The sequence below is a fragment of the Rhinatrema bivittatum genome, chromosome 1, assembly GCF_901001135.1.
Source record: "Rhinatrema bivittatum chromosome 1, aRhiBiv1.1, whole genome shotgun sequence".
Lineage (NCBI taxonomy): Eukaryota > Metazoa > Chordata > Amphibia > Gymnophiona > Rhinatrematidae > Rhinatrema > Rhinatrema bivittatum.
In genome coordinates this window covers 581158312-581288179 of record NC_042615.1, presented here as the reverse complement: position 1 = coordinate 581288179, position 129868 = coordinate 581158312, and the positions used below count along the sequence as shown (strand labels likewise).

Below are 129868 nucleotides of genomic sequence, written 5' to 3'. Positions count from 1 at the left end.
CAACCCGGAGTGCACAAATGTACGCCCGATTTCTGGGGTCGGCTCGAGCAAGGGGGTGCACAATAGGGCACCTTGCGCACCCTGAGCCCTTGGGTAGCCCTGCTGGCTTTCCTCGTTCCCTCCTTCGGCCCCCCCCAACTTACCCCCCTTCCCCTACCTAACCCGCCCTCCCCAGCCTACCTAAAACCCCCTAACCTTTATTTTATAAGTTGCATCTGCCTCCGGGCAGGCGTAGGTTGTGCACGCTGGCCAACGGCTGGCCCACGAACCCGGGCACAGCAGCAAATGGCTGCTGTGCCTGGAGGATCTGGTCCCGCCCCCGGACTGCCCAGCCCTGCCCATTCCCCACCCATTCCCAGCCCCTTTTTTCAAGCCCCGGGACTTTTACGCATCCCGGAGCTTTACCTGCGCCACCGGGCATTTTGAAACTAGGCCCGGCGCATGTAACCCCCCTTACGCACGTAAATCCTCCTGGATTTACGCGCATAGGCCTTTGAAAATCTGCCCCTGTGTGCATATCTCCCAATTTTGACATGCGCTGGTCTATTAAATTTCACCTCTGCTAGCATAGTAGCCTCTACCCACTTATTCTGTATTTTATAAATCCAGAATATGCATGTACTTTTGCTTTTTTGTACATAGATATGTGTGTAAAAAAGGGGAATTCCTGGGTGAGGTCAGCAGTTATGCACATAAATTGCTATTTACATACATTTGCCAACTTTCCGGCATATTTTTACACTTGCTATTTTTCTAGCATAATTGATATTAAAAGCATTTATTGTGTAATAGTGACTGGGTGGCTGGTCTGAGTGAACTGGAGAGAATTCAGGCTGAAGAACTAGGAGAGTCTCGATGATGTGGAAGAGGAATGGGCAAGCTGATTGCTTAAACTGGTAATTTCACTCACGCGTGTATGTTTTATAATATACCGATTTATGCATGTAAATCCCGACTTATGCAAATAAGTCCTACTTTATTTTCACGTGTAAAATATATACGGTACAGAGAAAGGAGGCCAATATGCTAAAGGGGATGGAACAGCTCTCTATGAGGAAAGGCTGAAGAGGTTAGGGCTGTTCAGCCTGTGGAAGAGAGAGCTAAGGTGGGATGTGATAGAGGACTCCAAAATCATGAAAGGCCTTGAATGAGTAAATGTGAATTGGTTATTTACTCTTTCAGATAATACAAGGACTAGGGGGCACTCCCTGAAGTTAGGAAGTAGCACATTGAAAACAAATTGGAGAACTTTTTTTTCACTCAGTGCACAATTAAGCTCTAGAATTCATTGCCGGAAGATGTGGTTAGGGGAGTTAGTGTAGCCTTTAAAAAAAATTTGAATACATTCTTGGAGGAGAAGTCCATAAACTGCTATTAATCAAGTTGAATTATTACTGGCATTAGTTCATGGGATCTATTTAATGTCTGGATACTTGCCAGGTACTTGCAACCTGGATTGGCCACTGTTGGAAAAAGGATGCTGGGACTGATAGACCTTCAGTCTGACCCAATATTGCAACTTCTAATGTTCTTATGAGATACATTTTAAACGCCTGGTGTGTGCCAAAATGGGGAGATGTGCACGCATGTAGGACATGGGTATGCCTGGCGGATTTTAAAAGCCATCTACACGCGTGTGCATGTCTGGATGCATGAATATCTCAAGCTGATTTAAAAAGGCGCGCTGTGGGCATGGTTTGGATGGAACATGGGTATTCTGGGGTGGGACCAAGAGATGTGTGTGCAAAAACCTACACGCCTGGGTGCATGCCCAGGTCCAGTGCTGCGCAACTTTACTTCTGCTATGAAGGAGGTGTAAGTTTAAAAAAAAAATAGCCATCTCTGAGGGGTTTAGAGGGTGTGGGGTAACTTAGGGGAGTAAAGGCTATTAAAACAGGGGCGTTTGGAGGACCTAGCTCTACACTGGGTGAACTGGTGTACAAACTGCTGAAACTGGTCATGGGGTGGACGCGAATCGGTTATAAAATTCCCCTACTTGCGCGGCTCATACCTGGATGTGTGCAGCTGTGCACACCCAGTTGCAAAATAGGGTGCACACATACCCGTGCCCAGAGTAGTTTATAACATACGTGCGTATGTATACACATCTATATAAATAAAAATGTTAAATAGTTTGGACAAAATTGCTAATCTCAGAAACCACTGAACCGATTGCTTTCAAATTTGGACACAACCTTCATTTCGCATACAGGAAGGTTCTTCTGTACTTACATTACAGATATGTCACACCTGTGACAGGTAAAATAGGTTTAAAACATTTTTCCAGAAAACAGCGACATCTGCTGGACGTAAGTGCCGTCTGATACACCTTACACTAACACACGCTACACTAATCATTTGCCAGTCCAGGTCCACGTTTCACTTCCATTTTAACACATTCGTGCACTTTTTTCGCCGGAAGATAACTATTTCCTTTACAGATAAAATACACCCACCACCCTCCTCACACACCCCACACACATGCCAAATTGATTTACTTCCCAGGCCCTCACAACACACACAAAACCATCCTCCTCACACCCCCCACACACATGCCAAATTGATTTACTTCCAGGCCCTCATAACACACACAAAACCACCCTCCTCACACCCCCCACACACATGCCATATTTATTTACTTCCCAGGCCCTCACAACACACACAAAACCTGACAGAAATCCGGGAGGCTCCAGCGGGGAGCCAGGACTGGTCCGGGACACGTCTCCTGCACTACGGCCATCGGCTGCCACCTATCAACATGGCGCCGATGGCCCTTTCCCTTACTATGCCACTCGGGGACACCAATGGTGGCAGTAGCCCATGTGACATAGTAAGGGCGAGGGCCCCTTGGCGCCATTTTCAGGACTGGCAGTCGGCGGACCTTTGCCCTTACTATGTCAGAGGACCTACTGCTGCCATTGCTCCACCCCACTGACATAGTAAGGGCAAAGGGCTGTCGGAACCCGTTTCAGTGCTCGCAGCCGACGGACCAAAGCCAACACATCGCTCCCGGACCGCTGCTGAACACCCGCTCCACCGACAGACATTTTTATCAGGGCTCGGGGGGTCTGGAGGGTGGGGGGTGGTAATCAATTTATTGCTAACATCTTGGGGAGGGGTCACGAGGGGGGGCAGGTTTCATTCATTCAGCAACTCTGGGGGGGGCAGGGGGCTACTGTTTTTTTGCGGGGCTGGGGGAGGGGGGCAGGAGAGTGTGGGGTGGTTAGTTTAAGAGAACATTTCTCATAGGGTTGTTTTTTGGGGGAAGGGGGAGGTTCACACACAAATACATACACTAAACTTGCACGATCTCGGGAACGCACCAAAATGGCCCTCCCCAGACTACAAAACAAATTTGGAAGTGCAAATGTGGTTAGGCACTCCCCTATTTGGCTACATAACGTGCACAGACGCCCAGGGACAGACCACATGTAGCACCAACAATTTTAATTTCCCAGGTCTTGGGAGGGGACAGGAGGGCGGGGGGGTTATTATTTGATTTAAAGGGTTGGGATTGGGGGGGGGGGGTTGGGGGGGGGTTCCCACAGAAATAGAAAGACAAAAGTTTTCTGATCTGCAGGGTAGGCAGTAGGCGGGGGGAGGTGACAGTGAGGGGAGGGAGAATGAGGGGGGAGGTGAGTGTCAGGGGAGGGAAAATGAGGGAGAGGTGAGTGTGAGGGGAGAGAGTTGGAGTGGGGACAGGGGAGGGAAGGGGGGTGAGTGACCAAGGGGGAGGAGGATGAGTGACTGAGGTAAATGAGCAAGGGGAAGGGGGAGGGAGGGAAAATAACCTGACTCTGCCACTGCAACGCGTGGCCGGGTACCGCTAGTATATTATAAAATAGCTGCATCCCTGAGCACGCTAATGCACATGCGTTAATGTACGCCTGCGCACTCCTTTGAAAGTTACCATCCCTACGCGTATATTTTCAAATAGGTGGGTAAAGTGCATGCATTCAATGCATTAAAATATATGATTTTAATGCATTGTAGATATTCACACCTTGGCCTACATATGAATTAAATGGGGGTTAACATTTTCTAATATGAACATATGTGATACATGCATATTATAAAATACTATAGTAAAATTATGTGCAGACATAAACACGTGCATATGCCGCTGCGCACAGTTGTTTGAAAGTTATTCTCATTGGGGTGGATTTACGCACGTAGGGCTTTTAAAATCTGGCCCATTACGTATAAAGTTGCATAGTACTGCTTCTGTAGGCAGGAATGCTGATGCATGTGTAGATAGTGTTAAAGAGGAATGGTATGATTTAAAGTATATTGGTACTACAGGGATTCCCTCATTTTCCATCTATAGTGGATTTGACTCTATGGTATAAATGTTTAACAAAAATAACCATGGAGATTATTACTATAAAGGAACTGTTGCAAGTCCAAAACTGTTCTGTTTTAGAATGGCAGAGAGAATATCCCATATAATTAAAAGCTTGCCCACCAATATTCCACTTTACTTTTAGGAACTGAATGAGAAATGCTCAGAAATGCAAAGCCAGAGGTTTTCTTTCCATTGTAAAATGCATGAAAAAGTAGCTAGCTAAGAATCTTTTGGTTTTGAAATACCTTGTTCTTCTTTCTGGACACTCGTGATTGCTGTGTCTACAGAAAGTGCTGGGTTCCATCTAATGCTTGTCAGAACCTGAGCACAGGTCAGGATATACTCCTGCTGAGAGGAATGTATTCCTATTTAGTACGTACACTACAGAAGGAAAAAATGTACATTAAATGCTGGTCAAAATGCATTTTCTCACTTTTTGAAATGTTTTTGACTGACAGCTGTATAGACTGTACCCTTTGAAAACAAATGCTTTGTATGATAATGTGACAGTAGTTTTTGATATGACTTATGCAAACTGGGACTTTTTTTGCAGAACTCTGAAGGGAGACTCAAGCAATTGCTGGACCACATTAGGGCTGGACACTTTGTTTCATCTGTTAATTTTAGCAGATATAGCTCATGGGAAGAGAAGCTGCACACGATCTGGCTCACTCTGGACATCCTAGAGAAAATACATAAAGGGGTCACAGGCACTTTTATAAAATCAGCATATAGGGGAAAGTTGGATAAATGAATTTCCAAGATAAACAGCAGCAAGCAATGCATTTAAAATACATTTTTACCTAATCTTCTACCGTACTTCTACTGCAACTCATTTCTGCTTTACTGCTTATATGATAGCAAATACAATTTCCTGCACTTTTTTAAAATTTCTTTTTATTTTAAACTTTGACCTTATAACAGTAAATGCCGCCACAGAGTTTTAAGGTAGACATTAAGTGATGCTGCACTTCCGATTACAGTAGGTTTTTGGAACATGTGCCTTTATTAAGGATTCATGGCGTGTGTTTTTGATCATGTAGCAGACCCTTTGAGTGTTTTGACTTGTTAAAATACTGTTCGTTTAGATTTTGCACACACAGCTCCTGTGCTTTGTAGCATGAAGTTCCTTATTAAATGGCAAGGTTTTCTTTAATACATAAAATTTAAAAAAAATATTCTTACGTTTTCCTTGACATGTTATCTCACGACAAATGCTGTTCAAGGGGTTAAGAATGACAAAAAAATATTTTTAAAAATTGTTTGCCTATTTATTTAAATTACTGTAGCTCTGTAAGACTGTTGGCAATAAAGAAAAATGTCAAATCCTTTGATTGCTTACATTTGCATTTTTTATTTTGTTGACCAGCATGGGATAATTATTCATAGTATCTGGTTCTATTTTAACAAAATATTGCTTTCCTGTGTTTGAACTAGCAGGAAAAGCTGCAGATCTAAGGGACCAATTCCATAACTGTTTTCTATTCTTGAGCCCACTACCAATTCTATAGGAAAAAAGAATATCAGCTTTTGGACTGGGAGCCCAGGTGAGCAGCCTGTTGTTGAATACTTATTTGATTGGAGTCCAAATGAGAGATTGCCCACCCATTCCAAACTGGAGAATTTGTAATTTGGGATTAATAGACTAGGGGCCCAAGGCTATCGCAGGCTGCGAAGCCTGCGAAGGTAGCGCACGCCTGCGCTACCTAAATCGAGGCGGAGTCAGCCCCGGAAGAGGAGGAGTCGGGTGCGTCCCCGGGGCCGACTCCGCGAAGACGCCGCGGATACTTTAGAAAATGAGGCCCTAGGATCCTAATGATTTAAGATTTGTATTAATTTTTCTCTGCAGTTATAATTTTAGAGAAGTTTCATCTTTATGTTTAACAATACTTGTAATTCATGGATCAGTTAGACAATGGTTGCACATTCTATTGCTTAGAAACATTCTAGTTGATTTTAAAAGCCTTACGCGTGCCAAAACCGGGAGATACGTGCATGCCTTGGACCCGGGCGCACTGCACGGATTTTAAAGCCCCTGCGGGTCCGTGCGTATCTCCCGGTGTGCGTATAAAAAAAGATTTTCACCAGATGGGGGCGGGGCGTGGGTCTGGTCTGGGCATGGGTGGCACAGGGAGGGCCCGGAACAGCACCATGACGTCTGTGCGTAAGTATTGATGTGCACAAGCGCTTGCCGGGGTCCCCTACCACGTAATTTTACTTCTGCTATGGACGGCGTGGAAGTCGTGGAACAAAAAAAAACTAGGCTAGTCAGCGGGGTTTTAAGGCCCGCGGCTAATAGGGTATAAGGGAGGCAAGTTATCTAGGGGGTTAGGAAATCCTCTCCTTTACTGGGCCACGTTAGGAGGAACAAACCGGGGAAGCATGTAATTGCATCGGCACACGTAGCTACTAAAATCCCCCTCCCACTTACGTGTTCTAAAATTGCCATATGTGCACAGATGCGCGCGTCAATATAAAACCCTGCGCACATGTATGCACGTAAAGCTGATTTTATAACACGCACGTGTCTATGCACATATAGGCGCCCATGTAATAAAACTGCCGCGTCCATGTGCGCCCGCGCGGGGGGGGGGTCTTAAATTCCACTTCACTTTCTGTAGTAGTGCATCAAGTACAAAAACAAAAGTTCTTAGTTTTGGCATGATACAGTCTTATTATTTCATACCTCATGAAATACTTTTACGGTTCGTTAGCACTGATGCTTAATAACTGAAGCCCCGACCTGTTTTGGGTTCTTTGGTTATTTAACTTTACATCCACGTGTTACTTTTCTTAGTTTTAGACATTTTACGTTTTCAGATTGATTAGCGTCCCTAACATTAAATAATGGTCAGCGGAGAAGGGCACTTTGGCCCATCCACTTGCCCAGTAACTGCTCTCTGCTGAGAGTCCATTATCTCTCTTCTTTGTTCTTATCATTGCCCATTATAGCAGCCCTCCCCGGCATGCTTGAACTCTGTCACTCATTTTACTGCTGCAACTCAATTTCCAGGCATCCACTCCCTGCTCTGTGAAGTGTTTTATTCAAATTTCTTCTGAGCTTCCTTCCTTTCTACGCCACATCATGACCACTTTGACCCCGAGCTTATTTTTCCTTGCATAGAGCTACCTTCATATACCGCACTAAAGCCTGCCAGATATCTAACACTTTATTCTATTATTTCTTACCCTTCTTTCTTCTAGAGACTTCATTTTTAATTTCCTTAAACTCGGGGCCGGTGTTAGCTTTTTTGCTGCCCTGTTCGAAAAATTACTGTGCTGCCCCCCCCCCCCCCCCCCCGGATTCATTCAGTGCCTGTCCCAGGTCTATCAAATAAAGCCCAGCTCCGTCCAGCAAGCTATATTTTTAAAAACTGACATGCCGACTCCCCCACCCCCATAACCCATGGATAGGGAAGGGTATTAGGTACCCTAGGCAAACCTTACAGCCTTGCACACACCACCCCACATCCTTTACAGACACAAACACAATTAAATTATGCATTTATAACACATTTTACATGAAAAAGAACATTCAAGAGTAAAGTCTTCTGAGGCAAAAATATCGCTTACAACATGCATATCATATTTACATGCACTCCTGTGGTGCCAACCAGAAAACTCTGCAAAAAAGACACTTAGAGCTCTTATGGAATTGGACTTTTTGTAATGCATATTGGGTGTGAGTTTGGCCTTCAGAAAGCCATGAACAAACAGAATTACCATTACAATATAGTAAACCTCCCATACCAAAACAACCCTAACATCCTTATCTATGAAAAAGCAACACTGCACATATTACACCAGGCCCCAGAACACCAATAAAACTCTTATTAGGAAACCAGGCTGCGATAGATCCCTACACAGAAATTACATGCCAGCAAAGTACCTCACCTCATCACAGATGCAGAATACAGAGAGACCCTGACCAATAAAGAGATCAGAAAGTATAAAAAGAAATGTGCTGAGAAGAACTGAACTATCAAGCATTTCCCCAAGACCAATAAAATAGTTCAAAAATCTGATGAATAAAAAAATCCAATAATTAAAAATTGTTCTATTCCCTCCACAAAAAATTAAATATTTGAAAAGAGCAGAATCATCAATTACACCCAATAATTAAAATTAAGGTTTTAAAAATCTGATCTCCATATCTGGGATCTGATTTCCAGTCTCCCTGAGATTGTTGTAGATTGGAGGAGGTAGGGCTCACAAATTTTATCTTCTCTCTCACACACACGCGCAATAACACATTCATTCTCTCCCTTTCTCTAACATACACAGGCTACCTCTCCCTCACAGATATATTATGTGTGTGTGTGTGTGCACGTGCCTGGGAAAGCCTATATGTGACACATGGCAAGAGCATGCAAAACAGGCAGTGTAAATATACAACAAAACAGGCAGTGTAAATATACAACAAAGAAATAATGTGTGGCAAACTATTTACTGGTCAATATCATTTACAATAAAGTAAATGATACTGACCATTTACAGTAAAGTTTTTAGTAAGTATATACAATCTCAGATATGTCACAAGGTTTTTGTATTGGATATACATTTATAAAACAATGGTACACACAAGGACCTTGTGTGTGTGTGTGTGAATGAGTGAGATCCTGTAGGTGTCTGAAAGGCTGTTTCTGTGTGTGACTGTGTGAGATCCTATGTTGGTGTGACTGTGTAAGAGCCTATAGGGTGGATTTTCAAAAGGCCATAGGCTCTTACACAGTCACACACACACACACACACACACACAGGCTCTTAAACAGACACAACAGTCACACCCACATAAGATCTCACACAATCACACACAGAAACAGCCTCTCAGACACCTACAGGATCTCATCGTCTTAACGATCGATTTTGGCTGGGGGGGGGAGGGAATCGGATCGACGCGGTTTTGTTTTTTAAATATCGTGTAAATCGTATATCGGGGGAGAGCGGGAAAACCGGCACACTAAAACAACCCTAAAACCCACCCCAACCCTTTAAAATAAATCCCCCACCCTCCCGAACCCCCCCAAAATGTCTTAAATTACCTGGGGTCCAGTGGGGGGGTCCCGGTGTGATCTTCCACTCTCGGGCCACGGGTGCGTTGATAGAAATGGCGCCGGCGCTACCTTTGCCCTGTCAGGGCAAAGGTGGCGCCGGCGCCATTTTGGTTCCTGTCCCCCGACGTCACGAGCATAGGAGATCGCTCCTGGACCCCCGCTGGACCCCCAGGGACTTTTGGCCAGCTTGGGGGGGCCTCCTGACCCCCACAAGACTTGCCAAAAGTCCAGCAGGGGTCCGGGAACGACCTCCTGCACTCGAATCGTGTTGCCGTACAGCCGGCGCCATTTTGCAAAATGGCGCCGGCCATATGGCCATTTTGCAATACGGCAACACGATTCGAGTGCAGGAGGTCGTTCCCGGACCCCCGCTGGACTTTTGGCAAGTCTTGTTGGGGTCAGGAGGCCCCCCCAAGCTGGCCAAAAGTCCCTGGGGGTCCAGCGGGGGTCCGGGAGCGATCTCCTACGCTCGTGACGTCGGGGGACAGGAACCAAAATGGCGCCGGCGCCATTTCTATCAACGCACCCGTGGCCCGAGAGTGGAAGATCACACCGGGACCCCCCCACTGGACCCCAGTTAATTTAAGACATTTTGGGGGGGTTCGGGAGGGTGGGGGATTTATTTTAAAGGGTCGGGTGGGTTTTAGGGTTGTTTTAGTGTGCCGGTTTTCCCGCTCTCCCCCGATATACGATTTACACGATATTTAAAAAAACAAAACCACGTCGATCCGATTCCCTCCCCCCCCAGCCAAAATCGATCATTAAGACGATCGATCACACGATTCACATCTCTAACACATACATACATGGTTTCCTGTTGTCATCGGGCCATTGTGGGATGAGCTCCGTGGGATGAGCTCCACCAGGGTCCTGCAGGCCTCCCGTCCTGTTATTTTCGGGCCGTGGTGGGATGAGCTCCACCATGGCCCACCGATTTTCCTGTTTGGGGGGGGGGGGGGTTGGGGAGCAGAAGCTGTGTATGGGTGAGCTTGCACGCATGCACATTCACGGAAGATGGGCCTCCCTTTCGGCTGCCAGTGGATTGAGCCCCAGTGGCCTGTAGCCTTTTCCCTTCTTCGGCCACTAGTGGGTTAGGCTCTGCCAATGGCCCTGTAGCAGTGGCGTAGCCAGAACTAATTTTTTTTTTTTTGGGGGGGGGGCCCAAGGTTAACTTGAGTGGGCAGTAGGCATACAGAACTGAGCTTTATCATTATCCATAAATAATGCCTTAGAGTGCACCTGACAAAGAATTTCCAAGTAGGCTACAACAGCTGTTATGCATCATGAGTGAAACTTTAAAATATTTTAAATTATTTCAAGCACTTACCAAAATTAAAAATGTCTTATTAATCTGTATTAATGAAATTGTAGTTTATAAATACATAAGAATATCATGTAAAAAGCAAAGAACATAAACATCTGCTACAATCATGTAATAAAACAAATATCTATGTATTATTTCATGAATCCTCTTTCTAGAAAGGCAGAGATCATCATAACTACAATAAAATAGCACTAATCATAATCATAAGAACAAGTGCAGAACAGAACTAGGTGTTATGCTCAGGTTATGAACCCTTGGGCCGACGGGAGGATGGTATACCTTAGGAAGTGGATCCGTAGGTTCTCCCATTGGGTGGCGAGGCAGGACAGAAGATGTGACCAGCTGACCCTCGACACTGGAGATGAGGCGACCGTGGGGGCAGACAAGGAGTCGTGACGTCGAGGAGCAGAACTGTGTCTTCGCCACTGGAAGTCCGCAGTCCCCCCAGGAGGAGTCCGTAGGGACCTGGGCTGCTGGGACTTAGGTGGGCCCTTGGAGACGGTGGTCCAGAAGAAGTCTAAGGTCAAGTGCCAGAGGGTCATCGCTTACCAGTCCGAGGTCACACACCAAGGGATCGCCACTTACCAGTCCGAAGTCACACACCAGGAATCACCACTTGCCAGTCCGAAGTCACACCCCAGGAATCACCGCTTGCCAATCCGAAGTCAGGAACCAGGAACACCGCTAGTCAATCCAAAGTCAGGAACCAGGAACACCAAGACGAGACAGGAACAAGGATCAAAGCACTAGAAGACTCACCGAAGCAAGCAGACTCGACTACGAGGAACGTTGCCGAGTCAAGGAATGGGCAGTGGAAGCCTCCCTTTATACTTCATCTGCTCTGGATCAGTGAGAACAGCTTTAAGTAGTTAAAGGGGCCAGGCCCCTTTAAATCTAGAGAGGAGGCGCGGCCTCGTACCTAAAGATGGTGGCGGCCATCTTGGATTTCTTCCACAGAGGAAAGACTGCCTGATGCCGCGCTGGAGGAGCAGGGACGCCTCCCAGCCCGGAGGTCATCCTGGAGGCCTGCGCCGATGCACAGGAACGCCGAGCACTGAATCCTTGCCGCTTCCTCTGACGTTGCTGCGGCGGCCCCACCGCCACGGGCGAGGTAGGGGGTCACGGCTGCGGCCGTCCGCAGGACACAACACTAGGACAGATCATATTATAACCCAACATGCAAAAGAAAAACAAATTCAAATTCTGGTATCACCTCAGCAAAACAAAATCTTTCCATTGTTAAACACATTCTCAAAGGTGGCATATTCCAATTGCTAAAAAAAAATCTTTTTTTTTTTTTTTTTTACCTTTCTCTGATCTTTTCATTTTTCTAATCAGTTGGTTCTGGTCTCTTTTTTCCACTTTCCCCTCGTCAGTCTTTTCCTAATTCTGTCTCCAGGGTTACTCTTCTCTTTCTGTTTCTTCGCTCTCCTCCTATATTCTTCCCTTCCTCCCATACACACATACATACACACAGACTCTCACTCTCAAATGTTATCTCTTTTCTCACAGACTCCTACTCTCCTGATCAGAGAGTTTCAAACTATTTTCCACTATGATACTCAGATCCTTTTCATGGGTGGTAACTCCTAATATGGAATCTAACATCTCTCTCCCTCTCTCACACAAATACATACATGCAGGCTCTCACTCTCTTACACACACACAGGATCTCGCTTTCAGGCTCCCACATGCAAACACAGGCCCCCCATACTCTCTCACACAAATCCATGTGACGGAGCGTGGATGCTTGGGTCAAGGGGAAATTGGGAGCCCCACAGGTCTCCACCGTTGGCAGGTGAGGCTAATGGGAAGCCTGAGACCCCGTTGACGCTTCACCATTACCAGCCCACATTCCCCTCAGGTTGAGCCCTTTGGTACAAGGGCCGGCTGGACTTACTTGGGGCCTCAGGAGATAGAGTCCGGGTGCAGGTGTAGCTCTCAGCAGACAAGGATGAGTAGAAGGCAGGAGCTGGCAAGGCAAGGCAGATGACTTGGCTGGAAGTCGGGTGTAAACTGAGGTCTTGGCAGGCAGCGAATCTCGGAAGTCAGGTACAAGCAGAGGTCTTGGCAGGCAGCGTATCTCGGAGGTCAGGTACAAGCAGAGGTCTTGGCAGGCAGTGTATCTCGGAGGTCAGGTACAAGCAGAGGTCTTGGCAGGCAGCGTATCTCGGAGGTCAGGTACAAGCAGAGGTCTTGGCAGGCAGCGAATCTCAGAGGTCAGGTACAAGCAGAGGTCTAGCCGGTCAGAAGCAAGAATACAGGAATGGGACTATCAGGAACACAAGCAGGAGCCGAGTAGCCAAGGCAAGGGCTTGCAGGAAGGCCTTGCCTTAAATAGTCCCGGGTCAAGAGGGAGGGGCCCCAGCACCTCCCATAGCGATTCCCTTAAATGATGTCAGAGGCCGCGCGCATACGTGCCTAGGAACATGGGGCACCCCTGCAGGCCAGGCACCACCGCACCCAGGCCAAGCTGGAGCAGCAGCATCGGAGGCCTGGCATAGGCCTCGCACAGAGGGAGTGCACAGCCGGGAAGAAATAGCAGCGTCGGAGGCCTGGCAGAGTTCCTGCGCAGAAGGAGCGCATGGCCAGGAAGGAGCAGCTGCGCCAGAGGCCCTGCAGGAGCCCAGAGCGGAGAGAGCATGGCGACCGTGGCGCCTCGCGGCCGTGAGATTTCCTTAGCTAGCAAGCGGCGGACAGCCGCAGCGGTAGGTGCAGGGAGCAGGCTGCGGCCTAAAGCCTCCGGTTCCCATAACAATCCACCTATATTCTCATACACATACACACACACACACACACACATGCATGAGAAATGAGTCTCATAGTCATTCCCCCTATAGCCTACCTTGTTCTTGTTTCTTCCCTCTCACTCATTCCTTCTCTTCCCCTTCCCCTTCCCCTTCCCTCTCACTCATCCACCTCCTTTCCTTCTGTCACTCACGCCCCCTATCTTTTAATTCCTTCCCTCCCATCTCACCTCATTCCTCCTCCATTTCTTTTCCTTTCCTTTCCTCTCACTAATCCCCTTTCCAATCTTCCTTCCCTCTCACTCATCCCCTTCCCCCATTCACCACTTTTCTTTCTTCTCGGTACTCCTCCTTTTCCTTCTCTCTTACCACTTCCCTCTTTCTCACTCCTCCTTCCCTTCAATTCCTTCCCTCCACTCTCACCTCCTCTTCCATTCCATTTCATTCCCTTCCCTTCCCTCTCACTCACCCCTCCCCTCAATCACAGCCCTCTCCTTTTTTCTTCCCTTCCACTTATTTTACTCATTTCACTTTTCCTTCCCTTCCTTCTCAGTAAGAAGGAAGGGGAGGGAAGAGAAGCTGAGCGAGTGAGGCAGATGGAAAGGTAAGAGATGGGGAGAAGAGGTGAGAGAGTAAGACATTCTCACTTCTCCTCCCTTACCTTTCACAGCCTGCCTCCCTCACCTCCTGTGGTTGTCTTCAGCCCACTGGAAGTGATACGCTTGCGGGCCGCTCTTCACCAGGCCGTCATCATCCTCTTCAGCCCGCGGGGGGTAGAACCCTCACGAGCAGGTCTTCAACGCACCATCACGAGTCTGCTCATATGCCCGTGGGGTGAGGGGGATACCCACGGGCAGGTCCTTATTGCGCCCCAGCGGGTCTGCTCGTGTGCCCATGGGAGATGGCCCACCTGTGGCTACGCTTCTGCCCCGCAGCCTTTCCTGCTGCCACCGGCCCACCGCCTTCCCAGGTGTGCCGCCCCGTGCAAATACACGGTATGAACACCCGGTCACTCCAGGCCTGCTTAAGCTTGTGCTGCAAGCTGCATGCCGTTTTGGTATCCATCTTCTATTTATTTATCCAGTCTTAAGTTTCCAGTGTTTATTTGGGGGGTAATTTTAAAAAGCATTTCCACGTGCAAAACGCAGTAAGCAATTCTGCATGTAGTTTTATGCATACTGCAAAGAGGCAATCCTGGGGGCAGAGCTGGGACGGGAAAATCATTTCTGTATGCACGTTTGATTTTCAAAAGTCTGAATACAAATGTTGGTGTGGATGTTTATGTCTGCTTTCCAGCAGGTTTACGTAATTGTGTGCACCTCTGCCATGCTAAAGTACACGCGAGCCCACTACATTTCAAAGGAGATTTGTGCGCCTAAGTCTTGTTTGTATATTAGAGCTGACGTTTGTGAGGACTTTCTACACATGGACTTCAGTCCTATGTGGGTGGTTATAAAATTACTCTCTCTAGTTTTATATTTATTCATATTGCTTGTTATCCACTTTTGCTCATTCTGCTGAAAAGCTTCTAAGCCAGGTATGTGAATGATGATACGTATGCAATGTCTCCCCGATAAAGCAAGAATTATCCCTTTTTCCAAGCACTGGGGCTAGGATTGTTCACCTATTTTTTGGTCTACTCAAAATTAAATAATTATGCATTTTCGGCTCAGAACACATCCATAACTCTTTTGACCTCAAGAAGGCAAATAAAGTCAGAAAGCCCAGTAGCAAACACTGATATCCAAGAGATATTTGGTAAAAAAAAAATAAAAAATTCAAAGATTCAAAAAAATATATATATTCATAGCCTAGAGGAGGAGGAATCATCATTAATGCCCTTCAGAGACCTGCCTGCAAACACCTACTCTACAGTTAAATCATCATTTTACAAACTTCATCTTCTGAAGCACATCAAGCTGCTGCTCGACCCTACCTCCTTTCATACCGTGCTTCAATTCTTGGTACTCCCAGGACTGGAGAACTGTAATTCCCTCTATTTAGGTTTACCTCAATCATCATTACGTCCACTTCAGTTAATACAGAATGCAGCAGCTCGCCTATTATCAAACCAGAGATTACATGATCATATTTCTCCAGTTCTTTTTAACTAACATTGGCTACCAATTAAATGGCGCATCCAATGTAGAATCTTGACTATACTACATAATCTCATTCATAATAACAAAAACTCATGGTTACCTGCAGTCTTTCATCTCTGCATTCCATCTCAAAATCTCAAATCAAACTTCTCTTACAAATTCCTTCCCCCAAATCCACCAGACTAGACATGACTCACCAGCGTGCTTTCTCTATTGTAGGTCCGATACTATGGAATGTGATGCCGCAAAGCCTCAGAGTTTTAAACAATATAAAGGATTTTTAAAAAGCATTAAAACGCCATCTTTTTAAGCAAGCATTTCCAGACCTATGTGAGACATAAACCTCCAGGTTTCTTCTCATTCCTATATTCTTTTATCTATAATTTTATTTTTACTTTTTGTCTTTTAGGTTATTTTAATTTTATGGCTATTTTTATCTCTTATGTTATTTATTGCTTTAATGTGTGTCCTTGAAGTAGTTATGAATGTATTATTGTAACCTGCCCTGAACTTTGGAGGGTGTGGGTAATAAATACTTCTAAATAAATAAATAAATTCTCATTCAAACACATACTCACTTTTTCAACTTGAATGTAATGCAGCATGGGGGACAGTTACTTGGAGACGTGCAGCTACATAGCAAAGCAAACATCAAGAGAAACAGCAAATCTCTCTCCATACTGACTAAGCCAAAGTAATTTGATGAGGCAACTTCTACTTTTCTATGAAATTTTGAATAAAGGCTTTCATCATCTGTATGGGCTTGGGTTTGCGGCTTCACATGAAGTTCACTTTTATGCACCTTAAGGAACTGTCCGAATTGAATAAATCTTCGTCAGGGGGAAGCTTAGGCTCAAGCATCATTGCAGCTGTGCAGTTCCTCTTACTGCCTATGTGAACTTATACAACATTCATAATCTCATACACTAATCTAGGCTTATATTTCCAGTGTTATCAACTGTTATTCCAGCTGTCATACCAAACATACTTTTACTTGTGTGCCACATTCTTTGAACATGGATGCAAACTCTTTTAATATACACACCTATTATCTTCTCAAATACTGCAACTATCCAGGCATGCATGTGTTCTTGGAACCGTAAGAATATGAGAAGCCACATAAGTACTGTAATACTACTTACCTGTATTATCAAGCAGAACTCACCTACACTAAATGGTAGGGGTGTGCATTCGTTTTGAACTTAAATGGAAAACGCAACTTTTTTTTTTTTTTAACTTAAAAAAATGATGAGCTTGGGGGGGCCTCCTGACCCCCCCAAGCTGGCCAAAAGTGCCTTTTGAGCCCAACGAGGGGTCCCGGAGCGAACCCGAGGGGAATCACGTGACGCCGCGTCACGCCGACGTCACGCCGACGTCACGTGATTCCCTTCGGGTTCGCTCCCGGACCCCTCGTTGGGCCCAAAAGGCACTTTTGGCTAGCTTGGGGGGGACCCCTCTTTGGGCCCAAAAGGAACTTTTGGCCAGCTTGGGGGGGTCAGGAGGGCCCCCCAAGCTGGCCAAAAGTGCCTTTTGGGCCCAACGAGGGGTCCGGGAGCGAACCCGAGGGGAATCACGTGACGCCGCGTCACTCCGACGTGACGCCGACGTCACGTGCTCCTTGCAAAGGAGTTCAGGAATGGCGTCCTGACCCCGCTGGACCACCAGGGAGTTTTGGTAAGTCTTGGGGGGGGGGGCGGGATTAAGGCGGGTGAGGGGTTTAAATTTTTATTTGCACATATGGACATAGACTCAACTTTTGGAATTCTCCATATGTCCATATTGACCGCAAATGGGACCCCCTTTCGACTTATGGACTTATGAACTTAAACTTTTGGTCTGCACATCCCTACTAAATGGCAGCCCTACTCCATAAACTTGTATCTGTAGAATCAAAGAATGCATTTTTCACTTATATTCTGCTCTCATCTCACATAGACATTCCACTTAGCAGACACCACATCGTGGAAAGCAAAAAGGTTCTGTTGGCTCTTGAGCTGGGAACTTACTGGGCAAAAGAAAAGAACCTGGCCACCTGAACTACTGGATAATACTGGAAAAGCCAGATTAGGCAAAGGAAGAGACCTGGTATTAAACACTAACCAATATTTCAAACATCAAATGAGTCCTGGCCATACTATAGAGGCAGCTTATTTTGTGATATACGGATGGGGTAGGTTTTAACATGTCCGCATGGATGTCCATGTGCATGCAGTTTCCAGCGCGTGCACATAGAAGCCAAAATTTTATAACATGTGCGCTTCGCTGTGTGCATGTTATAAAATACGATACTGGCGCGCACATGTGCAGGCGCACACATGTGCAGACGGGTAGTGATTCACGTGCACAGGGGGGAGGGGAATTTTTTAAAGCACACATGGTGATGCGATCAGGCCTTTGCCTAGTTCCCTCCCATTTGCTCCAATTAAGGACTGGGAGGGAACTTTCCTATAGCCCTACTTACTCTTCCTCCCTTTTCCCCTCTCCTCCCTGACCCCTAACCCCCCCCAACTGAGGCATGGACCTGAACCGAAAAACAACATGGAGAAAAGAAAATGCCCCAGAATCCTCGGTTTTCTTAGCCTGCCTTAGCTGTATGAACTCTAAGTGACTTATTGAGAATGACTTGCAGAATTTCCAGAACAGGCAGTTAAGCTAAGGTGAAGCCTAATCATAGGGTCAAACAAAGCAGAAACCAACGGTGGGACCTTAAGGCTATACGGACACTACAGAAGCACTCTTTCTCAGGGGTTTCTATAAACATAGCCACAGATGTGGTAATTACCCTGACCAGCAAGATTTTAACAGAACAAAGGACTATCTAAAGAGTGATGGTAAATGGGCCCCACCTTGAAGAAATACTCAGGGGTAGCTAGGGATGATCTTATCATGCTGTTGACATGACAACCAATGTAAATTATTCTCTAAGGCAGTCACGCACACTATAATCTTCCACAATATTGTATGTTATCTATAAAAGAAGGATCACTTCCTGTATACGATGAGATGCTGGTAGTCAGTTTGTCAGAGGCATGGCACCAGCATCTCCCAAGAATACTTATGTTGTTCAATAAAAAATTATGCTTTGTACAAAAATCTAAGTATTCTTGTCGCCCTAGCCATAAGCGTAATAAAAAATGGCGTGGCGCTTAACACAACTAACTTATTTTTTTGGAACTTACCGGTCCTCCGAGCAGGAGTAAGTTCTGCATGCCAGCATGTGTTTACCCTAATGGCCGCTGTCCTGGCCAGCCTCAACCCCGTCCCGTCCCACCCAGACCCCACCTCCAGCCCGCCCCTTTGACAGAGCCCGGCACTTCCGCACGTGCTGGGAGATATGCTCGTGGCTGGGCCATTTTTAGAATGCGCTCGGCGTGTCCATGGCCTGGCCACTCATATATCTCCTGGTTTTTGCACGCGCCAGGCTTTTAAAATGTAGCCGTATATGTAGGAATTCTGATTTTTGGTGTTCATACATTGTAAATTTAGGTGTTTATTTTCCAGCTAACTAGGGGTTCTTTGGGGGTATCAAAAATCGGTGTTTATCAGTGTTCTCGTGGTACATGTTCTATTGTTGGGTACCTTTTCTGGTCGAATCAAATGCATATATTTGTGCAGCTGAGGAGTTTATTAGCATGCAAAACGCACAAAAATAAAGCAGAGGATCTAGGCCATGCAAAGGAAAGGTTAAAGAGTAGTAAGGGTAGTTTATCTGATAAACACCTATTTATATTTTTTACATTGAGGGGCGGATTTTAAAAGGCCTGCGCGCCTATTTTGCATAGGCCGCCGGCGCGTGTAAAGCCCCGGGATGCGCGTAAGTCGCACATATCTTATAAAATCTGGGGTCAGTGCGCACAAGGCTGCGCAAAATCGGCAGCCTGCGCGCACCAAGCCGCGTAGCCTGCCTCCGTTCCCTCCGCATCCTCCCACCTTCCCCTCCCTTCCCCTATCTACCCCACCCCCCAGCCTTACCTAAATCCCCCCCTACCTTTGTTGTGCAAGTTACGCCTGCTTGAAACAGGCGTAACTTGCGCACGCCACCTCGGCATCTCCTGGCACAGGCCGTAGTGCCGGGGGACTCGGGACTGCCCTCTCGGGCCCGCCCCCGAACTGTCACCATGCCCCCGGACCTGCCCCGGACCGCCCCCTGACCCCAAACATGCCCCCCGGACATGCCCCCTCCCGCCCCTTTTATGAAGCCCTGGGACTTACGCTCATCCTGGGGCTTTGCGCGCGCCGACGGCCTATGCAAAATAGGCACGCCGGTGCGCGAGTGCCCTGCGCGCGTAAATCTGGCAGAATTTATGCGCGCAGGGCTTTTAAAATCCAGCCCTCAGGGGTAGATTTTCTAAATCTACACGTGCGCGTATTTTTGTCGCGCACCAGGCGCGAACAAAAGTACACCGGATTTTATAAGATATGCGCGTAGCCACGTGTATCTTATAAAATCCGGGGTCGGCGCGTGCAAGGGGGTGCACATTTGTGCAACTTGCGCGCGCCGAGCCCTGCGCGCGCTGCACGTTCCCTCCGAGGCCGCTCCGAAATCGGAGCGGCCTCGGAGGGGACTTTCCTTCTACCCCCCCCCGCACCTTCCCCTCCCTATCCCACCCCCCCCGGCCCTATCTAACCCTTCCCCTTACCTTTGTTGGCAAAGTTATGCCGGCCAGAGGCTGGCGTAACTCTGCGTGCGCCAGCGGGCTGCTGTCACGCCATCACCCGACCCGGGCGCTGGTCCGGAGGCCTCGACCATGCCCCCGGGCCGGCGCTAAACCCCAACACGCCCGGAAAATCGCGCCGCCCACCCGGCACACCCCCAACATGTCCCCCTTGCGAAGCCCCGGGACTTATGCACGCGCTGCCGAGCCTATGCAAAATAGGCTCGGCGCGGGCAGGGGGGTTTAAAAGGGTTACGGGCATAACTTATGCCCGTAACCCTTTTAAAATCCGGCCGCCAGTGTTTTCAGCTGGCTGGAGCTTTCAGTGAAACCCAAGGCCAGGAGGCACGAACTGCAGGAAGCAGTGAAAGAAAAAAATATGTGTGTGACCAAGTCTACATTTGACCTTCAGTGGCAGACATATTATTTTAGGATTGAAAGACTAACCTTTGTCCTGAGACAGGTAACTGAGTTTATGTGCACTAATTACTCTGACAGAGCTAGGTTTTTATATTTATGAGTTTCTTTTCTGGTGTGGACTTGTGAAAGCAGGCATCATCCCAGGACTGAATGTAGACCCAGATTTTAGGCAGCAGGCGGCAGCACAGGTGAACACGCTTATAATCCCTTGCTCTAGCAGCATTTTATGATCTGTAGTTCTCTTGGTTCCTGAGTTACTGAAGCCACACCTCTCTTTTGAGGTTCAATGCAGGGTTAGCACAAACAGCAAACAGGCGTCCTTCACCCTCATGGATTCAAACATAAAAGTATATGCTTCTTCTGCATATGGAGTGGGGACAGTCCAGAACCTTTAATAACAGGTCCAAATATAACAAGGCAGAATCAGATCACAGTACTCACAACAGGTCCAATTCCAAGGTCAGGGGTGTATATATTTCCAGGTTCACTTAAGTTCCACATATACATACACAGGCACAAAGGTCATGGGTCACCTCATTCAGGTTCCACACATCTAAGCAGCCCTCACGTTGTCGAAAACAAGGTGTTCTTCCCAGAGATCCCTTTTTAAGCTCCATCATCCAATCCGGTTCTTCCGAGGCAGAGCTCCTGGTGCTTGCATCAAGCTTAGTGCCAGGTTTCTTCCTTTGCATAATCAAGAGTTACAAATGCTGTCCTGTGGCTTATGAGGCAGAGCTTTTGGCTTTCACCCAACAGGCTCCTGGACCATGACTTAACAGAATTTCTTTGTCCTTATACAATCATCCAATTCTGGGATATGTATCACAAAATAAGTAGCCTCAGTAAGGTGGTCAGGATGCATGATCTGACTTTCTACTCACATGACCTTTGAAAGATAGATTAGTGTTTAATGTTAATGTATTCAGCTCTGTTAGTGACCATAACATTTTCTAAACATAGTAGGTAACATTTAGTTTCAAGCTCAAAATTATTTAGTCCTAACTAAATTTGGGACAGCAACTCTGAAACAGTGCCTTGTTAGTGATAAGAAAGTCCAGTATACACTATAATATCCAAAAAGCCTCTTCTGTATGCCCCCCTGTCGCTATAACATAAAAACCAATGTGAGGTGTTGTATATTTATTGTCTAACTATACTGACAGCATTTCGACGCTATCGACGCTATGTACCTGCTTCAGGGGCTGGAGAGAGTTTTAATCGGCATTTTTCATTCATCCGCTATTAGTGTCGGGCATGGGCCACCACAGGAGGATATAATGAATGGGGAATATACGGAGAGAGATTTATCTCAACTAAAAAAATAAGTGGAAGTTTTTATTATGCCCTTTTTTGTGAGAGTGTCATCATGGAGAGAGTATTTTTTCATTCTTAAAAAAAAATGATTGAAGCCTAAGAGCAAGTTTTTAATTGCAAATAAAAAATATATATATAAAAAACAATAATCATTGCGAACATAAAATTAAAAGTGGTACTATATTCAGTTACAACCGAGAAATTGGTTGATTTCTATATCTTAAGTACCAGACATATCAGTTAGACAATCAATATATATCACCCCATATTGGTTTTTAAGTGATCAGAAAGTAACAAGAGACACAAGCGGCATTTGTCATTTCTCTGTGTGCGGCTACTACATATCTGCTCCTCTGCGAATGTCAGTATATGCTTGTCAAAAAAAAGTTTCTCAAATTCTGCACAATAAATTTACATGGATAAATGGAAAAAAAAGTGACCAATCTGAAAATTTAATAAGAGAAATTTAATTTGATTTTAAATTAACAATTTCAATGATAAAGTGATAGGGTTATGGAATCTTTCTACCTTGTAAAGTTGTGCAGACAACAAAGTTAGATATTTTAAAAAGAAAAGTAGCTAATTTCATGAGCATAAGGGGTAAATCCTATTGCTATACAGTAGAAGGGAGCTGAACCCCATGGATGCAAGTTGTTCAGTTGAACAACCCTGGGGACAGGTACATATCTCCTGCTTAGAAAAGGGCATCATCCTGAACAAACAGTAGATAGACAGTGCATCCAATTAGCTAGGCATCGACTACAAAAGTTGGAGTTATATCCTATTGTATGATACAACGATACTTTGCATGATTATGACAGATAGACTAAATATTCCCTTACGTGCTGACTGCACCTACCTATTTTAATTTTTCCTGGATCCCAAAACTGAAACAATATGGTGCTGGCACAAATGGCCAATGCCATGCATCCATTCATTTCAGGGGAAGCCTGAGGAAGGGAATGCCACTCCCAGATTATGCACTGTATGCGGCTAATGTTGTGCTGTTGATGGAAGATCCAATTGCAGTGCAAAATCAGAAGGATTGTTTCTGCGGGAACTGGCTTCCTGCACATTGCAGTGACTTGGGCAATTTCTTTTTCTACCAGGAAAGTTATTTGATGGAGGGCAAAATGCAGCCACTGAAAAGAGAGCTTTGGAGCCTGCATGATTCTTCTTTTTTTCATGTCATCAGATCTGAACTTCAACTCTAGATCTGGCATAAATACTTACCATATAAACAAGAGGTGAAAAAAGAGAGAGAGAGAGAGAGAGAGCACTTTATTTGGTTTGTGCCATAGAGACGAAATCTCCATAAGCCTACATTCCTCAGGGCCCAAAATGGTGTATTGCATTATATTAGAGTGTCATCAATAGTTTTCGTTAGTGATTGTACTGTCTTAAACACCTTGGTGATGAGGCGAACCAAATGTTTTTTTTTGTTTTTTTTTAATAAATAAAATTTTAATTCTTATTTACAGCATATGCCAGGCCCACTCCTGCACTGTGGTTGAACTAAACCCAGTTTACTGGAGCCAACAATTCTAGTGTTCTGACATCCACTGAGGTGTTCAATTTAGTACTTTTTGGGCATTTAGAAAATGCAGGCTAATATACCCCAAGAAGACAATGAAGCATGTTGAATGGGACTATGTCCCTATCCATAACAAATGTATGGAAAGAATGGTATGTTACCTTGTAAAAAAAAGGTAGCTTTGCTGATAGAAGTATGTCTAATGATAGATTTTATAGCTTATTCCTATTAATCCTTTTCCAGAATAAATTGGAAGGAAATGATCATATTATGGCACACATTGCAGAAAATTCTTAAAACAAAAGGCACTAAGACGACCCACCTGTTTTATCCTAATAATTATGAAAGGACAAAACAAGTGTATTTAGAAAGCCATATGCTACTTGCTACAAAGAGTGCATATACTTGAAAATAGTATTCCTATTTTAACTATTTGGCCCATTAAAAATCCACAAACATAAAGCATTTTGTAAATGCACACACAAAAACCCCCCAGCTGATTCACTATTAAAGGAACCCCCCTCTAATTCATGTGAAAAGCATCCTGGCAACCATAGAGTCCAGCAAGAAGGTGGCACTGTGGCATGCGACTGGCATGCCCTTCCCCTGGGGGGGGGGGGGGGGGGCTGCAAACACTGCCTCTCTAGTACTCCCAAACTCAGCTGGCTTGAAGAATAGAAACCAGGTCTGAGAACGAATGCAGATCTACATTACGACACACAGGGCAGGACCACTGATCTTCACTTTATTAAGATTTCTTTCACCCCCAGGTATCAAGGTATGTGATGGCTAGTAGTAAGACTGATCAGATGATCTGCATGCAAAACAAGCATGGGCAATACTGGCAGCATTACACAGTTCATAATATCAGTAATTGCATTAAAAAAAACGTTTTTCCGCATTTATTGGAGGACACAGTGACAAGTTTACTGTGAGAGAAACATCTGGAATGGAGTTAAAAATCATACTATTTGTGTAGCTGCATACTGGCTATGCGTATTGAGGACATTTACTGAAAATGACTGAACTGAATATCACCAAGACAGTATGAATTGGTTCCAGTATGCTTTTTAAGACACTGTAAGGTTTCTAATATTGGACTCTGAAAATATCTAAAAGATAAATCTTGTTACTATCATGTCATTTGTTGACGCTAACGATTACGCCTAAGATTGCTTTTAGTCTTACTGCAATCCATGATATTTGGTTTACAGCTGTGGTGCAGCAACAAAAATATGCAAAATACGGTAACAGAGACTTGGCAGAAGCTCAAAGGGACCTGGGTAAGCCAGCTGTGATGCTTCACTTTGCACAGCTTTGCTGCTAGAACACACGGTCATAAAACTGGGAATGAGCAACAGGGAGGTAATCTTCCGGCTTCTTCCAAGCAACCACCGTTGGAGAGAGGATGCTGGGCTCGATGGACCTTTGGTCTGATCCTGCATGGGGCTTCTCATGTTCTTATAAACAACAATGTCAAAAAGTCTTAAATTCTCCTTTCACCATCCTGAAAGCATCCACGTTAAGCTGAAATTTACAATGTGATTTACAGGTTGGCTGTACTTTTCCAGCATGTCTTCTAGCATTTGCAAGGCTTGCCAATATTCCTTCTGGTACTTGCAAGTGATTCGAAGAAACAAATCTTCAGATATTAGAAGAGCCATGATAAATGACTCTAGGCACTGGAGAAATTAGGGTACACATGTCCAACACACAGGTAACACTGCAACAAACAAATCATATACCTGGACCTGATAATAAGCCACACATACTTCTTTTAGGCATTATTAGTACATAATGGAATAATTTATCTCCATAATAACCACAAGATCTAGGAATGAAAAAGTTAGCAGTCTGGGCTGACTAAAAATACTGGTAGAATGTCTTTAATTTGCTTTCTCCCAGGTCACAACCATTACTTAACAGGTAGAAGATGCTACATTTCATTATACTGCATGCAGTAAAATGCAGGCTAATAATGTGCAAACATGTAGAGAAATGTACAATTAAAGCATACACGTGTGGTGTAAATTCATGACAATAACACCAAAAGACACCAAGCCAACAATGGGCATGCGATGAGGGATCGGCATAGCCTGTTGTTTTCTCGCTCAGCTTTCTAGAAAATCCATTAGGATTGGCTGAATTTCACTTTTTCAGGGTATGGGTTTGAGCAACCGTTAAGCTGCATGCATTCGCTGGCTGACCTTGCTGATAGCAGTCATCCAGTGAATCTACTGAAGGCATAACGCAGCATTGTAAGTACAAAAGCACGAGCCTGGAGAGCCTCTGGCTCCACTCTCCTATCCACCTCTCACTATATAACCTTAAGCAGTAATTTAACCTCCTTGAAGTCTTTGTAAGTGTATTAATACAGAGGAAGGGTGCCAGCTCTGTGTGTGCAGTGAATGTTTGAGGACCCCCAATGCCTGAGCAAACACCTTCACTGTTTCTGTGTTGAACGTAGCGCCCCCAATCATTCTGAAGGTGGGTTCCTATGATCCACTGTATAGCACTTTGTACATTGACAAGAGCCGTCTAATAAATTCAGTACTCATTAGATGCCCCGTTTCACGTCTTGCAGCATTCCTTCTGTGTACTCTACACATTCACAGTGAAGACACCAGGAGGTGAGAGTTTTTGGTGACCACCTATATGGTTTGCTCACCTCCCAATGTTCAGCATGGCTCCTAAAAGCTGATCCATGTAAACCTGTGCTGTGTTTTGTGCTGGTCTATTTAAGGTAGGGTAATCTTGTATTTGCACTAATTTTCTCATCGTCCTTCCATACAAATTTCTTAAAAGCTGGGAAATGGGGTTAACTGTAATAACTGATATTACTGGCCCAATATAATTATCCTTTCTCTTCACCAATTAAACAAGAAATCCACTGGTATAATGGTTATGGTACATTCCATGTATTTCCAACATGCTTAGTGTAGCCAGAAGCACCTGGAAACTGACATGCGAATATAACGAAATGACACTTTACCAAACATGCCTGAATTGTCCACGTCACATTGGCACATACAGAGCTACAGTTAGAAAGTGGTTTCTCATGGCAGATCTCTATAAAAAGCACAAAAGAAAAATGACTCATGCAACAAGGAAATGCTCAGATTGGAAGAGCTAGTGTTTTCCCACTATAGTTTAAGTGCATGGACAATTGTGTCACTTTCTGTTTGCCCTTTAAGGAAAGAGACGAGTTTTTCACTTGCAGAAACTTCCATTGTGAAAAGAAGATTCGTTCTTCTCAATAATACATGGGGCGACCGCAACCTGGGGCAAGTCCTCTTTCTGCTTTGGAGAACTGCTGCTGCTTGACTTGCTCCGACTCTGATCTGGGGTTGGCTGAATGGGCAGAGACCTGGTCGCATTGTTTTTTACTAAGCAGCCACAAACAAGGCGGAAGAAAGCCCGTCGCATTTCCTTGCTGGCCAAAGTGTAGATAATGGGATTCATGGCAGAATTAAGAACAGCCAGAGCAATAAACCAGTTGGCCTTATACAGAACGGCACACTCTTTAGCTTTGCATGCTACGTCTATTAATAGAAGGATAAAGAGAGGAGACCAGCAAGCAATGAAAACACTAACTACAATCACAACTGTCCTCAGCAGAGCCATGGACCTCTCGGAATTATTATGATTGGTAACTCTGCGGCTACTGGATTTTACTAGGGTGTAAATGCGTGCGTAAAGGATAACAATGGCCAACAAAATTAACATGAAGATGCTGATGCAAAAGGCAACATAGCGTTTGGAATACAGAGGCAAAATGGTGGAGCAGTCTGGTAGGTTGTTGATGCAGTTCCATCCCAGAATCGGTAAGGCACCCAGGGTAAAGGAAATGAGCCAACATGTTCCAATCAGGAGAAACACCCTGTACTTCTTGTTGGCATCATAAGGCCTCATTTTAATCATGGTCAGGTGTCGCTCGATGGCTATAGCCAACAAACTAAAAGTGGAAGCCCCAAGAGCAACGAACATGCTGCCCTCCCTAACAAACCAGACTGTTAGTGAAATGCGCAGGGTTTTCTTTCCTGACATCAGGATGTTTACTTTGTAAGCTATTCCAGCCAGCAAGTCACAGAGGGCTAGGTTGGCAATAAAAAAGTACATCCGGTTGTGGAATCTGTTATTTTTCCAGATGGCAATCAGAACCATCAAGTTCTCCAATACTATAAAACTGCATATGATCAGAAACATCATGCTTGTGATATCCATGTGATCTGTTGCGCTTTCTCTTTGGTCAAGCTTGCCCGTGTAATTGTAATGAAGCACGATTAAATAGTCACATCTTTCATTGACTTGACTGAGCTGCTTTGCAGCCATGGTGGTAACTACTGCCATGTTTCCTTGAAGCAGATTCCAATATTTTTCTTCCACAGGAGGGAGCCAGAGTTACATCCCTTGCATAATCTCTGCTTGAGACCGATGTGCTGGCTTTATTGGCTCCTGCATGTCAAATCCCAATAATAGCACGGAAACCAAGATCCTGGAAAAGAAAGAAAGACAGAACCAGTGAGAGGATTTAATACTTGCTATGCAGAAAAAAGTAAAAATATTGTCTTTGCAATCTGCCATCTGATTCTCCAAACTTATGAAAATAATTTAGTGTTAAAGAAGGTAAAAACAATTAAATAATTAAGAGAACATCATAAAGAACCATTTCATTCACTGTAAATGTGTAGAGTGGCTGTTTTAAGGAAATAATTCTATGCAGTTAACAGGCCCTTTTTTTTTTTGCTTGGATTCAATAATATTTAAGCATAACCAAATCTAGCCCATACATAGCTACTTCAACTATCAAGAACTCAGGAAACGATATGCCAAGTAATCTGTTACAGCTGCAATCATACATTTTCTTTCACTCACACCCAACACAGTATTTTCCTGCATTATTTCTCTATTCATCTTTTTGATTGTCATATATCCTTCCTGACTAGGATTTTCTCTATACTGAAGTTGAATTTGGAATTTTCTTTCACACCATTCACAAGTCAGTCGGAAAAAACCCTGAATAAAATAAAGTAGTAGCCCACTCGCAGAATAGATGTAAAAAATGTCATGTTGTCCATGGTGTAACATTCTGCTAGATCTCCCTTCACTAACAGCCGATGAATGTTTCTCTCAGTTGTGACGCTTCCTTCCTTCCTTTCTTCAGTATCCCTACACCTGTGTTTCAGTTGTCCCTGTAATTGCTAGCCAATGCTCTTCCATCTGGCTTGTTTTGTATTTTGGTTGTCTTTTTCTCTCAGTCTCAGTGCTGATTTCAAGGCGAGAGCCCTGCCTGAAATGTCTTCATGGAGTACTAGCCAAGCAGGCTAAGGAACTTCCTACTTTCAATGGTTCAACTTAAAATATGGTGCATTCCGGGCCAGTGGGACCCTGGTAAGTTTGACCCAATTCATATTTCTTCCCATTCTCACACATCATCACCCACAACTTTACAAAGTGCTACAATAGCATCCTATGGCTGAAGGAACACATTGCAGCTGTATTTAGCACTGCTTCTAAAGCTACTAGACCACACTGTTTAAGCATTTTACCCTTTGCTTACCCATTGCCTGTGGACCGCTTTATTTCCAGATTTTTTCCACACCTCTTTGGGGAAACATTATTTACATTTTGTTCCTTCATTGATATTTACATTTCCAAAGAAACTTCTTGGGAATGTCCAACCATTCCTGATCCAAGCAGGAAGTTAGTAAATATACAATATTACTCTCCACTTACTTTTTGATATGACTGAATTATGAACGTATATGAAAGAGGCACAAATGGACAATGGACAGGGTTGAAACCTTGATGATTGGCGCTACTGCTCACAAGTTTCAAACGTCCTAGTTCAACCTATTTCTGTGTCTGTTACATTTTAATGAATTTTGTTTTAATAGAGTCTCTCCAGTTTTGACACTGAATTCTCTGCTCCTACAAGCAGAATACATAACACACACTATGAAATTACAGAACTCAGGTGGTGTCATGATTGTATTGGTTTGTCTGAAAACTGCTTCATACACATTGGCACAGTTCATGCCATCAGCAGTGCTCTTCACCCTTGTATGTAAGTAACCCCTGGCCTAGTGTTTCATCTCAGGACCCCAAAGACCACATCTCAAATCAGGTTTTAAGCTGTTAAAGTCCTCTTCTGATGTTAAAGCAAATCTGATGACCAAGATTCCCTGTTGGGGGAAAAGATGATCTTCTAGGCCCCGCAATTCTATGGCTGCAGGAAGGGCCACAAAATCCAGCCTTTCCCACAAAATCGCTGCTTCTTCACAGATTTGCTGCAGGAGACCTGGCCTACAGCTGCTTCGACTTTTCTACCCTCCTAACTCTTCAAAGCAGCAGCAGCAGCAACGCGGCACCTTGAGTTGCTTGTTTGCTTGCTCTGGCTCTTCTGCTTTCAGGTTTAATGGAAAAACATATTTTTCAGTTTTGGAATAGATTCATATGTTTTCTGGGGAAAACATTATTTTGGTTTCTAGTATATTTATATAGCTGTATCTAAGCTGAAAATATGTTTGCTGTAGGTTAAATAGTTCAGGAGATAAGGTGTTCACAGACAGACAGACAAAGTGAATACATAAGCATTTTCTTTCTAGGGAAAAAAAGTGCTAAATATGCTAGTCCCCAAAGGACTCTCCTCAGCAAAGTTCGGAGATGTGCAAAAATATGCACAGAAGCCAGGTTCCTTTACCTACTGGAAATATATTTTCTGCAGCCTAAGAAAAATGCTGTATGCTGAACATTTCCAGTTATTGGACTATTTACGCGGCTCATGTATTTCACAGTCGAGGCCAGTCACTAGTAGGTATAATATGGCAACACCTAGTGGCCAGATTTTGGGTCCAAATTAGTCAGGTTCTGGAGGGAGCCATTGCTTGCAGTCCCTGGTCAAGGACTCAATGCTTGGGGCAGAGTTGGAAGGAGCATATAAAAACAGGGCAAAATCCTCCTATGTAGTTGCAAATAAAGTGTCAGGATACCATAGGCCAGTATAAGGCAGTTCCAATTGAGTTGGAAGCTCCAAGGAAAAGGAGGAAGCTTCTGGACAAAAAGAAAAAAATAGTCAACCCATACAAACCTTGCTAATCAAAAAATATTTTTATTCCAGGTATTGATTTAACATCATCAACCAGGATTGACTCAGCCTGTGCCTAATGACATAGAGACACCTGACTACCTTAATCTAAATAAATCTGGGGAGTTGCTGTAATGCTATTGCCTGAGGCTCTATACCAGAACTCTATGAGGTGTCGAGAACATAAATCACTAGAAGCAACTGAAAAGAAGATATTTCCTTTTAAACAAGGAATGAGGACCTAATAAAATTAGATTAAGGTAGGGGTAGTCAAACAAGTCAAACAAGGCTTTCAGGCTAACCATAATATGAAAATTAATCTGGTCCACAGACCATATATATCTGATGAATACGCATTATGGATGTCCTAAAATCCAGTCTAATCTATGGCTTACAAGGACCAGAGCTGTCTAGTCCTGCATCAAGCTAAAACAGGTTTTTAGCGGCCATGTACTGAAGATTATCCTACATGCTAAAATGGTTTAGCGGAATCCAGAATAGTGGACGATACACTAGCATGCAAGCTAAACCAGGGTCAGAGGGCATAAGCGGGTATATACTAAAATTAACACCCACCCACATATAAATGTGTATGCAAATTAGTCTTTAGTGGGTGCACAGTAAAAAGCATGAAATGCTCTCCACAAACTATTTATCATGCAACCAATAAAAGCTAAATTGTAGCACCCACCTCAGATGAGGCACTAAGAGCCATTATTTAAAGCTAGTTGGCTCTGTAAGTTAGCTGGATAAGATGGCAATGCGGCTGAATATTTATTTATTTATTTATTTATTTATTTATTTATTTAAGAGTTTTTATATACCGTCATTAAGTTATTTACCATCATAACGGTTTACAATAAGGCACCTATATCAAAGAAAGTGTAGATCCTAATTTACATGGATGGTGCCATTGTGATTCGGTAACAAACAGTAATTAAGAATAATATGGGTTGTGCTCAGGAAATTACCTTTAGAGAAATTCCCTTGGGGGGGTTAAGTGTTTCATGGTACTTCATCCTGATGGTTTGACTACAGTTAAAAGTGAGTGAACTAATTTCCAGTAGTGTCTGGAAAATATGCTTTGGGTGCTCTGAGTCCGCTTTAGCCTTATTTATTTGCCTGTGACATTTTCTTTCTTGAAGGCTTGTTTGAAAAGCCAGGTTTTGAGTTGTATTCCCAGATAAGTATTAAAATCTGCAATGCTGCTGAATATTCATGGATAAGTACTAAAGTTAGCCGGATAAGCTTATCCGGCTAACTTTAAACCTGCTATGGGCCACATCTAACTTATCTGGTTAACTTAATCAGATAAGGCTAAATATTACTACTTATCTGGCAAAGTTAGCCGTATAGGTAGCACCACCCAGTAATGCCCACTGCCTGCCCACTGCCTATCTGGCTAACTAGCTGGATAAGTGACTTATCTGGCTAAGTGGTATAGCCGGATATTCAGCAGCAGCTACTTGGATGAGTAAGTCTGACTTATCTGGCTAAGTAGTGTTTGAATATAGACCCCCTAACTATTTAGTGCACACAAGCTATTATATAAAGGGCTCATCTAACAGTAAACACTGGGCCTCACATATGGAGGAGATATATAAGATATGATACTATAAAAATTTTTCCACAGGCCTTTAAGCATCTTCCTGCATTTCTCTTTGGAAAAAAAAATACCACAAACACACACTTTTTTTTTTTTTTTTTTTTTTTTTAATGTTCTATACTAATGAACATTTACTTACACCATTAAAATGGCTTTTCTAACAAAAGGGTAACAAATGACAAAAGATGTGTAAACATTGTCGTACCCTCCAAAATGTAAAAGACACAGTGGTTTCATTTGGGGCGTCTCTGAGGACAAGCAGAGCTTTCAGGCTCCAACCACAGCAGCATCTCCTCCCATTACTGCAACCTCAGATACGGCTTGCTACAGCAAGCCCACCCCCCTTCCTAATATCTTGAGATTGCCCAGTGGGACAAAGGCTATTCCACTATAGGATATGGTGGTGCATCAATGCCCTCCGAGGACAGGACTGGCAAATTTCCCTTCCTAGTACCAGTGGTATGGATATGGCAGGCCTAGGATTAGGGGGTTACAGATGGAGGAGACGTGACTGCTGCAACAGTGGTTATGGGAGATGTGGAGCTGAGCACAGGGGAGTTGTGCAGGAAAGGAAGAGAGTAACAGAGAGAGACGAGTTGATAGAGGAATGGAAACCAACACACATTCCATCACGCCGAGAGTTCAGGGTGCTCTCTGCAAAGGCACTGGGCCTGGAAAAATGAGCCAGTTTGTATTGTTGGAACATATGCATTCCTTCTATTTCCATCATAAAAGTTAGACTTCTCCATAGCCACCTCCTGCCTTCATCTGATGGGCACATGGTTTGGCCCCTTTCATTGTTCTGATAGTAATGTTTAATGTGTTTTATCGACCTGGGCTGACTCCAAGGCTTCTGATGTCTAAGGCTATTTCCAAATGCACTCCTTTGCTGCCAGGGAGTTGCTTGTGGAGTTTCTCACAAAGCGTGCACTCTAATCCTTCAACATGTGGTCATTTTATTTATGAGTAGGGTTGCCAACTGATCGATTTTCCGCTGAACTTGTCAGTTTTTCTCTGACCAGGCCTCTATGATGGGTAGCTGTTTTATCTGAGAGATATCTGTGGGGTAAATATCTATTCTGTATGTGTGTAAGAATTCCAGAAAAAAATATGAGTTGACTGTGTTTTGGTTTGGCAAAAAAAAAAAAAAAAGGTTGGTCAAATGTATTCATCCTCAAAGGCCTACAGGTACATTTTTACAGTGTCTTCTGCTATATATGGCCTTCATTTTTCAGGTCTTTTATTTGTAGTTAGCTAAGCCTTCCATTAGCCTGATGTGCAGGCAGGTGGCAGTCCAAGGCAGGTGTTACATATGGGGTAGTTAGCAAGCACTCACTGTATAGCATGTGGAAAGAGCATACCATGCTATTTACTTTGCCCATAATAAAGCCTCCTTTGCATATGATATTCCTTCATTTACATGCATGGGCACACTAATTTTAATGTGCTTGCACTGATGTCTTTCTGAGCAACTTTAGTGTGCAAGTTCAGGCCTTATTGAGTAGTAAGCACTAGAAGGCCTTAATGTTAGGGTTGCCAACTGGCTCCAGATTTCCAGGACAGATTGATCCAATCCTGGTTTTATCTCGTTGCATGCTGTAACTCATTCTGATTTCCCTAAAAAAAAAAGCAAGACTATAAGTACCTGCATGCAGGAGAGTAAAACCAGTACTGGATCAACCTGCCCTGAAAATCTGGAGCCAGTTGGCAAGCCTGCTTAATGTGCATGTTAAAGTGTATTCATAGTCCCCTGAATCTAGTTTTACTAGCTGGCTGGATTTAGCCACTCAAAACTGGGTGGTCCCAGGGGCTGAGTCAGTGCGGCCGGCTGCAGGCTATCGCGGGCATAGCACTATTCCCCGCTCTACTGCCGGCGATAACGTTCAAAACATTATCGCCGGCAGCAGTGCCGCAGCCGGTTACCATAATTTCTTCCCTAACTCCACCCTGACTCCTCCCCTCCCCCCTAATTTAAATCTTACCGCCACATATAAGGGCCTATCGCGTCTTGGAAAATAACTCCCTTAACCAGTTATCCCTAGGCACAGTCATAGCTAGCTTAAATGTAACCGGCTAGAGTTAATTCTATTTTCAGCAGTAACCTAGTGTAGACTGACATTTAGTCTAAAAGAGATGGCCACACATAGCAGACTATCTTGACCATTCAGTGCCATTTTCAGTATCAGATCCCATGCAAATTCAGAAACAAGAAGAAGCTAGAAGAAGCACTCATCTTTTCCTATATGCCAGGAAAATAAAAGATAAAGGTGAGAGGTGGGGGTGGGGGTGGAAGTGGGGTATAGGGATGGGGGAGAGACTAGAAGTTTTTATTAGAACTCCAGAAAACAGGAAGGAATCTGCCAGAGAATCCCAGCTGTCTCTCCTCTTTCACAAGACTCTCCTTTTCCTTCTGAAGCCCATCACTTTATGTCCTAATAATGTCAATGTTAACATAAACAAAATAGGGAAGGAATAGAAATGGAAAAATGTTTATAAAAAGAGAAGCATGATATTCTTTTCATTTTTTTCATGGATTAACTTCACAATTTCACCCTTCGAAAATATGTAAAACTGTTTAATTTTCCAAGGAGATCTTAATCAGAACAAATCAAGTTTCACAAAAGTCCACAAAACAAACATACAGGGCAGGATGACTTTTCCTTGAAAGCAATAAAGATTTTGCTTTCTTTTGTCACCATATTCTATCATTCTTTTTCCATAGCATTTTCAAGACTCCTGGGTTCCATTTCACACAAAGTAATATGCCCTTTTAACTGTGGCCAGGCACTATCATCCTAGACATTTCATTGCTCTGCAATTACTGTGACATTCACTCTACTAACACATCTAGTAATATAGCAAATGGCAGCAGATGAGGGACAGCTTCCCCCAGCCTACCCTAACTCTAGTACTCACCCTTCCTTACCTTTACCACCACCCTCTTTGCTAAGGAGATTTCCCGGCACTTAGCTGTGAAAGCACACTCCTAGTGTCTGACAACACCTTCACACATTCCAGGCTTCTCTCGCTAGCTACTTGTGGTCCCTGGCTTTTCCCTCTTTCTCTCCAAAGAACAGCCCTTGTCTTTGGCTTCCCTCCGGGGTCTCTTACAGTGGACCAGCTAGATACTTCCTCACACGTACCTAAACTAAAACCCAGGTACCCCACCTCTGCTTCTTCCTCTTGCCTGTCCATACCCCTGCACTCTCTATCTATCCTAACCATACTTGAATTCATTGTAGCTTATCTAGCATACGAGGCTGGTTAGGTGTAACTCCAGGATAGAACTGAGGAACATGGATCCTGTCAGGACATTTTGGCCTGGATTTTCTAATATCGCACAGGTTTGTGAATCCCGGGGGTAACGGGGGGGCGGGCGAAAGGCCTGAGAAAGCCGGCAGCGTTCGCACCACCGCGGTGTTATCGCTGCCAGCTTTCGCACCCAATAGCGCCACCGTGAAAGGTGGTGCTATTGGGCGCGCTACTGGCGGCGATAACGGGTCTTACCTTATCGCCGCCAGCGAAGTTATCGCCGCGTCCGCCCCGACTCCTCCTCTTCCGGTCCCGACTCCGCCCCTAACAAGATATTGCATGCGAAAAGTCCCTTTTTGCGTGCGATACCGATAGAAAATGACCCCCTTTATTTGTTATTCTCCATATGACTTCTGGACTTGACCTGATGGTTTTCTGCATCTAAATTAAAGATGTTTGAATATTCCACCTTTATATCAATGACTTCTGCCTACTTTCAAAGTACCCAAAGTACTGCAACTCAGCTGTTCTTGAGTTTTATTTTGCCTTCTTCATTCTTATCCCAGGTCTTCCCACCACTTTGTAAGTCAGTGGTTCTCAAATCACACAGTCAGTCAGGTACTCAAGATATCCGTAGTGAATTATCATGACATAAATTTGCATACATTGGCAGTCCATAATTTGCACCATTGGCAGTCCATAATTTAAAATTAGGGGGAAGCCCCCCCCCCAAAAAAAAAAAAAACAACAACTCCCTGTTCTGGTGCCATTGTTCATTTAACTACTAAATGCTTTAAAAAATAAAATGGTGGTAGGGTTTTGATGCTTTAGGATGAAGTCTGGCTGCCTCTTTAAACCTTAATAGCTCTTAGCTATTGTTCAAGGTAACTCTGCAGACAGCAGGAAGCCTCTGCAGAGGCCTATGAAGTTCATAGAGGAAGAGATACCTCAACTGTCCAGAAGTAATTTTCAAGGACTCCAGTGAATTTATTAACTAGGCCTCAGATTTTATTTTCTTACTCTCCATGTTTATAAAACAAAATGAACTGGAGGTTGTTGAGGTGGTGGCTGTGCTGGTGGTACAAGGGTTACTGAAAAATCTCTGCTAGCAAGAGGTTCTCTCAATAAACTTTTATTTTCCAGATTTGGGACTCAGTGAAGGTCTTGAGAGGTTCTCTGCTCCCCCTCACCCCAATATAGAGGAATATCCTGTCGTCGTCCCCCCCGGGCTTACAACTAAGATATTTTCAGGATTAGAGGATCAAAGGTAATGAAAATATTGCAGAGTTAATTTGTGTGGGATTATTAATTACCTACAAGGATTTCAGATTTAATTGCCTGTGTACTTTCTGTGGTTCTCAAATTAGGCATTTTGCCTCTACCTCTGGTTTTAAGGACAATAGAGGCACAAGATGCTTAGAATTTGACAAGAAGCTTGGATATCAAATCTACAGTATATGAAGTTCTCCTATATAAATTCTAGTGCTATGGACATCCCTACTATAAACCAGGTTCTTGCCCCCACAAGCTTATCTTGTGTTTGAGCCTTAGAATGTGGACTGAGCTGCATCTGAATCTGAATGACGTGTTTTGGACCTGTCAAATAAGAGTTTTCATCCCTGAAGAGGCTGCAAGCCACTGCAGCCAAGGTGAAGGAATATAAAAATATGTCAAAAACCCCTGTGTGCTCTCTCGTAAACGACAAATGTTCTATAAGGGGGCATTCCATGAAGTTAGCAAATAGCACATTTAAGACTAATCGGAGAAAATTTTTTTTCACTCAACGCACAATTAAGCTCTAGAATTTGTTGCCAGAGGATGTGGTTAGTGCAGTTAGTGTAGCTGGGTTCAAAAAAGGTTTGGATAAGTTCTTGGAGGAGAAGTCCATTAACTGCTATTAATCAAGTTTACTTAGGGAATAGCCACTGCTATTAATTGCATCAGTAACATGGGATCTTCTTGGTGTTTGGGTAATTGCCAGGTTCTTGTGGCCTGGATTGGCCTCTGTTGGAAACAGGATGCTGGGCTTGATGGACCCTTGGTTTGACCCAGCATGGCAATTTCTTATGTTCTTAAGAACCAGCATGCAGCACTCACAGTGTTAACAAATTGGGAAAAGGGCTGTATTGTTTAGACTGCCTAGAGAACAGCACTATATGGCCAGCAGAGGAGGAAGCCACAGGAATGCTGGGAGACCATTTAAGGAAGAAAAGGCACAATTGGGCTCTGTCTGTGTGTGTGAGGTGGAGATGGCCAGGAGATGGAGCGAGGAGCCAGGAAGAGAGGAGTGGATCTGGCAAGAATGCAATCAGTTCTTCTCCTTCAGAGCTAATTTATTGAGAGGGAGAGATAGAAGTCTGAGCTCTGAGGAAATAGAGAGACAGGCAGCTGTTCTTGCTTCATAGTCGAGTTACATGTAAAATCCCAACAAAGGACAGAGGAACCAAGAGCTGATAGACTGAAAGACTTTATTTCCAGAGATATCCAGGTCCAGGAGCAGATGGATGGATGACCCACCTAAGAGATTGAGTTAAGTAATTGTACAGAGAGTATTTTAGAAGAGGAGGGAGAATGTTTATGTCCTTGCCGTTTTGTCCCCAAATTCAAAATCTCATCTTAATTGCTTCAGCTTTTCAGCCAAAGTTAAGCAAAGGCCTTTGCTGGGAAAGACAAACTAGTGAATCATGGCCTTTCTGTAAGAGATTGAATCCAGGCCAGCTTTCTGTTTAATACCAAGTAAACCATTTGGGGAAGTTCTCCAGGAGAGAAAGAGAGAGCTTTCACACACTGCAGTGCTCATCTATTTGGTTTGTCATCTAGCCAGCTCCACCATCAAGAGAGACTTCTTCATTTACTTCATTGATTTTATTTCCCAAACAATTTTGTGTTTGGGACAGAGGGACAAACTGAGAAGGAACCTGGAATCATCTGGATCCAGAGAAGGAATGACTTATTATCTTCCAGAGGAGAAAGGAGCTACCTTCAATGATATCCAGTTAAGTGGCAGTGTTAAGTTAAAAAAAAAGGTGCTTTAAGAACATAAGAACATAAGAACATGCCATACTAGGTCAGACCAAGTGTCCATCAAGCCCAGCATCCTGTTTCCAACAGTGGCCAATCCAGGCCATAAGAACCTGGCAAGTACCCAAAACCTAAGTCTATTCCATGTTACCGTTGCTAATGGCAGTGGCTATTCTCTAAGTGAACTTTGTGTCTTGCAGCCCAATTCTAACCCATGACTGCCAATATTTCATAAATGGCCCCAGTGGGTCACACAATCCCCATCTCCCAAATGCCTCTGTTATGCAGAAATATGATGCGGGTTCTGCAGGTTTTTCCCCCTTACCTCCTTCCTCATTGTTTTTTTAGTTCTAAATCTGGTTATCTTTTTGTCCCACACTCCACATCAATCACCCATTCACAATCTCTTTGTTCTGGGTTGTCCAGACCCCCAACCTTGAAAACACCGGTTGGGAGTGAGGTATACTCTTACTCACTCCCAGCACTTCCAGTGCTACTCTGTCATCAGCCAATTATATTCCAACATAGCCAGTTGGGTTTTTAAATTATCCATCTAAAGATAGTTGGATGGGGGTGGGCCAAGGTACTGACCAAAATAGCTGCATAGAGACTCTGCTCCAGCTACTACTTCTGGATCAATACCCTGTTTTGGTTGATTCTGGGAAGATTTTCTGGAGATTTTGTCTTTAATACCATGTCTGTCATGTTGGGTGGCAAGCAACAGAAAATTGATTCTGTTTTCTTGATTTCTAGCAACACACAACGATTGAAACCTGATCCCTATCTCCTTCTAAAATGGCGGCCGCTAAGGAGACACCAGAGCTGTTAGCCCCTATCATGGTCAAGCTTCTCAATTTAAAAGAAATGTTAAAGACTAATAGTGAGGCAGTTCAAGCATTTAAACAAGAACTAACTGTGATATTGATGTTGCGAACACGGGGGTGGGGTCACATGCTCTAGAGAGATGTGAGCCCTTGGACCATGGCACGGCTCAGAGAGGAGCCTCAAGACACACACTGTGGGAGGTGAGAGTGTCCAAGAATGGGCTGGGGCTGGAACAAGGCTGGACCAGGATCGAGATGTGGAACATCTGAGGAACTGGAACATGGATTTCGCAAGGGTCACTCCACTGAAACTCTTCTGTTGACTTCATTTGACACTATATTTCGGGCTTTTGATTCTTACACAGATCACATCATTGTTTTCTTAGATATTTCCGCGGCTTTTGATACTGTTGATCACCAAATTCTCATCTCCATTCTCAAATCTATAGGTATTTCGGGTGCTGTATTACAATGGTTTATTTCATTTTTGTCTGATCGCATTCAACAAGTCAATATAAACAATCATTCTTCTGAACCATACTCTATTGCATCGGGTGTTCCACAAGGTTCTTCTCTATCCCCTATTCTCTTCAACATCTATCTACTACCTCTTTGCCGCATCTTAGCCTCACTAAACATACAATTCAAAATCTACGCCGATGACATACAGTTTATGGTACCATACAACACCTCTTGGACTCACACATTATCCTTAGTATCTTTATACCTCACAACTATTGACACATGGCTCTCTCACAATAGACTAAAACTAAATAAAAAAAAAACAGAAATAGTCCACCTCTCATCAATTACAGATTCATCCATAGGTCCCCCCCCTCAATTAGTATTTAACGGTATCACTATCCCCATCTCCAAATCTGCAAAAAATTTAGGTATAACCATTAATTCAGATCTTTCATTAAAACAACACATATCCATAATTACCAGAAATTCATTTTATAAGCTTCAACTCTTGAAACGGCTTCGTCCTATACTTTTCTTTCACGATTTTCGGACTATACTTCAATCACTCATCTTTTCTGGGCTTGACTACTGTAATTCTCTTTATATAGGTCTCCCAGATAACACACTTCACTCACTTCAACTGATCCAAAATGCAGCAGCACGTATCTTAACAAACTCTTCCATAAAAAATCACATCACTCCGATACTTCAATCATTACATTGGTTACCAATTAAATACAGAATACAATTCAAGATCCTGTCCATTATACACTCTCTCATCTACACTCCTAATTCAATTACCTTATGTTCCATTCTCCGGATTTACAAACCCACCAGACATCTAAGATCACTGGACAAAAACCTCTTAGACATCCCATCACCACGACAGGCCCGTCTTGACATCACCAGAAAAAGATCATTCTCTGTCATTGGACCAATCTTATGGAACGCATTACCAGACTCTTTAAGATCCATATCCAACTCCAAACACTTCAAAAAATCCCTAAAAACACATTTATTTCAATCTGCTTTCCATATATCACACACTAAATAACATAACTACTTCTCCATCACACAGGGCACAACATTATTATATATTGATTTATTTTTTATGTAAACTATTCATTGTGTTAGATTTTTATTTTTATTATATATTTTTGTAATTTTGAGCTTTTATAATTTGATAATCTTTATGTTATTTTAAATTTAAATCTTTATTTACATTTGTTTTTTATTTAGTTATGTAAACCGTTTTGATTAAACACTGTTTGTAAAGACGGTATACAAACACTTTTAAATAAATAAATAAATAAGGCAGGCTCAGACCTCCACTAGACCTGCACGCACCAGTGAGACCCAGCAACTCAATGCTGGTCACAAGAGTAGCCCTCCAGCCACTCAGTAGCCCTTCCGAACCCACTGCTTGGAAAAGACGAGTGCATGAGGCCAGACGGAGGCTGAGTGCAGGAACATGACGAGACATAGAACCAAGGAACTTGGATGACTCGGATGAGGATTCGAGGAACTGGAAGACTCAGTCGAAGACTCGAGGAACTTGGTGGACTCAGACGAGGATTCAAGGAACAGAAGGCTCAGACAAGGATTTGAGGGTCTTGGAAGAGTCAGACGAGGATTCGAGGAACTTGGAAGACGCAGACAAGGATTCAGGATTCAAGATTCAGGCACTAGTACAGGGTGAGTACTGTACCGCAGCGTGCCCTACATAGCCACCCATGGCTGGTTGCGGACCATGCCGGAGGCGAAGCAGACTCCAGACGAGAAGATGAAGACTTGAGATGGAAACATGATGAAGATACAGGAGAGGCCTGCACTGAGTCACGTCCTACACAGCCGCCTGTGGCTGGTCGCGGAGCACACTGAAGCAGAGCAGGCTCTAGCTTGAGTCTAGGAACAAGGAACTCCGAAGACCAGGAACAGGATTTAAGGATTCAAGACTGAGGATTCAAGACTCAGAATTCAGGAACAGACCTCAGCATTAAAAGTAAGGGTCTTCCGGAGACTTGTGCTGCAGACGTGAAGACAGTCCTTGTGCCAGGAAGCGCCCTACACAGCCCCACATGGGCTGGTCATGGACCATGACTGTGGCATACTAAGAAAGGTGGACGAAAAGGAAACCTGGAAGCAGGAAGAAGAGCCGGAGATGGGAACATCATGAACAGGACTGGAACAGCAGGAACATGGAACATCAAGGACACTGAAGAGACGATGAAGGAGCTCCATCAAAGAACAGGAGCATCCACGGAGACCAGGAACATCTAGGAACATCTAGCAAGGAACACAGAACCATCTGGACAGGAGCAGACCATGGAGGACCTTGTCTGATGAAGAGACCACAGGCAACTGTGAAGATCTGATGCAAAGCATCGAGGAGAGGAAGCAGGGCCCTTTTATAGGGCTAGTGAAGGAACAGGCTGATGACATCATCCGATGGGGCCGCGGGGCTTTTCCCACTGCTAGCTCTTTAAATACAATACAGAGGCATGTGTGCGTGCCTAGAGGAGCCGGATGGCGAAGGAAGTCGGTGTTGGCGGTGTCCCTGCTGCGAAGATGTAGAAGCAACAGTGGTGGCACCCGGGCCGCGAAGAGATGGAGACAGTGGTAGCCCTACCCGCTGGATAGCGGCGTCGGAGGCGGCTCATAAGCCGCGGAGAGAGACGGCAGTCGAGCGCCGGCTCAAACGGCACGGCGCAGGTCACGCGAGAGAGGTGAGGGGCTGCTCGCGGGATGGCCCCGCGAGCAGCAACCATAACAACTGACCCAGCTCACCTCTTTTAATCAAAGAGCAGAGGAGATGGAGAACAGAATCTGTCACTTTGAAGATGACTTACTTGCTGTGGAGTAGAATCAGAAGATCATCATCAAGTTGAAATATGATTTAGAGGAGGCCAACAATAGGAACAGGAGGAGCAACATTCGTCTGTTGGATGTACTGGAGGGCATGGAATGCCCTGGCCCAATCAAGTTTATTGAAGATTTTATTCCCCAGCTCCTGAGCCTTAATTTCCAAAGGCCTTTCAAAGTGGAATGGACACACTGGATTTCAGAGTCCTCATCGCAGAATAAAAAAATACCCTAGGCCTTTCCTTTTCAAGGTCTTGTGATATCAGCAGGCTCTCACTATTTTGCAGGGTGCAAAGGCAGAATCGCCATTGACTTGGCATGGTCATAAATTCCTCATGATCGCTGATTTGACTTAAATCTACAGCAGCTTGTTGAAAACAATTTTTGGCCTTGCAGCCACAGCTAAGGGCAATGGGAACCCAATTTGGCATTTTCTACCTGGCAAGGATGCGCATGACTTTTAAAAATACTACCCTGAATTTTACTGATCCTGGTGAGCTGCACAAGTTCTTAAATGAGAATTCGCCTGCTGGTATGGATGTATGTTGACTTTCTCAATTTTCATATTGTGATTTGGAGTTCAATCTTAATACAACGTTAAGGGTAAGCAGATCTGCTAATGGATGTTCTAGTCCTTCCTTTTATTTCTACATCGTGGACCTTTTCACTCTTATCTGTCTTTTTTTGGGACAAGTTTGGAACATTTGACAATTTGTTGAGGTCTTTGCTTTTACACACAGCTGCCCAGCTGTGGGGTCATTGATTCCTTTCCCCCAGGTTGCTACGATGGAGACTGAATTAAATGTTGGACTTTGAGATTAAAGGTTCTAACCTTATTTTGTTATTGTGCCTTGCAGCCTTTACTCCTGAATATTTCTTCCTGTCTCCTTTTATATACATTTATTGTGGGTCATGAGAATATTGTTTTTCTGCGCTGTAGCTTGTCTCTGTCAGCTGTCTTTTTCTGCCTTCCTGCGCTTCCTAGTGATATGGTTTTTTTTTTATAGCTTTTAGATAACTACTGTTTCTCTCTTTGTTTATGATTGGAATGTTTATGTCAACTAACTGTGTATATACACATCTTGAGACTTCCCTTATGCTTGATAGTTTACTGGCTCTTTCCTTTGTTCCTTGCTGGTTTTAGGACCTGGGGGTCATTATTTGGCCTAGCCTCCGTATACTTCTATTTCCATGGCTAAAGCTATTAAACTATTCACTCTGAATGTGAATGGGCCCCCATCTTCCTATCAAGCGGAATAAAGAATTGACGTTCTTGAAGAGGACGATATCTTGTTCTTTGCCTGATAAAGGAAACTCATTTGTCATTTCATAAGTCTCTTAAATTGTCTGGAGAGAGGTTCTGATATTGTTGTTTTTCCCCTGCTACAGGAAAAAGGGTGGAGTGGTTGTCTTATTTAATAAATCCTCTGACATTAAAGTAATTAACCAGGAGTCTGATGTACAGGGAAGATGGGTATGAGTAATATTGGAAGTGGGTCATAACAAATTTGAGGTTATCAATGTCTATGCTCCACCATTTAAATGTCTGGAATTTTTGCAAGAGTTCTCTAAAGTGGTTTTGTTGATAGCAGATGCTCCCCTCATTATAGGGGGTGATTTAAATTTACCCTTTTATCTGAGCACGGCTAAGCAATTATGTACTAAATTATCTCCTTCTCGATCTCTTACTATTTTAAGAAGTTTATTGCAGGTGGCTGGTCTCTCTGATCTTTGGAGATTATGTCACCCCACTGATAGGGATTATACTTTTTCTCTCACATGACTATCAGTTGTATTCCAGGATTGAATATTTTTTTTATTTCTAATTTGCTGCTTCCTTCTCTGTTGAATGCTGATATTGGCAACATTTTAACTTCTGACCATGCTGGCATCTCCCTGATCCTAACGCGTATCTATTTGTACAGTCTTTTCCCCTCGTTTTCCCCCTCTTCCCCCCTACCCAGTTCCCTTATCAGTTTCATTGTAAAGCCCCGTTGGCCAGTTTATGTTTCATGGAAACCGATGTGATGTTTTTTTAACGAATGTCGGTATACAAAAATTTTAAATAAATAAATAAATAAATCTATGGAATTGAAGAGAACAGGCCTATCCCTATGGTGTCTCAACCATTCCTTGTTACAAGATTTTGACTTTTAGCTGTTAGTGAATATCACGATAGAGGAATATTTAAAATTCAATGGCCCATGCTTGCCTCCCTATGTGATAAAATGGGAAGTTCTGAAGGCTACACTTAGAGGTGTTATTATCAGTTATACGGCAAAATGTAGTAAACAGCATCCTGTAGAGCAGAGGGCTTTGGAATCTCAGATACGGGATTAACAAAATCGTTCCAAATCTCAGATATCTTCTTTCTTGTTGTTAGAATTACACATTGTTAGAATTACATAAATTAAAGTATTGGTATAATACACTGCTTAGCTATAGGGCTGGAAATTCAGTTTTTATGAGGAAAATGTGTTACTGCTCTAGTAACAATAAAGTTAGTCATTTCTTGGCTATTTATGTACGAGAGAAGAAGAAAAGGGAAATGGCTAACTCTTCTTCTGGCAAAATTAATCAGTAGTTTTTTGTGATCAGGATACTCTTAATTGTTTTATTTCTTTAAACAATTAAGGATTATGGATTGCAGCTGCTGATAAAGCTGATCTAGCCTTTGAGATCTCTAGAATCAGGGACCCTGTGCAGAGATATCTAGCTAGTTAGTGAATGGCTCTCTGTATGTATTTCAAACTTTTATGTCTTTCATCTCTAATGTCATCTTGTAGTTCTTCTTTTCTCCTCGTACTTCTCTTGATGTATATCATGTATGGTGTTTTCAAACTTTGTTGATTGTGTTATTTTTTTTCTCACTGTTACTCATTGTTTATTGTGCATTTGCATATTGTAAAACAATAAAAAAGTTTGAACTATAAAGATAGCTGGATAACTTTTGGCCAGTATATTTAGCAGGATGTTTATCCTGCTGAATATCCAAGACAAGTTATCTGGCAACTTTAGCCAAATAAATTGTCTGCTTGCTGCCTTACTGAATATATCCCTTCATGTAAAAAAACAAAACAAAACACGTCTCTCAAACAATGATATCCCTCTTGATTCCTCTTCCTAAACTCAAAATGAAGAAATCCCCATGTTTGTAGAAGTCTCTTCTGATAATATAAACCCTGTGATCCCTCTCCTGATATGCCCTGGACCTCAGAGGTTCAGTGCTGAATGGTACGTCATATCCAGAATTATCATTGGAATGGACCCAATTCAGATTACACAATTTAGGTATTTACAGTATAAGGGGTATTTCCTTACTTTCATTTTTTCAGCATGCAATTTTTACCTCTTTATTCTTGATTCTTTTTAAACTTCCTTTCTTACTGGAGGAAGACACATACCAGCACCTAAGACATCTTTAGGTTTCTCACCTATTGCTGCTTTGTAGTATCCGGGTAATAAAATGCTATAGTCTATCTTTTCTACTCGACCGATGAACTTTTGTTCATTTGCATTAAAATCACTTCCTGTTTTGAACTTTCATTGGGGTCTTCCTGGTGTTATCACATTAGGTTGTTATGGAAACCCAGTCTATGGGAGGAAGAATTGCATATATTTATTGTTATATGTCAGGGGCTCTTAGTCCATTCATTTATCATGCAGATTAACTTTTTATTTAACTATTTTTATTTATTTCTACCAGGTTCAGCTCAGATCTCACCACTAGAAACAATGCTAAGAAGCACAGAGATCTGAGCAGTGATATGTTAGTGAATCTGCTGGATCTTCTTCACGGACCTATTGGTCTTCATTCCTCTATCTACTTAGATCTCACTCTTCCACCTGGGCTTTTCTAACATCAATCCAGACTTCTTCATTTAGGCCTAGATTCACTAATACCCCCGGGCTCTTTGAATTACGCGGTACAGGGGGCGAAGCGGGCCTGCGAAAGCCGGCAGCAATCGCACCTCTGCGGTGCGATCGCTGCCAGCTTTCACACCCAATAGCGCCATCATAAAAGGTGGTGCTGTTGGGCGCAAAATTGGCAGCGAAAAGGATTCTTACCTTTTCGCTGTCCGCGATGTCTTCGCGGCGTCTGTCCTGGTGCCGTCCCGACTCCTCCTGTTCTGGTCTTGACGCTGCCCCGACTCCACCCCCATTTAGTGATCGCACGTGAAAAGGGGCTTTTCGCGTACGAAAAGTCCCTTTTCACGTGCGATCGCTTTGGATAATGACCAACCTTAGACACAGACTACTATAAATGAAAGGTGAGGTGACCCTTTGGTTATTATACCAATGTTTTATTTTAATTATAATTCTAAATAAGACTGGTGGGACAGTATGATGTCTTATTTCGAAACAAGGAAAGTAAGAGAGACTAAGCTGAAATCAAATGCTTCAGTGTTCAAAATTCCAACCAAGGTTATAGTATAGTAAAAGAGCATTGCGTTATCATCAGGTAGACCTGCGGAGATGGAAACTTTCAACAAAATTTGAGGCTTCCTGTTAGCGTGAGGAGGGATACATACCGCTGTATTTTACAAAATGATATATTTGATTTATAGCAGATATTTCCTAACCAGAGAACCATGTTTGCATATCCTCCTGATTGTTTTTTTCAATTTTCTGCTTGCCAAGTGTTCAGAAGAAGCCACTTAACAAATCATATGTATGCCTGCAACAAAAGAGGTTCCATTTTCAAATGTGAACAAGACACATACTTAAATGCCGGGTTGAGCTATGCATGCGTCTTTATCATTTTGCATGTGTCTTTTTTTGCATAGTGTTCAGGTTTATTATGCCTGTTTTGGCTTTAGGATTTCCATAGTTATTGAAAACAAATGGGCATCGTGTCACGATTGCTTGACCCCTTTTTTTTTCCCCACTCACTTTTAAACAATAATGACCAAAGTGACAACTCTAGCTTTCCTGACAGGAAAGCTGTCAAATTTACACTGGGGTATTTGGATGAGGTTGTTAACTCCTGTATCAAGATAATGAAAATGATAAAATTCACGATTCATTCACGCTACTAGCTAACATGGAACGCTATGGACTTTCACATCCAAATTTTACCTGTGGTGTGTCTTATAGTAAATAATTCACTTTGCTATCCTCACTTTACTTCATTTAAACTGCTGTTGTATGGCTATCAGCACAAAGTAAATATTCAGATAGATGTGAGTGTCTATAAAGTGCTCAACTAACATTTTGAAGTGGAAACCTTGACTTTAAAATGTTTCAAATGGGATTACTGTACTTCAGTCACCATACATCAATAACCCCATGAATATTTCACTGGCTTCTCTGCAGTTTCTCTCTTCTCTATACACAAAAAGGGCATAAAATAAGTGATAGAATACCCAGCATCAGACAACAATCATTATGGCTGCAAATTCAGACTTTTGCATAAACCATTCTATTCACACTGGAGCCCAACGAGTTCAGCATGACAAAAGCCAAAATAAGTCTTCACGCTGACGTACCTTCTAAATCATTAGGATCCAGAAAATGTGGCTATACCAGAATCCTCCATCAAACCAGTATCATATACATGGACTGATCATAGTATAATTTTGTTTTCTTTATGTTGTTCTGCAGCATTAATTGGGGCCATCAAAGTCTCAACCTTCCATACTGGAAAGTTAATGCTATTGATCCCTCTGTTCTTTCCAACTATCTTACTTTTCTTCAGAATTTTACAGATCTCCCTTTAAAGGAAAAATCTCTTCTTGGAATGGAGTTCTTAAGGATGCCTATAATCATGTTGATTTCCTTTCCTATCACTCTCAACATACCTCTAATGGGTATACTTGGTTTTGTGCAGGTCCAAGAACTCTTGCACAACAAAACCAGAAAAAAGATGGCAGAAAAGTAAGAAGCGTGAAGATGAGCCTTTGCTTAAAATGAGTGTAAACATTATCTCTTGGAAGTTAGTCATGCAGAAAAGGGAGTATTTTAAGGAAGCTTTTTTTTTTTTTTTTAAACTTGTGTCATTCTTTCTGAGAATCTCTTCAGATCCCTGCTAGTCCTCTTCTATATCATTGCGGACAATCTGGCTGCATAATTTGAAAAGAAAATCAATTTCATATTAACTGAGTTCATCTCTCACACTCTTCTAATAGTGATTTAACTTTGGAAGCCTTTTCCCCTATTTTCCTCTGATTCCAGTGTTTCTACTAACAACCTTTCGGCATTTAACAAGATTTCTATTGCTAGTCTAGGTCTGATCTTAAACCAAATGAAGTCTTCTTTTCATTCTGTAAACCCCTGTTACTCTTAAATTTTTTAAAAGCCCAGACTTAAGTCTTTTCCCACTCTTAGTGGATATTATTAACTCCAGCTTAGAACAAGGTGTTTTTCTGGATTCACTGAACCTTGCTAATGTTCATCCCATTTTTAAAAAAACCTAGTGCTGATTCTCATCTATCAGATAATTAATCGACCAATAACAAATCTTCCTCTCCTTTTTAAACTGACTAAGAAAATAGTTTTGCTGAAGCTTTCATCTTTTCATGAGAAAACATTGGTTTACCATCCTAAGCAGTCAGGTTTTAGAAAAGGTTTCAGCACTGAAACCACCGAGTTGCTGAATGAGATTTCCCTGACCTTAAACAGGGGGGAAGTTGTTTTTTTCGACATGAGTACTGCATTCAACACTATTGATCATATTCTTTAACTTAGGCAGCTATTGGATATAGGCATTTGTGATAAACATTTTAGTTAGTTTTCCACATTTTTAAACAAAAATGTTAATTGGAATTTTTCCATCTCTGAACCTCACCAGCATATGTATGGCAAGCCCTAAGGTTCTATACTATGTCCTACATTTTTCAATCTTTATTTGCCACCAATTGCAACCTTAGTCTAAAGCCTTGGGTTTGGATGCTATCTGTCTGTAATCTGTATACAGATGATGTCCAGATTATTGGTACCCCTGACGCATTATCAAAATACAATGACTTCCTAACAAAAGTATCAAAATAACGTTCATCTATCTGTTAAATTAAAAGTCAATCCAGACATAAGTCTGAAGCCTTATGGTTTTCAAGGAAATCTGAGAGTTCAGATCTTCCCACTCTTTGGATGCTGGAGTTGAAACAAACAGTAACCTTGTTGGGTGTTAAGTGTGATCCACTTTTGAAATTTGTTCCACAAATTTCAAATGTGGCACAGCATTCTTATTACTATCTATGTTTCACCCGTCACCTAAAACCTTTCTTGGACACTAATGACTTAAGAACGCTAGCTTATGTGCTAATTTTAAACAGGTTAAATGAGTGTAGTTCTAGCCTGGTTTATCACTGAGTTTAACCAATCGTTTACAGATTGATCAGAACCCTGTTGCTTCGCTAAAGGAAAGTTTGACCATGTTACCCTGCTCCTGAAACAACTTCACTAGTTACCAGTTGCTACTGGATCAAGTTTAAAACTGCCTGTATGACCTTCAAGCAAATTTCTGGGGGGATGTGGAGTGCACGTAAGGTCATAAGGATTGCCTAGGTTGACCAATACCCTGACCCGAGGCCTCTTTGGGGATTCACTGGGGTCAAGATGGTGCTGGTCTCCAAATCAGCCGACACTATATTTTTGTATGATTGGCCCTGAGACCAGTGCCATTTTGACGTCACTACGGCGCTGGTCTCATGATGCCATTTTTAAAGGATGTCAGTGAGGCAGGAGTCGAGTGGGCATCCCTCCTGCCCATTTTTCCAAGCAGGACATCCTGGAATGGATAGGAAGGATCAGGGGTGAGGGTGAGGGTTGGGGGTGGGGCCCATCCTATACGGGTTCACCACCAACTTGGTCAGTCACCTTACAGCCCTGGTTAAGACAAAATTTTTTAAGCTGCTTATGCTAAACCACTATTAAACCCTCATGATTTTCATATAGTACTGTAAGCTCTGATACTCACCAGCCTTGACTACTGCAACTTGATTTATATCAGGCTGCCAGCAAATGTCTTGAGGGCCTTTCAGATTGTTCAAAACGCAGTCACATCACGTGCATTCTTAGTGTAAGAGATCACATTACCCCTGATCTTTATTGTCTCTACTAGTTACCAACTCAGTGAAGGATTAAATATAAGGTCACCATGCTTATCCATAAGTGATTAAGTAACAGCGCATCCCCCTAGATTTGTGCTATTTGTTACATATTTATAATTCTCCCTGGGCATTGAGATCTGCCCAAAATATTTTGCTGGACATCCCCTTCTCCATGGTTCACCCATTTTATTGAAAGCCGGGGGTAGGGCTTTCTCAGTGTCAGGACCCTTTTCTGGAATTTTTCTCCTGGAATAGCTGCATATGAGACGTGTACAGACTTTCAAAAAGGAGCTGGCATTTGAATTTGTTGGCTAGTATAAGTTCAGATAATAATATCTAATTATTGTCTCTGGCCCCAAGCCTCTGGAAATTATATCAGACTGCCTCTGCAGTTTCATCTTGCTCAATTGCATCTATCATGGTAGCTTAGTTGTCTAGTTGCTTTTCTTCTGTTTTCTGTTTATGTGATTTTATATCTGTTAAGATGTACCCCATCTTGACCTTTGGATAAGTGCAAGCAACACATCTTTTAAAGAAAGAAAGGAAAAAAATAAATAATCTGAAGCAGGCTGATGACCTGACCAAAAGGAACTGTGAATAGGAAAGAAAAGTGAACTAACTCAGAGAGCATGGCTTTCAGTATAGGCTTCAGAGCAGCTGTAACTAAACTGAACACAATTATTAGATGGAAATTTAAAATGGAAATGCTGCTGATTAGGGACAGACTATAGGATATGATAAACCTGGACAGACCTACTTGTAAATTTAGAGGACTGGGATGAGAAAAATATGCAGGCAAAATTATGATTTCTGTTATTGTGGAAAATAGTGAAGTAATACACTTCTGAAGGCATGACACCCTGAAGAAGATGTGGGAATCACTGAAGAATTACAACGATGATGCAATTTAAACAGCAAACTGTTTCTGCTTCACAAATTATACAGTCTAAGGCTGAAAAAGTTCCAAGAAATATTGGAACATATTGAAGCTGTGATAGAAAACACAGAAAAGATGAGATACGGAGGAGAAAATTTGAAAGATAGTCATGTGTTAGCAATATTAGTGTGCATCTTGCCTGATTCATATAACCCCCAAGAAAGAAGAATGTGAATTAACATTGATTTATGTGAAGGGGAGGCTCATAGATGAGTTTTATCACAAAGCTGAAAGAGAGACATAGGCAAGTACCATGAGGCAGCTCAGCCCAGAAAGGGGTAAGAGTAAGATACAAAAGATTTTCAAACTGCCCTCAATGTGAGGAAAGGGTAGGTGGATGTGAAAACAGCCTAGAAGAGGCAAATATGCCTTCACAGCAGGGGATGTGGCTGATGGGAAGGCATAACCAAAAGGTAAGCTGTCACTGCAGCCCCTCTCACATAGTAGGGGGCAAATAGTGGCCTAGGCCATTTTGACTAATGGCAGCCACTGGTCCAGGAGTAGAGGTAACTCCCAGGCCCTCTCTAGACCATCAGGGATGTTTGGTGAGTCTGGGGGGGGGATCAGTAGGGTGGGCTCCACTGATAGGGGGACTTCATATTTTCATAAATGGGACAGGTTGGGGTGGGTTTTCGGGGGGTTTTAAAAACTTTGTTTGGCTCCCCCCAAATATCACAAAATGTCATGGTTTTTCCTATCGTTTTTTGGTATTCCCAAAATGCAACAAAAAAGGAAATATCATCTTTATCTCCTAATTTGTTGCACACGACTTTCCACCCCAGCTGGACATTGACTACAATGTTTATTTTTCTATCCTAGTTTCCCAAGTAAAGTAACTTTGCATGCTGTCACAGAAGAGTGCTAACTTATTTCTGCTTCACAGTGTGTGTCACGTGGAGAGCATGCAGGTCCGTACTGCCCACACCCGGTTCTGATTCTGAACAATAAGGTCGGGCCAGACCGCTGCTTCTTTAACATGTGTCAAACTTCAACATTTCTGAATATAATCTTGTCTGGCATGGAATGAAATAAACACACACAACCTCTCCCCATCCTCAAGAGGGAAAGGGCTTTTATTTGTAAGACATGAAGTAAAAATCAGAAGACCATAGGCATGGAGAATTTCTAACATATGCCTCACAGATTATTCATAAAACGTTAGTGCGATGGAGTATAGTGTTGTGAGGCATAGCCAGGGAGGTACTTAAGATGAAGAAAAAGCTTTTTGCTTTCAATTTTGGGTTTGTATGTGCAGGCAAACACAGAGCAGCTAAAATCATGTCACAGATCTAATTACATCTTGTACTTACACATAAGTATATGTCAACACCAAAATATATGGGTACACAAACACACACAGAGACATCTCTCATTTTTCAGTACATTCTGTATTCATTTTCTCTATTTTAGGGGTTGAAGTAACCTCGCTTCAAGTTTAAAGATTAACCCCCTCCCCCCCCCCCCCCCCCCCCTTGCAAACACATGGCCTAAGATTTTCAAAAGCTTTTATCAGAGTCAATAGCTGCTGACCCAGGTGAAAGAGCTTTTAAGAAGTGACTGCCCTGTATGTGGGTAAGAGTGTGCGCCACGTTACTCAACATCCATGCGTTCACCCACATTTTTGTGGAGGTGTTCCCAGGGCAGGGCTAGGCTGGAGAAGCAACAATATGTGTGAGAAAAAGCAACTACAGAAAAAGGAAGTGCAAATCTTTGCAGGTACTTTCTCCCTGAGGCAAATCTGAGATGGAAAATACACACATTCCCTTTAATAAAGAGTGCAAAGTCCACGGGGGAAAAAGTACCTGTGAATTTTGCAACAAGCCACATAATTTCAAAAACTGTTCCCCATAAGAAGCAAATTGCAATATAAGATTACAGAATAGTCTTGTTTTAATTTGAATCCTGAAATGCATAATTTGTAGGAAAGCCCAGCAGTGAAATTTGCATTGCACAAACCACATGCAAAGACTTGCAGTCTCTTCCACTGCTCAGTGGCTGTCATACATGAATAGACGGGTGTCTAATAGAAACAGGTATTAAGGACAATGAATGCGCATGCTTTCTCAAGGACAGTCATGCTCACCGCACTGGAGAAATGCTCATTTCTGAATCATTTGAGCATGGTAAAAAATACTTTAACTAGCTTAGCCAATACAGATTTTTTTTTCTTCTCAAAAACAACATATGGGTCCTATGTGCTAGAGCAGAGGTTCCCAAACCTGTCCTAGAAGACCCCCCCAGCCAGTCAGATTTTCAGGATATCCACAATGAATATGCATGAGATAAAATTTGCATGTTATGGAGGTAGTGCATGCAAATTTTATCTCATGTATATTCATTGTGGATATCCTGGAAACCCAACTGGCTGGAGGTCTTCCAGGACAGGGTTGGGAACCACTGGGCTAGAGCAGTGGCTCTCTATCCAGTCCTAGAGGAGCCCTTAGCTAATAGCCAGTCTTGTTTGACCACTGTACTAAAAGTTTGTCTATGGGTTAAAAAATGCTTACTATATAAGGCCCACTGCTATATACTATCACAAGGGCCGATACAGTAAAAATCGCGGGAGAGCGCATAGGACACTCTCCTGTGCGCGCGATACAGTAAATTAATTTATTTAAATTAGGGTCCGCGGCAAAAAGAGGCGATAGGGACACTAGCACATCCCTAGCACCTCTTTTTGGACAGGAGCGGCGGCTGTCAGCGGGTTTGACAGTCGACGCTCAATTTTGCCGGCGTCGGTTCTCGAGCCGCTGACAGCCACGGGTTTGGAAACCGTACGCCGGCAAAATTGAGCATCCGGTTTTCAACCCACGAGCCGCTTTTCTGTGCACTTCCCCGGCGCCGGCAGAAATTAACGCCTATCTTTGGGTAGGCGCTAATTTCTTAAAGTAAAATGTGCGGCTTGGCTGCACATTTTACTTACAGTATCGCGCGGGAATACCTAATAGGGCCATCAACATGCATTTGCATGTTGCGGGCGCTATTAGGTTCGGGGGGGGGGGGGGGTGTTTTGAACGCGCGTTTTCAATGCGCTATTACCCCTTACTGAATAAGGGGTAAAGCTAGCGCATCGAAAACGCGCCTGATAGTAATGTAATGTTTTATTTCTTGCATGTCTGACCACAATAAGTGTGCAAGACCTGTAACAATAAATTAACAGAAAAAAACAATCATATAATAAAACAATAATCGGTATAATTACAATGTGAAAAGAAAGAAAAGAACAAAAAATATTACTATAAAATCAAATAAATGAATTCCATAATATCTAACTGCATAAATTAACAATAATAAAAATCTTTCCATATAGACTGATAATAAAAACTCTAAAATATTATAATTTAGTATAACATAGCAGTAAAAATGAGTTCTAATAAAATATCAAAATTGAATATACTGCATAGCATTTGTGAAATCCTGATTCTGAAAAAGGGAAATGCAGCAAGGATACTCAAAACCCTTGCTACCACAGATCTCATTTAACAGCAACAGAAACTGACCCATGTTCAGAGGCATTTTCTATGATTAGCCCTGATTTTAACATTTTCTATGATTTTCCTATATGATTTTTTCCCCTTTACTCTTTGAGAGACTTCAAGTATTGTAGTTATGGTCCTGAACATTGTTTTTGCATTCACCCTCTTTAATAGCATAATAACCTTATTCTTTTCATATTTCCCTAGTCACAAGCGATTTTAAAGACCCTTTTTATGAATGAAAGCACTTCAAATCAAAGGTAGCCAGATTGGCAAAAATATATTCACCTTGAATTCTGATGCTTATGCGAAAGTGCGACTAATTTCTGATGTCTCGCCCATGTGCCATGGTCTTAAAAAATAAAAATCGTTCTAAGTGTCAGGAACAAATGATTTACAGCATCTTAAACAAAAGACCCAACCGAGTGCGCTCGCTCTCTTAGGCGGAGTTCACTAAAAATCAGCCTTTACACTGGCGCATCCAGACTTATTTTTTTAGGACAAGAAGAAGAAAGAAAAACAGTAGTTCGGTCATTAGAAGGCCAGAAAATTGTTAAAAGAAATCGACTGAATCACCCCCGCAGCACAGTTGCATCTCTGCTAGAAAAGGGAATTGCTGAGGCATCGCAATTCAACGCAAGCTCTAAAGTTTCTCCGCATTTTTAGGGAGCGCAGTTGCCGCGCTCTTTTAACACGGCAAAAAGAAATCAACTTCACAAGTTCCGCCGTTACCTTGATCCTTTCGGAGCCCCTGGCCGGCAAACATCCCCGCTGGGCGAGCGGCTCGATCCGTGCTGAAGGTGCCACTTGGGAGAGCAGGATTTGAGGTTGCGGCTGGCCGGCCACTGTGCTTCTCGCCTGGTGCACGGGAGAGAGCTCTCCTCGGCGGCTGCAGGGTGACAGGGAGGGCGCTCTCCTCCTCCTCCTCCTAGTGGGCAGCCCGAGCGCCTTCTCTTCCTCCTCCTTCGCGGGGCAGCACGCGCTTCGGCTGCTTGGGCTCTCCGCCCCCTCCCCCCCCCCGGATCTGTCCCAGCAGGGGCGTCAGGCTTCAGCCGTCATTCGTGAGGAGGTCACGACGAGATCGCGACAGAAGTCGCCACTGCCTTCTGTCTGCCCGTGGCTTCCGTCTACATCCACCTCAGTTCTGTCCCAGGACGGGGAGGGAGCCCCTTCGGTCCCTGCTCTTTGGGGATGGGAATACGACTGACCGAGAAGAGGCACTTTAGGGAGCAAAGAAGGGGAACTCCTTAGATAGTTTTCCATGCATGTGACAATTGCATTGGTTTTTTTTTTTTTTTTTTTTTTTTTTTTTTTTTTTTTTTTGTTTTGTTCGAACAGCTACTGGATTCGGGGCTAGATGTACTGAATGGATTTTCGCATTTTATCTTTCTGGACAAATAGCTTTTGTACATCTGAGTCTAAGCAAAGCTTTAGTAAACTTCAACTTGGAGTTGCAAGCTCTCTCATTTTCAGGGGGGAGGGGGAGGGGGGAAGGGGAGTGTAGGCTGATTCCTGCTGTTTTAATTGATAAGTTCATTATTTTGCTGTCTTAACTCAAAACCTCTTGTGCTGTTTTTTTTCCCCCTTCCGTGCTTTGTCTGCTTTGACCAGGTGGTAAGCTCCAAGGAGCAGGCACCGTCCATAGAGAGGGTATTTTTTCCTGCTGCTTCACCCAGGGAAATGTCTTGTATGTGCCTAAGTTTACCTGTAGTGAGAGCAAACATTCCCGGAGATGGAACTGGCTTGGGGAGGGCTTGAACTTACATGCATGCTTTTACACAGATTTTGAAAAGCATGCACATAAACTTCCTGCAAAATTTCCAGCACGCTAATTAGGGGGTGTAATCGTGTGTTGATAGCTTTGAAGGGATAACTTTCAAAACGAATATAGGTAGCGAAGTTTCTTTTGAAAACTGGTGTAACATGTATGTTTTTGTCTACTTTGGGGACGATGTAAAACACTGCGCTCAGCCGAGCACACTGTTTAACTCGCGGTTGGACGCGGGTTGTGTAGGCGCATCCATAGCCCCTTATGCTATAAAGGGGATTAGCACCTCCACAAAGCGCGTCCAACGCGCCGCAAAACTGATAGCGCTCAGCACATGCAAATGCATGTCGATGAGTCTATTATTCACCCCCACATGCAAAAAAAAAAAAAAAAGTGCGTCCAGTCCGCACATTTTTGCGCTCAGAAATTAACGCCTGCCCGGAGCAGGAGTTAATTTCTGAGCACCCCAAAAAAGTTGTACAGAAAAGCAGAAAATACTGCTTTTCTGTACATCCTCCGAATTAATATCGTGGCGATATTAAGTTGGAGGAACAAAAAGTTTTAAAGATTTAAAAAAAAAAAAAAAATTAAACAAAAAAAAAAATGGTGGTGGCGGTCAGGTTAACCAGCGACCTCAGTTAACCAGTGTCCATTTTCTTAATCCATGGACATCCGACCTCTCCTGGGCGCCCGCTGCCAAGGAGGCGCTAGGGGCGCGCAATCGACCCTAGTACCTTCTTGGCAGTGCGACCCTTAATCTAAATATTGCATGGAGCCCCCAGGAGAGGTGACTGGGCGTGCGTTAGGAAAGAGGGGCTCTGAACACTCAGCGCCCGCTTTCGGCACATTTTTATTGCATCAGCCCCTTTGTGAGCTATTATAAAATTACTCTCCGTGTGTCTCTGTACATAATAACATGTTTCACTTTCCTCCTTCTGAAAGTTCCCCTATTCTGAAACCTTTAGACAGAGAAGTGATACACACCTCTCACAACACCGGGCACAATCAAGTCTTTTCACGGCGAGGAGGAACACATCTAATGAATTCTCTGTGCCAAGTCAGTGGCTGCAGTTTTCTTTGCACTAACTGAAAGCATTTGTGTCTTGGCCTGTGCATACATTGGACATGTGAGGATTGAATTAACACAATTTGTGGCTCCTGTCCATTTATGTATCTTTCATATACATTCATACACTAATTCAATCATCTGAAGAAAAAATAAATCCATTTACGGTGAAGAGTATATCTCACATTTACTTACTTCCTGGCTCAGTGTGGTTTAGAGAGCAGAGCACTCAACAGCAGTAAAGGCACCTACGAAATAATACCAAAGCAGTTTCATTTGCTCTACTACAAAACAAAATTATTTGAACAGAGTTGATATAGTACATAATAAATAATATACATAATACATATAATGCAAATTCACTCAAATATTCTATCCTTTTCCGTTGTTTTAGTCCAAATCCTTCTACTTTGAAAGACTGAAGGGCTGCTCAAGTGTTTACAAAAATAAAAGTTTCGCTGTCTGATGGAATTTCCTTAATGGCCTGCGGTCAGGGCCTTCAAAGGATTCAGTGAATTTCCAGCCCTAATCAACTTCCTTTTTTTTTTTTTTTTTTTTTTAAATTGTTTTTAATTTTTGCATTTTTTTTCAAACAGAGTTGTTTCTGAGGGGCCAATGGTGGCAGCAGAATGTACCCCTGATTACCAGCCGCAGGGGCCTGACGGGAAGGAGCAGGTGGCAGGCTTATTGCAGCAGGGCCAGTGGACGGCAGCAGGAGCACCGCACGGGGCAGAAGGCTGGGCCTTGCATTGACGCCAAGCAAGGTTTCGCTTTCCTTACCTGTTGCCCTGCTGCTGCTAGTTACCCCTCTGGAAAAGCTGAAGCACTGGGAGTGTTCGTCCCCTCTCTCTCTGCGGGACCTTTGCCTGGGAGCCGGCTGCACCCGTGCGGGGGCGGTCGGGCAGCAGAGGGACGACAGGCCTGCAGGCACTAGCGCAGCAGAGGGCAACAGAAGAGGCAGCAGTGCATTGCAGCACCAGGAGAATCAGCGTCAGGGCCCCCACGGCTCGGGCCGTCGGAAGTGTCCGCATCGGTGTCGTTGTCAGGCGCTGTCTGCTGCTGGGGTTGAGACAGGGGGAGGTGGTCCCAGTCCTGGTTCAGAATCCATAAGAGTGCGGGGGACTCGGGGTGAGGGACTGAGAATGAACCCGCTGGGGACAGGGGAAGGGGGGGAGGAAGAGAGGTTGTCTCATACAACCCCCCCCCCAACACACACACACACACACACACAATTCCCAGCAGTCTCTCAACTTGAGAGTGGGATGGAGGAGAAGGAGAGGGGTAAGGGGGTTAGGGGAGCGAAACTGCTGGGGACTGGGGCTGCAGGTGGAAGAGGGGGGGGGGGAGTTGAAGGAGCAAGGCTGCTGGGGATTTGGGGGGTGAGGTGTGTTGGAGCCTGGGTACTGAGACAGTAAGACTGCCGGGGTTGTGGGAGGGAAGAAAGGGGGTTGAGGGAACAAGATTTCCCTGGGTGGGAGGGAGAGAGGGGGTTCAGAGAGACTGCTGGGGGCAGGGTGGGGCTTGGGGGATAAGCTGCAGCTGTTGTTTCTCCTGTTTCTGAGATGGGAAGTGGAAAGTATTTTCTTTTCTCTGTTTGGGAAATATGCATCGCTGAATGTTTCTATTTCGTACAGTATATAAAAAATGAATTTGCTTCTATTTCTCTGGTGTTACACTGCAGTCAGTCATTGGGGTTTCCATTTCAGCATTTGTCTCCGTGTGTCTCTTTCTAATTTTTGGTTATTTATTCTACATTTGGTGAGGATCTGTCTGTGTTTTCCTTCTGAGACCGAGGTGAGCTTTCTGCTGGTGCTGAGAGTTTCTCTGTCAGGCTCTGTAGCATTCCCCCTTCCTCTGATTTCCAATCTTCACCTTCTAGTAGGTGGGCATATTATGTGCTAGGGCAGTGGGTCTCAAACCTTTATGATTGCTGTGCCCTTTTCAGCACAAAACAGTAAAGTGCATTGATTTAAGGTTAGACATTGCACTAATATTTGCTGCATTTGCGGAATCTCTTCCTATAAGTGTCACCACATGCCTTTGAATTTCCTACTGTCCTCCATGTGCTTTACTGAAAAGCGGGATCTGTGCTAGTTCGTTCCCACTAACTACTATCTTCTTTCCTTTGAAGATGGACAGCAACCTCTTGGCACTAATTCTTTTTGCATAAAACATAAGGAAATATAGATTTCCCCAGCACTCGAAAACATCTTACCAAAACTGGGATGGTTTACAGATCCCAATTTGGCCAAGTCAGGCTCCAAGGCATGCAGGCTCTCTCTGTCTCTCAGACAGGGCTTCCCAACCAGATTTTCATAAAATCTACAAAGAATATGCATGAGATAAATTCACATATACTGGGTCTATCTTGTGCATGTTCATTTTGGATCATCAGGATAGGTCTGGGAAGCCCTGATCTAGGGACTGTGGGACTGGTATAAGAGTGAGACCGGGTGTGTTTGATGTGGAGAGCTGTGCTCAGTCTGTGTAGGAAACCAGAATGTACTTTTTTTTTCTTTATGGTTTGCTCTGGTTCTCTGGAGGCTGTGACAGTGGTTTATGTTGACTTTGGTCAACAAAACCCTGGCTGGAGTAGCTAGCTGAGGGGGAAATCCTCCACCTACGGTAGTAAAAATGGTGAAATTTTTTAATTCTCAGATATAAGGGAAGAATACTCCCTACAGAAAGTATTTCTGTGGGGTGGCTGTGTGCTGGCAGTAGGAAAGGTTATTGGTTACAATAGCATGAGGTCTGCTTTTTGAAAGAACAAAGCTGTTGTTACATTTGCGATATCGACAAGCAAGCAGTAGTAAATCCGGTCATTTCGGAGGGTATGACTGTACACGATACTTTTGTTTCTGTTATGCCTTTGTCAGCTCCTTCAGTAAAAGTTATTATTTCAAATGTGCCAACTTTTTGAGCATGGAGCAGTCAGGAAAAGACTGGGCCAGATATGAGAATGTAACAGCTCCTGTTAATATGATTTATGTGGGCTACACACAGAAGAGGTGAAACATGTTACTTCTTTTAGAAAGTAAGACTTTAGGATTTTGCAGACTGTTAACCATATTTTGAAAGTTTCTTTGAAACACGCAATTGATGACTGAGTGTATTGCCTTTGCAACCACAGAAGATGTGAAGCTTTTTCACCCTGGCAGTGTGACTCATTTGATGAAACAATGCCCAGGCAAAAGAAGGCAAGGAGCAGCTAGAGAGGAGATTGTAGCTGGGAATGAAGGTATTTCAGATGGTGAATATTAGTGCAGAGCCAAGGGCCATGACCTTGCTTCAGGAAATGAGTCTGGGGCGGTCTCTGAAACAGAAAGTACAGTGGAGTGCAAGAGTATGGAGGATGTTGCTATGCCAACTGAAAGGAACTATGGGGGCAGGGCCGGCCTGCTATCACAAGCTGTTAGCCTGTTAGTAAGAAAAGACCTTTAAAGCTAGAAGTCTTCCAAGTTATCCAGGTAACTGCTAAAAGTATTAATCGAAATCCTGATAAATGTATATACCAAATTCCTCCAGTTCTGGTACAGAGAAAAAAAACCCTTGAGCAATGAGAGGAATCTGAAAACCACTGTGGAAGAAGAAGAAGCAGGCACCTCGGAAAATGTGAAGGTTGATTTTATGTTTCTTGAGCTGCTGCCTCTTCAGACAGCAAACCGTTTTCCCAGATCTCTTTGCAGCTCTATCTCAGATTTCTCACGGAGTTATATAGAGTGAGCTGAAGTCTGACAGCACTACCAGGAGGCACATCGTGCTTCTCTAACACATTCATTTTCACTCTCTCAGTCCGCAGTGGTGAAGCAGTGCAGGATTGTACTACTTCAATGATCAAAGCCTACACAATTACTGTCGTTTTCTGGGAGTTTGCTTTGTGAAGTTGACAAAAGAGAATAAGTCACAGATCCTTGACTGTATCACAAACAAGGTTCAAGAGCAGGGACGGATTGGCCTATCCGGGCTTCGGGCATGCCCCGGTGAGCCTGTCAGGCCAGTCACGTGACTCACAGTGTCACTTGCTGGAGGCTTCTTGTGGCCTCTGCGGAGGAGGGAATTAGTGCTGCAGAAAAATGAGAGCCATAGCGGCAGTGGCAGGAGTGAGAAGACGAGGGCTGCGGTTGCAGCAAGAGATGAAAATTAGGGCCATGGTGACAGCAGCAGACGGCGAATATTAGGGCCACATCGGCTGCAGGAAGATGAAAATGAGGGCCATGTTGGCAGGAGGTGCGGAGAGATGAGGGATGGCCCACGTTGGCGAGAGGTGTGGCAAGATGAGGGCTGGGCCGTGTCGGCGGGAAGTGCGGCGAGAGGACGGCCAGGCCGGGTTGGCGAGAGGTGCAGTGAGATGAGTGCCAGGCCACATGGGCAGGAGGCACAGAGAGATGAGGGCTGTGTCGGTGGCAGCAGTGGGAAGATGAAGGCTGCAGCAGGAGCGTAAGCGCCCGGTCAGTTGAAATGGCAGTGACAGCGAGAAGATTAGGGGAGAGGAGGAGGGCTGACAGCAAGAACTAGAGTTTGCAGAACTGAGACTGCTGGATTGGGGGGGGGGGGGGTGCGTTAAACTATCATGGTTGGTGTGTAGGGGGAGAATTAGAATGAGACTGTTGAAGGCAAAATGATTGGAATGGAGTGAGTGGAGAGTGAGACTGCTGGGGAGATGGTAGTGGAGGGAGAATGAGAAGAGTGGGGAGGAGCTGGGGTGCGTGGAGAGTGTGGGAAGAGTGAGACTGCTGGGTAGGAGATGGGATGGGGAGAAAATGGTGGAGATGGGGGAGAGTGACAGTGAGTCCTCTAGGGATGGGATGGGGGAGAGGGAGACTGGGGATGGTGGGATGGGGGTGGGGGTGGGGGAAGAAGATGGACTGGGAGGGAGGACAAATGCTGGGGATGACCAGTGGAAGGACTAGGTAGCAGCCTAGAATGCTACAGTGCATGGGGCAGCAATGACCTCTCCTCCTCCCCTCCTGTGCTGGCTGGGACATTGCTGCTCTCCCAGAAGGAGCAGGAAGGCAGCAGTGTTGGCCCATGTGCCCACAGCAGGAGGCAATAGCAATGACTCAAGGTGCCTGAAAGAGCATGAAGCAGCAGGTTCAGCCGGCAGAGCTTTTGAGTGGCCAGAAGTAGCAGGGTTGGCCTGTACGCTGAGCATAGACAGCAGCAGCTTTCGTCCTCGGAGCTGGAAGGAGCGGGATGCAGCAACTTTGGTGTTGGCTTGTGAGTCAGGAGGAAGAGCAGGAGGCGGATCATTGTTGGCCCCATGGCCCAAAGAAAGAGAGGAGTCCTGAGGGTCATGGGGATTGAAGGAGAAGGTTGTTACTGCCCCTTGTTTGTGCTTCCAGAGGGAGACTGAGCATGTCTGTCGAAGCACGTGCATTGCACTGAGATTGTGTAAGTGTGTGAGAGAGAGAGGAGAATGTTTGTGTGCTACAACCCCTTCTTCCCCCTGCTAATCCACAATAAACTCAGAGCATCTAAAGTTCCCAGGTATGGAGATGGATTTTTTTTATTAGTTTTAATTATTCAGTGTTATTTGATGTGTCTGCTGTTTTGAAATATTTTAGTAGTGTTTGGAAAATTTGTAAAAATATGACTTTTTACATTGAGTGTTCTATTTGTCAGCTGTTTTGAAATATTTTTATTAGTATGGTTTTTACTATTATTGATAGTTTTATAGTTCTTGATTTTATTGTTTGATGTTTTATGAAGAATGGTGATGTTTCTATTTTTCAATTATTGCTTTGCATATGGTGTTTGGATTGCAGTTCCAATTCAGCTTTTTTCTGCACATTTGTATTTATACTTTATGGTCTCTTTATTCTGTACCTGGCAAGGGTCTGTCTATGTTCTGACTGAGTTGAGGTATTCTGCACTGCTTTATAGTTTCTGTGTAGTGCTCTATAGCAGCCTGGCTTATTCTGTTTTCCTAGAGGTATATTAGTGTTTTAGAGCCTGGTGTAATATTTGCAGTGTTGCCTTTTCATAGGTATAATTGTTACTGTTTGAGTGCTGGCAGTTAGTGTTATTTTGATATGAGAAGTTTACTATATTGTGATTGTAATTAAGTTAACTCAAGGCTTTCTGAGGTCCAAGCCCAAAACCAATACATATTCTATTAGGCCTGATACCATGTGGGATCCCTTTTGCTTTTCTGGTTTGCACCACAACAATGCATATAAATGTACTATATATATTTTGCAAATGATATTTTTAGTTCAACTGTAATTTGTTCTTTTTCATATAAAATCTATTATAAATGCATATTTTTTTTAATTGTATGTGAGGTGGGCTCAGCTGTAAGGTTTGCTTAGGGCACCTAATTTCCTTGAATTTGCTTTGGAGGGTGAGGAAGTCGTTTAAATACATGATGACCTTAGTATACAGGAGGTCGCGAAAGATTTCATTTATCATGTGTTGGAATACCACAGGGGCATTACAAAGTCCAAATAGCATTATGAGGTATTCGTAGTGTCCATCCATGGTATTGAATGCTGTTTTCCAGACATCTTCAGGGCGTATGCGGACCAGATTTTGGGCGGCTAGCAAATCCAACTTCGTGAAAATGGTGGCACCCTGGAGGCAATCAAACAGCTCAGTGATTATTGGAAGAGGGTATCTGTCCTTGCTGGTAATAGCATTTAGGCCGCGGTATTCAAAACACGGTCTCAATGACCCAATCTTCTTTGTGATGAAGAAAAAGCTAATGCCCGCGGGCGAAGTAGAGGGGCAGATGAACCCCTTGGCCAGATTCTCTTGGATATACTCTGACATCCCTCGGGTTTCAGGCACAGATAGTGGTTAGGTCCTACCCCTCGGGGGCATAGTGTCAGGTAGCAACTCGATGGGACAATCAAACTTGTGAAAAGGCGGAAGGATGTCTGCCTTCTGTTTAGAGAACACATCCTCAAGTCAGCATATGGAGGCAGAAGGCTAGAAGTAGTCACCGCGAGGGGAATCGCAGGAGGAGGTGTCACCTTCTTGAGGCACGTCTGACAACAGGCGGGACTCCATTCGGTGAGCTGTAAGGTTCCCCAGTCAAACTGGGGGGAGTGGCACTGGAGCCACGGCAATCTCAAGACCACTGGATGAATAGATTTCTCCAGAATGAAGAACTCAACCTCCTCTTCGTTCCATCCCTTTTATCATTTTGGTTGCCCTTCTCTGTACCTTCTTTTTTGAGATGTGGTGACCAGAATTGTACACAGTATTCAAGGTGCGGTCTCACCATGGAGCAATACAGAGGCATTGTGACATTTTCTGTTTTGTTAACCATTCCCTTTCTAATAATTCCCAACATTCTGTTTGCTTTTTTGACTGCTGCAGCACACTGAGCCGACAATTTCAAAGTATTATCCATTATGAAGCCTAGATCTTTTTCCTGGGTGGTAGCTCCTAATATGGAACCTAACATCGTGTAACTACAGCAAAGGTTATTTTTCCCTATATGCAACACCTTGCACTTGTCCACATTAAATTTCATCTGTCATTCCAGCCTCGCAAGGTCCTCCTGTAATGTATCACAATCCACTTGAGATTTAACTACTATGAATAATGTTGTATCATTCGCAAATTTGATAACTTCACTCGTCATATTCCTTTCCAGATCATTTATAAATATATTAAAAAGCACCGGTCCAAGTACAGATCCCTGAGACACCCCACTGTTTACCTTTTTCTACTGAGAAAATTGACCATTTAATCCTACTCTCTGTTTCCTGTCTTTTAATCAGTTTGTAATCCACGAAAGGACATCGCATCCTATCCCATGACTTTTCAGTTTTCTTAGAAGCCTCTCATGAGGGACTTTGTCAAACGCCTTCTGAAAATCCAAATACACTATATCTACTGGTTCACCTTTATCCACATGTTTATTAACCCCTTCAAAAAAATGAAGTAGATTTGTTAGGCAAGACTGTGTTCCATTAAACCATGTCTTTCTATATGCTTTACAATTTTGATCTTTAGAATAGTTTTCACTTTTTTCCCGGCACTGAAGTCAGGCTCACTGGTCTATAGTTTCCCAGATCGCCCCTGAAGCCCTTTTTAAATATTGGGTTTACATTGGCCACCCTCCAGTCTTCAGGTACAATAAATTTAGAAAGGCATGGTTTAATGGGATACAGCTAGCATGGATTTACCCAAGGGAAGTCTTGCCTGACAAATCTCCTACATTTTTTTGAAGCATATGGACAAAGGTGAATTGGTAGATGTGATGTATTTGGATTTTCAGAAGATGTTTGACAAAGTCGCTCATGAGAGGATTCTAAGAAAACTAAAAATTCATGGGATAGGAGGTGATGTCCTTTTGTGGATTGCAAACTGGTTAAAAGACAGGAAACAGTAGGATTAAATGATCAGTTTTCCCAGTGAAAAAAGGTAAACACTGGAGTGCCTCAAGGATCTGTACTTGGACTGGAGCATTTTAATATATTTATAAATGATCTAGAAAGGGGTACGACGAGTGAGGTGATCAAATTTTTGGATGACACAAAATTATGGACAGGAGTTAAATCTCAAGTGGATTGTGATAAATTGTAGGAGGACCTTGAGAGATTGGAAGACTGGGCATCCAAACGGCAGATGAAATTTAATGTGGGCAAGTGCAAGGTGATGCATATAGGGAAAAATAACCCTTGCTGTAGTTACACCATGTTAGGTTCTATCTTAGGAGTTGTCACCCAGGAAAGAAATCTAGGTATCATACCGGATAATACATTGAAATTGTTGGCTCAGTGTGCTGTGGCAGTTAAAAAAGAAAACAGAATGTTAGAAAGTATTAGGAAGGGAATGACACATAAAACAGTGGATATCATAATGCCTCTGTATTGCTCCATGGTGAATCCGCACCATGAATACTGTGTACAATTCTAATCACCACATCTCAAAAAAGATATAGCTGCACTGGAGAAAGAGCAGAGACGTGCAACCAAAATGATAAGGAGCGTGGAACAGCTCCCCTATGAGGAAAGGCTAAAGAGGTTAAGACTATTCAGTTTGGAGAAGAGATGATTGAGAGGGGTGGGGGGATATGATAGAAGTCTACAAAATCTGAAAGGACTTGAAAGGTTAATGTAAATCAGTTATTTCCTCTCTCAGATAATAGAGGATTAGGGGGCACTCCATGAAGTTAGCAAATAGCTCATTTAAAACAAATCAAAGAAAATTCTTTTTCACTCAGGGGCGGATTTAAAAGGAGCGCGAATAGCCTACTTTTGTTTGCGCTCCAGGCGCAAACAAAAGTACGCTGGATTTTAGTAGATACGCGCGGAGCCGCGCGTATCTGCTAAAAACCTGGATCGGCGCGCGCAAGGCTATGGATTTTGTATAGCCGGCGCGCGCCGAGCCGCGCAGCCTACCCCCGTTCCCTCCAAGGCCGCTCCGAAATCGGAGCGGCCTCGGAGGGAACTTTCCTTTGCCCTCCCCTCACCTTCCCCTCCCTTCCCCTACCTAACCCACCCGCCCGGCCCTGTCTAAACCCCCCCCTTACCTTTGTTGGGGGATTTACGCCTCCCGGAGGGAGGCGTAAATCCCCGTGCGTCAGCGGGCCTCCTGCGCGCCGGGACGCGACCTGGGGGCGGGTCCGGAGGGCGCGGCCACGCCCCCGGGCCACCCCGGGCCGTAGCCACACCCCCGGAACGCTCCCGACACGCCCCGAAAACGCCGCGCGGTTCGGGCCCGCCCCCGACACGCCCCCCGACACGCCCCCTCCGAAAACCCCGGGACTTACGCGAGTCCCGGGGCTCTGCGCGCGCCGGTAGGCCTATGTAAAATAGGCTTACCGGCGCGCAGGGCCCTGCTCGCGTAAATCCGCCCGGTTTTGGGCGGATTTACGCGAGCAGGGCTCTGAAAATCCGCCCCTCAGTGCATAGTTAAGCTCTGGAATTCATTGCCAGAGGATGCGGTTACAGCAGTTACTGTAACTGGGTTTAAAAAGGTTTGGATTAGTTCCTAGAGGAAAAATCCATAAACTGCTATTAATTAATAAGCAATAGTAGCTTGAGATCTATTTAATGTTTGGATATTTGCCAGATTCTTGTGACTTGGAGTGACCATTGTTGGAAATAGGATACTGGGTTGATGGACCCTTGGTCTGACCCAGTATTTTATATTCTTATGTAATAACAAAGACTGACTTTCTTACACCATCAATCTTCTGTAGTCTACATTGTTGCTAGTGGGGGTCATCTGTTTGAGACTGGAGTTCTTGCTAACAGAAATCAAAAGATAATTATATCAGCCCTGTCTAAATATGCAGGCTTTGTTAGAACTTATAGATTAAGAAAAATATTAAATGATAGTCACTCTGTCTCTCACATTTCACACTTATTTGCCAGTAAAGACATGAACAAATTGTAGGATTTCTACACTCCTGTTGCGTGTGCCAACCGCGGCAGGCCCGAGGCCAGGCCTTCTTACCCTCTTTTGCCTACTCCACCATCTGGCTTCACTACTCTCACGGCCATGGGCCGCTGCCTACGACCTCGGGCCAACCCCGGTGCTCCTTCTCCGCAACGGATGTCCATGCTCTGTGGCAGGCCTCACCGCATGGTCCGTGGGGAGATGCCGCCGTTCCGCGCCGTGCCCCTCCCTAGGCGTGCGTGCATCTCCTTTTCTTTTAAAGGGGCTGCGGTGGGAAACTAACCCACGGCCCCAGATGATGATGTCACTGGGTCCCGGTATATAAGGCCGGGCCCAGCCTCAGTTAGTTGCCCTTGCAACAGGTCTCCATGCTGGTCGTGTACTTCATTGCTTCCCTGGTGATTCCTTCGTGTCCCTGGTTCCTGCCTGTTCCTGATCCTAGTTCCGGTATTCTCCTTTGTTCCTGTGTTCCTGCGTTACTCTACTTGTTCTACTGATCTTCTCCTGGACCCGACCTCTGCTTTGCCTGACCTCGCTGCTGATCATCTGGATCCTACCTCTGCTTTGCCTGACCACTCTATTGATCTTCTCCTGAACTTGACCTCTGCTTTGTCTGATTACGCCATTGATTATCTCCTGGACTTGACCATTGCCTTGCCTCACCGCTGTACCTTGCCTGCCGCCTGCCCTGATTCCAGCTTGTTCAATGACGCCTCTGCTATACTCATTCTGGACTTGGCTTTTCAGGCTTCAGTCTGTTCTTACTCGGGTGCCCCCTGTCTGCCTCTCATTCTATTTGGCGCCCGGGACTCTGGGATTCCGCCTCATCCAGATCAGTACTGTTACTCTTACTGCTGCTGGTCCCTGGCTGACCTCCTCCTCTTCCATCAGAAGACCTCGGACGGAGGCCTACCTAACTCCAGCTGGCCCCGGTACCCAAGGGCTCAACCTGCGGGGAACGAGGGCTGGTATTGGTGAAGCTCCAGCTGGCCTCCGTCAGTCAGCCAGCTCCGCCTACTGACGGTGGGGACCCGTAGGACTTGCTCTGCGGGTAGCGCCAATCCCACCTCGGCTCAAGAGTCCACCTCCTGCGCAACAGGGTGCAACACTCCAAATTATTTCAAAGATTTTTTCCTCTAAGGAAATCTTACTGAAGTACCTATGTCTTCAGGTTCTGTGATCAACACTGCAACACCTTTATCTACAGGTGGAGTGTCTATAATTTAAATATTTGGGACTTTATGAAATACTTTTCCTTTGAGGTAGAAGGTGCTTCAATTAAACCAACTCAAAATCAGACTATAAGCCATCTGCTTTTCTCACATCCAACTATCAAAGTTGACAAATACTGCAGGTCAGCTGTAGAAAATTTTCCTTAATTTTAACTAATTTCTTACCTCTGATAGGATTAGAATTACAATAAATACTTTTTCACACACAAAACTAGTATTTCTTTAGATGTTTTTGTGCTCTTCCACTTAGTCTAGGCCTCTGTGACAAGAACCTGTGACCTGGTCTCTCCCCTTCAGTCTCCAGATCAGCTCTGCTCTCAGTTTTACATCGTGCTCTCTGTGAAAATCCTCAGCAGAGATTTCTACTCCTCTGTTGTCATTTTTTGGAAATAGTACTTACCTACTTCAGTAAACCTACTTATTCTCCTAGAATCCACTTAAAAACCCCATTGGCTAAGAAAAACAGATTTCAAAAGAATTTTTAATAAGCTCAAAGCATTCTTTTTATGTAATTTACTTCTTAAATCTTCCTGCTCTTTGGCTTAATTTAGTTTTGTTACACAGACCTGATTACTTACAGACCTAAAATTGCTATAGCGTTGCCGTTGCATTGTCTATGGGATGGCTTAAGGAATTTTATTTTCCCATCTGAGCTGGATGAATCTTATTTCTGACCACTTTTAACATTGCCCATTAAAATGAATAGGGAAAATTAGTTAAATGAAACCAAACAGAAACTCCACTCACACAGTTTCAAACCACACCATATTTTCAGGTTAGCTTCCAAATAAATGTAATACTTGTCCAATGTCTTTTCATAACCAGATTAGTTATTTTAAACATTTTTAAAGCTAATTATGATTTTAACTTGAGACTTAAACATTTCTTTCTCAAACCAAGGGTCAAAACCATGTTTTAATAATCTCATCTGGTGGCCACCACCACCACCAAACCTCAGGTTCTGAAATTTTTTTTTTCACATTTTAATCTGGGGAAAATGGGTGGGATAACTTGATTAAAATTGACTTTTGACTCCAAATTCCAAATGTTTTCAGGTCACTGTAACCCCCAAACCAAACCAACATTGTCAAATTATTCATCTTTATTAATATGAGAAAATATATTAAACTTATTGGCACTGGGTTCGCCAGGGTGCTTCCTGGGGGTTGAATTTACTATGGGGGGCCTCTCTCCATGCTCCCAACCAGAAATGCCACCTTTTTGAATTTTTAAAATGACTTGTTTAGTTTTTTTTAATTTTTAAAACATTTATTTGCCTTCAGGCGCTTCCTTGAGGAGTATCCGTCTGATGTTATCGCCAACGTCGAGGACCCCATGGCTTGCACTCCTAACGCGCAGGGACTTTGATTACAGTCCCGATGCTACCTACTCTTTTAATATCACAGTGACAGCGTTCTCAGCACTGCCGCTGCATTCTGAGCCCATCCTTATTGTCACGGCTCTGCTATATTCTTAAAAATATGCTGTGGCACTTCTGGGACTCTTCTCAGGCCCTCGGGAGCTCCCAAGGCTCCCATGGCCCCAGCGCTGCCTTTCTTCAGGCCATTGAGTGCTTCCCTACCTCCCACGGCCTCATCTGCCTCCTTTTGAGGCTAACTACCGATTTTATTTTTAACGTGTTTCTCTGCTGGGTCGAGGGGGAAGTCCCCAGAGTAGCCGGCCACTCTCAGTTTAATTTGTGGCTCAGTGAGGCTTGCAGCAGGAGGCTGCTTCTCTTTCAGGCCTCAAATAAAAATAAAAAAAACCTTGGGGCACTCTCTCACAGGACATAAGCCCCAGTAGACAGCAGCCAACTACTCCTGGACTTCCATACCTACCAACCACTAAACAGGTAATTATTATTTTATACATTTACCCTTTAGTTACACCTGCCTTGTGCCTATCTTGCCTCATTTCTCTGCCTTGGCTTCCCTAGTCTGTAACTTGACTTGCCTTGTTGTGCCCTGGTCCTTGTCTGTCCATACCCTTGCCTTGCTTGTTCCTAGCCAGTCTCCCTTGTCATGCCTGGACTGTCCTGTCCTGCCCTCCGCCGTACTCTCCCAGCAGCCTGGAGGCTGCCACCGATGCTGCCATCAATGCGGACCGAGTGCCACCACTGTGCCTTCTCGCAGCAGGGAGCCACCACTGACCTGCTCTCCTTCGCGGCATGGAGCTGCCAACACCAGCCCCTTGCTTGCGGCCTGGTGCCGCTCCTTCTCGATCCTCTTCATAGCATGAACACCGCCATCGCTGTCCCTGATCCTGTCTCTCTCTAGGCACATGGCCGCACCTCTCCTGAACATTTAACTGGCCCGCGGCAGGAATAGTCCTGCGATCCCACCTGAGGACGTTTCCAAGGCGTCTCCTCTTCAGCCCTATAAAAAGGGCTCCTCGTCAGTCTCTCATCACCTTTGCAAGGAGCCAGTTCACTCCTGGATTCTCCGTTGTTCCAGCTCATCGATCCAGGAGGCTTCTGAGGTTCACCTTCGCTTCTTCAAGGCATTCTGTTCTTTGTGGGAATTCCCTTGTCTTCCTCTGTGGTTCCTGGTCCTTCATCTCCATCTCTCATCAGATCCCTTGTCTTCGTCCAGATGTCCCTGATGTCCAGATGTTCCTGTTGTCCAGATGTCCTGGTGTCCAGATGTTCCTAATGTCCTGTGTTCCAGTCCTGATCCCGATGTCCTCTTCACCAGCTCTTCGTCCAGCTTCCAGGTTCCTCTCGTCCATCCTTCCTGGCGTGCCTCTGTCGTGGTCTCTGACCAGCCTATGGGGGGCTGTGTAGGGCACTTCGTGGCACAAGGCCTACCTTCACGTCTGCAGCACAAGCCTCCATAAGGCCTTTGTTTTTAATGTTCTTGAATCCGAATTCCAAGTCTTGAATCCTGAGTCTTGAATCCTGTTCCTGGTCTTCGAAGTACCTTGTGCCTGCTTCTGTCCATGACCTACACTCAAGCTAGAACCAGCCATGGGCGGCTGTGTACGGCATGCCTTGGTGCAGGCTTCTCCTGAATCTTTGACATGTTTCCGGATGCAAGTCTTCACTTCCTCGCTGGAGTCTGCTTCCTTCCGGCGTGGTTCACGACCAGCTATGGGCGGCTGTGTAGGGCGCGCTGCAGTGCAGTATTCAACCCGTACTAGTTCCTGTATCCTCAGTCCTTGCCTAAGCCTCTGAGAATCCTGAGTTCTCGTGCTCGTCTGAGTATCCTGAATCCTCGTCCTCATCTGAGCATCCTCATCCACATCTGAGCGTCCTGTATCCTTGTCCAAGTCTCCAAGTGCCTTGTCTCATTCAAGTCTCCAAGTATCCATGTCTTGTTCCTGTTCCAGTACCATCGCCTGTCCTTGACCTCTGTCCATCCTGTTGCGCCTGCCATTCCCAGACGGCGGGTTCGAAAGGGCTATCGAGTGGCCGGAGGGCTACTCCAGAGACCAGCATTGTGTTGTTGGGTCTCTTCTGGTGCGTTCGGGTTCGGCAGAGGTCAGGGCCCGTGGTCTTCAGCCTGTCCACCTATACTTGGACACATCTTGCCTGCCTCGGCGCTTCTTTGGAGCTCCTCTGCATTGTGCCGTGGTCTAAGGGCACATCAATCTCCCTGGAATCAGGACCGCTGTCTAGTGCTCCTGCAACCCAGCATGGGCCTAGTGGGCTCGCCTACTAGGCTGCGTTGACCATGCCACAGCCTAAGGCCTCATCGACCATGACATGGGTGCTATGTCCCAATATGAATTTTATAATTTTTTTTTTTGGATACTGGTGGTGAGGGGGAACAGGCCTGCACCTCAGAAGAGATTTTTCCTTTAAGTTACTGGCTGTATTCTGAACATAGCCAGTTAAGGTTCAAGTTATTTGGGTACATGTATCCAGATAACTATAGAACCGCTCTGAGGCAGTCCTAAATTTCTCTGGAAAGTGCTGGATATATGCGTTATCCAGCTAATGTATCCAGATAAGTTTGGCCCACCCCAGAACACTCCTAAGTTTTCTGGATACATTTTATGCATCAATTACTTAGCTGGATAAACTGCTTTGAATATAGACCTCAGTATTTACAGGTCTGTTACTTTGACTGCTTCCTAGCACTGACTGCTTCCTGTAGCTTGCCCTCTGACCAGATATAGATCTACTGGACAGTTGCTATGGAGCAGTGGTTCTAAATATTTTTTCCATTATAACATACCTGGCAGACAGTGTCAAGTTCAACACATACTGAGCACTATGGAGTAGATTTTCAAAAGGGTACGCGCGTAAGATACGTGCGTATCCCCCGAAAACCTACCCTAAACCCCCCCTGCGTGCGCCGAGCCTATTTTGCATAGGCTTGGCGACGCGCGTAAGTCCCAGGGCTTGCAAAAAGGGGTGGTCGGGGGCGTGGCCAGGGGGCGCGGTTAGGGATTGGGGGCATGCAGGGCCGCCATCAGGAATTTTGAGGCCCCATACAGCCAAAATGTCTGGGCCCCCAAGCGCACCTGCCGCCTGGCGGCTGCGGGCCCCCATATGTGGCAGTAGATCCTGGGGCCCCATACTGCAGGCCCAAGAATACTGCCCTGATGGCGGCCCTGGGGGCATGTCCGGGGGAATGTGGGTGGTCCGGGGGCGTGGCCGAGTGCCCCGACACAGCGGCCTGTGTCGGGGCCTGCCGTGCCGGCGCGCGTAAGTTACTACTGCCCAGAGGCAGTAGTAACTTCTCTGATAAAGGTAGGGGGGGGTGTAGATAGGACCGGGGGGGTGGGTTAGGTAGGGGAAGGGAAGGGAAGGTGCGGGGGGGGGGGGGGTAGAAAAAAGTTCCCTCCGAGGCCACTCCGATTTCTGAGCGGCCTCAGAAGGAACGGGCAGCGTGCACAGGGCTCAGCACGCGCAAGTTGTACAAATGTGCACCCCCTTGCATGCGCCAACCCTGGATTTTATAAGATACGCGCGGCTACGCGCGTATCTTATAAAATCCAGTGTACCTTTGTTCGCGCCTGGTGCGCGAACAAAAGTACGCGCGCGTATGTTTTTAAAATCTACCTCAGCATGTCACAGCTGACCAAAGAAAATCTTAAATGTTATTTTAATGTTAAAAATGAAATAAAACAAAGATAAAATATCCATAATAATATCCAAAATAATCCAGAATTTTATTTTTTACAGGGTATTATTGAAATTAAAGTTATTAAATTGTATTTTTTTTTCACAACAGTTTTAATGCTCACTTACTTTCAGGCCGATACAGTAAAGTCCGCGGAAGAGCGGGTAAATGCCCGCTCTCCCGGCGCGCAATTCACTATTCAAATTAGGCCCGGCGGTAAAAACAGGCAAAAGGAGGCGCTAGGGACACTAGCGCGTCCCTAGCGCCTCCTTTTGGACCGGAGCGGCGGCTGTCAGTGGGTTTGACAGCCGACGCTCAATTTTGCCGGCATCTGTTCTCGAGTCCGCTGACAGCCACGGGCTCGGAACCAGTTTTCGACCTGACAGCCGCGGGCCGACTTCAAATTTTTTTTTTTTTACTTTTGAAAACTTTCGGGACCTCCAACTTAATATCGCCGTGATATTAAGTCGGAGGGTGCACAGAAAAGCAGTTTTTACTGTGCACAGTTTTCTGTGCACTTTCCCGGTGCCCGAAGAATTTAACGCCTACCTTTGGGTAGGCGCTAATTTCTGAAAGCAAAATGTGCGGCTTGGCTGCACATTTTGTTTTCTGAATCGCGCGGGAATACCTAATAGGACCATCAATATGCGTCGGAGCGCACTGTACTGTATCGGCCCGTTTATCAGGGAGAAGTCTGGACTGATGTGTTGCATACAGTTTTTCGATTGAATGGTAGACAAACTTTCGCACATCTCCCTGTTAGCATCAAAATGTTTTGACCCATTCTGGAGTTTACCCAAAACAGAATTAAGACATTTCCCCCTTTCAGGTCACCATAGGAAAAATATGTATTCAAATTCTGGTATAAGAACATAAGAACATAAGAACATGCCATACTGGGTCAGACCAAGGGTCCATCAAGCCCAGCATCCTGTTTCCAACAGAGGCCAAACCAGGCCACAAGAACCTGGCAATTACCCAAATTACCCAATTATCTCCTCTGTAACAACAACTCAGAAGCCCTGCACTCCCAGACACTCTCAGGCCGACACTGTTAACCTGCATTTGGACGCGTGTTTTCAACACGCTAGCTTTACCCCTTATTCAGTAAGGGGTAATTGCACGTCGAAAACGCGCGTTCAAACCCCCCCCCCCGCCCCCCGAGACTAATAGCGCCCGCAACATGCAAATGCATGTTGATGGCCCTATTAGTTATTCCCGCGCGATACAGAAAGTAAAATGTACAGCCAAGCCGCACATTTTACTTTCAGAAATTAGCGCTTTCTGCTGGCACCGGGAAAGTGCACAGAAAAGATATTAAGTCGGAGGTCCCGAAAGTTAAAAAAAAGTTAAAAGAAAAAAAAAAATTGAAATCGGCCTGTGGCTCGCGGGTTGAAAACCAGACGCTCAATTTTGCCGGTGTCCGGTTTCCGAACCCGTGGCTGTCAGCGGGCTCAAGAATCGACACTGGCAAAATTGAGCGTCGGCTGTCAAACCCGCTGACAGCTGCTGCTCTTGTCCGAAAAGAGGCGCTAGGGACGCGCTAGTGTCCCTAGCGCCTCTTTTTACTACCGGCCCTAATTTAAATATTTTAGTTTACTGAATCGCGCGCATAGGACACTGGCCTGTGCGCGCGCCGGGAGAGTGGGCGCTCGCCCGCTCTACCGCGAACTTTACTGTATCGGCGTGTCTGTGAGGTATTACAAAAACCTGCAAAAAAGCTACTCAGAAGATACATAGCAAACCCACCATACCATTAGAGTACTAACACCCAGGATGCAAACAGCGAGAAACCCACCTATGAAAAGACAACAGCAAGGCACCAACAGATTTTCCATTGTAAATCAAAACAAGCCAGACTGCTATAGATCATTACAGAGAACCAATACGCTAGTTAGTAGAATTCCTTACCTCTGTCACACATGCAAAACTCAGATTGACCCTTACCTAATACAGAATAACGAACCGTAAATTAAAAACAGAAACGTAGGAAAAACTGAAATGGGAAGCTCAAGAAGCCAACCTCTGATGGGTTCAACTGTAAAACTGTGCACAGAAGTCTCTGAGGGGTACTTTTATCCACAGCAATGCAAATTTTCAAAGGGAAAAAGTTCACTTCGAAGTCTGAGTTGGAAGAATGTGCAGACTGACACCTGTTATTCGTGTGGTTAATTTTTCTGACACTTCAAAAGTATGCAGGAAGTGCTAAAACCCCAACCCATCTCCATCCCCTGGATCACCTACCCGGGGTGGTACTGCATGCATAAGTTTACCTGCAGATAGGATGAGCAATTCTCAAAGATCCCATTCTGCACATAAAACATTGTTTTGCCCACCGGAATGGCTTTGAAAGTTGTCCTGAAAATGAGCAGTGCAACACTGGAGAAAGAGAAACTGAAATGCATTGCTGCCTATACGGAGCAAAATACAAAGATATAAGAAATGTGCATTCCCAGAGCTGACATATTCCAAACACCAAAAACTGAAATGAGATATATATATTTTATCTTTGTTATATTGGCAATTTATTTTTCTAATTGGGGTAGTCTGGGTCTCTTGTTTCTGTGTTCCTTTTGTTGGTTTTCTCCTAAGTCCTTTCAGAGAACAGAGGAGTAGTGGTTCGTTGGTCTAGGGGTCTGATTCTGGCTTTGGGTGTGAGAGGTGCTTCAACTCCCACTGTTGGAAACAGGATACTGGGCTTGATGGACCTTTGGTCTGACCCAGTTTGGCAAGCCTTATGTTCTTATGTAGTAGCCTATAAACCAGCATTCAAAATCCCCCTTCTCTCACTAATGCTGCTTGTGACGCTGGGCATGTTGCTTAACCCTCAAGTACAAACAAAGATTTTGTTTTTCCCATAGAATGAGGAAAAAGCTTTAGCAAATAAGGACCTTAGATTGAAACCCATCTGAAACAGGGAAATACCTCCTGTATAACTTGCCTTCTGCTTGGATTTGGAAAGGCAGGTAATTACATGTAAATCCATGTCTTCTCCATTCCCATCCTGCATCTGTCTCTGACATTGATTTTTCTCCATTTCTCTCTTCTGTGCCTCTCTGTCCACTCATAGCTAGATTTCACCTCTCTCTTTCTCCCCCTCACCCCCATTCCTCAAACTCCTTCCTTTTTAACCTTTCACTTACATCCCAGCTTTCCATCTCCCACTTTCATGTCTCCCAATAAACTCATTTCTCCATCTGTCTCTCACTGCTTTCTCAGCCTTTTCTATTCCCCCTCTCTCTTTCACTCACTCCCTAGTCCCCCATTTCCACCCTCTGTATTTACCCCTTATCTACCTTCCTCTGACTTTCATTTCCTCACCCAGATCCATTTCCTTTACTGTCACTCATCCCCTCCTGGCATCCATCGCCTTTTGTCTTTTCCTTACTACCACCCAAGCTTCCCATTCTTCCTATTTCTCCCCCTCCTCAGCCCATTTTACAGTCTCACCCCCTCCCCAGCCTTTCTTCTCTTCACCAGCCCCAACTTTTTTCTGTCACTCATTCCCCCCCCCACCCCCACCCCCGGCCTCCAACCCTATCTTCTGTCTCTTAGCCCTTTCTCCTCCTCCCCAGCTCCTCCCTAGTCCCTCTAGGTCCTTCACAGTTTCACACCATTTCTTCATCCCATTTTATCTTTCTCACACAACCCAGCATCTAACCCTTACACATACCGCCTACCTAATGATGCAGTGCTCACTATTCCCCTAATCTCAGTCCCCATTCCCTGAATCCCATCCAATCAATGAGTTCTTTGCCATCCCCAAGTCTCTACCTAATCTCAAACCTGCAAGCCATATTTTGGGTGGGAGAGGTACTTGCCAACCCTTTCCTCCCCCTCCCCACATAGCAACACCACAGCACTTTGCTCATTCCCCTTGCTCTCATGACTCCAAGACTCAACCCCTCTCTCTTGTTCTGCTTTCAGCACCCCTCCGCCCACCATGCCCCCTTTTAAAACTCACCTTCTCTATGCGACAATCAAAGCCATCAGGAGGAGGGAAAAGGGGAGTGCCTTGAGCTATTTCTTCCTATTCTGCAGCTAGCAGTGGTGATAATCGTGGCTACGGAGCAGGAAGCAGGACTCCATATTCCCAAGCCAAGATGGTGGCAGAGCTGATCACGGCCATGGAGGAGGCATCATGATGTAGCATTTCTAGCCTGGGCTTGTGGTGGCAGTGATTTTGGTGGTGTCGTGAGTGAGTGAATGATGTTCCAATTGTGATCACCGTGAGGCCGAGGGTGGAGACATACCCACAACATTTACAGCTCGGAATGGCAGAGGCATTGATTGCCAGGGATGGGAGAAAAGCAGTAATGGGGAGTGGTGAGGGGGATAGCAAGTACCTGACTCCCTGCTCTATGCACTCCTCAGCCAGTAGGCTCATGTAATTGTTATAGAAAAGCACAGACTTTGCTGTCAATAGCAAATTTCTGTTACGAGACACTGATTGAGAACTGCTGCTTTGAAGATGTTACATTGCTCAAATCTCTGAAGGTCTTTGCTATATGTTCGTCTAGTGGAGGGGAGGCTGTCTTTTGTAACATCCCCTTTGGGACAGAATTCTCACTCCTGCATCACAATAAAACTGTGCACAAGAAAGAGAAAAAAATGCTCACATTTTAACAAGAACTGCAACTTTGGAAAAAACTAAGAGGTAGCTACTCTATTATTAGCCCAGTACAGGGAGGATGACTTTCAAACAATTTTGTGCAGCAGCATACACGTGCATATATGGTTGGTCGCACATAGTTTTACATAACCTGCGTGTATCAGGTACATACATATTATAAAATTCTAATGAGGAGTCTCTGCTAGCTGCATTGTACAAATCAACAATGCAGCTAGCAGAGTCTGCTTTCATCACTAATAAGGTCTAAAATTCATTACTGATGTCAATTTTACAATGAATAACTCTGAATGTGTCTTTAACACCCCCCTCAACCCCAACCCACCCCCGAAACAAAGTGCCCCCTTACAATGATCCATATATTGAGTGTCAGGCTAAGCCTTATAAAGATGTTTTCTCTCTCTCCCCCTCCCCCCCAAGCACATGTAAAGCCTTACACATAAAGAATATTTTATAACCTACGCATGTACTTTATAAAATAGCACGTATCTTTGTGCATGGCGAGATATGCACGTTTATGGGTGTACGCACAGCCCTTTCAAAATCTACCCGTTAGTGAATAAGGCAGTCAGTGAGGTGCAGTATGTATTTGTTACCTGACATATTACACCAGGCAAAATTTTAGGGCAATGGTATCAATTGAACAAAGCACTGATATGCTCAGTCCGTCTTTAAATTAACTTAGGAAAAGACCAATTCTATTAGACTACTGGCCCTTTTGAACTCACTTCCCTAGTTACCATTTCCCTGCTTCTTCAGCTGATGGATCTTATTTTTCTTTAATGGTCAGCATCAAAATTCAAAATAATAATGAATTAACCCACCCAAGCGAAGCATAAATTCCCCTCAAATACACAAAATTTGTTCATACTCACCCATTTTCATTCACACATTCCTTAGTGACACCCCACTCTGACCAAATTCCACATTTTGCCTATATTGACTGTTTAAACACAGTTTCAATACTTGCATTAAACAGGTTATATCTTCTTTTTGTTAATCTGATCTTATTAATGGGAAAGGCTTATTCAGAGAGAGCCGGTTTATATACACCAGTCTCACACCTTTTTTTTCACACAAGTGTAAATTCTGTGAGTAATAAAACCTCAGTGTGGAGAATCTTTTATTATTATTATTCTCCCATTCATTTTCCTTACATATAAAAAAAACTATCAATGCTGATAAAACAACATGAATCAGCTTTTTAATTTTATTTTATCTTGCCAATCATCTCTTCCTATCTTTTCAGGTTACTAAATGAATTAGGAACAATCAAACTTACACACACACACACACACACACACTTAAAAGTGTTTGCTCATTATTTCCTCTGTTTTGTGGTTTAACTAGGCCTCAATGAGATCAAAGGCACCAGAGCTCTTCTCCCATCAAAGATCAGTGCAGCTCTCATCACAGTATTCTAAACTGTCACCGTCTTATTTTCATGAATATTCCTGCTTTCAGTGATGTCAACCTCTAAAATAGTACTTATCTCATCTGTTCTGCCTATATAGCTCCATATATATAAATTTAAATCACTCTGCCCTTGTATACAGGGGATAGAATTATTTTAGTAGTATTAAAATTTTCTATAATTCAATAAAAAAAAAAAAGAAAATCAATTGTGCTTTGCCCATTTAAAGTGCAATTACGCTGGCCTTTCAGCATCCTGACGGTAAGTAAGCGTTCCAACATTAAGGTGTCTCCTAGGTTATGGCCTCCCTAGTTACCATTTCCCTGCTTTTCCAGCTGACTGATCATATTTTTCTTCTATGGTCGGCATCAAAATTAAAAAAAAAAAAAAAAACAACCCGACCCAAATAAAGCATAAATTCCCCTCAAATACACAAAATGTGTTCAAACATCCATTTTCATTCACACATTCCCTAGTGACACCCCATTGTGACCAAATTCCACAAAAAACTCCTTGGAATTCCCTAAGGGCCTCATTTTCCAAGCACTTTACCGCGTGCGATAAATTCGCAAATCGCGTTAACGCGAATGCAAATTAGTCATTTGGTATTCAGGGGGCGGAGCATATGTAAAGCGGGAACCTGTGTATCGTGTGCGGCGAAACAGCCGCAGTGTTAGCGCGGCTAATAACAACAACTCCAACCTCGCGTTATGGACTGCGTTACAGGCCTGAAAAGGATTACCACCATCCATGATATATATATATATATATATATATATATAGAGAGAGAGAGAGAGAGAGAGAGAGAGAGAGAGAGAGAGAGAGAGAGAGAGAGAGAGAGAGAGAGAGAGAGAGAGAGAGAGAGAGAGAGAGAGAGAGAGAGAGAGAGAGAGAGAGAGAGAGAGACTTACTATAGTGCCTATGCCCTACATAGGTATTGTAACCCCTATGGGAGGGCCACCTACTAACTCGGGGTGGGGATTAGGTATGAGCGTCGGGGGTTGGGGGCCACTTCGCATTCCACATGAGACCTACGGACTGAACAGTGGTCTCTAGTGCAGATTTGCTGGCCGTCGGAGTGAGGACGCTCACTCCAAGCGGAGATTTGGCCAACATTCTCTCCACCTAGCATGTTGTTGCCCAGGTAGAGTGTCCATCAAGCTAGGTAGAGAGAACGTTGCCCAAACCACTTCTTGGAGTGAGCGTCCTCACTCCGACAGCCAGCAAATCTGCACTAGAGACCACTGTTCTGTCCGTAGGTCTCATGTGGAATGCGAAAGTGGCCCCCAACCCCGACGCTCATACCTAATCCCCACCCTGAGTTAGTAGGTGGCCCTCCCATAGGGGTTAAAATACCTATGTAGGGCATAGGCACTATAGTAAGTCTCTCTCTCTCTCTCTCTCTCTCTCTCTCTCTCTCTCTCTCTCTCTCTCTCTCTCTCTCTCTCTCTCTCTCTCTCTCTCTCTCTCTCTCTCTCTCTCTCTCTCCTGACACAGGCTGCACTGCGATGAAAGAATCATTGTGCACTGGGAAAACATCGCGTGTGGTGCTAATGTTTTTGTGAATGGCGAAAACATCGCCGCACGCGATTTTTCCCCACTGCACGAAAGAAGCCTCATTTGCATTGGTAACGCCCCCTAATGCTAAGTACGGCCTTCTACGCAAAGACACAAGGCTGTTTCTTTTTTTAAACTCCTTGGCTGGCCCAGGCAGATGCCAGGAGTTCCGGAGGGGCTGCGGCAGTCTCATGAGCCTCTCGGTCTGGCCTCTGACCACATGGCCTGCCTCCTCTTTGCCTCTGGGAACTCCCCAGGCTCCTGTGGTACCTCCTTCACTTGCACCTGAGAGCTGCTTTCATTTTCAAAACACGACATAAAGCCGCTGAAGGAAGCATCCTTCCTCTTTTCTCTTCCAAAAAAATAAACAAAAACCTGGGGCCATGCTACCAAGGCCTCTCCAGGCCCCCAGTCTGTCTCCATATCTACAGGCCAACAAAACAATTTGAGACACATCCTGTGATGCCACAGTCCCCAGCACAGCTTCCCAAGGTGAGACAATAAGCCCACCGGGCAAGTAATTATAAATTTTATTATTTTTTATTTTCTATCTTATCTATATTAGAATGAGCGCTCATGGGATGAGGGTGAAATGGGGTAGACTCAAGCGTAATCTTAGGAGAGGATGGTAGATGCATAGAAATGGCTTCACAATGAAGGTGGCATAGACAAAAATGGTATCTGAATTCAAGAAATCATGGGATAAATAAAGGCAATCTCTGAGAGAGTGATGGGAACTGTAAAGCTAAATTAATTGGGTGGATGGGCAGACTGGATGGGCCATACAGTCATTTGCTTCAATCACGTTTCTATGTTCCTATGTAATTAGTGTTTATCATTCATTGTTCAGTTTCCCATCTTTTACTTCCACCTTCACTGAGAGACCTACAGATTAAAAATCTATATCGACATATAGTCTAGTTTTCCTTATATTGCAATACAGTGGCAGAAAGAGTTCTAGATCTGCTCTTTTTGGAACCAGAAGCCCTTGGCTTGAGAAGAGACAGGTTCCTCACAGTACTGGTGTTACTTGAAAATTGTTGGTAGTACTGTATAGTTTCTCATAAAAGCCACAAATGTGGAGTAATCTGCATATTTCTATACTGTACCACTGTTGGCTGCTTTTTGAAAAAAAGCATGCTTTTTATGGTTATTTAGATGTTACATGTCATGCTGTGCATTATTGCTTCATGAAGTTTATATGGCTGCTTAACTTGCACTGTCTGCTTGGCAAATGCCATGGGACACTAATTTGATCATGTTTTTTCCCATTCTTAATTTGATCGGAGCATACAAACTGCGAATTGCTTATGCTGATTCTTACTGGAAGGATGCTCACAAGGGTATAGATTACTTCACATAATACATTATAATTGTATTTGGTTAGCTTCTAACTCATCAGAAAACAGATATCATAATCAGCAGCAGCAGCAGCATTTATTTATATCACGCCTTTCCAGTCAGGGCATTCAAGGCATATTCAGGCAATACAATTGTTTTAAATAACAAACAGCAGTAGGTTACCATATATAATTGCAGCTATTGGTTACAGGACTAGTTTATAAATATAATATGCTGAAGATGGAGGATGTCATTAGATAAAGAGGTTACTATAATTTCAGACTATTATTTATTTATTTATTTAATAAATTTTTATATACCAGATTTTTCATGCAAACATATCAAACTGGTTTACAGTAGCAAACAAATATTCATTTAAAAATACTTGCATTTCTAAAAGACAAAAGGAAGTAAATACTGTGTATTGTACTGTGCACTGATTTGTAAATAGTTATTGTTATAGTTCAATCCCATAGCATCGACCCATTGATGTTTGTTATATGTAAGGGCTCCTCCCAAAAATTATTTATATAATGCCTAGTTCACTACGTTATATGTTATATGTAAGGGCTATGCCCAATGGTTTTTGTTCTCTGTAAACCGATGCGATGTGCAAACGGTCATTGGTATAAAAGAAATGTTAAATAAATAAATAAATAAACAAATAAATACATAGTTTCATAATATAAATAAAATAAAATAGTATACTAAATAAAATAGTAAACTAAATAATCATAATATTTAAACTGTTAGAGAGGCAGTATAGTAAGAGAAGAGATAGTAAATTAAAAAATATACATTACCTTGATTTATAGTCAATAGACTGAAATCATTAGGTTAGCAGCTCTTGGAAGGCTTGTTTGAATAGCCATGTTTTAATGCCCTTTTTAAATAATTTAATGTCTGTTTCCAATCATAATTCCTGTGGTATAGAATTCTATAGTTGGGGCCCAGCAAAAGAAATAGTTCTTTCTCTAACATTTTTTAGATGCGCAATCTTAGGGGAAGGAATTGGTAACATCCCTGTACCTGTTGATCTACCGTGTTTCCCCGATAGTAAGACACCCCTGATAGTAAGACGTAGTGGGAATTTTAGGGGGGTCGGCTAATGTAACACATCCCCCGAAAGTAAGACGTAGTAAAGTAAAAGGTAGCCACGGCATAGCGCGGAGGAGGACGGTGGCGCTGGCTTCATTGAATTGTGTAGCAGAGCAGGAGGTCACATGGGCACAGCCAATGAGAGCTGTCAGAGACATAGCGTCATGTGTCTCCGGCAGCTCTCATTGGATGTGCCCCGCGCGATCTCCCGCACTGATATCGCGCTGTCTGCGAAGACACAGGATAGAGAGGTAGCTGTTGCAGCGGTGAGATATCGTGGTGAATACCATACTGTTCAGGTTGTAAATAAATATTTATTTTATGGTTAAAACCAAATTCGACTTTTTTTCCAATATAAGACATACCCTGAAAGTAAGACATAGTGGGACTTTTGGGGGTAAAAAGAAAGTAAGACGCTGTCTTATTTTCGGGGAAACACGGTAGTATCTTGAAGGGATATGGAAATCAAGTGATGAAGTTAAAAAAAGGTAAGGGGACTATCAAAAGGCCTGTAAATATGTATACAAAGTCATTCTGAAATATGTACAAAGGTTTAAGTCCATTACATCCTGCTATCTATCAGTGGCATACGAATCTAAATACAGTGTTCTTAGCAGCTATGCACAGGGATTTACAGTGAGCGAAGATCCTCTAAATCCTGCAGTCTCGGTGGGGAGGCTTAAGGTTGTGCCCGGTCTCTTGGTAGTGTTTATGTCGTTGGCAGATAGAATAAAACTGCTTCAAAGAGGCAGATTTTTACTAGCTTCCTAAAGGGGAGGAGATCTGGCGCCAGTCTGATGTGGAGCAGCAGGGAATTCCATAGTGTTGGAACTGAGCCTGCAAAGGATTTCATCCTAGTGCCTGCCAGCCTTATGCTTTTGGGTGAAGGCACCACCAGACATGCCTGCAACAGTGAACATAAGGGGTGTGTGGGTGTGTAATGGATGAAGGATCTCATGAGGTAGGTTGGTGCCATAACTTTGAGCACTCTGTTGACTAGGGCCAGTAATTTGAATTTTGTGCAGTGAGGTGTTGGGGGGGGGGGGGGGGGGGGGGGGCAGCACATGTTTTTTTTTAGAACAGGGGTTATATGATCAGATTTCTTTGTCTTGGTTGCAGTGTTCTATATAAACCTCAGATGTCAGTTCAGGGTTTTTGGGGATTCCAGTATAGAGGGTATTGCAATAATCTATGCATGAGAATATCAAGGCTTGGATAACAGTAGCAAAAGCGTTATCATCCAGGAAGGGTTGCAGATGATGGAGGGGGGGGGGGGGGGAAGCAGTTTTGCATACTGCTTGAATCTGGGCTTTAGAGGTAAGCTGAGAGTCTAAAATGAAGCCTAGCCTCTGCACTTGGGAGCTAGGGTTAAGATTGGTCCATCGAGAGTGACTGTTGAGAGGGGGTGCTTGGGTTCTTTCTTCCCAATCAATAGCATCTTTTGACTTTTTCAGGTTAAGACAGAGTTTGCTTATGTGTAGACAGTTGGTGATGTTTGTTAAGTAATTGTTGAGATTGGATGGTTGAGTCTAGGATTGGGCTGAGCGGTATGAGTGGTTTATGTCAGTGAGATGTGACAGTCTCTGATTAGTTTGCCTGGGGGGGGGGGGGGAAAGGAATATAGATGGTGAATAATGAGGGAGAGAGGATGGTACCTTGTGTAACCCAGAGGAGAGAGTTTGCAGTTTACAGAAGTCTGTTCCTAGGTTTACAATTTGGGTGCGTTCAGATAGGAAGGACGTGAACCAGGCCAGGTTGCTTAGTCTAGTGATGAGGAGGTTCTGGTCTACAATATTAAGACTGCTGAGAGATCCAGGAATATTATTAATGCTAACTAGGGATGTGCATCGGGTGCCTGATCGTTTGCACTTTCGGGTTCGTGTGGTCGCGGGAAAATCTCATTTTCCCACAGATCGGCATTTTATTTTTAGTAAAAAGTCGTTTTTCGGCTTAGTGCGAGCTAACTCCCATTAGCGCGCACTAACAAAAAATAACAAATAACAAAAAATAACAAAAATAAACTGTTTTTTGTTAGTGCGCGCTAATGGGAGATAATGTGCGCTAACTCCCGTTAGTGCACATTAAACCGAAAAACAATTTTTCACAAAAATTCAGGGGAAAAGTGTTCGTTTCACGATTTAACCAATATATAACGAATTAAGAAATATCGTACAATATTTCAATTCATTATGAAAACTAGAGATGTGAATTGGAACCGGAATCGGTTCTGATTCCGGTTCCAATTCACATCGTGTTTTTTTTTTGTCCGGCCCGATCGGGTTTTTTTTATCGGCTGCGCCCGAGCCGATAAACAAAAAACCCACCCGACCCTTTAAAACTAATCCCTTAGCTTCCCCCACCCTCCTGACCCCCAAAAAACCTTTTACAGGTACCTGGTGGTCCAGTGGGGGTCCCGGGAGCGATCTCCCGCTCTCGGGCCATCGGCTGCCACTAAAAATGGTACCGATGGCCTTTGCCCTTACCATGTGACAGGGTATCCGTGCCATTGGCCGGCCTCTGTCACATGGTAGGAGCACTGGATGGCCCGCGCCATTTTTAAAGATGGCGCCGGCCATCCAGTGCTCCCTCCATGTGACAGGGGCCGGCCAATGGCATGGATACCCTGTCACATGGTAAGGGCAAAGGGCCATCGGCACCATTTTGATTAGTGGCAGCCGATGGCCCGGGAGTGGGAGATCACTCCCGGGACCCCCACTGGACCACCAGGTACCTGTAAAAGATTTTTTGGGGGGTCAGGAGGGTGGGGGAAGCTAAGGGATTAGTTTTAAAGGGTCGGGGTGGGTTTAGGGGTTATTTTTGTGTGCCATTTTTCCCACTCTCCCCCAAAACGATAAGAGAACCCCCACGAACAATTTCATGGGGTTTTCCTATCGGTTTCGGGGAGCCCCCGATTTCAATTGAAAATATCATACGATATTTTCAATTGTCAAAAGCCCGATTCACATCCCTAATAAAAACGATTCACATCCCTTATGCTAACTGGCTGTGATCTAGGAGCAGTCAGAGAACATCCACCAGTCTAATTAGTATAGTTTCAGTGCTGTGGTTTTGGTGAAGCCTGATTAGTAGGGGTCTAGGGCATTGGCAGTGTGCAAATAATCAGAAAGTTGTACTAGCTCTGCCTTCTCGATGATCTTGCTTACAAAAAGGAGATTTGAAACTGGTCGGTTGTTGTTTGAGTCTTTGGGGTCCAGGTTAGGTTTGATTATGGTTTGGATGTGATGAACTAGTCCAGATTTGGCCTGTTTATTAGCCAGGATGGACAGGGATCTCCATAAGTGATGGTTGGTTTGAGAGTTGAGAAGAGGTGTCCACATTTTCTCTTAGTAGGCTGAAGTTTTCTAGTGATTTTGCAGAGAAGACCGCTGTCTTTGTAAGACGATGTTTGTTGCTTTGTTGTCTAAGTCAGCCCAGATGTGTGTAATCTTATATAGGGCCTAATTTACTAAGCTATTGGTGAGAAAAAAACAGATAATGGACCCAAAGGTTCACAACCTAAGTTCGGACCCTATTTGCAAAGTTCTATCAAGGTGTAAGAATCAATCTGCGTGTCCAGGGCTCCCTGTGGGGGGAAGCTTAATTTCAAGGCCCTTTTGCATTGTCTACTATTACAGTGCCCCTTCAGTCCCTCTTAAACAGTAAGGATGATCTCCAGAGTCTATAGCAGCAATAAAACAACTGGAAGCTGAGTGATTTTCAACTTCTTTTTACTGAGAGTTGATAAGATGAATGAAAAGTTCTTTACATCTGTTTGAGGTTAAGTCCAGGTATAAATATGTGTGTGTAGAATGACATGTACACAGGTAAATGGTTTCCCAGTCCCCCAACCCCATCCCTGGGAATGCGTCTTTGTAGTGCACACAAAAGTACATGTGAAACCAACTTACATGTGGCTTTTAGGTACACTGGCCCCTGATTCATTTTCAAAACAAAGTTTTATGCATGCAAGTCATTTTGAAAATCAAGTTCCTACTGTCCTATCTTCTCTGCTTTACTCAGCTCTTCCAGATATTCATTCCTGTCCTCTAAGAATGTGCATTTGTTTGAAATGACAAAAGAAATATCAATATTTCTTTTGTCATTTTGCTTCATTTCTGAAATAAAGTCAAACAAAACATAATTTTTTAAAAAAATATTCTTGTTTTGTGAAATAGTGCACGCTATTTGAAAAGCCAAAATAAAATGAAACCCATAACTTTTGTACTTTTACCCTTACCTTTTCAGCTCCCACGTTTGGAACCCGTAAAGGTCACTTTTTCCTCTTGCTTTTATATACGTTTTTAACATAAAGATCTGTTGCCCTTACTATAGCTCCGTTTAAGGATACTAAATCTTTATGAGGACTAAGGATTTTTCCCATTTTGAGGTGAATTTTAAAAGCCCAATGCACGCATGTATTGGGGGATGTGCGCACAAGTTGGGCTGGCCCGCACCAACCACATTTTAAAAGCCGCCCAAATTTTCAAAAAGGGGCAGGACATGGGCATAGGCTGGACGGGGAGTGGATATTTCAGGGTGTGGCTAAGAGATATGCACGTAAATACTTAAGTGCCTGGGCGTGTACCCAGGTTCAGTGGCGCATAAGTTTATCTCTGCTATGGAGGAGGTGTACGTAAAAATAATAAAAAATAGCCATAACTGAGGTGATTTAAGGGTTTGGGGTAACTGGGGGGAGTGAAGCCTATTAAATTATGGGGGCTTGGAGGATCTAGCTGTTAACTGGGTAAACTGGTGAGACTGGCAATGGCTTGGGCCCATGCCCCTTTTAAAATCTCCCAGTTCATGTGGTAGAAGTGGGATTTGTGCGCCCATTTGTGTGCCAACTTAAAATTAGGCACATGTGTGCATGGGCAGCCTATTTTATAACATGTGCGCATATACACACGTAAGTTATAAAACAGCTGCATTTCTGGGCATTCACCGAGGTGCCGAATAGTGCCCATGTGGTTTGAAAGTTATTGTCCCTGTGTCTATGGGAAAAAAGCTTAGTAAATTAGGCCGCAGGTTAGGAAAGCAAACAAGACAGGCAAAAAGGCAACTGAAAAGATAAAATCGAAAAGATTATCTTTCAAATGCTACAATGTAAATGGGATGTGACTTTCCAACTCTTAACTTTATTTATAAAGATAATTTGTTAATGAACTTTAATGACTTAATGCCTCAAATTGCTTTTTTTTTTTATATGGTTTTCTTATGTCAACAGCTTCTTGCGCCTTTCTTTGTTATTTTTCAGTGGAATTCCTAGTAACAAAAATGGGGATAGAAAGAAAAAGAGACACGGAAATTGAGGCCAAGTGTCAGAGGGAAAAACATATTTGGGACCCAAACAGAAGTCCATTGGAGTTACAAGAAACTGCCAGAGAGAAAACTTATCTTTACAAAAATCACCACTGAGCACCTGATCACCAGAAAATTATCACATGAAATAAATATTGTGGCATGCAGCAAGTCAAAAAAGTGAATGCTGAAATTTCTGTAACATGAGAGCAAACTATCTTCTAAGCTGTCATCTGTTTTATATCATCTCTTTCTATGGCTGCAGAGATGTATTTCTGAGTTCTAGTCACTGTTGCAAAGCTTAATGGAAACACTCCAGGGTGGGGGAAGTTATTTGTTTTAGTAAGAAACAAAGGATCCATTCTGATTTTCTATTAGATAAACAGTTCAAGCTTCATGCGACTCTTAGAAGAACCAGCCATGGCTTGCTAGGCAGTAGGCACTGAATGTTTGAGAATTTAGTACATTCTGTCAAGAAATGTTTTGACTTTTTAAGGACTATAGCAAATTACTCTTGGCTGTCTGAACTGAATAATAACGATTGCTGGTCAAACAATAAAACAACATGAAATACCAATTAAAACCTGTCAACCACTATAAAAAGTCAAGGTATATTAAGACTTTGAGAAGGATTTTGTGAATTATGAATTGAATAGGTTACTGTAATTCTGTAGCAATGTGCCCTGGTTAGAGAGAGAAAAAAAATCTTGATTACATTTTAGCATGCTTGTTAAAAGCAGCAGAAATAGTCATTAAATTAATGGTCATGTTTGCCGATTTAAATTGTGAGCCAGTAATATATCAGGCACTAAATAAAAGATGTAAAATATGTTTGTTTGTTTTTTTTAAAAGGAATTGATAGAAGATTTATGTTGAAAAAACTGGATTTCATTCACATGAAACGTCACCTTTAAAATAATCCCTCACTGATCCAGGTAACTTTGTCCTCACAAAATTACCATGTGGACAAAGTTACCTGGACAACAAGAGAACCACTCAGAGGAGTGCCAAGATCAAGCTGACAAATTTAGCCAGATAACGCCATATTGAGCACTATCCAGTCAGCTTTGTGCGTAGAAGTGCATCCACACAACTAGCAGGGATAAATCTAAGTGGACAAGTCAGATGTACCGGGGTATTTAGTCACATTTCTATTTAAACAAATGCAGCAGAATATCTGGACAAAGTTGCCTTCTTCAGAACAGTTTGAACAGAGTTCACAATGTGTGTACTTTCAGCCACATTAAAAATGGGCACTTCCCGGAGTGCTTAGGTCAGGAGAGTAAGGTAAGGTTTGTACCTTGGAGCTCTTTTCTCATTCTGATGATTGCTCCCCAGAAGTTTCATCTCTGTCCTCCACCTGCAAAGAAAGGAGGTGTAAATGGGTAATTTTGCTATGTGGTATCTGCATCTGTGAATTTTCAAAAAAATAGTGCTAGTGTAGTTTTCATTGAAATTGCCTACCAGGTTAGTGGGTGCAAAACTACCTGAAGACATTGAACCTAGGTGGGCTACTGATAATTGCCTGCTTAGAGGCTAGGCCACCATAGAGTCTGCATTTGAATTTATGTTAGTGTGCATGCTAAGTGATAGTGGCCTTAAGTGAATTGGTCCCTGTACAATTTGTAACTATCAGAAAACAGAATAGTGCTCTTTGTCCCTTGATTAAATAGTAATTTTATAAAAAATAGAAAAGTACATGCTGTATTGCTTAATGGATTTTTATCTGCTGGTTTTCTATTGATTGCCATTTGAAAAGAAGCTTCTTGGAAGCGGTTTTAGTTCTCCATGTATTTTGGAAGAGTAATCTACCACAGAATGGAGTTCAGGGAAACACTGTCATGAGCCACATTATGAAACAGGATAACAAAATGTAATTTGAAAAACTGGCTTACTTGGTGAAACTAGAGGTGCTTGGACTGATTCCCAACCATGATATAAAGTGGTTTTCATAATCTAGGTTCAAGCTAGTAAGCTGTATTCAAGTGGTTTTGAGATATGATTACAATTCACAGTTGACAGTTTAATGCAACCTACAGCTCAGCTAATATAATGGAATTTCACAATTGATGATTTGATTGGTTGATGGTGATGTTACAGTGGCTAGGTTGCCTGTCAATGACAAATAGCATCAATGAGATGCAAAGCTTTAGAGGAGGACTACCAGATCACACATTTTCTGTTTTAAAATATTACATCACGGTATGGATGAAGACACTACACAAATAACTGTTCATATATAATTGTAGGACAGGATCACAAGTTCTGACATGCATTATTGCTCTTAGCAGGGTTTGTTCTGTCCTGCAAATTATCACTGCAGGACTGTGCTTCAGCAGCTATCATTTCACAGTTGAGGCAATAAAAATAAGCGAAGTGATAGATCTGGGAATCAAGCAAAAAAAAAAAAAAAAAAAAAAAGTCAAATCGCTGATTTAACCAGGGAAAAGATGTCATAAGCATGCCCAGAAACTGTTTCCTATAGCAAATGTCTAGATATAACCTTTGATAAATTATGATTTTCTTTAAAGGAATCATGCCTCTGCATGACTGCTTATTCTCATTAGGGATGTACAGAAGGAAAAGCTTTGTTTTGATTCGATTTTCGTTTTGCAGGGACCCAAATTCATTGCATTAGTTTCATAGGGGGAAAAACCAATTCGTTGATTAGTTTTATTCATTTTTGTTTTCCCATTAAAGTCAATGGGGGAAGGATCTCCAGCCTATTTTTGGCTGCAGAATTGGGGTTTTCTTATCAATTCTGATGAAACTTCTGGGGAGCAATCATCAGAACGAGAAAAGAGCTCCAAGGTACCTAGACTGTGGCAAAGTGGCACCAAAATGGCATGAATAGCCTAAGGTACCGTAAAGGGGAAAAGGGGTACCAGGAGTGGCAAGAGTGCTTTAACAGAGGTGCAAAGCAGCAGCGAGAGTGTCAAAAACACACCACAGCTTCAAAAGAGAGCACTGATAACAGTTGCATGAACCCTTGAAGGCAGCACGACAGGCAAAGTGGCATCAACATCCTACAGCACAATGAAGGGGGAACATAGCAAGCAAAAAGAGTGTTAGAAAAACCACAAGGCACAGATAAAGGGACAAAGCAGCAGAAAGACTAGCACCAACACACTGAGGAACCATGATAGTGGCAATAACACCACAAGGAGTTGAGTGAGTCATCTGGTGTATGGCAGCAAGGCAGAGTAGCAGAAAGTTGATAGGGGCAAGACAGGCTGGCAGAGCTGGGGAGAGTTCCCTTTCCTTTGGCCCCGAGGAGAGTTCCCTTTCCTTTGCACAGGAAAGGGCTCCCTAGAATGGGTTTGCCCCTAGAGTGGGGTGTTTCCGTTGGCGTCTAGTGAGCTCTAGCTGGTCTTTTAAAATCTGGTGGACATAGCAGATATACAAACGAGAATTTTCAAGGCTGAGGTGGAGGAGGTTTCCATGTGAACAGCGGTTCAACATGGGTCAGTGGGTGTTAAGAGATAAGCTGGCTACACCTGGGGAGAGTTCCCTTTCCTTTGCGCAGGAAAGGGCTCCCTGAAACGGGTTGACCCCTAGAGTGGAGCATGAGCCTTCAAGCGTGGCAAGTCGATGTGGAGGAGGTTTCTATGTGAACAGCAGTTCAACATGAGTCAACGGGTGCTAAGAGATAGACTGCCTAAACCCAGGGAGAGTTCCCTTTCCTTTTCAATGTGGAGGAGGTTTCTATGTTCCGTTGTTGACGTTGTAGTTTACACAGTGCCTCTGTAAACTATGGGAACACAGAGGATGAACTAGAGTGCAACTACCACCAGTTTTCTATAGTACTAGAAACATTAATGTTCACACCTAAGAAGCATCTAGGGAAAATGGCCCATATTATGAAGGTCATGAAAACAATTGAGCATATGAAATATCCAAGCTCCAAGCTGGACAGACAAGCACAGCATTAGAGGTCAGGCCCTTGTAGGGACATAAGGCCTGGACGGACAGGCACAGCATTAGAGGTCAGGCCCTCATAGGGATGTAAAGCCTGGATTGACAGGCACAGCATTAGAGGTCAAGCCCTCGTAAGGACATAAGGCCTGGATGGACAGGCACAGCGTTAGAGCTCAGGCCCTCATAGGGACGTAAGGCCTGGACGGACAGGCACAGCATTAGAGGTATATGATGCGGATTGCTAATACGTTGCAAATGAATGCACATCCCTAGTAGAAATTCCTTGTGTGTTAGGGAAGAGTATAATGATAGGAGTATACTACTATCCACCCTGCCAAAATGATGAGATGGACAGTGAAATGCTAAAAGAAGTTAGGAAAGCTAACCAAATTGGTAGTGCAGCAATAATGGGAGATTTCGATTAACCTAAAATTGACTGGATAAATGTAACATCAGAACATGTTAAAGAGATAAAGTTCCTGGATGGACTAAATGACAGTTTTATTGAGCAATTGGTCAGGAACTGACAAGAGATGGAGCAATTTTACATCTAATTCTCAGTGGAAACTAGGATCTGGTGAGAGAGATAACAGTGGTGGGGCCACTTGGCAATAGTGATCATAACATGATTTAATTTTAATTAATGACAAGAAGTGGAACAGTAAGGAAATCTGTGGCTTTAGCATTAAACTTTCAAAAGGGAAATGTTGACAAAATGAGGAAAATAGTTAAAAAAAACTAAAAGGTGCAGCTATAAAGGTAAAGAATGTACAACAGGCATGGACATTATTTAAAAATAACATCTTAGAAGCACAGTCCAGATGTATTCCATGCATTAAGAAAGGTAGAAGTAAGGCCAAACGATTGCCAGCATGGTTAAAAAGTGAGAGGAAAGAGGCTATTTTAGCCAAAAGATCTTCATTCAAAAATTGGAAGAAGGATCCATCAGAGGAAAATAGGATAAAGCATAAGCATTGGTAAATTAAATGTAAAACATTGATAAGACAGGCTAAAAGAGAATTTGAAAAGAAGTTGGCTGTAGAGGCAAAAACTCATAATAAAAACTTTTTTAAGTATATCAGAAGTAGAAAGCCTGCAAGGGAGTCTTTTGGACCATTAGATGATCAAGTAGATAAAGGGGCACTTAGGAAGATAAGGCCATTGTGGAAAGACTAAATGAATTCTTTGCTTCGGTTGTTATTGAAGAGGATTTTATTTATTTATTTATTTTTTGGCTTTTCTATACCGACGTTCATGTAAGAAATACTTATCACAACGGTTTACAATACAACAAAAACATTCGCTCAGGGCGATACAAAGAACAGATATGGCTTTTAACATTAAAATGGATCATAACATAACATAAACCTTATAAAATAACTTAAATACAAATCATCTCAGAATAGATGGGATGAGAACTGGATAAAACAACGGAGATAACAAACTGGGTTGTGGTGTCCGCATGGAAAGTTTACTTGAGAGAGAGAAGTTGCAAGTGAGGAAGAATTACGTGGCCGGGAAGGCTTGGCTGAATAGCCATGTTTTAAGTTTCTTTTTGAAAGCAGATGGGCAAGCTTCTTGTCTGAGGTCTGGGGGCAACGTATTCCATTGGTGGGGTCCTGCTGTCGATATGGTGTATTTTCTGAGGGAAGTTTTCACTTGAGGGGCATATAAAGTGTCCCTGTAGGCACTCCTAATTGGTCTAGAGGAAGTATGAGGTCTGAGTTGGGTAGGTAAGTGGAGAGATGTGAGGTTATTTTTTGCTTTATGGATGATTGTGAGGACTTTGAAGAGTATCCTGTATTTGATAGGTAGCCAGTGGAGGCTCTGAAGGGCGGGGGTGATATGCTCCCATTTTTTGGTATTAGTAAGGATCCTAGCCGCGGAGTTCTGCACCATTTGAAGGGGTTTTGTGGAGTTGGCCAGGAGACCGAGAAGGAGGGAGTTGCAATAGTCCAATTTCGACATGATGATGGATTGTAGCACTAATCTGAAGTCCTGGAAGTAAAGTAGCGGTTTTAGGTTTCTTAGAACTCGCAGTTTGAAGAAGCAGTCCTTTGTGGTGGTGTTCATGAAATTCTTTAGGTTAAACTGTTTATCCAAGATTACGCCTAAGTCTCTCACCAGTGGAGCGTCATTGAACGTAGCGTTGGCTGAGTGGGAGGAGGACGGCAAGATCGGCTGAGTTGCGAGACCATCTTGAGAAATGCTTAGGATCTCAGTCTTATTGGTGTTCAAGACCAGGTTAAGAGTGAAAAGAAGGTGGTTAATTTCTTGAAGACAGTTGTTCCAGTGGTTAATGGTTTTTTGTATTGATTCTGTGATCGGGATGAGTATTTGGACATCATCCGCGTACAGAAAGTGGGATAGTTTAAGCTTTGTAAGTAGGTGGCAGAGTGGTAACAGGTAGATGTTGAAGGGTGTGGGTGAGAGAGAGGATCCTTGGGGGACACCCAGGTTAGAGTGGACAGGGGGGGATTCTTTAGTGTTAATCCTGACTTTGAAGCGCCTGTTAAATAAGAATGATCTGAACCAACTCAGAGCCGTTCCCTTAATGCCAATGTCTATTAATCTTTCTAGGAGAATCGCATGGTCCACCGTATCAAAAGCAGCAGAAAGATCGAATAGTGCCAGAAGGAAAGTTTGTCCTTTTTCCATGTTTATGAGGATAGTATCTGCAAGGGATATAAGGAGAGTCTCTGTGCTGAGTGTCTTACGAAATCCATATTGAGAGGGGGAGAGAATGTTATGTTCCTCAAGGTATTCTGATAGCTGTTTGTTAATGATTTTTTCCATGATTTTGGCAATCATGGGAAGGTTAGCTATTGGGCGGAAGTTGGCTGGGTCCGTAGGGAACAGGTTGGGTTTTTTTAGGATGGGTTTAAGAATGGCGAGCTTAAGTTGGTCTGGTACGATTCCTTGAGTTAAGGAGAGGCTAATGATGTCAGAAATTGGCTTTGAGATGGTGTTTGGGATATTAAAGAGCAGGTTGGTTGGTATTGGGTCTAAAGGGTGCGAGGCTGGTTTCATTTTTTTGAGGATACGTTCTATCTCCAGTGCGGATGTTGGTTCGAACGCTTCGAGCGTTGAATTATATTGGCGTGAGGTGAGGAGGGCACTGGGAGAGGGCATTGCAGGGGAAGTGGAGAGTGAGGCGGTAAGTTTAGAGATTTTTTTCTTGAAGTATGTTGACAGTTCTGTGGCTTTGTTGAGTGCTGATTCGTCAGGAATGGTGAGGGGTGATGGTTTAGTGAGCGCCGAGACATATGCGAATAGGGCTTTCGAGTCGAAGATAAAATGATGGATTTTCTTAGCAAAGAAGTCTTTTTTCGTTCTGAGGATGGGGACCCTATAAGCATTGAGAAGAGATTTGTAGGCAGTTGAAGAAGCTGTAGACGGATTTTTGCGCCAAATGTGTTCTTTCCTTCTGAGGTCTTGTTTAAGGGCCTTAAGATCTGAGGTGAACCAAGGTTTTCTGTTAAGAGATGAGGGGCTTATGACTTTGGCGGACAAAGGGCAAGTTTGATCAGCTACTTTTGTAGTAACATTAATCCAGGATGAGATGGCTGCATCAGTGTTTGAAAGGTCGAGATGTGATAGTTCCTTAGTGAGGTAGCTGTTGAGGTGGTTCGAGGAGCAGGGTTTTCTAAATTGTATTGTGGTTTTAGGATAGGAATGGGGAGGGTGATCCTTAATCTCGAGCGCAGTGGAGATGACCATGTGGTCTGACCATGGGACTGGTGAACAAATGGGCTTGGAGGAGAGTGAGATGCCATCGTTGATGAAAATGAGGTCTAAGGTATGACCTGCTGTGTGGGTAGGGCTATTGACGATTTGAGAGAAGCCTAGATTGCTGAGCAAGGAGAGACGAGTTTCGCAGTTATGGGATAGTGGGGAAGCATCCATGTGCAAGTTGAAGTCTCCCAATATCATAGCTGGTTTGTGAGCGTTGATGTGCTTCGTTATGAGTTCAGTGATGGGAGAAGGGTTGGATTCCAAGGTTCCAGGGGGGGCGTAGATTAAGCAGATTTGTAAGTAGTTAGACTTAAAGAGGGCAGCTTCTATGTTGTGCGAGGTGTTGGTAAGTTGTAGGGTGAGGCCTAAACCTTTTTTAGCCGCTAGGAGGAGTCCTCCTCCTCTTTTATTGAATCTGGGTATCGAGAAAAAATCATAGAGATGTGTGGGAAGTTGATTTGTGATTACCGTGTCAGTAGGTTTCAGCCAGGTTTCCCTGATGGCACATATATCTGGACTGACCTCAAGAAGGTAGTTGTTGAAGATGTCTGTTTTTTTGGTGAGTGATTGGGCATTAAAAAGTGAGAGGGTGAAGAGGGAAAGGCCTAGCAACTGAGTGATAGGAGAGATCAAAATCAGTATAAGTCTCTGTTGGTGGGTGAAGCGAGCCAAGGGAATTCTTGAGTTGTTATTGCTGTATCTTGGTTGATATTTGATCAAGGGGATGGTGGAGGTTCCCATATTTATTAATAAGTTGCTGTGGAGCTCTGGAGTGGAGTGTTGCTGCTGCAGAGCAGGTATGGAGAGAGTGCAGTTCCTGGTTAGAGGGGAGCCAGTGATCACTCGGGTTTGGGGCAAATATCTGGGAGTTGTGCACACTGATTCTGAGAAATAAATGCAGACTTCCGGGTTGCCCTTCGGGGTTGCACGAAGGGGCGCACAAAGGGGCCTGCTCCTTTGTCGCGCTCCTTTGGCGCGTGACGCTCGGTGCGTGGCGCCTAGGTGCCGTGAGGATTTAAAGGGCAATCAGGGCTGTCCCCCGATTGGCTGAACTGCTGCGGCTTTGGATTGGCTCCCGGGAGAAGAGGAGGAAGTGGCTCTCGTCCCGGGTCGGATCACCTCGTGGTCGGTGCTGGTGGCGGCTTGTGTAAGAGTAAATTAAAAGCCCTTACCCCAGTGGGTCACTGGTGCCGATCGCTCAGGCCTGGCTTCCAAGACACCGCGTTGGAGCAGGAAGAGGGCTGTGCTGCAGTGCAGCAAGGATTTAAAGGGCAATCGGGGCTGTCCCCTGATTGGCTGAACTGCTGCGGCTTCGGATTGGCTCCCGGGAGAAGAGGAGGAAGTGGCTCTCGTCCCGGGTTGGATCGCCTCATGGTTGGCGCTGGCGGCGGCTTGGGTAAGAGTAAATTAAAGGTAAGAGTAAATTAAAAGGATATTGAGGAGATACCCATTCTGGAGATGGTTTTCAAGAGTGATAATTCAGATGAATTGAACCAAATTATGGTGAACCTGGAAGATGCAGTAGACCAGATTGACAAACTGAAGACCTGGACCGGCTAGTATACACCTCAGGGTTCTGAAAGAACTCAAAAATGAAATTTCAGACCTATTAGTAATAGTTTATAACCTATCATTAAAATTGTCCATTGTACCTGAAGACTGGAAGGCGGCCAATGTAACCCCAATATTTAAAAAGGGCTCCAGGGGAGATCTGGGAAACAATAGATCAGTGGGAAAAATCATGGAAACTGTTATAAAGAATTAAATCACAAACAATTTAGATAGACATAGTTTAATGAGACACAGTCAGCATCGATTTATCAAAAGGAAGTCTTGCCTCACACATTTCCTACCTTTTTATGAAGGGGTGAAGAAACATGTGGACATAAGTGAACCAGTAGATGTGGTGTAGTTGGATTTTCAGAAGGCTTTAGACCAAGTCCCTCATGAGAGGCTTCTAAGAAAACTAAAAAGTCATGGGTTAGGAGGTGATGGCCTTTTGTGGATAGCAAAATGATTAAAAGACAGGAAACAGAGAGTAGGATTACATGGTCTGTTTTCACAGTGGAAAAAGGTACAGTAGAGTGCCTCAGGGATCTGTACTAGAACCGGTGTTTTTTAATATATTTATAAATGATCAGGAAAGGGGCATGATGAGTGAGGTGCTTAAATTTGCAGATGGCACAAAACTATGCAGAATAGTTAAATCTTAAGTGGATTGTGATAAATTGCAGGAGGACCTTGAGAGACTGGAATATTAGGCATCCAAATCACAGATTAAATTTAATGTGAACAAGTGCAAGGTGATGCATATAGGGAAAAATAACCCTTGCTGTGATTACATGATATTAGGTTCTTTTTCACTCAACACATAATTAAGCTGTGGAATTCATTGCCAGAGGATGTGGTTATGGTAGTTAGTGTAACTGGGTTTAAAAAAGGTGTGGATAAGTTCCTAGAACAGAAGTCCATAAACTTCTATTAATCATAAGGATTAGTAGCTTGGGATCTATTCATTTAATGTTTGGGTACTTGTCAGGTACTTATGACTTGGTTGGCCACTGTTGGAAATAGGATACTGGGCTTGATGGACCCTTGATCTGACTCAGTATGGCATCTTATATTCTTATGATTTTTTGGAAGATAGCTGGGCCGTTACATAGATCAAACACATTATGAAGTACTCGTAATATCCATCCTGAGTGTTGAACGCCATCTTCCATTCATCAGCAGGTTTGTTCTGAACCAAGCTGTAGGCTCCTCAGAGGTCAAATTTTGTGAATATCCTTGGAGCCAGTCAAAGAGTTTAGATAATAATGGTAAAGATACCGATCTTTCTTAATGATGGCATATAACTCATGGTAGTCGATACAAGGCCTGAGTGAGCCATCTCTTTTAGCCTCAAAGAAGAAGCCGGACACACTGGGGAGGAGGACCATCAAATGAAGCTCTGCTCTATATTTTCCTGGGGGGTAGTCAGACACTGATTTCATCTCAGGAAGAGACAAGGGGTAGATCCTACCCTGTAGTGGTTTGGTGTTAGGTAGCAACTTGATTCCACAGTTGTACTCCCTATGGGGTGGCAATATCTCTGTCCTCTTTTTGGAGAACACATCCTTGCAGTTGCTGTATGGCAGGGGAAGACCCGGAAGTGTGGCTGCCAGGAACAAGTGGAATGGGGGTTTCACATGTTCTAGACATGAATAGTGGCACTGCAGGCCCAGCAGATGAGCTGCAGCACAGCCCAGTCAAATTTTGGAGAATGCTACTGGAGCCAAGGAAGCATCAGCACAATTGGGTGGACAGCTCAGCATATAATGTGGAAGACTATTCATTCCTTGTGGAGCAAGCCAGTGCATATAGTCAATAGTGCTTGGCTAGGGTGATCCAATTAGGGAAAGGATCCCCATAAAAGGAGATAATTAGTGGGGGACTTCCTCAATATGATGGGGATCTGTAGATGGTCTACTAATTCTTTCATCAGGAAGTTTCCCCCAGCATCGGAGTCCACCAGTGCTAGGATGGAAAAGTTCTGGTGGTCCACGGTGATTGTCATTGGGAGAATCAGTTGAGCAGCAGGTGTCATGAACCTTAAGATCACCTCCCCAGCAGATCCTAGGCATGGAAGTTTCCCAGCTTGAGTGGACATTGAGAAAGCTGGTGTCCTGTGCCTGCACAATAAAGAAACAGGTCAAACGCCTTTTGAAAATCATGGCAAGCTGCATAGATTCATCTGTGCACACAGAGGGGGATGGAGATGGCACCAGCAGCAACAGTGGACAATGGAAGCAGGGGGCCAGCATGATGGCCCTACAAAGAGGACATACCTCCATGGCACATTGTTAGAGTTGGTGGTCATCCTCCCTGCCTGGTTGATGAGCCCTCCAGGGACTCTGGGATTTCACGGGTGGCCAGCTCATCCTTAACCCTGGAGGACAGGCCTCCCAGGAAAATGCTGCATAGGCAATCCTCTCTCTAATTGAATTCGGTGGCCAAGGTCTAGAACTAAATTGCATAGTTTGCTAGAGACCGAGTGCCCTAGCATAGATGCAGGAGAATATAGCCCATGGTGGCCAGCCAGCCTAGCTCTTCAAAAAATGTCTTAAAGTTAGATATGAAGTATTGTAAGTTCTGGAGGAGTGGATCCAAGTGCTCCCACAGCAGAGAGGGCCAGGACAAAATCTTACCATAGAGGAGGGAAAGAATGAAGCTTGTCTTCACTGTGGAAGGAGAAATGCATATAGCACTGAGTAAGAAATCCCTGGAATACTGGGTTTAGCAGATAGTTGCAGAATGGGGTGACTCAATGTGGCAAGCCCGGGTGGTGCAAATTGTGGCTGAACTTGTGTGGCTGAAGCCAAGGCTGCATCCAGATTTGTGGTGAGTCGCTCCATTGAAGTAGCTAGGAGTTCCAGGAACCACTGTTGCTCTTGGAACTTGTGAGCAAGGCCTGGAATAGCCTGGAAGGAAGTGGCAATCTATTGCGGGGATGGATGCTTGGACCAAGGTGGAGTTGGCGCAACCTGCAGGGCACCTCCCTGCAGATCCCAACCATTGGCTGAAAGAGCTGGCTGTGACAAAGGCCTAACTGGAACTTCACCTATACCAGACCTTGTTCCCCTTAGGTTGAGTCCTCAAGTGCTGGGCTGGGCTGGAGCTGGGCCAGCAGGTCTTAGGTGCAGGCCTCTGTTGACCAGGGGGAGATCCATGGAGATGGTCGAGTGGCAGGCCAGGGTCCAGGACAGGCTGAAAACCGGCATAGTTCGAGACAGACAATGGTCAGAGTAGGTGGCATTCAAGCATGGTTGAGAGGCAGGCAGGTGGAGTTCAATTGTATTCAAGGATCAGGCAGTGGTCAGTGGCAGGTGGATTTCAGTCATAGTCACGTGTCAAGCAGGCCAAAGTCAGAACCAGAGATCCATCTGAAGGAAAGTGGGATGGATAGCCAGACATGGAGGTGAGGAACAGCACAGGTGGGCAAGAGGAGGCACTGAAGGACTGAAGACTGACCACAGGATGAAGACGTAGAACTCAGAGCAAGATGACCAGGTACTGCGACGATGAAGATCAGGAACACAGGATGAGGCAAGGAAGTGCTGCCAAGGTGGCCTTTTATAAGGCCATGCTGGAGATGTCATCATCATCGGCACTGTTGGTAATTTCCCACTCTGGGCCCTTTAAGAGGGATGTCGTCAGGTGCGCACACTGCCTAGGAGGGGCCCGGAGAGACAGTGCTGTCGGGAGCAGGCTAAGCATGATGGTCTGCTGCGTGTCCCAAGAGAGGCCCTTCTTGGCATCGGAGGAAGAAAAGGAAGAGGCTGTCTAGGCACGGCGATCTGCCAAGCGTCTATAGGGAGGCCTTCCCTGGTGTCAGAGGTAAATGCTTTATTTATTTATTTTTATTTATTTATTTAGCAGTTTTTTATACCGACCCTCATAGTAGATAACCATATTGGATCGGTTTACATTTTAACAAAGGGTAAAACTGAGGTAACAGTTCTGGTAAATAATAGATAACAAAGGAAAAGGAATAAGTCAAAGTTACAATCAACAAGGTATGGAAAACTTGGAGGCTTAAGGACAAGCTGGAAGGAAGATAGAGGCAGCTGGAAGGAAGATAGAGGCAGCTTTAGCTCGGAGCTGGAGGTATGTGCGGTGGTACTCAGGCCTGCACTGCGCCCACCAAATGCAACACTTTGTGAAAGATCTCCACAGGTCAGAATTCAGAATAATTATTCACACTGGCATATCATTTCATCTGAGTGCCTCAAGGTTCAGCACTCTCAAACATGTTGTTCAATATTTATGTGATCCCTGTTTGTAAACTACTTTCTTTTATCTGTGATGGATACAGAATCTATGCGGTGACATTCAATTTTTTATTAAATTATTTCCATCATGGGCTGAAACTGTAAAATCTGCATCAATCTGTATAAATACGATAAAATATGGATGATGATCCATAACAAGTTAGCTTTGAACGTGTGAAAACTAAACTTATAGTGTTGTCTCGAAATTAGATTTTCCAAAACCACTATCTATTTCTATTGATAACAGTTTGCTGTCAGTCTCGTTGTGTGTGAAAAGTTTTGGAATTCTAATTGATTCCAAGTTACTGTATTATTTCAATCACAAATCAAGTCTGTGAAAAATTCAGATTTTATTAAGCTTTGGATGATTCAGGGTCTAAATCTCCTGGAACCTTCTGATTTCCAGTTGATTGTTCAGACTTTTAGTTTACTCTTACTGGATTATTGTAATTCAGTTTATATTGATGAAGAACATAAGAATTGCCATACTGAGTCAGACCAAGGGTCCATCAAGCCCAGTATGCTATTTCCAACAGAGGTCAATCCAAGCCACAAGTACCTGGCAAGTACCCAAACATTAAATAAATCTCAAGCTACTATTGCTTATTAATTAATAGCAGTTTATGGATTTTTCCTCTAGGAATTTATCCAAATCTTTTTAAACCCAGTTACACTAACTGCCATAACCACATCCTCTGGCAATGAATTCCAGAGCTTAAGTATGCAGTGAGTGAAAAAGAATTTTCTTCGATTTGTTTTAAATGAGCTACTTACTATCTTCATGGAGTGCCCTCTTGTCCTTCTTTTATCTGAGAGAGTAAATAACTGATTTGCATAAATTTGTTCAAGTCCTTTCATGATTTTGTAGACCTCTCTCATATCCCCCCTCAGTATCTCTTCTCCAAACTGAACATCCATAACTTCCTTAGCCTTTCCTCATAGGGCAGCTATTCCATGCCACTTATCATTTTGGTCACCCTTCTCTGCACTTTCTCAAGTGCAACTCTATCTTTTTTGAGAAGCAGCGACCAGAATTGCACACAATATTCAAGATGCGTTCTCACCATGGAGCGATACAGAGGCAATATGACATCCATCATTTTATTTGCCATTCCCTTCTTAATAATTCCTAATATTCTGTTTGCTTTTTTGATCACCACAGCACACTGAGCTGCAGATTTCAATGTATTATCCACTATGATGCCTAGATCTCTTTTCTGGGAGGTAAGTCCTAAGATAGAACCTAACATTGTGTATCTACAGCAAGGGTTATTTTTGCCTATATGCATCACTTTGCACTTGTCCATGTTAAATCTCATCTGCCATGTGGAAGCCCAATATTTCAGTCTCACAAGGTCCTCCTGCAATTTATTATCATCCATTTGAGATTTTACTCTGCATAATTTTGTGTCATCCTCAAATTTGATCACCTCTCTCGTCCTACCCCTTTCCAGATCATTTATAATTATATTAAAAAGTACTGGTCTAAGTACAGATCCCTGTGACATTCTACTGTTTATCTTTTTCCACTATGAAAACATACCATTTAATCCTACTTTCTGTTTCCTGTCTTTTATCCAGCTTGCAATCCAGAAAAAGACCTTACGTCCTATCCCATAACTTTTTAGTTTTCCTAGAAGTCTCTCATGCGGTTCTTTGTCAAATGCCTTTTGAAAATTCAAACACACCACATCTACTGGTTCACTTTTGTCTACATGTTTTTTCACCCCTTCAAGAAAATGTAGGAGATTTGTGAGGCAAGACCTCCCTTGGGTAAATCTACACTGGCTGTGACCCATTAAACCATGTCTATCTAAATGTTTTTGATTCTATTCTTTATAACAGTTTCCACTGATATTTCCTGGCACCGAAGACAGCCTTACCAGTCTATGGTTTCCTGAATTACCCCTGGAGCCCTTTTTAAATACTAGGGTTACATTGGCCATCTTCCAATCTTCAGGCACAACAGATGATTTTAATGCTAGGTTACAAATTAATTGAAATAGGTCTGAAATTTCAGTTTTTATTTCTTTCAGAACCCTGGAATGTAAGCCATCTTGTCCAGGTGATTTACTACTCCTCAGTTTGTCAATCTGGCCTACCACATCTTCCAGGTTCTCCCTGATTTAGTTCAGTTTATCTGAATCATCACCCTTGGAAACTGTCTCCAGAAAGGGTATCTCCCCAACATCCTCTTCAGTAAACACCGAAGCAAAGAAATTGTTTAACATTTCTGTGATGGCCTTCTCTTCCCTAAGTGCCCCTTTAACCCCATGGTCATCTAACAATACAACTGACTCTCTCACAGGCTTTCTGCTTTAGATATATTTTTTAAGGTTTTTATTGTGAGTTTTTGCTTCTACGGCCAACTTCTTTTCAAATTCTCTCTTAGCCTGTCTTATCAATGTCTTACATTTAATTTGCCAATGCTTATACTTAATCTTGCTTTCTTCTGATGGATCATTCTTCCAATTTTTGAATGAAGATCTTTTGGTTAAAATAGCCTCTTCCATCTCACTTTTTAGTCATGCTGGCAATCATTTGACCTTCCTTCCATCTTTCTTAATGCAAGGAATACATATGGACTGTGCTCTAGGATGGTAGTGTTATGCTCGTTGGCCGCAGCAGACCCACGGCTCGGCCCCCTCACCTCTTTCAAAGTGATCCAGCACCTGGTCCCTCGTCTCTGTCAGCTGAGGGCCACTGGTTCCATCCTCTGGCCATCCCTGGGGCCTCCGGCTCTGCTACAGTTCCTGATGCTCCACGTTGGGCCTCTCTGCGTGGCCTGCGGAGAGACACCATCCCAACCAGCGCCATGCCCTCCCTAGGCGCGCGTGCACAACTGATCCTTTAATAGGGCCCGCGGCGGGAACCTGACCACGGCCCCAGATGATGACGTCGGCTAAGCTCTGGTATATAAGGCCGGGCTCCGCTCTTTCAAATTGCCTTTGCAACAAGTCCCCTCGCTAGTCAAGTACTCGTTGCTTCTTCTGTTCCTGGTTCCCAATCCTGATTGCCTTCGTTCCTGTTTCCTTGTTCCGGTGATCCTGTTCCTTCATCTCTACTTTGGATTGCTAACCTGGTTTAATCCTGCATTGCCTGACAACACTGTTGCTTCTTTCCAGCCCCAGACCTCTGCATTGCCTGACTACGCCATTGCCTCTCTCCAGCCCTGGACCTCTGCATTGCCTGACTACTCCTTTACCTCTCTCCAGCCCCGGACCACTGCATCGCCTGACTACTCCATTGCCTCTCCCCAGCCTTGGACCTCTGCATTGCCTGACCATGCTGTCGCTTCTCTCCAGCCCTGGACTTCTGCTTCATCTGACCATCCTTTGACTTTCTCCTTGTCTAGACCTCAGCCTTGTTTGCCACTGCTTCCAGAATGCCACCAGCCCAGAACCCAGCTTGCTTAATGACACCTCCAGCCTTTATCCTGGACGTGGTTCATTCAGGCTCTTGCTCGGGTGCCTCCTGTCAGACTGTGTTCCTATTGGCGCCCGGGTCTTCGGGACTCTGCCTCGTCCAGTACAGACTGATTCCTATACCAGTTGCTGCCTCTGGGCTGACCTTGATTCACCCATTGACGACCACTGACGGAGGCCACCTAACTCCAGCCGTCCCCAGCACCCAAAGGTTCAACCCGTGGGGAATGAGGGCTGGTATTGGTGAAGTGCCAGCTGGCCTCCATCCGTCAGCCCTCTCTGCCTGCCGACGGTAGGGACCCATAGGATCTCTCCTATGGGTAGCATCAACCCCACCTCAGCCCAAGGGTCCACCTCCAGTGCAACAAGTCATTTTTACCTGATCATTTACCAAAGGCATTAGACGTTTTACAGAATGCAGCTGCACAGTTGATTTCAGGAAGAGGTCTTCAGGATCACATTTCCCCAGTCTTGACTGAGTTGTACTAGCTATCATAAGAACATAAGAAATTGCCATGCTGGGTCAGACCAAGGGTCCATCAAGCCCAGCATCCTGTTTCCAACAGAGGCTAAACCAGGCCACAAGAACCTAGCAATTACCCAAACACTAAGAAGATCCCATGCTACTGATGCAATTAATAGCAGTGGTTATTCCCTAAGTAAACTTGATTAATAGCTGTTAATGGACTTCTCCCCAAGAACTTTTGAACCCAGCTACACTAACTACACTAACCACATCCTCTGGCAACAAATTCCAGAGCTTTATTGTGCATTGAGTGAAAAAGAATTTTCTCCGATTAGTCTTAAATGTGCTACTTGCTAACTTCATTGAATGCCCCCTAGACCTTCTATTATTTGAAAGTGTAAATAACTGAGTCACATCTACTTGTTCAAGACCTCTCATGATTTTAAAGACCTCTATCATATCCCACCTCAGCCGTCTCTTCTCCAAGCTGAACAGCCCTAACCTCTTCAGCCTTCCCTCATAGGGGAGCTGTTCCATCCCCTTTATCATTTTGATTGCTCTTCTCTGTACCTTCTCCATCGCAACTATATCTTTTTTGAGATGCGGCGACCAGAATTGTACACAGTATTCAATGTGCCTTGAATATCTGTAGCCTTTTGAGTAAAGTATAAAATGGCAATGCTAGTAAGACTCAATTCTCTACCTTAGGCTAATACAATGCTGCACTTCTATATCCCCCTCCAGTTCTGTGCTTCTACCAAAGAGGCCTCTTAGTCATTCCTTCCATTCCTGCTGCACATCTGGCTGAAACTGGAGTGAGATTATTCTCAGTTGCAGCACCAATTTTTTGGTTCGCCTTGTCTTCCAGTTTGCGTCTTACTACATGTACTAAATCCTTTAAATTTATGTTAAACACCTTTTTATTTCAGCAGACTTTTTCTAATTGAAAACTTTCATAATTTTTTACAAGTTTATACTTCCAGATGATCTTTGTTTTATTTTTTGCTGTGTTTGCCTTTTGTATTTTTAGATTTTATTAAATTTGTTGTATTTATTTATCTGTATTGTTGCTTTTATGAATTTATTTCGAATGTTACATTGTAAGTCACCTAGAGTTTGTCACCAGGTGACTAATAAAAAAAATAAAGGAAGCTCCCCTATGAAAACAGGCTAAACAGGTTAGTGCTCTTCAGCTTGGAAAAGAGGCAACTAAGGGAGAATTTTATAAAATCATGAGTGAAGTTGAACAGGTAAATATGAGATGGTCATTTATGCTTTCAAATAATACTGGGACTAAGGGACACTCCGTGAAATTAACAACCAACAGAATTTGCTGCCAGAGGATATGGTCAAGGCAACTAACATAGTGGGGTTTAAAATAGGTTTGGATAAGTTCCTGGAGAAAAAGTCCATAAACAATTATTAGCCACATAGACTAAGGAAAACCATCACTTATCCCTGGGAATGAGCAAAAAGAAATAGATCTACTTTTTGAAATCTTATGACCCAAACTGGCCATTGTCTGAGACAGAATGCTCAACTTGATGGACCTAAGTCTGACCCAGCATGGCACTTCTTATGTTTTCATATACATGCCATATAGTGTTTATATGCTGTGCTCCAAATTGTGGAATGCAATTTCTTTAGATATTCATTTATTGTCCCATTAATTGACTTTTAGGAAGAAACCAGCCATCGTTCTTTGAGCAATCATTCTCTGGATGTTCTTAGGGAACCTTATTTTAAGCCCTAATCCACTTGTATTATAGTGACAATATATGTGTAAAGGTTGGCACTGGCATGAGCCCTTGGTGCTGTGGTATGGTTGAGGCAGCCTCATAGGCAAACCTATGAGGCATATGCTGGCAGCTGGCAAATGTGCCCTTAGCCAAACAGACTGGGGATTCACCTATAATTGCTGTCTCCCCCGCAAGTTGAGTCCTTGGGCTCTAGCAGTCGGCAGAAATTAGATCCCTGTGGTGGACACAAGAGCAAGAGTCCAATAGCACACAGGGTTCAGAACAGGTAGTAAGCAGATGGAATCAGAGATAGGCTGTAAACAGATATGGTCAGGTCCTGGCAGAAGGTCAAGTCCAGGTGGCAGGCAAAATGTGATCAGATCAAGGCAGAAGGTAAAGATCTGGAAAGTCAAGTCAAGGGAGGATGAAGACACATTGAAGACACTGGACAAGATGATTGAGACAAATCTAGACGACGTGGGCTGGGTGAAGCAAGCAGGAGAAGACAAGGAGAATAGAACAAGGAAAGCTGGATGAGGCAAGGCAAGGCTGGAGAAGGCAAGCTGAAGACACAGGTCTCCTACTTTGCAACCAGGGCTGCAAAGCAGGAGACCCATTGCTGAGGTGAGGAACTGCTATGGGGCTTTGGCTTAATTAGTCCAAGAGGCTGACATCATCTGGAGGCATCGCTCAGGGGTTCCTGCCACTGTGTGCATATTATGCATGTGCCGATGGCAAGGCAGGGTCATGGCGGCATGGGATGCTGGGTCCAGTGGCATTCCTGCCTTGCTGAGGCCGGGCTGTGTCAAGGCCAACAGGAGAGACAAGGCAGCATGGGAGGCTGACTCCAGTGGCTTCCAGCCATGCTGAGACTGACTGGTGTCAGGGGTGAGTGCTGTGGCCTGTGAATCTTAACAGTATAGAAAAAGTAGGCAATTCCTGGATTTGGGGAATTTTCTTTGTAGAATTATTTGCAGGATATCCTTTAAAGATATTTATTTAATAGATGATTTTAAAGAGGTATAATATTAGATACAATGTATTGAGTTTTTATTGCCACTTTTATTGTATTAAAGAAATTTTGATTTTAACTCACCTTGACGTTCAGAAAGATAAGGCAAGTAATCAAGTTTGAATAAATAAATACACAAACATTAGGACTGGTTGTAGTAATTTTTGTAACAGATAATGTTCCTTGTTTTTCCTTTATGTGGTGCATGCAAAAGTCATTTGCATCCAAAAGACAGAATCAAAATTATGCCAGAATACACAGATATGTTAGCACTGGAAATGGAATATAATCAAGACTAAACTGTGATGCACACACAAAAAAACAACAAAGCAATACTTATCACACTAGTATGATGTACAGAGAAAGAGCAATGAAAGCAAACTTGCAAACACACATAAAACCAGTGCAAGGAAACTGCTGTTATATGCTATTGATTTTGGGTGCAATCTGCTTTGAAAGATGGAAAATCAAGATGTAGTACGCAAGCAAAATAAATATATAAATAATTACTTAAGAGGTGGTCATGGATGACTTGTTCCAGCTCACCTCCCACAGCATAGTAGTACTCTAGGCCCTTCAACAACCACTGGAGCATCTTTGTCTTCATGAACTCTCCCACCTATTTTCTGGGTGGGATGTTCCCAGTTCTGATTGCTATATCAGGATCAAAGTTGGAGGATCTTCCTAGTCAATTTAAAAGGTTCACTCAAAAAAAAAAGATATATGATTTTAAGTGACAGCCTAACATAGTTCAGATAAATATAGAACTAACCTATTACTGATCACTCTCACCCTCTCAGCACACATCAGCTAGATTAACAATGTCTGAGAGTTCAAAACTTTTCTGCACTACTGGTTATCAAAACGCACATTTAATATTATTGGAGTAGGGAAAGGCATTGCAGATGATGTCAGTGGGTCTTAATTCACATCCATGAGGATGAACTGCATGAATGCTGGCCTGTGGGTGACATAGGTGAGCAGCATGGTCATCTTCCAAATCAATCAGGCAATGCAAGCAACATGTGACTCCTTCAATTTTATAGTGTACAGCATATTCACAAATGCAGTACTGCAAATCCAATTAAAGGGGCCACCTCTGTTATATGAAAGTTCACACAGTAGAAACTGCTCCTTCCATATATTATTCAAATAAAGAGATGGCTTTATAAAAAGGCAGAGTGACTGACTGCATTCACTTTTATAGCTCCTAAAGTGTCAAGTGTATATGTCATGCTTGTCTACATATCTTACATGCTGAGCCCGATATTCAGTGCTACTTAGCCACATAGTGCACCCTATTATGCTCATTGCCCACTCACTGTATATCCAGCTATCTAATTAGCCAGATAAGTGACTTATCTGGCTAAGTGGCAGCCGCTGCATATTCAGCTATGTACAGTGGCTTGCTTTCACTTAGCCGGATGAGCCACTTATCTGGCTAATTAGATAGCTGGATATACAGTGAGAGGGCAATGAGCATAATAGGGCACACTACTTAGCTGTATAACTTAGCTGGGTAAGTGCCAATATTCTGACTTATTGGATTAACTTAATCGTATAAGTTAGACCTACCACAGAGCAGGTCTAATTTAGCCAATTATAACTTATCCATCCAAGTAACAGTTTTTGATGGGATATTCAGCAGCTGCTGAATATCTCAGGTACGTTAGCAGAAAAAGATCTGGTTAACTTTCCTAGCCATTTTCCTTTAAATATCTGTATCACTTTACAAAACTGAAGAAGCAGAAGGTGAGAAGGGGACTGTAACAGATAGTTCCATTTCTCAAGGTTGGTAGAGGATGTGGTGACCATGTTTCCATGGTCCTGTCGTAAGTGGCATACATAAAAGCAGAGACCCCTGTATGAGTACATGGGGTGGAGAATCCCGGGATGGAGTTCTGCAGGGTAGGTGTGATAGAAATAGCCTTTATGGAGGGCATCTTCCACTGCCCCTACTCTTCTGTCCTTGGTTGCTACATTTAATGCCATTGTGAGTTGTCGGGCCAGTCTGGCTTTGGAGGATTTGATGATTAAATCTTCTTAGGACAAGAACAATGTGATTTTCTGTCTGACTTGCTGCTGTTGTACTTTATGGGCAGAATAGCTATTCAGCAATTAAGAAAAGCCCTAGGGCAAACTTGGAATAATGTTTTGGGGTTTTTTGGCTTTGGATGCATTTACTTTCCATGATTGCAGTTCAGAATGCTATTATCTTCCTAACCCATTGCAGTTTTCCATATTTTTTGTGGAAAATTAGAGGTTTTCTGTTGGTTGACATATTTTTCCCCCCATTTCAGTGGAGCAGCGTATGTGTTTCATATGGCCGTAAAGCTTGTTTTGTGGCTATATTGCTGTACAGCCATATTAATTTAAGGTTGTAAATGAAAATGGTACCAGCTGGTCTTGATGCCACACATATGCAATCATGTGAGTGATTACAACGCTGGAGGATTGTTCATCTACATGCACTATGGATGTTACAAACTGTATATTAAGAATACCTTTGAAATTTTCCCTGATGAAGAATCAAGAGATTTCAGATGCGGCCATGTTGGGATTTGGTGATTATTTCTACATTGGGATAGTGCTAGAATTTCCTCCAGTGGGGCATTTGCTAGCATTTCTAAACATTTAAAAAAAAAAAAAAGATTTTTTTATTGCTGGTAATCTGGTTTTGTATTTTTGATGGCGTATTTTAGATTTATAAACATAATAAAAAATTTTTTTGATTCAAATAAAATAAACTATTGATTGTTTGAACTGATGGGTGGTTGGTTGGGTGTTTATGATTATGTTTAAATGCCACAGGTTACCTGGATGGAACTGATTGTCAGATAAATCTGAAATCCCACCTCCCACTTTAAAAAAGTTTGTTCATCCAGTTTAATATAAATAATATAATGTGAAAGAATAGCTTCGGGGAGTGTTGATTTGTTTGTTGTTAGCATTATTTTTAATGTAGAACCAGTGAGGCAGGAGTGACTGGGGATTGCTTCTGCCATTTTTGCCATTCAACCAGTGCTACAGAAAGGGCATGCGGTGGATGCCATCATCCAGACTTAATACTCCCTAGGCGCGCATGCGACTTTCTTCAATTTAAAGGGCTCACATTGGGAAAAAGCCCCATGGCACCCTGGGATGATGTCAATATGTTGGGTTATAAAAGGTCTTTTCTGACACTGCTCCAGTGCCTCACTGTGCGTGGCCAGCATCTTTGATTCCTGAGTTCCAGTTCCAGTTCTAGTTCATTCTTACCTCCATGCAGCTCCAGTCTGTTCCTGAGCTCCAGTCCAGCCTTCACTCTGTTCTTGAGCATCAGCCTTGCCTATCAGTCCCTCCTTTTTCCTGACAATGGATATTCAATATTAACCTCAGCTTGACTCCTGGACCAGCCTGACTGCCACCTGCCTTCGACCATAGCCTGCCATGGGATATACACCTTGCCTTCTCCTGTTCCAACCCCACTACATTCACAGATCTCGCCACAAGCAGAGGCCCCCACTTAAGACCTGATGGCCCCCGATACCAAAAGGCTCAACCTGAGGGGGAGGTGGGCTGGTAAAGGTGAAGCTCCAGTTGAGACTCTGCCTCATCCCGATCTGCCGGCTGACCTGCAGAGCTCCACCTTGCAGATAGTATCAACTCTGCCTCAGCTCAAGGGTCCATGCCTGCAACAACTCTGCTATTTCCCATCGCACATTAAAGCCACATTTGCATGTAATGCTCTTTTACACACACACACACACACACAGATGCTAATTTTATCATGGTCCTGTTAAGATTTTTTCAGACCATTTTAACATGCAAGATAAGACCTTAGAGGTAGATTTTAAAAGCTTTGTTTATGCAAAAATGGCCACACAAAGTGGGCTGCAGGGGAACTAGGCAAATTTTAAATAGCTGGGAAGGGCGCATGTACCTCAATGTACGCGTGCCCAGAAAAAGTGGATGGAAAAGGGGGTTCCCACAGCATGTAACTCCAAATTTTCATCAGCCAGCACATATATGCCACAGCTCTTTGCATGAGAGAGAGAGAGAGAAACTCTTTATAAGACTCACTCTGATACTCTATATATGGACCATTGTAAGGAGGTACTTTGATTTGGGGTGATTTATTGGGAGGTGGGTTGGGGTTGGGGGCAGGGCCGGTGCAACCCACTGTGCAAGCCATGCACCTGCACAGGGCAGTAGCCTGGACGGGGTGGTGGCCACAGGGCTGTGACCAAATTGAATCAGCTACTGGTGCCGCTGCCCCACAAAGAAAGTAAGGAGCCACAGGCTGCAGCAGTGAAGAGGTGGAACTTGCAGGGCCCTTTGGCGGTTCCCAACCTGCCACACAGCGAAGATGAGGTGGTGGTGGTGGAGGACTGTGCGGCACTACGACGACTCCTCTTCTTCTCCAAAGATGAGAGATTTTCAGGGCTGTGTGGCAAAGGAGAGAAAAAGCCGCACAATGAACAAGAGGAGCCCTAGGGCTGTGCGAAGGTTCCCAACATGCCACACGGCGAAGAAAAGGAGGAGCCCTAGGGCCACACAGTGGTTACCAACCTGCTGTGTGGCAAAGAAGAGCAGGAGCCATAGCACCACGCGGCAGGTGCCAACCTGTCACGCGGCAAAGAGTTGAAGAGCTGCAAGGTCAGGATAAGCTGCAGGACCACATGCTAGGCGGCCAGAAAGAAAAAAATAAGCCACCAGGCAGCTAACAACCTGCCTCGCTGAAGAAGGGGAGGGCCAGGGCTACTGAAAGAGGTCTTGGTTCGACAGTGTATGTATGAGCAGGAGGAAACCTGTGTGTGTCTGAGCATGTATGTGTGTGTGCGTGTGTGTGTCTGAGCATAAGTGGAGTTTGTGTATGTCTGAACATGTATGTGTGTGTGTGTGGATGTCTAAGCATGTATGTGTGTGTGTGTGTGGGTGTCTGAGCATAAGTGGAGTTTGTGTGTGTCTGAACATGTATGTGTGTGTGTGTGTGGATGTCTAAGCATGTATGAGTGCTTGTGTGTGTGGGTGTCTGAGCATAAGTGGTGTGTGTGTGGATGTCTGAGTATGTGTGTATGTATGGATGTCTGAGCATAAGTGGAGTGTGTGTAGGTGTCTAAGCATGTATGTATGTATGTGTGTGTATGTGTGTGTGTGTCTAAGCATAAGTGGAGTATATGTGGGTTTCTGGGTATGTATGTGTGTGGGGGGATGTCTGAGCATAAGTGGAGTACATGTGCGTATCTGAGCATGTATATGTGTGTGTATCTGAACATAAGTGGAGTGAGTGGGGTGTCTGAGCATGTATATGTGTGTGTGGATATCTGAGCATATGAGAGGGAGCATGTGTGTATGTGTGAAAGAGAGAGAGCGCACTGAGACAGCTGCAAGTTCTAGGGATGATGGAATAAGAGGTCTAAATAGTAGTAAGTTCTTTTTGAGCAGTTACTTCTTCAGTTTACATAAGGAAAGGTTGAGGTATTGAAGCATAGGTTGTTCTCTTCATGTGTATCTAAGCATGTGTGCATTTATGAGTGTGTGTGTGTCTGAGTATGCATATGTGATAAAGAGAGGGATCTTTTGTGTGTATGTGTATGTAAGAAGGAACATGTGTGTGAGATGTATATGTAGGAGGGAGCATCTGTAAGAATGTGTGTGAGAGAGAGGAAGCATGTGCATGTGGGTATGTGTATATAAGAGGGAACATGTGGGTATATGAGGGAGAGAGCATATGTATGTATGTATGTGTATGTATAGATATATATCTATGAGACAGAGAGAGAGGAGAAAGTTTATGCATCTCTCACTAATCCATGACAATCAGAGTGACTAAAAATCATGTTTCTATTTATATTTTATGGTTTCTTTTTCCTGTATTTGGTGTGGGTCTGCCTGTGTTTTGCATGTGTGATGTGGAGGAATATTCTGCTAGCATGTAGGAATCTATAGCAGCTTGGTTTCTTTTATTTTCCTAATAGGAGGTGTATTGGTGTTTTAGGGCCTGGTGTAATTTTTTAAGTGCTGGCATTTAGTAGGGATGTGCAGACCAAAAGTTTAAGTTCATAAGTCCATAAGTCGAAAGGGGGTCCCATTTGCGGTCAATATGGACATATGGAGAATTCCATAAGTTGAGTCTATGTCCATATGTGCAAATAAAAATGTAAACCCCTCACCTGCCTTAATCCCCCCCCCCCCCAAGACTTACCAAAACTCCCTGGTGGTCCAGCAGGGGTCAGGACGCCATTCCTGAACTCCTTTGCAAGGAGCACGTGACTTCGGCGTCACGTCGGAGTGACGCGGCGTCACGTGATTCCCCTCGGGTTCGCTCCCGGACCCCTCGTTGGGCTCAAAAGGCACTTTTGGCCAGCTTGGGGGGGCCTCCTGACCCCCCCAAGCTGGCCTCCTGACCCCCCCAAGCTGGCCAAAAGTGCCTTTTGAGCCCAACGAGGGGTCCGGGAGCGAACCCGAGGGGAATCACGTGACGCCGCGTCACTCCGACGTGACGCGGACGTCACGTGATTCCCCACGCGTCCGCTCCCGGACCCTCACGGAACTTTTGGCCAGCTTTGGTAAGTCTTGGGGGGGGGATTAAGGAGGGTGAGGGGTTTAAATTTTTATTTAGATCAACAATCGCGATTTCCAACGTATTCAACATAGCTATGTTGAATAAGTTGGAAATCCGATCGTTTAAGCCTCATCTTTTTTTTAAGTTAAAAAAAAAAATAAGTTGCGTTTTCCATTTAAGTTCAAAACGAATGCACACCCCTAGCAGTTAGTGCTGTTTTGGTATGGAAGGTTTATTATATTGTAATTGTAATTTACTTATGGCTTTCTGAGGGTCAAACACACACCTAACATGCATTACAGTAGCCCAAATGTCATATGGTTCCAAATGGGGACATTTTGTAGGATTTTCTGGTTGGCACCAAAGAAGTGCATGCAAATATTTATGATTATTTTTGTTACCTCAGAAGACTGTCCTTTGAATATTCTTTTTCATGTAAAATCTATTATAAATGCATAATTTTAACCATGTACATGGAGAGAGCAGGAGTTGGGGGTGCAAGGGTATAAAATTTGCTTACGGCACCTAATACTCTTGCACAATGGGTTCTGTGGGAGGGGGTGAAGACCTGGAGGGTAGAGGGTGACAATTTTTAAAGTTTAGGTTGCTGGAAGTTACTGGACATTTTTTGGAAGGGCCCAAGACAGAGAATGAATGAAATGTGGTGGGGGGTTGGGGGATGGGAGGAGCAGCACAATAATTGTTTACATAAGGTAGCAAAAAAGCTAGCATTGGTCCTGGTTTGGGAGGGCGGGGGTGGGGTGGTGATGGTGGTGGTGTTACAGACACATTTAGAGGTATCCATCGTAAAATTGACATCATTAAAGAATTTTTTACTTTCTAAGTAATGAAAAGGAGTTGATTTGTACAATGCAGCTAGCAGAGACTGCAGTGCACAAATCAACTCTTTTTGTTAGAATTTTCATCACTTAGAAGGTCAAACATTCTTTATTGATGTCAATTTTACAATGGATACCTCTTAATGTGTCTGTAACACCACCCCCTAACCCCAACCCACTTCCCAAAAACTTACCCCGAATCAAGTAACCCCTTACAATGGTCCATATATAGAATATCAGACTGACCCCCCCCCCTATAAAGAGTCTCTCTCTCTCTCTCTCTCTCTCTCTCAAAAGTCAGCAATTGAGAGAAAACAAACCTACTGACTATTTTGGAATTTAGATTTTCATTGAAGTACTTCATTGGGAAAGAAAGAGGAAAGGGACATCTTGGAAGATGTTATATTTCATATCTATAATCTATCTAGCTAGGAAACATGCGCCAGGAAACATGCCTACTAACTTTTAGAAAAAGGCTAAAAACCTGGCTTTTTAAAAAAGCCTTTCAAATCCCAGATTAACCCATGTTAATATCATCCCTTAATTTCAACATCCCAAATTCACGACATCCCATAATTCCATTGTAAAGACCTATTTATCCGCGACCTAATTCAGCCCAGCACCTCATCCAGACCGGGCTTTTAAAGCTACATATTTTGTAAAGATCCTTTTGTAAATGTGTTTCTACCAATTGTTCTACTTTCTCCTTTTCTTACTTCCCCTTTCCCAGTTGTATACTTCCTTATTTATTGTAACTGTAATTCTTGCACCAGTTTAACTGTTCCAGTTCTATGTTAAATGCACGACGTGTTAAATGTAAACCGGTTTGATGTGACCTCTGGTCGTGAAAGCCGGTATAGAAAATACCTAAATAAATAAAAATAAATAAATCTATCTATCTATCTATGATTGTTTTTACCCAGTGAGGTCAATTTAAATGAAAAAGTAATTACACTGCTCCATAAATAAAAATATTAAGATTATACCTTTCAATTATTCTTGGATCCTTAATATGATTTATTGTTGCTTGAAGACAAGGTCCCCAAATATTTTTGCATTTATGTTATTTTAATTTGCTCATATCAGTAACCTCTAGAGTAAAGGGGCATGCTTTGTTTACTGTATCTTAAAATAAACTATTATTGCAATGGAAAATAACAAACATAATTTCCAAACCAGAAGAAAAGGAAATGATGCAGTGTTGTTTGAACGAGGAACAGATCCAAAGGCATCTGTTCAGCAACTGTGTAGAAATAAAAATGCCTAGGTCTTATCCCTAATACAAAGTGAGGACAATGTTCAAATTTCTCTAGATGTGCTAAGAATGATTAATTTCACTACATTGTCCTGTTTGAAAATTGCCCCCTAAATGAAGTCAAACATACCCATATTATGAAATGCACTTTCTTGTAAGTACTAGGGATGTGCATTCATGCATCCATTCATTTGATTCATTTCTCCACTAAAGGGTAGATTTTATAAAACTACGCCCGGGCGTACTTTTGTTCGTGCACCAGGTACAAACAAAAGTACGCCGGATTTTATAAGATACACGCGTAGCCGCACGTATCTTATAAAATCTGGGGTCGGCGCAAGCAAGGGGGCGCACATTTGTGCACCTTGCGCGCCGAGCCCTGCGCGAGCTGCCCATTCCCTCCGAAATCAGAGCAGCCTCGGAGGGAACTTTCCTTCGGCCTCCCCCCACCTTCCCCTCCCTTCCTCTATCTAACCCACCCCCCCAGCCCTATCTACACCCCCTACCTTTATCGCGAAAGTTACGCCTGCCCCAGGCAGGCATAACTCGCATGCACTGGCCGGCCACCGCCACGTGATTTCCCTGGCCCGGGAACGATATCAGAGGCCTTGGCCATGCCCCCGAAACACCCCCGGGCCGGAACCACGCCCGTGGCCACGCCCCCAAATGACGCGCCGCCGTGACACGCCCACGACACGCCCCCCAGGAAGGCCCCAGGACTTACGTGCGTTCTGGGGCTTGTGCACGCCGCTGAGCCTATGCAAAATAGGCTCGGCATGAGCAGGGGAGTTTTGAAAGGGTTACACGCATAACTTATGCACGTAACCCTTTTAAAATCTACCCATAAGTGTTTATCTAACAAATGGATGCTAGGTGCACAAAATGAATGGTGTGTGCTTACATCTATGGGTGCCCACATATGCACACACCATTCATTTTGTGCGTCCATTCGTTCATTTGTTAGATATGTACTTAGCCATGAAACACCGTGAAACAAATCTAGCAAATGGACATATGAATATGCATTTCTAGTAAGTACTCAGCACCTGAGGGAAACCAGGTGCAAAGTCCTCCAGCCTCAAATTTTCAAAGGGAAACTCTGAGTGAAGGTTTCTTTGAAAATAAACTAGAAAGTTCATGGGCACAAAGACATTTCTTATTCTTTTATTCTGACTAGTATAGTAGGAAGGGTGAGTTCCAATGCTATACTAGTGTATTAGAAATGAATTATCCAACTAGCCCAGAGTAAATAATCACAAAGTGAAGGAAAGATTTTGCTTTTACTAATCCAGAATCAGGGGTGGGAAAGGGGGAAAATTTCATTTAGGTTTTTTTTTTTCATTTTTGGGGGACTTTTCCCCCACAAATTTTGCTTCATGTACTGTTTATTTCATGTCTTTAGTTAAAAAAGAAAAACAAAATAAACATTGACCCTCCCAAAACAGAAAAGAAAAGAAACGTGGCCTCCCAGAGTTTCCCATGCCACCCACCCATTTTGTCCCACCCAGAAAAATGCCAGGGCCAGGATCTTCCCTGGTCCAAGCAGGATCCACAGATGAGGCCTAGGCACCGTCCCAAGCCGGGACCTATCGTGGGGCCTAGGCCGAGGTTACGGTGACCTACCATGGCCTAAACCTACACAAGACTGAGTCCTCAACCTATGCCTAGGCGTTTGGGCCAGCTGGTCCCGAAGCCTGGCCCTTGCATAGCCCTAGGTCACAGTAGGTCGCCACCACTTTGGCCTAGGTTCATTGAAATTTAAATTGTTCCGTTTTGAAAACGATCCAAAATGAAATAGGAAATTTCGTCTCATTTTCTATTTCATTTCTACTGAATGCCCATCTCTATCCAGAACTCTGTTTTTCTGAAGGATAGCCTTTAATACAACATTTGTCATGATGAAATAGGCAACTTTCTTGGTTATTAATCTATACATCTGTAACCTTGCAATATATATAGACATTTCTATGTAACTGGCTCTGTAGATTGTGCAGTTTCAGTCTCTACTAACCCAGCATCAATCATGAAACTGCATAACTCATTTACAAATGAAATCATTCTGTTTTACTAGAAAAGACCAGATTTGTTAACTTGCTCAGAAAGCACATGTATGAATGGTTCACAGATTAATGCAAGACTTCACTGGCAACCCACCTCATTGGTATTTTAGGCATTGCATCAGAGCAATTCCCCTCTGTCTTGGGCTAGAAGGATCAGCAGACTGCTCTCATAAGCTTGGTGTTAATTCATATGAGTTACACCAACTTAAACTTTATGTATGTACATCTTCTTTTGTTAAGCTCACACTCAACATTTAAACATATTCAGTCACTGTCCGGATCGCAAACTTATCTGGTTAAATTTGGAGGTATATTCAATAGTGCAGCCATATTACTGAATGTAACTTTATCTGGCTAACTTTAGGACAGCTATTTGGTCTGACCAGACTTAGCTGGTGTTGTGTTTGCTGGCCTGTGGACTAACCCCACGAACCGCCGCCCTTACCTCCATGCCCAGGCTGGTTACGCTGCTCCCTGATGCGGCGAAATAGATGAACACGTCACCAGCAACTCAGGATAGGAGAGCTCTAAGGGATGCATTAGAATTTACACCTTACATATGATCTTAGGATATTGATAATAAGCCATAAACAAATCAGTTGCCAATATTTCATACTCTATTTCCATGTGCATTAACTTCCAGGAATTTATACTTAATTTATGTAACTAATATAGTATCTATGCATGAACCTACATTTGCCTACATGAACTAACGCTCTTATTTACAGTAAAAAACGTACTTTATCTCTACATAAGGCAATACTTTAGCTCCTAATAAATACATATTTAATTATACTAGCATACATCATCTTTGGTTCTCTAGCCTTTAGCTGTCACTGCCATCTTGCCATATATGAGTAAATGATGAGGTTTATTTTTCTAACTGTGTATACAGGGCCTTGTCAGCCACAATGCATTAACACAAGTGGGATTCTAACCAGAGAATCCCTCTAGATTACTGGTGTATGTTGTTTGCTTGCTCTTTAGCCCACTTTGTCACATGTCCAGACCCGAGCAGTTTCTACTAGCTTAAGCAGCACAGTTTCACAATCTTATGACAACGGCCTGCACAACTAATAAAGGAATTCAAAGCTGGGAATTTTCCACATACTTTCCCCATAATCCTCACTAATCTTCACTCTCCACTTTGAGGAGCTTGATGGGCAACTTATCACATCACTCTTCACTGATGATTATCCCTGCGTTCATACAAAATTCTTATACCACACCTCACCTTCTTCTTGTAAATGGACATGAGTTCATTCTTCCTTGATAATAGCTCTTCTTCTCCCAGTCCTTTCAAAAGGAAAGTCACCGCTCCTGAACCCAACCCAGCATCAGAGCCCTTGGACCTCAGGAGTACTCAGCAACAGAAAAAAGAGAAAATATTATTCAATAAGCAATCGAGCAAGAAGTAGGAAGAGTAAAAACAAGAATTTCCTCCCCTGACAACTGAAACAGTTAACAAGAATATGGACAAAAACTACCAAGTTCAGTTTTTCTGTCTCCTTACCTGTCCCAGCCTCTATGCAGAGAGACCATAAATCCTAACCCAGGAAAAATTAATAAATCCTTACACCCATTTTTTAAAATCTTTATCTAAATTCTATTTGGACTTTCCTCAAGATTGTTTAGTTTGAATCTATTTTTTAATGTGTTATAGAGATCTAATTTTGTGTTGATATTTTTGAAACATTCCAGATTCCATTTATCTTATCCCTTCTAATTACATCTTTTTTCTTTAATATATTTGTGTTGAACCAGACAGGATAATCTGATCCATAGCCTATTTATGTTTTCTTATTTGGATTTTTTAAAATATTCTTTCTAATTCTGTTGTTAGCAATTCTATAATCAGGTTGATTAGTATTAGCTTCATGTTTCCCAAGATCCACATTTTTGCATGTTGTGCATTACCTAGTTATAATTAGGGGCTGATTTATTTATTTAAACTTTATATTTATTAACATTTTAAGTAATAAACAAGTATAGTACTTGCAGCAATATACATGGAGACTGGAATATCAGTACATAAAACATAAGGAAAATATACAACGGAGTATACTATTAATTTACCAAATCAGTATATTCATAAACCAGAGTCCATACAATATAATAAGAAATAAGGGGATTCGAGTAAGAGCATAAAAAATAGCAGAACACTTAGGGGCGGATTTTAAGAGCCCTGCTCGCGTAAATCCGCCCGGATTTACGCGAGCAGGGCCTTGCGCGCCGGTGCGCCTATTTTACATAGGCCTGCTGGCGCGCGCAGAGCCCCGGGACTCGCGTAAGTCCCGGGGTTTTCCTAGGGGGTGTGTCGGGGGCGTGTCGGGGCGGGGCCGATCGGTGCGGCGTTTTTGGGGCGGGACGCAGCATTTTCGGGGCGGGCCCGGGGGCGTGGTTTTGGCCAGGGGCAGTCCGGGGGCATGGCTGCACCCTCCGGAACTGCCCCCGGGTTGCGTCTAGGCGCGCCAGCGGCCCGCTGGCGCGCGGGGATTTACTTCTCCCTCCGGGAGGCGTAAATCCCCCAACAAAGGTAGGGGGGGGGTTTAGACAGGGCCGGGGGGGTGGGTTAGGTAGAGGAAGGGAGGGGAAGGTGAGGGGAGGGCGATAGCCAATTCCCTCCGAGGCCGCTCCGATTTATTTGCTTATGACTAGTATAATATCTACAGTACAGGGGAGGGGGAGATATGATCCTTATTTTAAAAGGGGAGCAAGACATCAATGAGTGAGGTTCTTGTTAGAAAATCTTGCCCATTCAACTAATTTTTCAGTTAAGCATCAGGTAAAGTCTTTAGTAATTAGTTATATTAATGCCTGCTCTATGAGCAATAAAACTGAGCTGATTTTTACTTTAATTCTTTAACGGTCAATTGACCTCTTTCTTATTTCAGAATCTTGGCACACTGAGGCTGATACTATGATTTTGAATCAACTATGCCCACCAAGTTATGCAAGGAAGGACCGACAAGGAGGTGGGGTAGTATTACTTGGGCCAGGAAGTAAAATATGGCCAGTGGTTTCTGGGTCTCATCTACTGTCCTCCTGGTAAAAATAGAGAGTCCCTAGAAAGATGTTTGGATTTTTGTTCATCTTTAATGGGGTGTTATCAATCAATCTTAGTGATCAGACTTCAGCCTTGCTTGCCACTGCTTCCAGATTGCTGCCAGCCCTGACTCAAGCTTGCTCTACGACGCCTCTTCATCCTACGTCCTGGACTTGGCCTATTCAGGCTTTGGCCTGCTCTTGCTCGGGCGCCCCCTGTCTGACTGTGTTCCTTTGGCGCCCGGGTCTCCGGAACATTACCTCGTCCAGAACTAGACTGTATCATCTCTCTACTGCTGTCTCTGGGCTGACCTTGATCTCTTCATCGACGACGACATACGGAGGCCCACCTAAGTCCAGCCAGCTCTGGTAACCAAAGGCTCATCCTGCAGGGAACGAAGGTTGGTATTGGTGAAGCGCCAGCTGGCCTCCGTCCATCAGCCCACTTCGCCTGCCGACAGTGGTGACCCCTAGGGCCCTACCTTCGGGTTGCATCAACCCCACCTTGGCCCAAGGATCCACCATCGGCGCAACACTCTTTAATATTTATTTGCTTCCCTTATGTCTGTTTGTTTCAGAGTATGGACATAATTTTCCATCTATATGCTGATGATTTGCAGCTGTTTTTTTGAGATTACAGGAGATATAGATGAGATTAAGTGTGACATATCAAAAGTTATTAATGCAATTACCTCATGAATGGGCCAGAATAATTTGTTAGTAAATATAAAAAAGACAGAAGTTATATCATTTACGCACGGTTTAAACCCATTGCAAATCTGTATACAGCTAGGGAAGAAGAGTGTGAAGGCTTCAGAATCTATTTGGGACCTAGGAGTTGTGTTAAATGCTCAATTTACCTTATGACAACTGTCAAATGTTGTAATGAAAGGTTTTTTCAAACTAAGAAGACTTAAGTTTATATTTAAGGCAAAGGAAGGTAAAGTGACTTGCACAAGAAGCATCATTTGGATTTGGATTCAGTTTTTATTGTTTTATAGCCTGCTATTCTAAACACTAGGCTACTCCTTTGCTCCAGAAGTTCTATATACAGAACCTAGAGTTCTGTGTGCGGTTCTGGTCATCACATCTCAACAAAGATATTCAGAAGTAGACCTAGAAAAGATACAGAGAGGACGATTAAAATGATAAAGGGGGTGAAATGGCTCCTTTATGAGGAAAGTCTAAAGAGGTTAGGGATGTTCAGCTTGGAAAGAAGATGTCTTAGGGGAGATATATTAGAAGTCTATAAAATCATGAGTGGAATGGAAAGGGTAATTGAAAATCTATTGCTTACTAGGGGTGTACATTCGTTTGCAACATATTGGCAATCTGCAATGTATAGGGCCACATTGTATTCGTGGAGAAGCGAAACGTATCGCGATTCCCACGAATACAACGAACCTTCACCAAATTATTCGGCCGTCTAAAGGAGCGAATTTAAACAAAACCCCCACCCTCCTGACCCCCCCAAGACTTGCCAAAACTCCCTGGTGGTCCAGAGGGGGGTCCGGGAGCCATCTACTGCACTCATGCCATCGGCTGCCGGTATTCAAAATGGCGCCGATAGCCCCTGTGACATAGTAAGGTCAAAGGCTATCGGTGCCATTTTGATTACCAGCAGCCGACGGCCTGAGTGCAGGAGATCGCTCCCGTACCCCCTGCTGGACCACCAGGGACTTTTGGCAGTATTCAAAATGGTGCCGATAGCCCCTGTGACATAGTAAGGTCAAAGGCTATCAGTGCCATTTGATTACTGGCAGCCAACAGCCCGAATGCAGGAGATCGCTCCCGTACCCCCGCTGGACCACCAGGGACTTTTGGCAAGTTTTGGGGGACCCTCCTGACCCCCTCTGTCACATAGTAAGTGCAAAGGCTATCAGCGCCATTTTGAATACCTGCAGCACCACTGCATCCCAGCCCCTTTGAGGGTCTCGGCAGTGATGACATCACTGCCGAAACGCCGGGCCCAGACGCGCTTGCTGTCATGTGGGGGAAGCTATCCCATGGCTCCCTGCTGCTTCTCCTGCCTCTCCCGTGTGCCTGCCATACTGCCACAAGCAGCAGCAGCATGAGCCTTCTCCTTCTTTCACCGGTGCAACTGAGTCAGGCTGCAGCAGTTTTCGACCCCTCCCCTTCCCCGAGGGACAAAGGGCCCGAGTGAGGTAAGGGCATGCTCATAACTGCTGGTCCTCTTCCTCCTTCTGCCGCGGAAGCTGAAAAGCTGCAGCAGCAACGGACTCCTGCTCCGGACCTCCTCCGAGGCCTCCTTCAAGCCACAGGAGTCAGGGAAATGCTCCTGCAGATGCCTCCATGTCCTTCCTTCTCCATCCACAGGCTATGACACAGCCTCTCCTCACCAGCTTGTGCCAGAGGCCTCCTCAGGGGTATGGGCGCTCATCCCCCCACCCCCCCCCCCACCCCCAGCAGGGAAAACGTTTTACAATTTTTCCTATATACTGTCCATACAAAGAAACATGGAGAGGAGTACATTTTAAAAGAGCTGAATAACCTCCTCCTTCCCCCAAGCTGGGCAGAATAATCTTTCTTTAGAGCAGAAGAGCAAATGCTGCATGGGGCCAAATGTCTTTGGCTCAGGCCTCAGCTGTGCAAAATGTTCACTGGCTACACCGGTATGACTTCAAGAATCGCATAATGAAAGACTGCCCTTTTATTTAGCACCTGCCTGCAGCCCTGGGTGGAGTGACACACAGCACATTGTCCCCTGAAAAGATGGCAGCCACATAATGAATTAATAGCTTGTTTGATGTAATTATCTTTTGGCTGATTTGGGATGTTATGTCATTTTAGGCCACTGATGGGTTCGATAGCTCAGCATTCTAAAAACAAATAAGAAAGAAAATCTATGAAAAAATAAACAAGGTGGTTTGGCACGCTGCCCTTCGGGGGTTTTGATCTTATGCACTGGATATGGTATTTGCAACTGGAAACATTAAAACACTCCAACTATGAGATCAGGCACATTGTTTTTTGTTCAGATGACGCCGAGTTGTTCTTGGGCAAAGCCTAGAGTTACTGTTATATTTGCATGTAATTTGTGGTTGTGCTTGTTGATATGGAAAATACATTTTCATGATCCAAGTGCATCTACATTTGCAATATAAATCTGCAGAGAATGAGCTATTGTATGAAGTTTTCAAAAGAGGCAGTCCCACGTTTCCAGCCTAAATGAACAATTATCTAAAGCCATGGAATATAATTCTCCACTTCATACTCCTCTCCCCTCTGTAAAAATCTGGGCCTTATTCAAAAATGACTGTGGGGAAAAAAACCATTTGTTGAATAAGGCTCTTTACTGCTGATTCCAGGATGGCCTGAACATGACAGAATTTCTGTATTGGTTCATGCTTTTTGGAAAAACAAGTTCAACCATTTTATTAATGACGCATTCCTTGCATGGGAGAGAATGTGGGAAAAGAAGAGGCGCGCCATGAAAACAAACTTTCTTCCAGCTGTGCATGTTTGTGCACCGCACTGTAATGTTGTGTATATCCCTGGAAGGTATCAAAATATACAGATCATAGCTGTAGCAAATTTCTTTTAACTTGTAACTGGGTAAGAAAATGTTATAGTAAGGCAAGCCTAACGCTTTCTTTAAATTATTTTTATCAGTTTGCATGTGTTTGTGATATGCTGAATGCAATGCTTCAGTCAAACCCACCTGTGCCTTATATTATTTTTAAGATTTACATAATAAAATCTTTTTTCTGTGAAACAACTCAATCATTTATTTAGCCTAACGGGAACTTGGATTCTTTCCTGTTTCACCAAAAACCATGGGCCGAAGATGTTATAAGGATGTATAGAGCTTTCAGTATTGGAGCCTTTCTATTTTATGATCAATATGAAGAAATCTAACCCCAAAACAAGCTTTTTTTCATTTGGAATATGGAATCTTCTTGAATTCATGACCCGTTCTCTCCTTCATCGCAGGCAAGAATCACTGCATCTGTTATAGAAGGGAATGGACAGGCCAACAGCGTTCTCTTTCCCCTCTCTCTTTCCTCTCTGTGACCCCCCCCCCTGTTTCAAGAGCGAAGCAGGGGGGGGGGGTTAAGAGTACTCCATTCTATAGAGTTCTTCTCTATGGAATGGGAATGCTATTAATCAAGCTTATTGAATAGCCATTGCTGCTATTACTGGCATTAGTAGCATGGAATCTACTTAATATTTTGGGTTTTTGCCAGGTTCTTATGGTCTGGTTTGGCCTCTGTTGGAAACAAGATGCTGGGCTTGATGGACTCTTGGTCTGACCCAGTATGGCATGTTCTTATGTTCTTAGGGACCCAACTTATGTTTCCTGACTTTTCCCTTGGGTCCAAAGTAGAGAGCTATCTGTGGCATTACTTAAGAAGATAAGACTTGCCTTATTCGGTCAGATCAAAGGTCTATCAAGCCCAGTGACCTGTTTCCAACAGTGGCCAATCCAGGTCACAAGTACCTGGCAGGATTCCAGGGGATAGATAGATTTCATGCTGCTTATCCCAAGTATAAACAGTGGATTTCTCCAAGTTCATCTTAATAACGGTTTACGGAATTTTCTTCCATGAACTTGTCCAAACCTTTTTTAAACCCAGCTATGCTAACAGCTCTGGTAATGAATTCCAGAGTTTAATTATATATTGAATATTTATTCTATTTATTTATTTATTTATTTATTTATGTATTCATTTGCTTGAAAGTCTTGTATTCTGCAAACTTCCATACTAAATTTTGTTCAGTGAGGCTTACATAGGCAAAACACAAACAGATGTTAAATTACAATATATATGCATATCTAAAATAATAAACAAATTAAAACAATGTAAACATAAACAGTAAAATACAGATCACGGAAGCATGATGTTAACTTTATCATCATCCAAATGCCTCTTGGAAAAGCAAAATCTTGATGCATTTCCTAATCATTTTGGCATCTAATATTTTCTCCTATTTGCCTTAAATGTATCACCTAGTAAATTAATTGAATGTCCCCTAGTCTTTGTACTTTTTGAAAGAGCTAACAATTGATTAACATTTACTCGTTCTACTCCACTCATTATTTTAAATACCTCAAGCATATCTCCCTTCAGTTGTCTCTTCTCCAAGCTGAAAAGTCCTAACCTCTTTAGACTTTCCTCATAGGGGAATTGTTCCATCACCTTTATCCCCTTTGTTTGAGTTTCACTCACTTTCCTGCTGTTGGGATCCTTTGCTTCTATGTGGGATGTAAACCCCATCTTATATGGCTAAAACTCTATTGGACAACTTTAAAATATGCAGGTTGCTTAAGGATTTTCCCTTTGAAAATTTGGAGACCATGTGGTGCTATGGGTACTGCTGTAGTTGTGGACCGCACCGGCTTTACACAAATGTAACTCCTCTTCTATTTGAGGTCACCTTCCATGCCCTGGAGAGCTATTGTCCAACTCTACTAGGGTGGGAAATGAATCTCTTCTGGGGTGTGGGCTGCGGGTAAGAAAACATGCAAGACCAAACTAGGTTGCGAACACTTAAAATAATTCACTGTTCAGATCAGAATTTTTTGCACCAAAATAAAGATAGTTTACTGTGAAAATCTGACAAATCAGTACAGTATTCAAGAAAAAACAATCACAGCTCTTAGTACAGCAATGAAAGTTTCAGAAAAAAACAATTCGGAAGGGGAAAGACATAAAAAAATCACAGTTCATTTTTCCCATAGATATCTCCTGTTTGATCTTTTTCTTCTCTTATCCCCAGACCTGGTTGGATCTAAGCCTAAAAGTAATCAGACTCTTCTCACAATTACTAATTCCAAAGTTCACTACTACTCACAACAACTTCTGGGTTGGCTGCAAGACACCATATCATAACTTTTGCAGACAAATTCAGTTCCCAGTCCTGCCTAGAGACTCCAAACTTAGTACCTGGTTCACCAAGGGTTTTTCTCATAGACACAAAATTGGAGAAAAGCCTTCATGAATCTGGCCCTTAGTTCTTAAGATCTCTCCTTCTCTCAGGTTTCCTGAGGGCTCGGGGAAAGCCTCCCACCTGAAAACATCTCTTCCTCTGCTGTATCTTCCGAGAGATGGTGACAGCTACCTCTTCACTCCTTCACCTTAGAAAG

At 43.6% G+C, this 129868-nt stretch overlaps 1 protein-coding gene across 2 annotated transcripts; it reads right to left on the bottom strand.

Moving 5' to 3' along the window:
* Positions 1 to 22406: 22406 nt before the first annotated feature.
* Positions 22407 to 56257, bottom strand: S1PR3 (sphingosine-1-phosphate receptor 3). 2 transcript variants are annotated; one of them, XM_029618392.1, is made up of 3 exons: positions 55809 to 56257; positions 55365 to 55428; positions 22407 to 27990 (listed from the first exon to the last, which is right to left on the bottom strand). In XM_029618392.1, exon 3 carries the CDS (start codon positions 27843 to 27845, stop codon positions 26706 to 26708), a length of 1140 nt encoding a protein of 379 aa, XP_029474252.1. In that variant the 5' UTR covers positions 27846 to 27990; positions 55365 to 55428; positions 55809 to 56257; the 3' UTR covers positions 22407 to 26705. The 2 variants fall into 2 exon arrangements, with proteins under 2 accessions (XP_029474252.1, XP_029474243.1); XM_029618383.1 differs by lacking the exon at positions 55365 to 55428.
* Between the last annotated feature and the right edge of the window lie 73611 nt (positions 56258 to 129868).

What these genes read in the sequence shown, in the direction of transcription:
- S1PR3 (XM_029618392.1), bottom strand. Translation starts at nt 27,845, where the DNA reads ATGGCAGTAGTTACCACCATGGCTGCAAAGCAGCTCAGTCAAGTCAAT.